Here is a 144,179-nt window from a genome sequence, read left to right on the forward strand (position 1 = left end):
ACATTTTTATAAATCAATGACTAAATGCTTTCATGACATTTTTCCCCCAGCCTTATCTTAAAAGGGTAACATGCGACTGGCAACTGTAAGAAAGGAATTCTTGTTATTGTCCTCAGGCTAGGCACTCTTCTGGCAGCTACAAAATAAATATAGCCAAACCATAAACTTCAGTAACTATAAGCAATAGGCATTATCTCTACTGAAAACATAGTGTTGCTCTGCAAGTTTATTAATGAGCAGACATTTTCAGTTATTTTTTCAGTAGACTTGCTTTATCTCACCGTCCAGGTTTCGGAGAAGTGAAAGGGAGTTTATAGGCATACAAAGCAGGAAAAAATAATCTGATTTCATCTGCTGGTGGCTGGTTTTTTTTGTCAAGTGTATATCACCAAAGAGCTTTAGAAAAGCTGGAAATTACCGTTTTCACCTTCTTTGCTTGGAGAGCTATCAAATATTTTTTATTTTTAGCATCAAAGTAGCTGAAAGGGCATTGTTAGAAAGAATGGGCTCTCTCTCTTGGCTCATGCAATAAACTTCAGGGAGGGGGCTTAACTTCAGAGACTGTTCTGCAAAAAAGTTTTTTCATTCCAAATCCAGCTCAGCAAACTTAAAGAGTTTGTTCTGTTCCTCAAAGCTTGTGGTCTTATTTAATTGTAGAATAAGTTTTTATATATATGATTTGGTTCCTGTGGATGTAATCAGACAAGATAGCGATAGTATCTTATAAGAACAAAATGACCACTCTGGGTCAGATCAAAGCTATAAGTAGTCCCCTATCCCATCGCCGGCAGTTGTCACTGAAGGATGCTTACCCAAAGCGTACTCACATAGAAAGTGATTTTTTGTTTTTCTCCCCTCTGGTTTCCTCTTAATCTCTGGAAATTAATGATGCAGGGAATTCCTGAATTAGATGTTACTCTGGATTACTGTGCTCAATAGCTCTCTTAGGCCATTGCATTGCTGATAAGCAAGGCTACGATTGCTGCTTAGTTGGTGTTCTGTGCGGCCTCTTTGGTCCTGCCCTCCTTACCACCTCTTTAGCTTGTCTCTTGAATCAGGTATTGGCATCTGATGCAATAAAAAAGCGTAATTCAGAGATATTGATCTTTGAAGAGCAGATCAACAGCATGATTTTTATAAAGTTATTTGGAGAAACCCATTACAAGTGATTTATTCTTTTATAGCACTGGCAAGAAATTACTTACGCACACACTTCTTCAGGCTCTGAATCACTCTGAAGGAAACGAGTGATTTGGGCCAAGACCTCAAAATTAGGAACAAACCCCAGGATCTTCAGTCTCTACACCTGCACTTTACAGATCCTACAGGATTTTTGGCCCAAATAAATTCTTGTACCTGACCGCAATGATGACTCAGGCTACTGTGTCCTGAAGTCACCGAGTAAAGCAACCATCTATTTCTCGTACCCCCAGAGCAGCCAGCGTCTCTGGACACAGCCTCATTTGTAGCTGGTAGGGGAACTCCTCTGCCTTCTTTTAGAACAGGAGCTGCTAAAATATCCGCTATGATCAGCTCTGGTGCATCTGTAAGAGCGCCAGCTAAAAGCAGGAAGGTGACAGTGCCTACTGTCCGACACACTTCTGTGCTTTGCACTTCTCTGCCTTTTCACAACCAGTCTCACAAAACAAAGAATAATCCAGCTTTGGGCTAGTTTCTCAAACATCAGACAAAAGGCAGTCTTGGAAGCAGAGGTCTCAATAACACTTGATATTTACATTATTAATCTTCAGATGGTACAAACACTAATTAATCAATCTCAGTGGGTGAAATTCAGCCCTGATGAAACTCTGATGACTTTTGCGGATATTTGCCAGAGAGAACTTTGGCCTACAATTTTTTTCCTCTCTCTTATACTTGGAGTATTTTGTATTTCCCACTCTGTCAGTGGCAGAAGCAAATTTCCTGGTGTGCCTGACGGCTGTACTGAGCCAAATCCTGTCCTCTGCAGCAGCCGTGTAGCCAGTGGCATGTATTTGGCCCAATGTGAACCAAAGGGAAGAATGAACCTGCTAGGAAAACAAGAATAAACCTCTTCCAGCTTGCTCAGTTCTATCTTAAAGTTTAGAAACTTCTTTAATTCCTAATCCACATTTCTCTGGAAGTGAAATACAAACAATTTTGCCTCATTTCTTCTATTTCAGCAGCTGACTTTTTAAATGTCACAGGCAGACTGTGTGTCACTCATATAAGAAATTTCAAACTAAAACTTAGAAAATGCTTTCTTTTAATGTTCAAACCTGCAGCAAATATAAACCATTGTAAATGAAACCTAATTTGCTAACATGCAGTGTTAATTTGATTACTCTAGATAAAAGTCTTAGTGGGACCAATTGGCACTTACTGCAGTGTGAAACTACAAGGATAATTTGCTAAGAGAAAAGTGCAAGCTCTCTTTGGCACCCTGAAATGTGTTCAGTTGGTTTTGTGCTTTTGCATTTGAGTGAGTACTCCAGCACAAATTGGGCACAATTAGCAGCGCATTTAAAAAAATACAGCTCAGTTCTGGTGCTAATTTGTCCTTGCAATAACACCAATTTCCCCTGTATTTACACTCAGTAAGCGTACAGAGGCTAACACAGAGGAAAGCTTTGGACAGTTCTCATTTGTATAGCACAGAGCAAATAATTCTTTGTGCCCCATGTGAAATGAGTCGAATATCTCAGCCCACTTTCCAGAGAACATGTGTCTACATCACAAAATCTGCCACCACAAGTTGGCACTAATTGGCAGTCTCAGCAAAGTGGCAAAGGAATGAATGGCCCCTGGATACCGAACTAACATTTTTCCCCTACAGGTGGTCTTTTCAAGTCGGAATTGAGACGTACATTGTTTAGGCAAGGTGAAGTTTGTACTGCTGCTACATGTTTTGTTGATTCATAGAAGATCTCAGTGTATAGCGGGCGTTTTCATGAGCGTTACATTCACACTATTAAAAAAATAAACAAAAACCCTAAATTGTACTAAAAAAAACAACAAAACAAATTCCAGCTGTCCCTATTTTTCCCCCACTTCGCCCTCTCAAAATCCTTAGTACGTTCAAAGGCACGACCAAATCTTTTCAGTTCTCTTCAGCATATATTGATGAAACAGCTCCCTTAGATCTGATACCAAACTGAATGATCAGGATACCAGCTGCTTTTATCAGGGACCTGACTCTACAGTCTTTATTCATACATAGCCCTGTTCGTGACATTTTCTAGGCCTTGTCCAGAAAAACACTGATGGAAAGTCCCCAAAATTCCAGTAAGCTTTAGAAAAAGTCCTTTGGTAAGAGGGGAGTTAAGTACTTCAATCCACATAGGACTGTCACATAAAAAAAATATCATAGATGCTTTGATTATGGAGTACAATTACATTTAAAGGGAAAAGAAATTGCATACCAAGAGGCTTCTCAGAATGACTGAAAATTAAATCCAGATAAAGAAAAGCAGCATTAAGTTTTATTTTTCCCTTTTTTAACAACAGCAATCAACTAACAGAACAAGCTTCCAAAGGAAACACAGAAGTCCCTGTATGTTGACATCTTCAGCTCCAGACAAGGTGTTTGTTCAGAAGATGCGATTCAGTTATCCTCAAGGACTGACTGAAATGTTATGGTATTTATTATATGTGCTCAAACTAGATGATCTAGTTTAATTATCTGTCCTATAACTGTTCTACGCACTTTTAGAGAAGCTGTCAAAAATCACACCATTGAGTGCAGTAAGATGAATTGATTGGTTTTTTGTTATACCCCTTTCTGAAACTTCCAGCGACTGTTTGCTTGATTGTATTTTCTGGCCGTAACTTCTACTCCTTTTCAGAGGCTTGTAAATGTGAAAATATACTGAACAGCAGAGGGAACGGTGTGTGTAGTGATTTCTAAAATGGACCAGATTTTCAGCAACCTGAGAAGCAGCCCTTACAGTTCGAGGGAAGAGGGGATTCATTCTCTTCTTCCGATTCAGCCACTGGCTCTCTTAACATGACAGGTAACAACCACAAATCAGCGGCTGTGGGTTTCAGCCAGTGAAAACATGTTTGTCAGGAACTGGACTGAAACCATTTATCTCATTTTGCATAGACTGGCACACAGTAGATGGACACAGTTTTTGAGTGTTAACAACTCAGCCATAGGTAGGTATAAGCCTGAACTCTTACTTTGCACTGATGGCAAAGAGAAACAGAATGTTTCTCCTGTTCCTATAAGCAGGGATCTTTTCCTGCCACTATTCATAAGCACATAAAGCCCCCCTGAGATTTGCCAGTCCTCCCCCATTCATTCATTCATTCAAACTGACTAGGAGTCAGGATTAGCAATCTGTAAATTACAGAAATCAAATCCTGCACAGTACTGGCTCTGAAGCTTCCGAGTTAGTTAGTTAGTTGGTCTCTGCATGCAGTTTACCCACACAAAGAGTTGAATATACCAGTCTTTTTGCTGATACATCCTCCAGGCTAGCTTAAAACCAGATGCCAAAAGAGAAGTTATACTTTTATGAATAACCACCATCTAACAAATCAAAAGGTATTTCTGGGCTTCTCTTGAAGAATAGCTTTTTGAATTATCCAAAAAGAATTTGAAGCTGCCTGGCCTTTTTGTAGGATGTAAGAGGGGATTTTATTATACAGTTCTTGTATTGACTACTCATCTTAGAGACGCAAATTGACATAATCAGAAACTGCCCCAGAAAAACTTCAGCCTGTAGATCTCTTACATAGTTTCACTCCAGTTTTGTATCCAAGCTAAGCATGGAGATTGATGAAAACAGTACTTTGTTATTAGCAAGTGCAACACATAAGGGTAAGAAACCTGCCTTGTGGCCCTGACAATCTTTGTTCTATAAATGCCAGGCTGGCTCATCAAACCAAGTCAGCTACTGCAACATTCTCAGCTTGATTGCACAGTCCCACTGAGATCTACTGTTAATGGCTAAAGTCTTGTACCATCAGTCACTGAGCCTAGTCTTGTGTGTATTAGCCATGATTTCTATACACACTGGAGGGACACTGCTACCAGTAGGACAGGTGAACAAATCCAGCAAGATAAGGATTGATCTTGCTGTAAGGACTACCACTACAGCAACTGTAACTATGGCTTTCACTGTGAATGGAGTTTAAAGCCAAAAGATCATTCTCTTACCTATTAATGAATCAAAACAATAATACCCTGTCCTTTGATACTTCCCACAGTGTACCTGATCCCGTATTCCTAGAACTTTATTCCTTTTCATTCCACTTTGTCTCTGTCCGCTAGGTACAGAAATGGAAGAATCCCCTCCAGAAAGAAGATAGTTTGCCTGATGAAATAACACATTTGTCTCGCTCACCTTTTGCACTGTGCTTTGAAGCAGCACAGATACACGTACTGCAAGTGCTAAGTATTTCTGTTATTGTTGCTCTTGGGCCAAATTCCCAAGGAGCCCTGTTTGGCAATTAATTCTGCTATTGAGACTTTAACCCCTGGTTGTTCTCAGGCTGCTATGAGAGGAGCATTACAAGGAGAAACCAAAACAAATACCACCTTGGAGTGAGAGCAGAGTCTAAGAATGGAGTGGGAGATTCAAGTAACTGAAGCCAGGGAGGTCCAGCTTTGTGGCATTGCAGGGCTGTTCCAGCTGCTACTATGCACTGACTTCTCCTACCTGTGAAATTAATTTCCCTCCTCTTTGATGTTTAATTCCAAAAAACTACACAGAACAGCCATTGAACAGATGTTGTGTTTTGTAACAAGTCAGTCCAGTCTGTGCTCTTCCCCTTCCCCCAGGCCCTACCTGTCTTCTAAACAAGCCAGATATTAGACATGGTAGCGGGCTCTGTTGACTGATGTGAGTGTTGAAATAAGAGTTTTGCTTACTGCTACCACTTATATTTGGTTTACGCTATTTGGAAAAAATTCACTAAATGCATTTGGATAGCAGGTCAGGCTGGTTGGCAGTATTTACTTGTTTTTGTCCTGTGGGAAGGTCTGGCTGAATAAGAATCTCACAGTAGGGATGAGTTGGCCGGTACAGGCAACTGAGTTGCATTTACTGCTTTCACTTATTTTGTCCCGAATTATTTAGAAACAAATTCAGCCTCTGGAGTTTTATATTTTACAGCATGGCAGGAAGGCTGTTGACAGTTTGTTTGTTGATAATAATGGAAATTTCTTATTTAAAACAAAAATAAAACCAAAACAACACTACGTAGAAAGACAGCTTTTATGATGACAGGTGATACTTACTATCGTAGCTGTGACTGGCTTCCATTAGAAAGAAAGAAAATGAGGGTAAGAGCTGAAAAACAAGACTGCAGAATCCTCCCTCATTTCATGTCAACCCCCTAGGTGCTGGGTATGGTGAAGGTACATTACCATAAATCAAAGCTAATACTACTAGGCAGATGGTTCAAATTTGTGTACTAAGTGTTAGTCACTGACAGAGCACAACAGCCTGTTGTCTTTCCATGGGCAGATTCTCAGTTTTGAGCAGCTAATTAGTCTAAAAATAATGAGGCCCAGTCTGAACATTTTTCCACACAAAAATGAATATATGCAGAAACAGCCAGAAATCCCCCTCTGACTTAGAGCCGTGATGACACTGAAAACAGGCAGGAGGAAGTTGTATGAGGGAATGGTACAGATGAGAACCCTTACAGACAACTGACGGAGGCAGATTAAGATGAAGAAAGAAGAAAAGAACAAATCTCTGGAGAAGAGTAACTGTCCGTCTCCAAAGTTTACCTGGGAAGCTACTGCACCGAGGGTCAGCTTGTCAAAAACCTAGTTCAGATGGCTGGAATATATATATATATATTTTACAGGTGGCATACTTTACATGATGCTCACATTTAACTAAGTCTCCTTTCTGGCAGTCCTTTAGAGACTTAGAGACAGGGACACCTAATTTGCAGACCACAAATGAGCTGAAATAAAAAACCCAATCTGCCCTGCCAAAAAGCTGACAATTTTCTTGGGAGCAGTATTCTCTGGGAACTTTGCTGGTAAAAATGCTGACACCTAACCCATTAGGCAGCAGACTTTCTGGGCTGATGACACAGATACTAAATTCCACTTCCACTTCCTTCAGGCACCTAAGACTTTTTTGCAGATTGGGGCCTCAGCTATTTCATGGGCCACAAGCCAAAAGGGTTCTATAAAATGCAGAATTATTTTTCGGTTCCCTTTTCCACCAGTGAGCAAGCTTCATACACTCAGACATGCCAGGCACTTTGGCAATGCTGAGATCCAGGGCACTGCAATAATGTTTAATCCCATTACTAATGCTTATTTTAGAATCTGCTTGTCCTTAAAGACGTGATAGTGATCTTAATTATTGTCTCCAACATGTATTTGCCTGAAATAATTATTATACCTCATTCCTATAGAGACAATGAGATAAAACTCTAATTTTGTTTTATTGGCCCTTCTATCCATCAAGAAATGAGTTTCTTGTGAGAGCTTTGAAGTAGTCCCCTTCACGGATTAAACCCCTTGAAAGTACAAGAGCAGAAGGGTGGGGTGTGGGGGAATTGAAATAATTTACATCCCAGCAGACATGTAATGGGAATCAACAATGCAACCAGACCTACACGATGGTTGAGAGGAAAATGTTGAGACATGCTATTCAGCATGAAAAAAGTCTGTTTAGCTGCAGCTTTTAGTTCAGGAGACAGCCAAGGGCTGCACTAAGTCGTAGGAAATAAGTAGCAAAAAGGAGCTTCCCTAATCATATTTAAAAAAGAAAAAATAAAGCTTTACTGGATAAAAGAACATCAGATGCTTAACTGTCACTTGGCTGGCTGCCAGGCCAGCTCAGGCTCACAGTATCAGTGTCAGTATTATACAGTGTGCAGGAATAGATAGCACAAGCTCCGTGTAAGCAGCGGCTGGATTTAGTGTTAGATCTACGCAAGATCTTCTCTCCAGATCTCCCCAAAAGCTTTCTGCTCTGAATTTTGTCACTAACAAAATTTCAACCACATTTTTCTCGAAAGACAGAGCTGTAAACCTGACTGCTGAGCCTCATTTATGTATTTACCTCCAAATGAGTACAGGTGAATTTCCTTTCTTTTTTCAAATTTTGAGCAAGACAAGAATGAAAATGTACACAAAGGGAAAGCTTTGAGCACAAGAATTATACAAACTGAGATCACAGTAGCAGGGCTCAGTATACCATTGTATGGAAGGATGGATCCCACGCAATCCTTGGAGCTGTCTCCTGGGATAGAAGGAACAGTCTGGGCTAGTCTTGTAACATCTTCTAGAGAGCTAGTGCTTTCCCACGCAGAGCAATGGTATCTGAAGTTTTTAGGAACTTGATTGTAATTGGTGCTCGGCATCCTGCCCTGGAGCTGACAGAACAATTACACATGCTCTGAACTTTTAGTTTATGAGCAACTCAATTGATCTAAAATTTAACTGTGTCTTTAATTCTAGAGTCTGACTGGAACCAAGAATGCTGAGGCCCTTGCTGACTGGAAGCTATATGGTTAGGATACTTTTAAATATGGATTAACGTATCTTTAAAGCAAGAAAGATAAGCATGTAAAGAACCTGCTCAAAACTTAAGTATGTTCAGAATAGAGGTTTTGCAGTGCTGGACCATATGTAGCACATGTGGCATATAAAGCAACCCTTCCTCTCCACCTGCCCTTCACGGATGTAGCTACAAGACACTTCTTTTCCCTGTGCTGCATGTTTAAATTTCTGTCTAATATCCACCCAGGCAGCTGTCATTTTTTGCAGGGCACAGAGGCAGAGACACAAAGACCATGCATTACCTCTTCCTCCCCCCACACACAGACTTTTGCTCTTTCTGCCTTCTGGCCTTAATGATTCTAGAATAAAGATCTCTCTGTCTGACAGCAAGTGGTTGCTCTTTTTAGTGAGCCTTCCCACTGTACTGCAGCCTCGATACTACCGTGCTGTAAGAAAAGTAGATTCACTTCTTCCAAATGCAACCTAGAAAGCTCAAACAGTGGGAAACCTCCTACTTGGTATCATGCCAAAGAAAACTTGAAGAGAAAAACGGTAGCATACGGACAACGGTACAGATGGTGTTGGTCAGAAAAATACTATATATGATTAGATTATCACAAGAAATACAATGCAAATGGTAATCACGTATATGTCAGCGGTGCTAAATATAAATGTGTCCGAGGCCTCCCATATGGAGAAAGTCCAGCTGATATCGATAAGGTTTTGTGCTTCTGTTGTTGATTGAAATGTTTTGGTCCAGCTTAAAGGTATGTGCTGACACCTTCATTGTATTTTTTGCAAGGAAAGGCTCATATCCTCCATAAAAATCATCTTAAGCATGCAGACTGCAGGAAGCCCTGGGTTCTACACCACTCAGGTTTTACAGCTACTCTTTCTATGTGATCTCTCACTGGAGAGAGATCTGTATGATCTCTCCCGGGAATGTTGTGCAGCAATTTTCTAAGCTTGCATTTTGCAATTTGTGCCTAAACTTGCACACCCCAGCCTGGTGCAAGAGGAACGTATGGTCCTATGAAACTATCCGCTTCTTAAAATCCAAAACATATGCTGATAGTAAGTTCCTCTTTGCTGATTAATATTCTTTAAAATTCTCAGCATTATTTATTTGTGTGATAAAAAGTACCATTTCTGTCACTGTGTGACGACTAAAGGGCAAATTTGTCTTACAGTTCTGCCGGATTGATGGGAGACGATGGCTTTTATAACATCAAGGCATAAGAAATCATGTCATTGCATTTAGAAAAAAACCCAGAAATGTTGCTGAGGTGTCCACAGGGGCCACAGCAACTGTCTGCCGGGTTTCTGTCGAGCAACCACCATGGGTTGTGACTTCCTATAAAAGCACTTGTGTCATTTTGTTAGTAACAAATCAGGGAAAATCACATGCTATATAACATGGTTTCAGAAGAAGTGCCAGCATCGTAAAATTAATCAAACAACAAATAGGAAGAAGAAGAAGAATCAGTCAAATTTTAAACTCCTCTATGATTACTGTTGGCATTAGACTTGCAGATTCAAGAGACTTTTGCCCTAACATTCAGGAGCTTCAAATCTTATAAAAAAGGGCTCCTGTCATTGCCTCAAAACTAGGGCATAAAAATTAGAAGCAGTCGTGGGACCAGACCTGGTATCTTACCTCTTTCAAATGATTGTCCTCACTGCTAATTTATGAAGCAATGGCTCTGACAGATGGCAACTATAAAAACCAGCCTAGCTCTGGAGTTTGAAGACACCACTCCCCTCTGCTGTTGGCTCTCCCCCTGTGCCATGTTCCCACCCTCTGGGCAGAGCCAGGAGAACTGAACCTCCACCAGCACTTCAGCTGCTGCCATTCACAGCTTTGCACCTTTGCCCGAACTGCTAAAGGGGGCAGGTGCAGATGCACACCTGGTCTGCTGTCCCGGACGGGAAGGATGAATCTCTGCTATGGTTTAGGCATAATGGAAGGCAGAAAAAACTGACACCTTAAACATCCCAGTGGAACTAGCATACGGCTTTCTTGGTACAGGCCATCTCTCTCCTGTGCGCAGATTTTCACACATCTCACTGGAGGTGAAATGACTTTCTTACTCAGAGCCAGACATTCAAATAGCAAATGCAAAAGTTTGTCATCCTCCCCATTCATTACCAGGAAAATATCTGCACTGGTATGAATAACGTCTGGTGTTGCAGTACTGGGTTTACAGTAGTTTAGACCCAGCTAAGGAAATATGAACAGAAACCACCCCAAACTCCTCACATTATACTAAGTTTGAAACTTAGGAAACCCCCAGCTAAGTTAAACACGTTGTCAATGAGTTCCCTCATAGCCCATCTGGTACAGCCTGGGGAAATCCTATACAGTACCCATAGGAATTCTTAAGGAGTCAACAGAAATGTCTGAGTGATTTCTTCCCTCCCCCATCCCACAGGAGCAGAAAAGGGAGTGGAAATTCAGCGGACACTTTTATTTCTGTGCTGTTACATAATTGCATCGTGCCTTTGCAGAGTTCCTCCTGCTTTCAGCATGATCAAACCCATTTGTAGGCTGGGAAACTGAAACAGAGAAAAGGTATGTGACTTGCTCACGGCTACACAGCAAACCAATGGCGGAGGTAGGAGGAGAACTTACAGGTCCCAACAGAGCCGCTGCTGAACTCCTACAAGGCTCCACATTCCTGCCATTCCTTGCACATACTTTTTAAAACCTGAAATGTTGCTGCATCACAGGCTGACCATCCGACTCAAGACACCACCTGCTTCATAATGATCCCTTCTCCTTCCAGGGTGCCCAAACAGACGCTGTAGCTATTCCTCGCCTTTGTTTCAAGATGATTTAAGATTTCTGGATATCATACCCATCACGCCCAGCATATTCACTGGCCAGTGATTTTTCTGTTTGGTAGCCTTCCCTAACCACAGGCCTCATTTAAGCGTCATCAGCTGAGTCTCCTATTCTTTTAGAATTCTGCAGTAGATTCCATTTACTAATACTAACAGGAAATCCCATGAATCTGCCTCATGCCCTTTCACTGACTTCACAAATCCAATTGATACAGATAGAGCCAATTTCTGAAACTGCAGCTGTCCACACTTACAAAGCTCTGACTGTTAGATAAGAAAGTGCCAGCTGGAACAAGAAGTTTCTCCTACTACTAGATGCCACGCTCTTAGCCAAGCGGGCAGCTGTCAGCTTGGGTGGCGGCAAAGCTGCAGAAACGGGAAATCCTCAGATCCAGTCCCTTATGCTCACCCTAAAGCGACTGCAAAGTCCCACAACAGTAAAAGTGAGCAAAGTCCAGTCCCAGCAGAATGCAATTGCACTTGTCGCTGAGTTTCCAATTCTCTCTCCACATCATTGTGTCCCTTACAGACCACGCGAGCTGGAGGCCAAGGAAAATGCAGTACTTGGGCCAAAAAGCTATGTTGGTTTCTCTTGGTCTGAGAAGGGCCATGGCCTCAGCTTCACTAAAAGAGAAACTAAAGTCTTCTTCAAGTCTAAGCAGCGTTTGGCATTTAACAAAGCTCACACATGGTTTTATGATGATTTTCACTGCTCATTTTAAATCTTGCCTGAGTTTTAATCTGCATATGATTACACATCCCAAGATGTCTTAATAAACAGAAGCTAGCCACTGCCCAGGGAGGTGGTGGAGTCTCCTTCTCTGGAGATATTCAAGACCCGCCTGGACAAGGTCCTCTACAACCTACTGTAGGTGACCCTGCTTCGGCAGGAGGGTTGGACTAGATGACCCACAGAGGTCCCTTCCAGCCCCTACCATTCTGTGATTCTGTGGGACGGAATGGGCACAGTGGTTGGCAGTCAAGGGGCGAATGTGGATTGTCTCCCACTGCATGGGGCTGGCAGAAAATAACCTGTCCAAACCCAGCCTCCCATGCCAGGACATGATGAAGGAAAGCCGAGCCAGAGGCCTTCCTTCCAAAGGGGTCTCCTGAGCCAGGGCTATTGAGGCCTCACCCCCACCTTGAGGCCTCATGTAACCTCAGAATAGAAGTGGAGATGCATTTGCACCTGATACTAATGGTACTGCATGCTATACCTGGACAGCAGATTTCAGAGAAGTGAAACAGGCATTCACTTTCAGCAAAGGTGAGCCTAATCCCCTGTCCTCCACAATTACTCCATGATGTGGCTCTGCTACATGCCACCAAGTCTTTCCGCAGGCTCTGGCTATTGGCCACCTGGCTGAGCATCAGGAAAAGAATTTAACAATGTTTTGTGGATCCCTACTTCATCTACCCTTGGTCCAGTATGTGAATAAGCATAAAAATTATGAAAAAAAATATGTCATTGTCATTGATGATGCTCAACAGATTCCATCAGTGGCTTCCGACTGTATTCATGTTTCAAAACCAGTGGAGCATCGTGGCTCACTGCTTTGCACTGGAGGAAGGAAGAAGAGGTCCTATTTCCCCGGACAATAAGTGCTGCTTTGCTTTTTCCCACTGCTCCCCTGTAGCAAATGGGATAAACATGACAGTGAAAGAGGCTCTCCAGCTCTTTAAATGAACTCTCCATAGAGCCACTGAAAGCAACTCCAGAAGCTAATTTCTGCGGAACTCCCTCCTTACATTGGAGATACTGATTTATTGATTTATTTGTGGGGTTATTGAATCTCATTTGACTCGTAAGAAATAAGAAAGACTGACAAATATTTTGCAAGACTGTACATCCTCAGTGAACCTTCTAAAGTTACAAGGAACTTTTTATTTCTTCTTTGAAGTAACATAGTGGCCTCTTGGAAAATATTTATATGCCCATCCATTCAATTTTCCAGTTGTCCTATTTCTGAATCCTTCCTCTACTTTTCTGGAGAGATCTCAGTACCAATCTCTCTCCTCACTCACACCCATGTCATTTACTCAGAGAGAATTTTTAAAAGAGTTTGTAAGTCTTACTTTGTGCATATAGACTTTCTTGAGATTTTTCATCTTTTTAGCCTTCTTCCTAAAAAAGGACCTTTTCAAAAGTGTTTTTTACAGTTGTTAAATATCATCAGTTGAATACTTTCACAAAAGCGAACAGAAATTCTTCTGTGCCTTAGGAAAAGTTGGGAAGAACCTTAAACCCGTAGGCTTTAATAACTTTGAATTGTTTACAGGAAGCTCTTGTATCAGCATGAAAATAACCAAGTGTTTTTATCTAATACAATAGATAGATAGGCAGACAGGCAGGTAGGTAGGTATCATTAGGTTTCAGAGATCTTAAACCACTAAGAAGAATGGGCAGCCCATACATCTAATTCTACAGCCCAGAGTTCATAAAAACACTGAAAAATCCATAAATATATACATGTATATAAAAATAGCTCTCCACTTAAGGAAAGAAAATTTGCTTCTGAAAAAAAAGTGAAATACTGCATGAACAGATTTGTGTACTTTGGCACCCGTAATTGTATATTCCTTTTGTTCTTTTCATCACACTGTTCTTTACTATGACTTCCTGAATGGGAAAAGGATCTTCAGAAAAAAAGCTAACAGAAAAATAAACAAATAAATAAATAGAAATTAAAGCCCAAACAGTAAATACAAGACTGAGTGCTTTTTTTAATGGAAACTTTATATATGGATCCATGCAAGTTACATGTATGGAAAGCAGACGGTGGCTTTGTGGGCTTCTTAATATAAATATCCCTGACATAAAAATTACTATTCTAGAAGGCTTTGTGGAAGGATTGGAAAAAAGCTCCTCATATGCAGCCCTATGTAAACTGTTTAATAACTAGGGAGAGAGCTTTTGGATAGAAGTTTTCTTCCCCACCCACCCCCCCCCCTCACAGACTTCTGTCTCGTTTTGTAAAACTGATTTGCTGTGTTGTCTCAGAGGGGGCAGCTGAGCAATCCGTTTCACTGCCTCTCTTTTCCCATGGAACAAATCCCCCCAGCCCTCCTGCTGCATCCTGACAGAGATTGCAGGCCTTTCTTCGCCGAAGTCTTTCAATAATGCTGTAATTGCAACATTAGGAGAAAGAATAAGGACTAAAGGGAGCTGCTTCTGTATGCCAGATCTGCTTAATAACTTAATTAAATAAACAAAAATATAATTATAATGTAAATATTTCCTTTCTTTAATTCCTAGACATCCTGAGAGAAAGTTGCTGAAATAATACAAAATTACTGAAAACCTTTTCAGTTCCTCCACACTTAAAACCCATTTCATTGTCTTCCCACGCCTACCCACTCGTAATATTCCACTTTTAAGATTTCAGAACCATCCATCAGACAGAGAAAAATGCATCCCTGGAAATGAATACCCCAGATAGTCAGAAGTGTTTATAATTGAAAAGGAACCATGAGGAGTAAATTGCTCTGTAATTTATAACTGCAGAGTTCCTTCCTCAAATTATTTTCACCCAGCAGTTTTCTCTGAGAACTTCTACAGTTTCAAATGTTTTTGAAAAAATGCAAGAGGTGTTCAGATTGTATTGTCCTTTGGTGTGTACACAGCCACTCAGAGACGATGACCCTACCTTATGGCTTTACGTTGAATATACTCTATTGGGTTCAATATATTTACTCATGATTTACATCAGCTGAGACCAGGCTTAAACTTATCATCACAATATTATTCCCCCTCTATTTTCAATGGGGAATTTTCTTTGGTTTCACCACAACAAAATTCTGAAAACAACCTGTTACTCCTAGTTATGCAGAAAGAATAATAAAAAAATCGTCAGTGACAGTGATATAATCCTGAAGCAACAGCCCACTTGATACCACCCCAGCTCAAGCATTATGAAAAAATTTCTAAATTAGTAAGAATAACAACAAAAATTTTCCCTCAAATTAGGAATATAACTCCTACTGCTAGCTAGCTATGACTCCCGAATTACAGTAACTTTATCTTTGTTCTTTATCTGCCAGAATCGCTAAAAGTAAAAGTTGGAGTGTAAATGGGTGGCTCCTGCCTAACGCAAACTTGAATTTCTTGGGGACTCTTCATGCAGAAGCCTCCAAGACCTCCTGGACCTAAGCAAGACATCAAAAAAAACTGCAGACAACAAAAGAAACGGCAAGTTACAGTGGCAATAATTATGGCCAAAACAGATTTTCTGGTAATGTCTTCCTTCATTTCAGAGTCTAGACCCATGTTTTCCATTTGACGGTCTCCATTCCAGCCTTTTTCATGTATGCATAGAACTTAACTTTATATGCCACAAAACATGCAGTAATTTTCTGTCTGATGTCTCTTGTAATTGCCTTAGATCCACATTTGGCCTAGTGACCTCCTACACCAACTTGTCACGCATGCTATAATACAACTTGCCAGCAAACGGTTATGCCATTAACTACTTTTCTCAGCTGCAGAATACAAGACACAGGTGCGCATTGTGTGTTTAGGAAGAAGCACAGAAGATGACTTCATGCCGTACTTTGGAAGGAGGATGTAAAAGAGTTCAGGCAGCTAACACGGATAAAGCGAAGGACAAGTTATGCTCCACAAAAGGAAGGAAGATCATAGGTTACTGCTGAAATTCACATGATCTATTTGATAAAACTGCAGCAACCACATTCCGCTAACAGCAGTTAGCACACACAAGAACACATGGGAGAGAGCTCTCAGCTGGCAAGCGCTCCAGCGACAGCTCCCCCTCACTGCTTCCGTAAGAGGCTAAGCTTTGTCCCTTGGTCACACAGCCTGACAGCTTTCATGCCGCAAAAAACTTTCTTTTTAGGAACAGTTCATAGCATGCCCTTGTTTATCCTTACTATTGTTATCATCACATAGTGCCTGAAGGTGCCGTTCAGAGCCTCCCCGCTCACATGCCAGCTGCTGTACAAACACACAGGGAGTCACGACCTGTACGAGAAATCTGCCTTCTTGCTTCTACTGTGTTTCTATGTGGAGGCACCTCAGCCCTAGCTGAAGTCCAGAGGGCTCTACACGAGCCGAGCTGCAGATTCGGGGGTTAATTAGAGATTACAGACGCACCAAAAGTAGGTATGGAAGAAAAGAAACAAAACTACTTAAACCCAGTGTTGATACAGACCAGTAGTATGCTTGACTACGTGGCTGCAAATTGGTTTAAGATCAAAAGGAAAAAAAACCTTCATAGAAAACATGCTTATTCACAAGTCCCTGTTCCTTTAATATTCGTCTTCTTATCTTCAGAAAAAGTGACTCTGGGCTTACTGCCATTGTTGCTTGCATCTTTCCCCTCTTTAGACCTATTCTTGTTTCTACTTAATTTTCTTAATAGCTTAAAAATAAAAGTTTATATTTATCTATATAGTTATACACACATATTCCACTCTGTTTCCTCAGGATATGACTCTTCCATGCTGCATAAACTTCCTTCCCTGGACTTCTCTAGCTCTGTCATTCTTTTTGCTACTGTCCAGGGTGCAGCTGTCAGGGGCAGGAAGCCCTAGACTCTCCTGCTCATACGCTGAACCATCAAGGTCAGGAGAAGGGTAGCCAGTACCTGCTGCCTCCTACCCCGCCTCCCACCCTCTCAAACCTTTTGCATCAAAACAAATGAGTCCCCAGATAGCTTGGTGAGGTTTCAAACACAGGAACTGATGAAGCAGTTGGTGAAGTAAGGTAAAACCCATCTCTGGCAAGGGCACCAGGTTATGACCCTCCCAGAGATGGCAGAAAGCTGGGTAAAGGGCAGGGCAAACTCAGGTGACAACCCCTAACATATAAAAACTGCAGTGGGTAACCATGGTGACGAATTTTCGTATGTAAGAAGGTTTCAAGGGATAAAATAGGTATACTTGAATATTGCAGTTGCTGTGTTCTTTTAAATAATTAATTAAAAATGAAGTTAGATAAGAAGCAACTTACCTACATTACATATACATGTTCAGCCATTGTAATCTCCAAAGACTTACAGATACATGCTTAGATTAGAAACCGGATATTTTTTTTCTTAATCAATTTTGCTTTAACTTGGAACAGAGGACTAGAGAAAGAATGTAACAAGTGCCACAGAAAACTTGAAAATCACATTATGTCAGTTTTCACTCATCCTGTTAACATGCAGACAATAAAAAAAAAATTCAAGACTGTTGGTTCTTTTCCTCGAGTTTCTAAAGGTTCAACTCTGGAGCCCTCTCATAATAAGATAAGGAGAAACTGATACTGAAATGCTAACTGAAAGAAGGAAATTTTGTGAAAGGATTTGGAGAGAGAGGATAATGTATCTATGCTGACTGCAGAGAGACTGAGGCATGAAGAGCTGCATGAAATTCAAAAGAATTGTCTTAAATCTAAGTGCTCGTCAAAATGTCTCACAGAAATGAATCATCATGGTTCATGAAGGGTGAAAAATTGCTCTTCAGTAGAACTGGGTCTGAACTGTGAAAAGGTGAACTGGAACTGAAATGGACTTTCCCACACTAAAGAAAATGCTTACATCCTGCCTGGCCAGTTTGAGAAAAAGAAGTCAGCTACAATGTTTAGATGTAGAACCAAAATGCATCACAGTCAGGGGTTCTCTAATCCAAGGCCTTCGTTGAAACCCATTTTTACAAGATGCACGTTTATGCTCACATGACAGAACAATATCAGTAACCATTACCAAAGACATTCCTCAAGGTGTCTGCTACTCCCCATCCATCTCAGATGCAATCAGTGGGCATTAGAAACTGAGAAATTTGCAGGAATTGACCCGCCTTGAGAAAAGACAACTGTGAAATTAAAGAACAAAATCTGTAATTTCTATCAAACTATAATTAGGTGCATTTCCTTTTGTAAACTCCAAACCCTAAGAAGCATGCTATCTTGTCATTGCAGCAGTCGGATAATTATTATAGCACAAAACTGTTAAAAGTAAAAATGTCCTCTGTTTCCCTTTGATGTTGAAAGAAGAATAATTAATTCAAAGACATGCAAAAATTAGTGGAATTTAAAATTCCAAACAAATGTAGTCTAGTCTTGTCAGATACAGTGTGCCTTTTATAAGACATTTCCTAGCTTGCCCAACCACAATGGAGCCCCCACAGCTTTTTCAGCTCTACTCTCCAGGGTAGTCAGATTATAGGGTACAGAGGAATAATTAGACCACACCAATTAAAATGGATGTGACTTACAGGGCTCTTTTCTAAAGCATTGCTCTCTGTCAACTAACTCACTCCAAGCCACGCACAACATTAAAGTAACACTGCATCTCAAAAAGAGGAGGGAGAGGACTTCTGGATAAGATTGTGTCTTAAAGCTCATTCCACTGCAAAAACCCTTCTGAACAGGACAAATGTGTGTTTTTCCTTTGGACATAAGGTCAGACATGCAATTATGAGACTGTTACCCTATAATTAGCAGAGGTCTCCAGCAAACTAACCTGCTCTTTAAAACTACATCAGCCCACTGAACTAGTGAACTTCTTCAACAGCGTCACAGTGGGTCGACACTGGCCATTTAATTTCCCAGTGGCTGCACCAAGCTTTTCCCTTCAGCCCTTGTAGATATCCATCTTGCAAATGCTAGTGTGATTTATAATTTGTAGAAAGTGTATGATTGGCATTAGCAGAATGAAAACCCTTGAAACAGGACCCATTCTTTCCTAGCCCATTCCACATTCATCAAGTAATAATATTACAAATATTCTGTTTTCGTTGGGACAAACATCTTTGTAATTTGAGTTACAACTCCAGTGCTTGCGTTCTGATGATGATTTAGTCCCATTAGCTATTTATACCTTGGATTCTAATCTGCTGTTGTGCTAATCTATTTCTTACCCTGTGTGTCTGTCTGTAACTGCAACCTTGCAATGACAAATGCTGAAAGGACAAGGTCTGAATGAGCTACCTCAATCCCTGTTTATCTGTGTGGCATGAAGCTTAGGTCAGGCTAACTTCTCCACATATTTCTACTTCTCAGGAGGGATTTTCAGCTACTGTTGTGTTCCACATGCTCCAGTGACTGCAGCTTGGACTTGCCTCCTCTATCTCCTTCTACACCCCTCATCAGTGTAACATTTGCCCTGAACGCACAGCAATTCCATAATTTAGCTTAGATTTGGTCTGAGTGTCAGAAGGCAGGGTTGGAGAGCTTCAGTGAATCACGGGTTTGGCATAGAAAAGCTAGCAGACAAGTATTTTTGACTCCCACTACTCAAAGACCAAGTTCCTCTTTGATGCTGAGAGCCTTCCTGGGCACTTTTTAATATTATATACAAGACTGATATCTTGTTCCTTTTATCTCTTTTTCTTTTTTCCAGACAAAGTGGCAATGGATTTTTAGTCTTGTTTTCCATTGATAGCTCCCTGATTAAGCAGTCAAATAATTAGTTCTCTGTGAAGCAATGACGTGCTTCATATGTGTAGGACAGTGGATAAAAGTATTCCCTGCTCAAACTGCATACAAGGTCTTAAAGTTGTTCAGCACTTACTCAGCAAATTTGTCCCACTGAGGTGCGATGACAAAAAAGGCATTGGCTCTGCGATCATGCTTTCAGTCAACTGTGTATTTTTTCTCATAACGTAGCCATACTGCTCGTGCTCAGTTTTATGGGGTCTAGTCTGTCTTTCAAGCCAGCAGTATTTCTAGACTCTCAGAATTTTCCTGTGTAATCTTGGATAAATCTCTTGACATCTTTTCACTCCAGTTGTGCAGGAGAGATGTTTGGTGTTGGAAACAACGTTCTAGTTTAACTATGGTAGATTTTCATTTTGGCAAATGTGGAACTAAAATGAGGGGACTGAAAAACGATGACCCTTAAAAGTTTCCTTTCTTTTCAGTTTAGGTCTGCAGGTGACATGGTTGCACTTAGAAATTAGCTCATTGACCAAAGCCATCCAAGCACCGTTAACTGCAGTGGAGGCTTGTATTTTGAGACCAGCCATTGTTGTTCATTCTGAGGATCATCTGATTCCCTCTAAAAGGCTCCTCCACTATTTCATAATTAAATTTTCCAGGCCTCACTAAATAGGACAGCATGACTAGAATGAAGGCAATACACAGCATATGTACTGTGAAAGCATAAAATGACAGCAGAGTTCCCACTAACAGATAGCCATGTACAAAGGACATTAATCATACTAAACATTAATTTGCTTTTACAACATTTTTGTCTGAGGAACTTTCATGTTCATGTCTCTTTGGTTAACACGTGTCTGACTACTTTATTCATCTGATATTCATTATGGTAGGCAATCATTCTCACTATATCTATGGTCACTCCGGCTACATTTACAGTTGCACACTAAACAGTACCAGGACTCCTTCCATGGCCTTTATGTCAACTAGCATGGTTTGGCCACTCTCATACTATTAAACATTTTTACTCTCCAAAATAGGCTGGCTACTTCCAGTTGCCTACTAGGAATAGCCCATGGCTCTTCTTATCTCTGTGGCTTGCTTAGGAGTTGTCTAGAGCACAAGTTGGCCCAAACCATGCCAGGGGCTATTCCAGCAATGTAACACCACAGTAGAACAGGAATACTGACAAGTGATGTGCTATTTCCTAGCAGACGTAAGTTCTGTGACATCTTCCCCACCTTAGAAAATGCATATTCTTCATTGACCCAAATAGGTCCATTAAAGAAAATACACAGTAAAAACATTACTAATGAAAGTTACTTGCATCAGCTTTTTCAAGTATATCTGCATTCGTGTTCAGGTTCAAGTTGGAGGCATGCTTTTGAAGGAACCTCCACCTTCAAATGTCATCAGCTATCACATTTCAAACCCTATCACTTATCAGACAGAGCAGGGATTAACTTCCCTTCAGCCAAAACAAAACTGGAATAGCACTAATGCTCTCCAACCAAAGGTGGACGTTCAGTCCACCAAACTGTTCCCACCCGTAGCCAGTTCAATGTCAAACACTTGCAGAGTGAACGCCTTGGTCCTCAGCACCAGCCATTTTGCTCTGTAGATCTGCTCCTATCACATTGCATTGCCTGGCAAAGTAGATACCACTGTCTTTTGCAGGTCTCTCACAGTAACACCTGTGTACTAACTGCTCTCAGGCCCTGTGGACTGATATTACCCCAGTGAGAACACTAACTGCACAGATAAGCAGATGAGACTCAGAGCTGGAAGTAATTTAGTCCCTTCAAGGAAGTGAGGGACCACTCTAGACGAGGCCTGTAGTGCCCTCTAGTTTGACTCCTCCTTCAGAACAGACTAGGTTCAATTCCTCTATTGCTGCAGCTGGTTCTGCACTGGACTAAAATATTAATGCTGGTCTTCAGTATAACTTCTCCTGATCGTAAATGAAGGAGTTCCACTGTTATCAGTGACAACTGCCATGCAAGATACAAACTCTGCATTTGGCTGATTGTAACTTCCTCCCGCATTTTGTCTTGCAAAATAAAAAAAGAAGACTTTAAAACAGTCATTTATAAATAAGCTCAGGACATCACCCTATCGATACACATAATTGACGCATACAGCGTTACCTATTATGTTGTATATAATGGCCAGTCTTGTGCAGGGGGAGGCAAGGGGGACTTGCAAGTATGCTTGACACTTCCAAGTTTATGTGTCTTAAATTGACTTTAGATTTCTTTGGTTTCTATACTACATATTTTCAGAATTTTTGGATCCGATTCAGCTTGTTCTGCTGAACAAAACAGTTTCACTGCTCTAAGACCAGAGGAACACAGTGCTGAATCAGGCCCTTTATTTGGCTCCAATGGCTTACTATCAGGCCTACTGCAAACTACCTATTGAAAGCATGACAGCAAGCACTATGCTCTATAGTAAGTACTTGGAGTATCATGCTCTAAGTATAGGCCATATGAAGAGGTCTTTTGTTGAGGAAAGCAAACTGCACACTGTTTAGTAAGCCACACTCCAAATATAGTATCGATAAAGCACGGCTAAAATCAACTATTGCCTCAACAGGCATTCACAGATTTTGTCTGAATTACGCACGCTTGAATCTTTGGGCTACAATGCATTCACTCAGTTCTTTCACAGACAGTTCATGCAGGAACAGAGTAGTCTGGGATTGGGTATCGGGCAATGCACAAGAACTTGAGGCTCCAAGTGGGGAAGAAAAGAATTAGAAAAAAACAAAATAAAAATAAACCATATGGAATCCACACTCGGATGCCTTTAAAACAACCACAAACATTCTTGCTGCCTCAAGCTGCAAATGTCGTGAAACAATTACTGGGCTGGAGGACTTCAAAGGTTCACTGAGAGCAGCAGTTTTATTTTTCAATCAAACACAGGAATAGGGCTTTTTTTTCTCCCTCTCTCTTGCTTTCTCCTTTTTTTTCTGAATGAAACAACACCCAGGCTTCCTGATTTCAAAAACCCTGTTCCGCTTCACTTGACCACTCCATAACCTTAAGAGAAGCTCAAAAACTTCAAAATGAAACTGTGAGTCATACGGAATGAAAAAGACATTCTTATATTTCATTAAGGTTGAAAACTGCTGCATTCCTTGTTTGTAAAATTTACATAAATGAGGCTTTAAGAGCTTGCAGCTGAATGCTGGGTAAAGATAGAACTTCCATAAACTCCTGTTTACTAAATTGTTGATTCTAGGAGGTGACTGGCAGTTATTCAGGGGGGTTTGCAGATTCATAACGCACCATGCACAGAAATAACTGGAGTCCTTCTTGCCACTGGCTAGCCTATTTAAAAATTTTCTTCCTTTCTTTTTAAAAAAAAAACTTTTTGGAGGATCTATGCACTTTTATTTCATGCTTTCATTTCAAAAAGACAACGGTTTAACCTCAGTTTCCTTTCAAGAGCTTTCGGCAAAGGCTGCAAGGTGCAGTGGTCCTCACCTAGAGCGCTGGCTCGCTGGTGGAAGTAGCTGTGTTTAACACCATGTTTTCTGACTGCTGAAAACACAGGGCACGTTTGGCAAAGCAGATGTACACCCAGCTGTCCAAATTCTGTAGGGCGTAAGGGGCACAACTCCCTGCAACCAGGAGAATCCAGGCTGCTCCAGGAGGCTGGATCCCAAAGGGTTAAGTTGACACTGACCCCTTCCTACAGAGTCATGCACACAAAAATCATGCAGAAATAACATGCTGCCCCCTTTGAAGAGAACTGAGTCAGATTGTTAAAAATGAAACTGACTCATTGTAGAAACAGTGGTCACTGGAATGGCATCTCCACAACTGCTGCGGTAAGAGAGGAAGCTGCCTGACCGCAACTGCCTTTGTGCTTATTCTAGCTGTTTAAGTTCTAAAAACCACAAAACCCCATTTGAAATTCCACTGTATAGCAAGGTTTGTGTAATGAGGTTACAATTCATAATAGGATCATTGAAAACTGAAACAAGCGGCATTAATATGTGGACTGCCTGCAACGAGCTAGCAGCAGCGTGATGATGTCATTTTTAATTAAAAGTCTGTCCCTGTTTGATACGCTAAAAAAGAGTGCAAATCAAGGAATATGCGCTGATCCCATCCATAGGGAAAGACTGTCAAGCAGCATAGTGGTATCACAGAGCACCCTGCGAGCCATATGGCATGGCTTTAATGGAACTAATTCCCACGTACTCTGCTTGTGTCACGCGTATCAGGATTCTGCTCCCACACTGAAAAGACATCAGTCAGGAACGGGGGGAGGGAAGGCTCAGTGATACCCATATCCTTTATCATGTGGCATACCGTAAACGCGACTGCAGCAGTGCTGAGATCAAGAGGAAATAGGCTGCAGGTTCATGCAAGAGCACAGATCCTTCATTCGTGTAACTCAGCATTAACTCCTTTGACTGCACCACTTTACAGCAGAGCAAGTCTAAGCCTTTTAGCACATGTGACTAACCAGCCCTGTGAAATATGAATTCAAAATGGCGGGTATTTGCAGAGCTATTTACTCCTCCAGTATTGCATTTTCACCCAAGAGCAAGCGACACGGAAAACAAGAGATACTCGTCCACAAAACGCTTACCTTTTAAGATCAGATGTTGCCAAGTACTTAGCACTGTTAATTCCCTTTCAACCTTGTGCTTTCCTTCCTTAAGGCAGTTAACACCAACTCTGGACTTCAGCAGAAACAGGACACTGTCCTATCAGTGTCAGTGGATGCGGAACACATTCTGCACCTCACAAAGATCAGGCAATAAGGTCCCAGTCAGGTCATCATTGGTTCTCTGAAGAGCCTTTTTGGCTAGAGAAAGGTTCATCTTTCTCAGTTAGATAAGAGTTATAACATATTAGTAGTAATGAAGCACATTGTAACTTGGGTGAAACAGTAGAAGAAAGATAACCAGGAAAAATTTTACGCCTAAATTAATTGCTATTTCCATGTCCTACAAATATTTTGGAGTTAACTTTGCCATTGATTCAGATTTTGATTTTTGGACTTTTCCACCCTAAATTACCGGGTCTGGGCCCAAGTCATGATGACTATTATGTGCACAATCCTTATGCCAAGCTGGTCTACAGACCTGCGTTAAACTAATAAGATTTATTTTTCCTTTATAACATTTCAGTGTGAAGTTTGATGTAAGGGTATATGTGGATCTCTGAAAAACATTAAGAGTTGATCATGATCAGAAAACAAAGTTGGGAATAATTAGCATAAGGTTTTGACATTAGGTCTTAGTTTTACAGAATCTTGCCCTCACTTAGGATATACATTGCCATTTGCATCAGGGATGTTTAGCAAGGAACTTCATTTAGACTAGTAGTTTTATTTCACCCAGTACATTAAGCTTGCCAACCAGTTCAGGTTTAGTAGGCATGGTGGTGTTGGGTTGACAGTTGGACTTGATGGTCTTAGAGGTCTCCTCCAACCTTAATGACTCTATGATTCTCTTCTATCATTCTTCATGGAATGGAAGAATGGAGAAGTCTATATCCCAGCCGAGGTAGCTGCAGGCCTGCAAAAATATTTCTTGCTTCCTGTTAAAAAGTAGAAAGATTTCTGAAAGATTTCAGCTTTAGCCTAACCAGAAAATGCTTGGGCATTTCAGTGCTAAACACCTGGAACTACTCCGCTCTCCAAGCACCATCCTACAAGATTCCTTTTTGTGAGACAGAAACAAACAGGACACGTCTCTCACTGAGGCAGCTACTCTTTTAAAATCCCGCATGTGGCTGCAAGCACACACACACATGTATGAAAGGGAGAGAGTGTGGGTAACCAACTTTCGAAGTCAGTGGGAGGGAAGGATCACCATAGGATTGGACCCCACATGTTTAATTTTCACAGAGACTTAGAATGAAATATGCTACATCTGACCTAAGATAATAGTGTTCAAATTCTTACGGACTCCAGACACTTCAAGGCTGTTGAATGCTGTACTTCATATATAAGGCTTAAGTTACACTTGTAGAATGTTTCTTGATACTGAATGCAGTATGTTTTTTGAAGAAATAGTATTCCCGTTCTTGGACCACAAAGAGCAAGCCCAAGGTCAGAAAAATTAAGTGTGGTAGAACAGGTTGCAGTGTAAAGGGCACACAGAATAGGGTCACACAGAATTTCACTCTTCAGCTCAAGAAACTTGGCTATTTGTCAGGGAATACAAAAGAGCCTATCTTCTTATGGTAATAATTTACATGATTCCATATAATCATTACTGTGAAACCAAAACCGATCAGCTAAAAAAATATAAATAAAAATCTATCTCTCCTATAAAAGGTAGGTCATTGTTCCTACCAACTTTATCCACTGAACTACAGCCAGAAAGGTAATAAAAAACAGCTTTCAAATTATTCTCTTGGATGGAAAAATATTGGTTGGAAAATTAAGTGTAAAGCTGTTCTCAGGGAATGTTAATCTATAAATAAAACGCTGAAGATCCTTAACATCAGTATAAATTTTCCCACCCCTCTTCAATCTCGCCTTACCTTGGAGGCATATTAAGAAATGAAACTGCAGGATGTTTCTGCATGATACCCTTTTTGTCTGTTTCACAGCTAGAAAGTGAAAGGCTCAGCAGGTTAAATACCAGCAGAGTAAAGTATTTTATTCAGATATCAGTTGCAAAGATCGGGGGAGGAGGGGGAACGCAGTGAGGCCTTTCAGCCTTCAGTGCCATGGGAGAAGAAAAACGAGACAGCAGAAGTGTGTGGTAACACAAAAAGAATGTTATCTCAGCGGAGGGGAAAATACTTTCAAATGCATAATTGCAAACACATACCCTCAGCAGCTAACCCAGAGCCCTCTCAGACTGCAAAGCTAAGAGTTTGGAAAGTGGCCAAAGTATCAGTTTTATTTGAGAGATCAAAGTGATGAAAGAGAGAGAAAGAATAGCATCAAATATGATTGATAAAAAGTATTGCTTTCTTTGATTGGTTTCTGCTCCCCCTCCCTTTTCCACCTCATTCTTCTCCCAAGTTCACTAAGCAGAGTGTCAGCTCTGTGGTACATCTAGTAACACATGCTTGCATGTGAGATGTGCCTGTAGGAAAACACCTGCTTACTACACATACCTGCTTAAACTCATTACGGACACAAGATTCCTGCTTGCTGCCGGTAACTAGTGTTAGTGATAATACAACTATTTGTAACACTTCACAGCTTGCACATACAGGTATTGTTTCATGTTATGATATATGGCGGTTTTGCACAATCTTCCTCATACAACTGAGCATCTACACGGTTACCCCTGGGGATTTACAAGGACTCTGACCTGTGCGAGAAGGTGCTCTCATTATTTCTGGTCCATAATTATCCTATAGCCTCTCTTTATTGTGCACACCATCTTTGTACAGATACGCTGAGGGAGATAAAAGGTTTATGATGGTAACACAGTTGAGTTTATGGTTCCATTCATACAGTTAGGAGTATGTTTCCTGTGTAACCTGCTCTAGGTGACCCTGCTTTGGCAAGGGGGTTGGACCAGATGATCCACAGAGATCCCTTTCAACCCCTACTGTTCTGTGATAGACAACCAGGACATAGACCTTAGAACTAAAGGGCACTTTCAACATGTGATGAATTTAAACCATTACTAAATGCTCACAGAAATCATAGCTGATGGACAGCATAAAGCTATGCTTAGGCCCACGTATTTAACAATATTACACAGGCCAGGACCTGCAAACGATGTACATAGTCGCTTTATGTGTGTATACATGTTGCAAAATCGGTTCTTTGCATCAGGACTTTGCAGGCTGTGGAGATGACATTTACTAGAAACACTTACGTGAGCAAGAGTTTATTACTGAGTAGAAGACAGATGACACCACAGGAATTCAGAGAAAGAAGCCTGTGGAGATTACTGGTGAGTAATGAAATGGGAGGGAAAAAAATGAAGAAGGTACTAGTTCCAAGGCAGTTCCAAGAAAAAGAGAAAATTTACAGACAAGGTACAAGGTAGCTCCAAGCCATGACAGGCACTAGTAGGAGGGTGGAAAGATGGCAGGGAGACCACAGCAAAAGGGAAAGCAAAGGAATAGGACTGAGAAGATTTGAAAGGCAACTAAAAATGACCATAACTAGACCAACATATTGTAGGTCTTTCTGTGGTAAAGATGAGCAAAAACAAAATCACAATAATTCAAGAGGGACACATAATCATGATGAAAAAATTTGCCTTTAAAGTAGACCAAGAAGACACAAAAGACCAGGTAGAATATGACCAGATAATGAATGTTTTAGCAACAAGGAAACAAGGGGTTTTTTGTTAAGGAAGGAAAAGTGATGCACAATAGTGGATTTGAAAAATTCCCTTACGGATTTGATAAACTCAGTCTTAACAAGATGTGGTGGAGAGCCTGGTTAATTTATCATTCAGCCATAGAACTAATCCTGCATCCAATATCTCAAAGCCTGCAACAATCAGACGCTGTCTTGGCAAGCCTGAACCACTGGGCAAACAGCAAATCAGGGGGTGCGTGATGAATGCATCACACTATGTAACTCTGCAAGGAAAACAGGAGACAGAGGCATAAGGACATGTAGAATGATCGGAGTCACAAGATAAACCTGTAGCTAGGAAGTGGAAAATACTAGAAGGAGGATGAAGAATAGAGCATGGACAAGAGGGCAGGCGATCTGTAAGGACAGCGTAATGTATGTGTATTTAGGAAAGATGCATAAGGCTGAGATACAAGGGAAGGGGCAGGCAGGTCATGAAGGAGAAGAACAACAGAAAGTTTAAAATAGCTCCAGTAACAGCTGGTGTCTTTGTCGCAGATTCTGATTTTTATTTTATTTTTTTAAAAACACGTCACCATGGCATGGCCAAATCAGGTGTGCTGTGAAAGGAGGAGGATGTACAATAGTTCAGACTGCATCGGGTATTACTAATTTGATAGATGGCTAAGCTCTTCCTTTCTTCTTCTGCCCACTCCACTAAATTCTGTCCCCACCACTCATCCACCTGTATTGGTGTATACTGAGATTTATAAGCAAGTCAACAAGTCAAGTGTCTCCCAAGACGAAAGGGCACAGGAAAATATGTAGGTAAATGTGATGAAGCCATCACTTTTGGGATGAATCCAGCCAATTTCACTGCTTCTTGGTCCCTGTGGTGTTTAAACAACATCTTTTCATTCCCAAGCACTAATTAGCCCCCGCAACACTCCATGAGATAACTGAGCAATTAGTATTACTTCCATTTAACATGGGAAGAAAATTGAGACTAATAGATTGAACAATTTAACTACACCACAGGGAGAGTTAATTCCCAAAACAGGGATTTAGACGAGATGAGTTATTAGCAGTGTTCTCTGACCATAGTAATCAATAGCATTGCTGTTCTCAAAGCAAGATAGGTAACTGTCATAACATTTTATGTTATGTACGTATTCTTCATTCTTTTTACACCTTATGGCTAGCCGGAATGAATTATTGACAACTGAAAACTGTTCAACTCGCAGGGTCTTTGTCAGTATCCCATTACTCTCTTTTCTGAAAAGCAGGTTCAAACTGCAAAAACTATGAAGTTCATTTAAAATTAATAGAGCAGAAAGAAGGGAACAAATGAACAGTGGGCAAGAAGCACAATAGCAAGTATGAGGAAACAAGTAAGGATCATACTGAATTCCAGTGAGAAAGACCAAATTATTTCAAAAACTGAGATTAAATGGACAAAAAAAGTAGGCAACTAATGCCAGAGGAACCACGCAATGAAGAGCAAACCAAGGCTGTGAGCTACAGGGAAATCCAAGCTAATACAGAATGTAGCACATGTACGCTTAATAGCTCCAAAGCTGTGAGACAGCAGGATACCACTTACCCTTAGTTCCCTTGAGAGTTAGTTAACCTACTGATTTCAAAGTCTAGCAACTGCAGTTACCCAGCAATAATGCAGTAACGTCTGCAAAGCACATAATAGTATGTGGTACTCACCACCGCATAGTTTCAGCCTAACAAACAAGTGCTGTACCCAAGGAGGTATGTAGAGAAGTCACAGCAGCAAGAAGTACGTAATTTCAGCTAGACTGCAATCACCTTTTGGATTTAACTGTCTGTGCTCTCCACCACGTATTGATCAAGGGGATGATGCCTGGCATTTCCACAGAGCTTTGCATATAATCACTAAATGGTTTTCATACACCCTTCTTACTCCATAAGAAGTATGGTGAAAATGAGGCAATTTTCCCTGCAAATGTGAAAAGGGGTTGAAGTCAGAACATGGAATATTATAGTCCTCTGCACCCCTGTCCAAGTCAAACTTGCTAACCTGTAAGACCTCATTTTTTGCCTGTGCAGCCTGTGGCGTTTTAACTTCTGTGGCAAGAAATGGACTAACTGTGTCTTAAACCCACCTTGTATTGCTCCCATGAATAGCCTTCACACATACCTCCAAAATAGTGGCAAAGGTATGACAAGAAGCTTTTGATTAAGAACAGGTATTTGGTAATCTTCCACTTCTCTTGTCTGTGCAAGAAACCTAGGCAGCAGATTTAGAGTACTGTTTGGCAGAAAGTTTTACCTTTTTTGGGTTCTCTTTGGGGCTTGTTGTTATAGAGAAACAGACTGGTGGGTAGCATGTTGCTGAAAATAGGTAAATCTTTATGTAGCACCTCAGAGGCTTGAGAGCCAACTAAGAGATGTTATGGTTGAATTAAACATAAATCTTCAGTTTGCATTTTCAAAGGAATGACTCATTATTTTGCCTGGCAGTTACTTGAGTAGCAAAGCAACACACTCTCTAACACTTAAAAAAAAAAAAGGAATGGCACATGTAACATGACGATGATTCAGCAGAGGCTGGTGGTGTGGGCTGTCAGCTAAATATCCTGTGAGATACTTTGTTGGCTAAACCTAAAATTATTAAGGTAGAAAGATAAATGGTACTCATGCTGTTTCTGGGAGATTTTTCTGTCTCTCATTTAGATGATATGCACATGATCACAAGTTGGTAACTGCCCATGAAATACATGCTGGTGAACTCAGAGATTTGTCATTTTCTTTGAGAGGAAAAAAGTCACCCATTAGTTTTATAAATATAACCAGGAAGCAGCTTTGTGTACTTAAAAGAAATCAGCAACAGCCTCAGCACCTCAGAGATTAATTCTGGATGACGCTTCAACAACATGAGGTCCAGTAAAGTTGATCCCAACCTAAAGAACACAAGATCGTTTACTCCTTGAACAATAAGCAGGGAAATTGAAACACAAACCTTATCTTCTTTCAAAAAGGGCTTGAATGGCAGGGACTAAACAGTGGAGGCTGTAGCAGCCCTAAAATTCAGAATGTGCACTGTCTAGGCTGCTTTTTTAGATCTGAACCCTTACTTAGGACAAAGAAATTATTATTAGAACTAGTTTTAGGAGCTTACTAAATAACTACTTATCCAAAGCTCTCCTATTTTTGTCATCCTTTCTGACACATTAATAACACCATTGCAATTTCTGGATTATTGCAGAAGGAAAAGTCCATTTCAGATGGATTGCAGACATTCATTTACTTAAGAAATGAACTTAATTTGGAACTGTCAGTTCAAACAATTCAAAGTGGAAGCAGTGTATAAAGGAGATGTCCTATCTGGATAAACGGAAAAAAAACATCCGAGGACACTTCAGTGATAGTTCTTGCAAAGGACTTTAATAAGGGCAGAGTTTAGCCTGCAAAGAATTGCCCCCCTATAATCCTTTGAAAGTTTGTGGATAGAAGCCACAGGTGCAAATACTTGTACAGATGACTACATCAAACTGGCAACTAACAAACTAGTATAAATTATTATCTAATCAGAAAAAAAAGACCATAGAAAAAAAATGTGTGAAATTAATTGTTTGCAACTTACAGTTCCTCTGTGACTGCGTAGCCACCCAGACACTTTACCTATACTAGCCATGCTAAGTGCCTAGAGAAATGCTCTAGTGTTGATTGAGCATTCTGAAAGGTTTTCACTGGAAAGCTAGCTTTGCAGGAGGTTTATTTTCACAAGACATATAGAGGCATTTCGGGCCAGCCCTTTTAAAAATGCTCAGGCACTCTAGAATGTACAAAAAATACCACAGCTTGTTCCCTCTGTGACAGCTCCAGCCTTTTGGATGCATTAAAATTTCAGATTACTCCCATTACTTTAAAATACCCTCCTGTGAATTGGCACACTGAGATGGGAATCACTTTACTGACATTTCACATGTGTTTTCCTAACACGGCCATAGTCACAATTCAAGTCTTTAAGTCCTTCTCAGTTTGACAAGGAAAAATAAAATTTAAAAAATTTTAAAATCTCCGAGTAGCTTCACACCAGTCTCCTTTAGAAAAATCCAAAGGTGTTTGAGACATCTTCCCAAGCAAAAAGGAGTTTCTTGTAATAAACAATCTGTGAAGGGGAAAGAACAAGTGTCTTGGGCAGAAAGAGAGCTACATTTAGCTGAGATGAAACAAATGTGTCCTGTGAAACAGGAAGAAAAGGGGAGGGGGGCAGTGGAGAGGGCAGCAGACAACTCTGACTTGCTCGCTCTTCCAGGCTTTGTATTTATTTCTGTCATGGATCTGAAAAGGCAGGCAGCAGACTTTGTAGAAGCGCCTTATGAAATGGGGTAAATAATGGAGCCCAGATGCCCTTGTTTCCTTCATTATTCAGTCTAGGCCTTCAAAGCTGTTTTGCAGTGTGAGGTATCAGAGGGAGGTAGAGTGTTCTGTTAACAAGATTTCAATGAGCTTTGGAAGCAGGTCCAGGGAAGCTGCTGGAAATGTTTCAGACATACAGTACTTTTGTGCTTTTCTGACCTGTATGTAGTGAGAAAACACGGGACAGAGGGTGCCTTGATTTTTAAGAAAACATCATCTGAACAAAATGTAAACAACAACAGCAATGCTTTGTATGTATGCAATCCCATTAATCCAACATTCTCAAAGCACCTAAAATCCATCAAATCATTAAGCCCAGCTACACTGCTTCAAACCGAAGCACAAAGAATTCAGAAGATATATTAAAAAAGCACAGTGAGCAACTGGCCAGCCAGGGCCATGAAACCAGGCATTCCATCTCCTACTTTGCACTACTCCTTTCCTTGCCCCTGATAAGAGGCAACACTGCCTGCCTGCTTAGCAACAAAATATGGACAAAATAGATTTCACTTTTTCTTTGAGACCCACCCTAGACATTTCTCTGTGCATATTTCTAAGATTCCTCACGATTTGTCATCAACCAAGAGCCACGTGAACCCAACTGACATATCCGAACACTTTACTTTTTGGATAGGTTTGACATTGCCTGGCTGTTCAAATCCACCCTCCACGGATCACACCCGTTGCTAATAACTACTCATCTTTCTATCTGCGTTTTCACTTTTCCTTCCTCGTTGACATTAACATTTTAAAGCCAAACCATGTCTCAGAAAACTTTTTCAAAAAGAGAGTCTTGGTTATTTTGAGTTGCCATTCTTCTTTCAGCTTTTGCTTTCTTCAGTGTTGACACCAGACGCTCTATGTTTACTCTAGCGACATTACATCCTGTCTGCGGGGCTAGCTCTGTACGCTCAGATGTTTCCGAGTCAGGGTATAAGGATGTATTGTGCACCGCATCCTTTCTCTTACTGTGTTTTACACTTCTTGAGTGTGCAATCTTATCTTAAAAAAACACAATGGCACCACCTAAAGGACGTGTTACATATGTAGGAAGACTTAACAGATGCATTTGCAGCGACTCTGTAGTCTACCATGTGCCTGTGTGCGCGTGTATACACATGCGCTTTTGACAACACTGGCAACCTTAATTTTCTCAGGAATCAGTGCAGCACAAAGCTTATTCATGATTATAAAATCATGCATACAGAAAAAGACATCCATATTTTTATTGCTCCTCTGATAAGACTGTAACAGAAAAGACAACTGTTGAAGCAGCTGCCCTTTTCTCTGCACTCTAAACAAATGTAACAGGCATATCTAATATAACAATTTGAGCAGTTTTAAGGAAGATTAAATATAGGAAGAAACACTCTTGCCAACAGAATGGCTACTCATTATGATCCGCATAAATCTCTTACCAAAAATGTGTGTTAGAATACAGGAGATTAAAAAGGAAAAAAGGATAGGAGATCCTTTCATTCGGTTGTATCTAGGTAACACAACAGCATATGTACTAGTATATATATATATATATATGTTACTATACGTTATGCAAGGGTCCTAAGTTCCCAGAACTGCCGCAGAGTTTTTAAGAACAAGTTTAACTTGTTCTTTCTCAAGCACCAGTCACAGATTTCAGTTCATTCTTATAGACCATTTTCGTGAAAGCATGAAGTGCTTTCACAGCTGAGAAGAGGCGTAACAAAGGCTCTTCCTAACAAATATTTGAGGGTTTGATCACTTGGAACGCTCATTTTTCCAAAACAAAACAAACACGAACAACTTCAAAGCTAATACAAGTGAGAGTCTACTAGTGGTTACCGTTCCATGTTACATATGCATCTGAGTTGTTCCACTTACAACGGCAAAACTGAGAACACACACAAAAAAAAAAAAAATCTTTTTTGAAAGAGTGTTTGCTTATAAATATACCAGAGATAAGAGTTATGCACAGCAACTAATTTTCAAATGCTTATGACATTGGCCTTACAACATTGTTCTGTGCTTTGGTTTTAAAAGGTGAAGACGAAGACACAATCAATTGCCCAACAATCGACTTTAAAGTTATTTTGAGGAGTATGGACTAGTTGAAAATGTTGTTAATGGGCTCTGGAGGCTTTCACTTGACAATCTAAAGTCATTACCATACAATACATGTGCAAAGCTGTTTAATTACTTCAATTTGGTTACTAGTTGGTGATACTGCATGAGAAAAAACACTTCTTGATAGTTGAGGAGAGACACCAAGGACTGACTGGGCATAAAGAATAAACTACTTCCCACCCCCCCGGGTCAGGATGCAGGCATATAGGTAGAACTGGGTGGGGAACTGCAGGCTGTAATTGCCTGTTCAGTTCATAAATAAGTGACTTTGGTCTCCCAGAGAGCAAAATTAGAAGGAAATATATTTCAAAGCTTGTATTTTAAACGTTGCTTCTCAAAATAAAATGAAACCAGAGCCTTTCAAAGATATTTAGTATGCCAGTTGTGTAAGAAGGATGTGCCAACCTTAAATATAGCCGTTAGGGGCCAGATATTCAGAACTCAATTGCCCACGTGCATCTCCAAATCAGATGACTAGATTCCCTAAAGCACTAGGCCTCCAGCAGAAGTTTTGATTATTTTGGCATTTCCTTTAGAAGATGAACTGGAAGTTGACAACAACCACTGAGTGCTCAGCTCCTTGAAAATCCTGGCCTGGAGATTAATAGCTATGCAGCGCTTAGTGTACTGATTGCCTTTTACTCTGTGTCTTGCATAATTTACAACATTAGTTGCTGAAGTCTAGCAATACCTTTCAGGAAGCTGACCACTAGCTTTCCTACTTCATAATTGAAAAAACAGAGGCAAAAGTACCTGTTATAACAATAAATCTAGAGTAAAAGCTATCACAGACCCAGATTTCCCCAGTCTCCTGTATTTTCCATAAAAAGTAGCAGTAGAAAGGTGCGTATTGAGAAGACAGCAACAACCTCAAGCCCCAGGCAAGACTGAAGACACACTGAGTAGAGGCACGTACAAACAAGACAGGAAGATCTGCCGTTCTCTAAGTGAGTCTGAAGCTCCATGCTCATTCTCAGGAAGGACTCTGTATTAATAACTTCTGCCTACGTGAGTATTCTGACCCTTCAGTACATCCCTGCCTGAAGAGGAACTTGACATCATTAATGGAAAAGGTGCTGAAAATTTTGTGAGGGATGAAGTGGGTGGTGAACATACCATACAGGTGGAAAAACAGGGAACAGCTGCGGTGTGATGCGAATCTTTTTGGAAGGCATTAAAGGAAAACGTGAAGCCTTCTAAACCTTCAGCCATTCACTGCCACAGCCCATAAAAAGAATTCCTGCTACATCCCCCAAACACGGTTTTCCTAATGCTAAAAGGCAGCCAATCAATTTACAAAAACTTTTAAAGGGGACCATAAAACCGCTCCGTTCATTTCAATTAGAAGTGAGGCAGACAGTTCATAAAATATTGGTTACCTCAAAACACAGGGATTCGTGCCAGCCTCTGGGTGGGATGGACATTTTTGTGCCAGTGCATTATGTATTCTCTTCAGACTGAGCGGCTATAAAAACCCATCAATTCAAACTGCCTTGTGAGGAATTTAGCTCAACATAGGTTAAGACTCCCTTATGCAACAGTCATTGCCTTAGTGATAGATTCTTTAACTCTTCCCCTAATTGTCAAATCAGCAGCAGCTACAATACCAAGCCTAATAGTTTTTCTAAAGCCAATATCCTGTTAAAGTTCTAAAGATTGCATCTGAGTAAAGACCCCAGGATTTGGTTTTCAAGTTATATCTCAGAGGGCAAGATGTGCAAAGCTGACACGGTAGCATTCAGTGGAAAAGTGTAGAGGGTTAAGAAAAAAAAAAAATTAAAATGAACTTCTCAAGTCACTGAGATCAAGTGTCCAGAGAAGAGCCTTGAAAATGTTTATTCTCCTGGATTAGATGGAATTCTAAACAGTGCTTATTGGAGAGAAGAGATGGAGTGTGCTATGTCTTATTCTTGCTTCCTGCATCCTCCTTTCTCTTAAAAGTGCTAAGTAGCTAGGCTGCAGGGATTATGGTGCCAAGGGAATTCTTGCCACTTTCCTTCTCTCTCTCTCTCTCTATTTAAACATGACAACTCTTGGCAGGCCTCGGTCACATTGTTTGTGTAGCCAGGACAAGAGGGTGGAATTCTGGAACACGTTCCAGCCCACATTCCGGATTTTCCTATAAACTAGCCCCTTATTTTAAACACACGCCTCTGAATTACCTTTGTGTTGCTATGCCATTATGAAAATCTGTTTCAAACACTCCTTGCAAATTAAAATCTGATCCAGCTTGAATTCCAATCAAGGTATTTCTTCATGGTAAATAATCTACTAACAAGACATTGTTTAATTTTGTAGGAAAAAAAATATTAAGGGGGGAGGTGGTGAAAGAAGGAGGAGAAATAGCTCAGAGTTAGCCAGGGAGTACGGAATCTTTCCCTCTAAATGAACAATTTGAATAATTGTGTGTGTTGATTGCATAACAATTTATACAACTGGACCTTCTTGCTTAGATTGTCAGAAGACTGGACTTCCCTGCTGTGTGTGCAATTTGCATATCTACCTTTTTTGCACGGTGAAGTAACTAACAGCCAACATTTCAGCAGTCATTTGCCTAACAATTGGATGTGTTAATTTGCAGCTAAGAAAAGCGTAAAATGAAGGTCAGAGACAATTGAAAACTCAGTCTCTGCTTTCTCTTACTCAGCTGATCGTTGCACAAAGATCAACATTGCTTAATCTGGTGTGCGTACTTTCTGCTCAATAAGTGCTTTCATTCATCATTCACAACTTGCTTTATTATGAAAGCTGAACTATATCTTTAACACAAACCACACTTCCTTTGTCCTGAATGAAAGATCTGCCTGGGCACACTGGAGAACAGGCTCGTTGTTGATGCTATGTTATCACATGCACTGAAGCCAATACCTTACACCTTCAAGGCCACAGCGAAAGCTATCTACGTAGAACAAATTTCCTATGTAGAACAAACTACCCAAGTAGAACATTTGTAATCAAATGATGGAAGTCAAGGAGCTCTTCCTCCACCGGTGGCACCAAGTTTAACAACCCATTTGTCACACAAATAATTCTGTGTCTTTCTGTCATGAAGCTGCCGATGCATATTAGGGCCTACACTCCCTGCGGGCACGGCCTTCCCGCCTGGATACCATCTGCATACCTTATTAGAAACTCATTAACTGGCACTGGTGTAACTTCAGCTTTGCACTTGCATGCCTATCTAACACCTTTTTGTTAGTTTCTGTGTCGCTTTACTTGCCTTCAGTTCACTGTCCTTTTGACTGCTTTTCCATCCTTAGTTCGTATTTGGAAAGGGTATTGTGTTCTGTGTTCAGATACTCGCTAATTCTCTAAGGGAAAAAGTCAGAAATAACAACAAAATATGTATGTTACAAGATACCGCTTCATTTCCCTGTTAACTATTACAGGTACGGAAAGGCAACAACATGAGGCTGTCAGAAAGCAGGATAAAACAGGAGAATAAGGAGGTTGAGAGGGAAGACACAACAAAGTAAAAAAGTTGAAAGACAAGGAGGAACCTACTTACATTTGTCATGGCAAGCACCTTTAGCAAGTCTGAATGCTGCCTAATAAAGTTAGAAGTTGTTCAAGAAATGCCTGTACTGTCCATATGTAGAGCATGGATTTCATCTCACTATTTCATAAGCCACTTCTGACAAGTGAGATAAGATATGTCAACACTCTTTGCTTGTAGAGTTTTTCACTCTTTTAGCACAACACATACATTTCATATCTTAGCAAAATCTCTTCTTCCTACTCCTCTGCAAACATAGATACATTTTTATGAAGATTATCTGGAAGTGGTAATGAAACACAGGACTGCATCATGAGAGAGAAGAATGACTGCAGAGTCATGCTTTGAGGGTCCATTCTCACTGTGAAGTCAAATGAGCCTGTGCTGGCTCATGAACCAAACAAATGCACTGACGGATCTGCTGCTTTGCAAGCCAGGGCTGCCTGGTTACAGGATGCCAGTGCATCCAAATAATCCTCTTGCACAGTATCGTAGCATGAGTGCAAAGTGACCTCCTGAGAAAAGAAGTCACACGTGTAGTGCCATACTGAATAACAACCATGTGCTCTGCTTATCTCCTCCTTTTGTCTACCACTGAGAAACCATTAACACACTCAGAGCTCTCAGAGGGAGAACAACAGCAAAAGGGTATATGGATTTCAGGTGACCTCCTGGACTCTCTGAGCCAATAGTTAGCAGTCACTAAAGTAAATCTACCTTGTTAGCCAAGAGCAGCTTCATAGCCACTGGCTGACCTGGCCTACATGCATCTTTCCCTTTTCTGCAGAGAAGACTTTCTATTCTTCACCTGGCTTAGGTAACAGCAATATTAGCAAGACTGTGAATGGAAGGCAGCACCGGGGCAAGCACATATGCTCATTTCGAAGCACAGAATGAGAATGAACAGTTTCTGAGAATAAAAGAAAGAACAGGAATATAATTTTAGGAAAACTTAAAACATTCTGTAAAAGAAAGTAAAGGGAAGAGAAATGAGTACGGAAAATTCGAAAACATCTCTAGCTAATTGTAGCAACCTACAAACCAATAATCAAATATGCATGTTCACAGGATGAAGTGGTTATCAATTTGCCAAATTTTGCAACTGATTACCAAAAAATGTTTTTGTAAAGTTTTAGCAATACATATAAATCTTAGGCATTTGAGCACCTCCTTAGAGGTATCTTGGATAACATTAAGCCATAAACAAAGCCCTGATTTCTGGTTATCTTCCTTACCAAGTCTGAGGGTTTCACAGAATGTGGGTTTTCCTTAATTATTCAGCATTAAAAAAACCCTCAGGAACTTCCCCTTTAAAGGGTGACTGACTTCTGATCTGCTATAATTTTAATAGACTTCTATTAATAAAATTTCAGCATTTTCAGATATCATAGAATCATAGAATCACAGAATGTTAGGGGTTGGAAGGAGTCTCTGTGGGTCATCTAGTCCAACCCCCCTGCCAAAGTAGGGTCACACAGAGCAGGCTGCACAGGACCGCTTCTAGACAGGTCTTGAATATCTCCAGAGAGGGAGAATCCACCACCTCCCTGGGCAGCCTGTTCCAGTGCTCCGTCACCCTCAGAGGGAAGAAGTTCTTTCTCATGTTCAGACGGAGCTTCCTGTGCTTCAGTTTGTGCCCATTGCCCCTTGTCCTGTCACTGGGCACCCCTGAAAAGAGTTTGGCCCCATCCTCCTGACACCCACCCTTCAGATATTTGTAAGCATTTATAAGGTCCCCTTGCAGCCTTCTCTTCTTCAGGCTGAACAAGCCCAGCTCCCTCAGCCTTTCCTTGTAGGAGAGATGCTCCAGTCCCCTCATCATCTTTGTAGCCCTCCGCTGGACTCTCTCCGGTAGCTCTTCATCCTTCTTGAAGTGGGGAGCCCAGAACTGGACACAGTACTCCAGATGGGGCCTCACTAGGGCAGAGTAGAGGGGAAGAAGAACCTCCCTCGACCTGCTGGCCACACTCCTCTTGATGCACCCCAGGATCCCATTGGCCTTTGTGGCAACCAGGGCACACTGCTGGCAGATCAACATCAACAGAATGTACCATTTACTCACAAGACCCTCAACACCAAAAGTATCATACGCTGGCTGCAGAAGATTGACACTCCCTCCCAGAGATCTTAAAATACTAAAACTGTTGTTTTCTTTATGTCACCATGGCTATACTGTAAATGCAGTAGCAACAGCACATTTCTAATAACATACAAAGTACACAGAGGCCAAGAATATTCCACCCTTGGCATACAGGTATGCTAGTTTTCTCAATAAGGCTAGAATTATAAAATTGGCAGTTCCTACAAACAAGCATTTATCTAATAGGAAATTGTGTGGAGTGGGTAAGAATTTGTATTTAAATTTTGAGTGTATATTTATGTTTTGTCATATGCTTGGCATCAATCTATAATTAAATTAATTTCTGTAATCAAATGGCAAGAACTATCACGTTTAAAAGGATAACAAAAGCTGTGAAAGATTCATGATAGCAGAGTTCATTAAAGATGAATTGAAGTCCTATGTAGAGCCCTCTGCAAAGATTAATTTCAGTTATATGCGCAAAGGTTACAGGCAATTTATGATCTATGTAAGTCATATTCCACAGCACATTTACAACCAGTCCTTTGGAGTGCTGGTTTAAAATTAAACCAGACACCCAAGGACTTTTCATTTTAACTTAAAGAGTTAATGTAAAGCTTTGAAAAACAGTGGAATAACCATCACTGGAAGATTTTAAAAGCAAAGGAGACAAACATCTACCAGGAATGACAGAGGTATAATTGATCCTGCCTTGGGGCAGAGGGATGGATTAGAAGATCTTTTGAGGTTTCTTCCAATCGTATTTTTCTTCAGTTCCAGGGTGTGGAGACAGGAAAACAAAGAATCACAGAAAATGTCTGAACAACAAGAGGGAAAGTAATTGTGTAATTGAGAGCAAACTGTTAACTGATTGCAACTTCCATGTTACATTTGGATTGGAATTAGTAAAGCATAATAGTACAGAATAACTGAGACAAGGGAAAGACAAAATAAAGCAAGGGAAACCAGAATTCAGAAACCTGTTGTGGAATTGAAGGCAAATGTTTGTTTACCATACGTGCCCCGTATGTCGCCTCCCAGAAGCCTGTACACAGCTTAGCTTCATTTTGAAAATCGGCTTGAATTTTCTTGAACGTGTCCAGCCTCAGGAAAAGGGAAAACAAGTCATGCATTTTACAGCTAAACCTTCAAAATGGGCATAACCCCAGGCACAAGTGACAGATTATACTCAAGTACAGGCCCAAGCATAAAAACTGTATCTGTAGACTGAGGCTATATCATGCACCAATCAGCTCCTTTTGCAGCAATGTATGCTCCCATGTATTTTCTCCATCAGAGAGGAAAGGTGTGAAGGCATCCTTTTGAGAACTAGGCTCTTAAACCTATTCTGCTCCAATACTATTGCCTTCCTGCAGAGCAGAAAAGACAAAGCCACCTTTCCCTCAGGAAGGGCAAGCATGAAGCACTTCGTGTGTCTAGACATAACTTCCCAGGGAAATCCTTTTTGGTTTATTTTCCTTTATTAAATAATTTGATAAGGTTATTGTGCAATAAATCTTTATTTCCTGGGACTGGAAATTCTTTTCTGCTCTCTCCATTTTCAGTCCCAATGTACCTCAAGGGTTTCCAAATTCTGAAATTTTGCTGCTCGTAACTCAAATCAGTCAAGCTCATGGTTTCTTAAGGATAAGAAATTCAATGGCCCGTCTTGCTTATGCTGAGATTACTGCACTCAGCTCCCAGCAGAGAGCCAGATTTAAAACAAAAATTTTCTTATTCTTATAATCAAGAACTCGCAGTTATTTGATGCCATTTTGAGAAGAGGGATGTAAGAACCAACAAAAAGTATAAATTAAAAAGACAAAATCAGAAATGCAGCATATAGAGCGCTACCTTGAAGCACTGGGAATACCAAGATACGTTTTTCCCTCTATTCCATACTGCTTTCAGAGTTTGTATCAAGGGCATGCAGAAGCTCAAGGCAATGCCTTTTAAGAATGAGAACAGGAGTTTAGAAGACAGATTCCATTCCTGACTTGGCCACCAGTTCCTTTGAGACAAATCATTTAACGTTATGAAACATTAACATTTTGAAAACTGTTCTGATTGTACTCCCTAAGAAGTATGGCTGACCTGAAAGCGAAGAGTGAAGAATAAACATAAATTTTATGATAAGTTGCTGTAGATTTGTGATGTAATTTTCAAGAAGAATTGTTTTCTACAATCTTTTTGTGTCATATTTAGAGATTATAGAAAACATGTGCAATTAAGGAATGTGCAACAGAGTTTATGCAAAGCGACCACGCAGAGTCTTATACAAGAGGAGCTACAATGATACCAACTGAAATACAGGTATGCACGCACGAGTGAAAAGATCAAAGGTGACTTTGAGCTGTCGTGTTTTAAGGTGCCCTATAGATCAACTTCACAGTTCACAAAAGACCATGAAAATAGTCAGGAATGGTAGTACAGTACACAGATTTCCCAGTCAGATCCTTAATCTGCTGCCCCTAAGGCTACACTGAAAGAGATGAAACAGCGGTGGCAGGGACTCCTACTCATCCAAAGTTCATGTACCAAGAGCATCCTCTTACGGTTCAGCAGGACTTGTACAGAAGATGTAATGCCAAATAGATAATCAGGGGATTAAAGCACAAATGTATTCTGTATGTGGGTTATTCCTGCACTTTTCAACTATCCGTCACTATTATTAATCTCTGTTCAATGATAAGGAAATATGAAAAGAAGTAAAACAAATTGCCAGCATTTTCCTTGTTTGGAAACAGCTACCACTATGATACCTCCATTATGACAGGAAAGTTATAGATTTTTTTTTCCCTTTCTTTTTAACTGTATCAGATGGCATTAGTCAACAAATACAGAAAGGCCAAGAACAAAGCATCCATACTGCACTGAATATCTCCCCTTGCCTTTCCAGTCTTCGTTTATTTTAGCCTATCCCTGCAGTTTTTACATACACTCTGATTACATAGAAAACAAGGTCTGGGATACTGGAAGCAGAGTGTCTAGGCCATGGAAATGTCACAATCTGACCAAAGAAGTGAAACCAGCAATGTAGTCACAGCTTCTCTCTCCACCTGGCTAATGCCTAACGTGAAAAACAGGGGGAGAGAGAGGACATTGTATTAATGGATATGTTATTGTACCAATCAAAGGTTGTGCCTAAAATTGTCCAGCAAACACAAGTCTAAACTGTAAACTGGTCAAGTAATAGGGGCTAATAAACCTTTTCTGTTGGTTGTAAAGTGGAGACAAGTAGTTATTGGCTAGGTGCTCTGCACAGCTGTAAAGTGTGAGGGACTTGGAAGGCATTGTGACTTACACACTAAGGGATTGAATGTGACTGCATAGTAGTGAATAACTTGTTTGTCGTTCATGTGAATAAAATGTGGAAGTAGATCGATGCTTTTCTCCATAATATGGGTTCTCTACTAAGCACAGTAAATCTCCGTCTTACTACAATAGTGTGAGATCATTCATGCCATTAGTTTCAATGAGACTGACTCTATACTGCATGCAGTTTGCTGTTCTCTTTCCTCAATATAACAAAGCCTGAGAGTGCCAGCTGCCTCTTGAGTTTTAAAAAGAAAGAAAGAGAGAGACTTTTATTTACCATGATTTTGATTGGTTAATTTTACTCTATTATTTTGTTGCTTCCTCCCATATGAAAAAATGCATTGTCGTTCAAACTAACACACACAAGAAAGGCCGCTCAGTTAGCATGCAAAACATAAATTACCGGCTTGTAATGACACTTTGAACATGTAGCATAACACCACCATCAGCCTCAGTTTTTACTCCAAATATCACAGATTTTTTTTTCCTTTTGCAGTTGGGGCTATAATCGCAGTCCCATCTGCTGAGCTTTAGTTGAGCCATACACACAGAGCAATTGGGTTTTATGAGTGTAGTAGTATAATTATTGTAGTGTATGGTTGGCACATGATTGAAAGTCACAGTTCCGCCATCTATAGATAGGACTAAGTTATAAAGATAACTGTACAACGGAGGAATTTTCAAACTATTTTAACGACCTTCTGGCTTTAGCGCTATATAATTTAACACAGCCATGCTGTTGGCACTCCTATGGAAAAAACTGCATCAGCACACTTACCGTGGACCCTCTTCCCCCCCTGCACTGTCATAGCTGGCGTTGCAGCTTGCCCATTAAAATGTAGCTGCATGCTAGAACTTTCCAAACAAGGTGGCTAGTTAGGATGCATTTTGTTGAGAAATCAGAGGAGGAGGATGGCAGTTGAGATGGCAGTAAAATCAAAGAGGAAAAAGATTATGGCACCCACATTTGAATACATCTAGCGAGTGCATCACCACAGATCTGGTTTTAAAATATAGACTGAAAGCGTTCAAATAAAAAGCATCCAAATTCAGAGGACATATTTAAATGCATCAGACCATACACTTGCATTTCAGAAGATTTCAGAAAATGTTTTTGAGACTCCACTCAGTAACATGAACAGAAAGTTGCCTGTTGTCTGCTTGCATGTGTGTTTAGTTGAAAAAAATAAGAGGGAGTGAGACAAAATGTACAGAAAGCCCAGGAAGTTTTACTTCGACAAAACAACCTGTTGCATCCCCATATTGGGACTAGCAGGTTAAAGTTGGATAAGTCATTAAATCTCACAATGCCATAGATTACTTAGCTGTAGAACAAAGCTAAGAGTATACAGCTACCTCAGATGTAGAGATGAAGTGGTTAACATGCAGGAAACACACTGTTTGTATTATATATGTTACATATTTATATTGTTTCTGATCTCTCATAAGGACCTCAGCACCACTGAAGAATTAACATGGGGACCTGGCACTAGTCTGACTGCCCAAAGTGCTTGGGAGTGAGCAACAACAATCCAGCTGCTCAATTACCAGCGAATACAAAGCCAGCATTACATAACACTACAGTAATATATAGGCTTATTAGGAACCTGGTTCCAGAGGTTGTTATATGCAACGTTACGGTGCTATATAAATGCATATTAATAACAGCATGCAGTTTAGCACTTTGGCACAAGTTAGCTTTGAAAATGTGTATATTTTTCCAATTAATGGTCATGGCAGCTTTGTCAAAATTGATACAGCCTTCTCAGTTTGAAAAGAATGAAAAATCAGCTGTTAAAAAAAAAGCATCTAAATACACATTTGCCTAGTATAATGGAACAACATCTCTTGGGTAAATAACTGATTATTTTTTTTTATTTTTTTTAAGTTAGTACGCTTTCCAAAGTATGTATTTACCTGGTGGACCATAACAGCCTGGAAGGAGCCTGTCTAATCTACTGGGTAATATTTGATGTTTGGGTGTTTTTTGGTTTTTGTTTTTTGTTTTTTTACAACTAGTATGCATGCCACGAAGCATCCTAAATTATACAAATAGTGTACTTTTTAAAAAAAAACACCATAATATAAATTTAGACAATCCAAAACACACAATGATTTGGACCGCAATGCATGGGCAAGTTAAAGAGCTTAGGGTTTGTAAAATAAAACCAAGGACAAATACATATTTGACACTCAGTTGTACTGAAACATGAGCTGGCATTTTGAAAAAATGATCTGAATTCTATGCTGGTGCCAGAGACTCAGTTACCAGAAAGTATTTCACAGGGTTTTGCAATATCTTCTTGGTAACTAGTCAATCCATCGGAAAGAATGGAACTCAAAAGCAGTTTCAGAGAACTGTGCCACTGTAGCCTCCTGCTTCTATGTAGTGTCGATCTTATGTTGTATGGGCCAGCAGCATTCATAGCTCTATACCACGTGTTGAAGAGGTAAAGTATCTGAGGTGATTTCACCTGGATGCACACTAACAGCACAAGACTTGTCACGTTTCTAAATCCTCTCAAATAAGGATGAATGTCACCTTTGTCAAGTAACCCAGAGTGACAGGGAAGGAAGAGGCCCTTGTAAGACACTTGTGCTTTCCTCTCTGTAGAAAGGACTTTAAAGGGAAGAGGACAACCATTATCATTCTTTACAATGCTTACATTTACGACGGAAAGAGTTTTTAGCTAAAAAAAAAAGCAAACTTAAAAGGGTGTAACCTTTTCCTTGAATTATTTGCTTGTATCTTTGTGCTTCACATACTGTTGTACAGTTGTCTAAAAAAAAAAAAATGGTCTGCTAAATAGAATCTGTGGGCTTTACTTTTTTTAATAGTGAAATAAAATAACTTAAGAATATTTTTGGTGTTAAGGAATTCATAGAAAGCCCCATGGGATACATGTCCTTCCACCCTCCAGGCAGCTATTTATAGTTTACATGCCCATGACTTTCAGGTAAACATACTATAGTAGTCAATGCCATTAGCATCTCAAATTGTACTTGGAGTGTAAACTATTATCGGTACTTGCATACAAGGCACTGCTGTAGTATGCAATTCACAACTGTATCTGTGCCAATCTATGGTCTACACCCCCTTTAAGTTCCACTTAAATCCTGATTGAGAACCCATAACAGGCTTTATGCCTTCTTTAAGATCTATTGGAGGTGTGAACTTTATCCAAGGAATACAAGTGTACCGCAGATTCAAATTTTTTACCACATCCCTGATAACAAGATAGCTAAATGGGGTTCACTGTATATATAACAAAATAAACAATCAGTGAATGGGAATGAAGTTAACAGCGACAGGCTTTTTCTAACTTATTTTCCTTAGGTAATGAAGACACTTTGCTGCTGTGACTAAAGCCCCACTATGGCTACGCAACACCTCCTGTTAAACACAACTGCGGACAGCCAATAACAAGAGATGCTTAACAGCACATCTGCAGGACTCTCTCCCATATGCTTCGCAGGCCTGAAATGTAGAGGTTGACATTCAGCCTGCAAAGCCAATCATCAATCTCCATGCTTCAATTCATGCTCCAGAACATGTCTTTGTATAGGTTTACAGGCCTAACCTCAGTTAACAAGCACTCAGTCAATAAAATATCTAAGTCTAATAAGCATCTGCTCGAATTTCATCATCTTTTTCACCACTGTGTATTAAGGCCAGACATTAGTTCTAAGCTTCTACATTTTTCAGAAAGAAGTAATGGCTGCTTGGGTTACTGGAACTGCTAATAGCTTAAGTCAAGATCTAGCACACTGTATCACACAACTTCAAGAGAAACTCAATCTGAGGGAAAAAGGGACTTATGTAAAAGGCTCATCTTAGGAAAAAAACCTTTCAAAATACTGAATTCTTATTAATGGTATGAACATCTCCAAATTTACCCTGAAGAACCAAGCAAGCACGTACATTTCCTTTAAAATCAACTGCCAGTGACAGAAGTGGTGTGTAATTTATCAGCAAGGAATGTAACCAGTGTGCTACTCACGCTTTATTATCTTGTAAGACAAATCTTCACTCTCCGATACTGGAGCGAATTCTTTCTGTTATGCCCTTCTCAGATGTCCCTAACTTTCGGTCTTCTAGACTGTTATCTTCTGAAGTGAGAGGCATGTTTTTCAAAGTATCTAGAAGCTACCCACAAACAACAAAACAATATTTGGAATCATGATTTTGAGACTGAGAACTGAGAAACCTAAATATTAAATGATTATGCAAATAACAATTATGAATTTAGGGATACTTCTACAGAGTTATTTCTATAGTGTATATTACCTATTTTCTGCAGTTATGACCATAAGTACACGTGTAGTCTATTATCACTGTTGCCCCTGCTGGATGGAAAAATGTTTGATTTATTTGTCATTTACATACCATGCCCTCGCCCTCCCTTATTTTTTTTTTAAACAGCTGAAAATAAAGCTTCTTCAATCTTTCATATTTGGAGTGCTTCCTTAAACACCAGTATCAAAAGTAGCCATATTTTTTAAAAGCTAGCATCAAGGTACTGAAGGGATTTTTTGGGTTGGTTTGTTTGGGGGGGGAGGGGCTAGTAATTGAATCAGGGAAACATGATCGCACAGCAGAAAAAAATTTGCTTCAGGACTGTTTTTTTTTTTTCCCCAATATATCCATGGAAAAATTCATCAGACAAAAAGCATTCATAACACATATAAAACTGCAGCAAAATAGTGGCTACGTATATCTCGTTCCTCTGGGTGCCCAAAGAACAACATGAATAAACTTCAGCTACTGTAATAGAGAGTAGAAAAATGAACTGAAATGTAAGGGTCCTTAACGACTGGAAACTATTACCTCTAGGTTTCATTGAAATAGGTCCCTAAAGGCAAGAAAGCGGCCGTTTCCATATGTCTGGACTTCATTGGACAAAGGCTAAGTGGACTGACCATTTAGTGCAGCCTGCCACACATGACGGAGTACTTCCTCCTGGATACTGGGGAGAAGGGAGGTTTGCCAGTTTGCCAATGGCCTGTGTCGGGCTTATGAAGTTGCAGTTGATTTTGCTAGACACCCCTCCTCTCTCCAGCAGGCATTTGTAAGCAGACACATTGTCAAGGTTTTTATGCTGCTTTCAAAAAAATAAACTAAAATGAACTGGACTACAAGCTTCAGCATCGGAGAGTTCACATGCAAATCTATATTAATGAACCCTATTGCTGCACCCCTGTGACACAAATGCTAGCCAGAGAGCTGGGAAATTATAAACCACATCAGTTTTAGTCACAGCAGTGTACTAGCAGTGTGACAGAAATAAGAACAAAAGCTAATGTCTCAGTTTATAATTGCAATCAAGTCTTGTTTCTGGAGATTTCATTAACACGATAATTATTAAAATCATACAGCAATTCTTTTGACAATTACTACTTTTAAATCAGTGGGATATTTTTTGAGGAATGTTAGATTTGGTTGGGTTTATGCTATGATATTTGTTTCACCTACTCTTCCCCTTCACAGAAAGTTTCAAAATTCAAAGAACCCCATAAGTGAAAATTCATAATCCTCTCAAGCCAAGAACGCATATTATTTGTCAATGAAATCTGCATCACTCTCTCCAGCTCCACATGATCATAATCAGTCTGAGCATCTCGATCCCACACAATTGTCACCCTGACAAAAACATTTTCAAAGATGGTGCCCTGAAACTGGGATACCAGTACCAATAGTTCTGCTTATCAAACAAAGCTACCAGCTGATCCATTGCAATTTGATCCTGCAAGCAGGTTTGCTCTAGACAGTGCCAGTAAAATCTTCTGCAACATCATTGTTAGAGGTTTTCAGTCATGTTTTCTTCAAGCATGCTGCCATTGTTCACTCTGAATTCAGAAAAAATGCCACCAGCCTGAATTCGCAGCATGTTGTTATTCTTTGCTTACCTACTTATCACATAGGTCATTTTTTTGTCATCTCATATGCTCCATGTTAGTAAAGGAACTGCTGTGTAGATGATGATCTTACGGCTGCTACATAAAACTGAGGGTCAGGGAGTGTTCCCAGTTTGTGCCATAGATTTCCTGTTGTCACCTTCAATAATTCACGTAACTTCCCTCCTACAGAACCCTTGTGAGAATTCACTAACATCTGAAAAATATTGTTTGTCCTAAGTAGGAAGCTGCTATAAAACAGTTGCCATTAATTTTCTTATTTTTTTCAATGCTGTGGTACCTGAAATGCGTGCTTTCTCACATTGGGAGAACACTGCAAGGTCTCAGATTCTGTTTTCATGGTAACTCCTACATCAATTAAAATTATTACCTACATTAAATTCTTCATTCAGACTAACTTAGCTACAGACAGAAGAATGAAACAAAGGGATAATTTGGGGGTTTAAGTTAATATTATAAGAAAGTTAAATTCACCAGTGTACATGTGATGTTTTCCAGAGAAAAGGTAAAGACCATTACAGAACATTCCAGGCTAGTGTCTGAAATAGGCTGGCTGTTTTTTACTTCCCCCCCTTAAAAATTACTCCAAATAAGTCTCCTCTCATGGAGATCTCTACTAGTAAGATGGTCCAATGAATACGCTTTTACATTCAAAGAATATTATTCATTGTAGTGAGTACTTTTAATAACAAACTAACTACAGACAACTTGATATCAAGTAAAGATTCTCACCACGTACCTAGTGCTATGCTCTTTGCATATCTTTGTGCCACAGTGAAATATAACAAAGATAAGGGAGGGGGAAAAAAGCAGGTTTTGTGTGTGATTCCCCCTCACCATCCTTCCTGTCTCTCATTAATAGCTTCCATTGTTTATCTTCATCTACTCTAATATGTGAACTCATCTGAAAGACAGGTATGGAAGAAAGCAGCAATTTACTTGTAACTCAACCAGCTGCCTGCAGCAAAATCACATAACCACATTTCAGAGAACAACTGGTTTTATAGGAGGGGAGAGGGAGAGAGAGATGAAGGTCAGGAGAGAGCAAGTGAGCAATTGTGTGGTAAGGTAACACTCTCTCCCCTCCTTGTGGGTTCAAAATGTTCTTGCTGTCTGAATGCATAGATTTGAATCTCGTGCAGTTCTTCATTTTAGGCCAAATCTGCCATCAAAGAGATGTAAATCTAATAGAATTACTAATAGAATGCAAGTATATAGCAGAAATGTTTCTGCAAGGCACATTTCTAAGTTCCTGTAGAAGAGCAGGGAAGCTGCTGGCAAGATATTTCTTAAAGAGCAATAAATAAGTACATCTGGTATAGTTTGCAAGAGCAATTACCAGATATTATATCATGAAGAAATAATTTTTCACTGTGAGATTTGCACGGACAATAGATCCTTTAATCTCTAAGATGATGTCGAGATCTTGGTAGTTGGCATAGCTGTTCAATGAGTTATGTAAAGCAAGTTCGAGGGTTTAAGCCAGTTCTCATTGGCAATCATCCACATTAACAACGAAAGCGGCTTTTGGTATCAACCTGAGGAAAAGACCAAGGTGATCATGACTGATCATTCTCCTACTCACAGCATGACGAACAACACTTGCAAGTGCAAAAACTAATACCAACGCTGGCAAGCAAACAGCATGGGACATATAAAGTGTTCATTTTATCATTTTTAGTTACAAACATTTATTTATTTAGTACCTTGTATCAGAATTACGTTAGCCCATCTTATTTATCCTTTTACTTTATGTTTTATTTGATTATTTTGTTGTTGCAGGGCTAAAGGAGGCAAGGTCTCTGCTCTAGGGAGATTGCACATACAGTATAGTTAGGAAAGCAATATAGGAAGGGAAAGCTAAAAAAGCAGTGCGATGTTTGATGCACAACAGATTAGTCCCACGGGTTTAGGCATTTGTTTAGCTGTAGGTAAACACCTCAGTACAGGAAACATCAAAGTTCCCAACGACACTAGTGCTTTTTCAAAGTAGCCTGGCCACATGCATGCATGTGGGTTATTAGTAGAGGAAACTGAATTAGGAAACAGAGATGAACAAGGTTATTTAGGGTAAACAGTAGGAAGAATCTACTGAATAACTCAGCAAATGGTAGTGAATTCATTCCAGCACATCAGCCATAACACAGGCACTAGAAGTCTCCCAGTATAGTCAGAAAACAAATAGACAGCAGATACCAGGAAAAAAATTACATTCCCCACTAAACAGTCCATGATGTGCCCACAGGCCAAATACAGCAATTTTGCTTTCCCCATCTTATAAAATGTAAAATAGAAAAAGGAAAGTAACAATCATCATTAAGGGTATGGAACAGCTTCCACACAATGAACAACATAATAGTCTACGAGTCCTCAGCCTAGAAAACAGGTAATTATGAGGGACGTGTGGTTAAGACCTCTAAACTCATGACTGGCATGAAGAAGGTGAACAGCGAAAAATTACTCCCTGTAACCACCAATACAAGAACTACAAACAACAAATGACACTTGCAAGTGAACAAAGGAGATATTTCTTCATACAGTGTGTTTAAGCTGGGGAATTCCTTACAACATGACAGAACTGAAGCTAAAGGTTTGCATGTGTTCAGAAAAATGAGTGGAAACATTTGTGAAAGAAAAATTCAAATATTTCTTATTTCTCTGGCTCAGGAGAACATTCTGAAAGAGTATCATTATTACACTTACCATGTTCGTTTTCTCTTCCCCAAGCACCCCCTATGAGATTCAGTGTGCTTCTCAAGGTGCACCTCTGCTTCAGCTCCGCACATCCACTTGTATGTCATGGAACTCTGAAATTTAGATATTTTAATTTAAACACTTTAAATACATGCTGGAACATTTGAATAGATTAAAACCAAAGCTTGGAGCTTAAGTCCTATAAGTTTCAACTAATGCATCAAGGTCTTTCTAGGATGTATTATGGGAACATGTCTTTAAAAAAAAAAGTGAACTTTTACAGCACACCAATATAATGAATGGATCTTCATGAAATGTTGGTATTTTGGTATGACTGATGACACAATAAAGTAGTAAAATCAGTTCCATTCAAACAGAATTTTACATTTGTTATTTTCTTCTGGTAAAACAAAGACCAAAGTGTGTGTTCTTCAAATGTCACATTCCACAAAAGATACTACTTTCAGTCTATTGTAAAAAAAGGCAAAGAAAATTAAGGGTTTGACTGGCAAAGCTACTCAACAACAGACTGCTCAGTGCATTCACCAATTCTGTGATGAAAACACTACTCAGGTCTGAGGAAATACACTTTCAAGTCTCTAACCCCTCAGATCCTAAACATCAGGGACCTTCATCCCACCCATATGCCTTCAATTCCTATTTTTTTCTGTTGCAACTCTACTAGCAGCAACTGCAGTAGGTGTTCTGCGTGCTGCAGAAAACCCCAACACCAACTGAATTTGCAGTGGTTGCACTTTTTAACCTTCAGAACAATTACAACTCCACTTGGCACAACACGTTAGGAACTGCAGCTCCATAGAACTCAAAGTGAGGATGGTAGACAGTAAAAAGAAAAGAAATTCCACATTTTCATATTGATAGTGATCTACTTTATTTATGGGATATAAGTTAGAATTTGCAACTCCTTAAAGAGTATCATTGTAAAAAGACACATATTCCTTCTTAATCTGCACTCTTTCCTTAATAATTTATTATTTACAATGAAATAGACTTCAACGGAAGGATCAACCGTCCCCCAACCCCCAATACCCCCTATTTGGTGGTCATCTGCACTTCTGAAGACCGAACTCATTTCCCTCTCCCTGCTTGATTCCAGTGAATGACCTCCCATTTTCCACAAACATTTCCTAAACACTAACCACTGGTATTTGATTTCATTTATAAATGAACTTTTTGTTAGACAAACGGATCACTGAATCTCTTTACTATGTTAGAGATAAAAATTGTTGACCCAAGATTTGTGCATCCTAACACAATGAACCTCAGTGTTAATGAGATCAGGAAACTCTATGCATGTTCTGGATTATTGCAATTCCAGTTCAGCAGCTTCACATAATTTCTTGAACAACCAAATCCATTATGTGGCTCCATTCATAAAAGCCTGTTGCACTTCATACTGGTCAATAGCTTAGGGCCTGATGATAAGATACTGATTAGAAGAACTTTGGTCAGATGCACATGAGCAGTTTCTATACTTCACAAAACGGAAACGCAATACCCAAAGAAGTCCTTTCAGATACTTCTGCCCCTGCCCCACCTATGGATAATAAGATCCTGTGAGGACTGGTAACAATTACTTTAATAGGAAGCAGGAGAAAAAGTTGCTATTGCTCCACCTCCTAAAGTACTGCATTACAATATGGTTCTCAGTATCTGGAGTGCTTCACAGATACATTGTTTATTTATTTAAGTCATGGTTAAAGCAAAGCATTCTATAAAACTAAAACAGCGGGTAAGAGGCAGCAGCCTGTTCTCTTTTCCTCAGAGTAAGGATATCCTCCAAATAATTGAATATCCTTAATCAATGTGCAACACAGACATTCACAGAATTTCATTGCAAGGCTCCATTTTCTATTCCTCTCTTATTGGTCATAGGCTCTGATAGGGAAGATCAAGATAATGCAAGCAAATCCCAAAGAACAGACTTTAAAGGTGAGGAGACGCGATTCCTCTGGTCTCACTGAAGCCCACACACAAGATGGGGAAAGACCAGCATACACAAATAGTTAAAGAGCATTATCAACATATTCTTGAGATGACGACACATACATGCTCACACGATGCTATAGTCTCCTTTGCACAGAGCACCCCTTCCCTGATATTTCCACTGGGGTCTACCTGGAAGTGGGTCTCAGTCCTGGCTCCTACGGAGCAGGGAGTCTGCCACAGCACCACAGACTGCAAGACTGAGATGAATTTAAATAGACTAGATTTTCCTCTAAGCTTTTCTTCCTGCAGGCTATGTACAAACCTTTATCTGAGTTCCCACCACACCTCTGCCTGGGAATGGTTAGCTTCCCCTCAGGGTCATTCGATCTGGAGTCTCTGCTTCATATATACAAACACCCACACCTTCATTATGCTTCTGCTTCATTTTCCTCCTAGGCTTGCAATTCATTCTGTCCTAGGGATAAGGAGGCAGGAGGTGCTTCAGTAGGACTATACAATTCAGCCCAGGAGCAATGCAAAATCCAGCCATTAGCAGAGGTGTTGGATAATGAAGCAGCCCCCTGGTAGCGCTGTAACTCCTCCCTACCCATGAAAGTTCTCTTGGCACTACTCACTTTGTTACATAGTAGTCTGGCTGGGGAAGTCCTTACCCCACTCAGGTGATTAGCTTGCCTGCAATTAACCCTATCCTGCTCTTTCCAAGCCTGTTAGCCAAAGTGCTATTAAGTCTTTTACTTAACATAGTCAAAAGCTTTCAAGGCAACGACAGACACAACAGTCAGGTCATGCATTCCCATAAGAAGATCAGCAGTTATTAGATTTCCTTCTGTGCTAAATCAGGTCAGATGAGTCAAAGTCAAGAACACTGCTTTCAATACTGCTGAAAGTTTTCCCTGCAAACTTCAGTGGTATCTGTTTTAAACACAAAATAGAACTACCTATGGCAAGACAGTCCATGAAAATCACGTGTCCAATGACAGTAAGCCAAAGAGAACACGAATTGCAGCATAAGCTAGATGCTGTATTTCTGTCACCTCCAGCAACTGAAATACAGGAGACATAGAATCATAGAATATTTTGAGTTGGAAGGGGCCTTCAGAGGTCACCTAGTCCAACTACTCTGCAGTGAGCAGGAACATCTTCAACCAGATCAGGCTGCTCAAAGCCCTGTCCGACCTGACCTTGAATGTTTCCAGGGACAGGGCATCGACCACCTTTCTGGGCAACCTGTGCCAGGGCCTCAGCACCCTTGCAGTAAAGATTTTCATTCTTATATCTAACCTAATCTAACCTCTTTCAGTTTAAAGCCATTATCCCTTGTCCTATCACTACGTGACCTTGTAAAAAGTCCCTCTCCAGCTCTCTTGCAGCCCCTTCAGGTACTGGAAGGCCACAGTAAGGTCTCCCCACAGCCTTCTCTTCTCCAGGCTGAACAGCTCCAGCTCTCCCAGCCTTTCCTCCCAGCAGAGGCATTCCATCCCTCTGAACATTTTTGTGGCCTCCTCTGGACCTATTACAACAGGTCCATGTCTGTCCTGTGCTGAGGGCTCCAGAGCTGGATGCGGAAATCCAGGTGGGGTCATGAGTTGTGACGTGAACTGTGATCACCCAGGAATGAAATTTCCTGAGAATTTGGGCAGTTCTACTCAGAAAGGATTTGGGGTTTTTTCAGTGCATAGAAGAAGAAAAGGTGAATTAACAAGCGAGCAGAGGTGTCCCATGCAGTCTGTCAAAGTTCAGTTGCTGGGATACAGCAATAGAAGGAAAGGTCACCACATGTATGACAGTTATGCGGAGCTTCAAGACTTTAAATAGAAAAGAGTTTATGTAACCCTGGTGCCCAAGTGCTTCCTCATGACAGTCTCTCACAGCCAAACCATCATGGTGCAGTTAGGAAATGTTACCTGTTATGTTTAAGGGGTTCTTTTATTCACATTGGGATTATATCAGTCGGCAACGTATAAGCTGTAGCCTTTGATGGAATTTTTATGTTTCATAACAGGAGATGTAATCACCAAATTTATTTTCATGCTATGATTTATACTATAGCAATAGTATAATTCTGAGAAATTTTCCTTATACCAACCACCAGCGTAACTGGAACTTTCTGTTGATTTTCCACTATGCCATTTAGAAGACAGCATAGCCGGTTTTTACAAGATTGAAATTTACCAAAAAGAGAAGATAACAGCACTAATACATTCACTTCATAGAACTATATAATAATTCATTGCATTTACAGGGAATTCTGCTTTTTGTCAGTTAAAAATCAGGCTCTTCTCTCTGTGAATATAACATAAGAGATGCCTAAAAAAAAATCTACCGTGTTCAGATGAGAAGTGCATATCTCCGTGGTTTAAGCGTTCAAAAATATCTTCAGGAGGTATGTTCAGAAATTTCACTGGGAAGTACCTTATCACTATAATAACATGAGATTAAATAATTGAGAAATTCACCCTAGAACCAAAGCAAGCCAGAGAGTTTACATATCCACTTGAACTGAAATAATATATTTCACAAACTGGATTAATCCTTCAGTCAGCGTTAATGACTTCGTTGCTATACAAATGAATAACCAGACAGGCCTTGCACTGACTAGTGGGCTCAGCGCTCTTCGCGTACCCACTGCTCCAGTAAAATCACGAATGCACACCTGATGTGCACTACCCACACGAAACATGATGGCTCCCAGTCATGCCTAATATGTGCAAACATTTCTATCCTAGCTACAAACTGTACTATACATTTTACAATCTTTGTAGACAATATTCCCTCCATATCACCAAAGGCACTTGAGAAAGACTGAACACATGAAACTATTTGCTAAAACTGATATCCCTATTTCGGATGCACCAAAAAAACCAGGAAAGCCGCTCAAAGCAGCTGGCCAGAGGTTGCCCATATACAGCATAATCCTCAGGTTGCCTAAAATTATCATTGCTGACTTCACCTTGCTCATTTTGTGAGGGCAGGTCTGGAAGAACTTGGACTGTGCCAATGATCCACAACCAGATCTTCAGCCCTTCCAAATCCTCTTATGGAAGTCACTAATTTCAGCACCAGACCTGGAGTCTATGTTAGGATGGGGATGTAGTCAATGTATTTCAGACTCAGTGGAGCCATGTATTAAATCTATAATCGAAAAGGGATGGGATCATTATGATATTATCATATAACAGAGATTCAGGAAATGATTCCTGAGGTACTGAATGTACTGATCACTCTGGTCAAGACACCTAACAAGCATTTTCGTGATGAAAAACAGTTTTAAGCTCTTTGTGAGCATCTTCAGCTCTCCAGCGAATTCTCAATCTTAAAATGACCTCTATGGTTGAAATATACATCCATTTCACTGGAAGTAAAAGAGCTAAGACAGACTTGAGCATAAAAATGTAACAGCTCAGACAATTATATCACTTTATTTCTGGATGTTAGCTTTTCTCAAGAATGGTTGATGTAACCACTCAGAATCAGCTAAGGTAAAGCATCTTATCCTTTTCAAAAGCTGCTATAGCCTGGGACTGGGGGGTGGGAGTGGAAGGAGAGGATGCTGACAGTTTATTAATTTCATGGGTCATCAAGAAATCAAAGCTCAGTCCACAGCAGCATGCATAAGAAAAACCTCTGCCTTTATACAGAAGAAAGTAATTGGTAACTACCAACTATTAAAAAAGTTTGGCAAACTCAAGACCTGTCTTTACAGTATTCTTTGCATACCTTACATTTGTTGAATGGTTTCCAAAACGAAAGCTTTCCCATGGGAAGGCAAAGAAACAATAGCAATTTCTTCTGAATGAAGCTCTCCTAAAGCCAAAGAGTAAACATACAGTATGTGACCTGAAAGTTTGCTTTTAACTGTACAAGTGACTAATTACGTAACTAATCAAAATACCTTCAAAAGCATTTCCTAAGGGAAGACTAAAAACAAAAAAAAAAAAAAAAAGAAAAAAGAGCAAACAAAAAAGAGAAGAGGAAAGAAAAAATTTATCCAGCAAAGAGAGATAATAATTGATAAACAGTCATACTGCATAAACTTCGACGTGTGTGCACATAAATTCAAGTTTAACACTGTTTAAAGATCTACTGTTCTTCTGCACAGGACAGTGTAACCCCACAGGAAATCTGCATTCTACCTGAGGCCCTAGTGCAGGTTGAAGAGGTGGATCTGTATGCGACACAGCTCCTATTCCGAAAGGGAACGCGGATGATGACGTGGCAGCTGTGGAATGTGCTTACTGCATGTCCTAGGCACACTTCTCAACATCAAACCGTGAAATAGTTTGAATTTCAAGACAGATTTTAAAAGGTGGACATGTTTGCAGAATTTAAATTCTCTCTTAAACATAGGAGGGGTGGAGGAAAATCTGTTTCTTTACTGGGGAGACATGAAAAAACTCGACATTTAGAGAAAGGCCTTTCACATCAGTGACATATGACATACACTCACATCTTGTATGTGTCTTTCACAGCCGTGCAACACGTGGAATTAACCTAAATATAAATTTACTTTCACATCAGTTCCTAATGAAAACTTAGAGCAGGTTTAGACCTAACAAACCCCGGAGCTCTGTCTTTTTTAGGCACCTGTATTACAGGCAGAAAGGATTTTAAATTTTTTGTGCTTAGTCTGTACAAGTGACAATTTACTTGACAGCTTAACAAGACTGTGCATATCCCTGTGCAAAACTGGTCGCAGGCTTGAGTGTCGTGGTTGGGTTATCCCACCGCTCGGTCCGTGATGAAGGCAGGATTAGCTCAGGTCTTCCCTGACACCTGCTGGTGGGGCTGGCCCCTTGGTTTCTGCCTCCAGTAGGAAATAAGAGGGGAAGATCCACTTTAGGGCTTTAGTAATGCCAAGAGGAAGGTACAAGGAACTGGAAAACCAGGCATAAAGTGTTTTGCAGGTAGAAAAGCCTGCTCTGGAGACTATGGCAGGCTGAAGCTCTACAGGAGAGAAACCAGGAAACTATTTTGAAATCAGGCTCCTCTTTTAAACCTTTTTAGATCCTCCTGATCAGAGAGATACATCTGAGGTTTGTTTACCAACTGCTAAAACAGACAGGTTCAGCTGTCGGAGACACAGCTCAAGGCACTTATTCGTGCTGCAAAAGGGGTGCTGGCACACGCTGTACTAGAAGCACGACGACTGCCTGGCCGTCGTCACAGGAGATGGAGCAGGAGACCGCAGAAGATGGAGCACAGCCTCTGGCTTGGCTCAGCCCAGCCCAGCAGCTACTGGACGAGAACAGGCAGAGAGGCCCTGGTACTTGCTTCTTCATCACCTGCTCCCAGGCTGAAGCAGTGATGCTCTGCACGGGGAGAGCTCTCTGCAGGGGGAAGCCAGCAAGAAACCTGGAGGGTCTTAACAACTCCTTCTGTCTTAAAACGCAATGATTGCTTCTGTTCAGGGAGTGTCATTATTTAATGAATTCTACAGGAAAGCATGCCCAATAAATTGGTCCAAAGATCCATTCGTTTCACAGTGTGGTATGGAAGATCAGCATTAAACTAGATCCACTCACTTCTGAACAGATGAACCTCCCTCTGCTACACAAATGGACAAGACATGCAGCTTTGGAGACAGCACCTCCTGAAGGCAGCTGTACAAAAGCAGTCCAGTAATTTCACATTACAACAGCTACAAGCCTCAAAGCAAGCGTTGTCTATAACGCTGACAGCAAGCTGAAATTAAAAGTTAAGAAAATTGTTTTTCATATTGCAACAAATTTCCAAGGAACTAGAGAGTGAGTTCAACTGGAGTTAGACAAATTTTTTCACTATACTGAGAAGTCAGCAAATTTTCCACTAAGCACTAAAAAATATCCTATTTTTGATCATTACATCTCCAGAACAGCAAACGGAACAATAGACATTCAGGCCTTAAATGAAAGAAATCCATTTCTAGCTATCAAAATAAAGTCTATGCTTTCGTATGGGACAGTTGTTTACTAATGAGTAAGCGCATTTAAAATCCTAACTAATGCATTTGCCTTACCAAATCTGCTTCAGTTTATTTCAGCAGCTAGCCAATCATGTCATATTTAGCTGGAAAATATACAGCTCTGAAAAAATATGAGTAGAAACCTGGAGATGTACAGTATAATTATGAAGGGAGACTTGCCAGTACCTCCAACATTACATGCCAATATCAATATTCCTAATGAACTGCATTTTCCCCATATGCTTCCAAATGTGGCCAAAAAAAAATAATTTACTGGAACCAGTTTACGTCCCAAAAATCAGCCTCCTAAACTCTTCCTCCCTACTCCCAGCCCAAGTAGGTCTCTATTAGATGTTTGTCTTTGTGAGTAAATCTCTGAACTCTGGGTTAACTAGCAGATATTCCACATTTTCTGACATCATTCTGAGTTTTGTATCAACTGTATTTCCTTCTAGAAAAAATAAAAATCATTTGGGAAATACATTTGTTGTCAAGACAACTTTCAGTATTGAATGCCCAAACTACAAAAGATCAGATTTTTCTGAAGTTCTGTTTTCCAAGTAATGGAAGGGGTTACTTGCAGCATCTCCACATGCATCTCTCTCCAAAATGCTGCAATGCATATAGTTCTCCATTTCCTACCGCATCTGAAAAACTGTTCTCAGTCATGTTCTCTCCTGGTGCTGAAATAGACTTTGCTTCTCTGCCAGGATACGATCTTTTTGCCCTGATGGGCGCTACCCTCTGAACCAAGAACGAATCAGCAACATAATCTCAACACTACAAATCAAGTAAGGTGGACTACTTGCAAGTGGAGAAGGCCTTTAGCAAAAGCCTGGGAAAATTCCTCTGGCTTTAATGGGCCTTGAATTTCACCAGTTTTTGTTTCTGGCATGGTGCTTAGTTCATCTGAATTAAACAAGCCACTTAACTTCAGAAGTAATCAAGAGTTTTGAATATTTAACTCAAAAGATTTGCTTTCACGGTTGTAACAGTATTGTGTGTGTGGCCATGCATGTTTTACCTTTTGGAGCTTATCCACAAGAACGAAGAAGGTAAACATAGTGAAAACAAAAATAAAGACCCATAAAAATATACTGTCTGTACTACAGCCCTGTCTACCTCTTCTTTTCTCGAAGTAACCCACTGCGTGTTCTCAGCCATGGGTCCATATTACCTGCATCCTCTTAACTGATTTTTGGGGAATTACTCTTCATTTTCCCAATTCATTTTCCCTCTCCAGCCTCTGAATTTACTGATGCGAGATAAACTTTACCAGAATCCATGCTGACCTTCCTCTTTCAAACTCAGAAACATTGATTAACTTTTAAGTTATGTAGCAGTGGGCCAATTTAAATAATACCCTTTTTGGTACTTTGTTTCCTGCCGACTGCCTATTTCAGCACCTGTAATTCTTTAAAAATGAGCTCAGCTAAAGCTGAGACAATTATAAAAGCTCTAATTTGACTCATTTCCCTACTTTCTGAACTCATGAAAATGGAGAATCTTACCTGAATGGTAAGAAAAAGGGGATTCATTTCTTCCAAGCTGACCCCAGTTTAAGCTGTCAGCTGCTCCCTGACAATCGCCATTAGCAGCTAGTCAGATCAGAAGCGACCAACTGAAGCGGGGCTACCGGCATGTCAGCAAGAGAGCAGGTAGCTGGAGTCATTATGGGCAGAACTCTAAGAAAATCCTAGGGTTCACAAAAGGTACTGCAGTAACAGAAAACAGTTTAAAATCACAGCCCTCCTGACCTGCTGGATCTTCCCAGACGCATTTTTATCAAAATCATAGAGGGTGATTTACTTGCTGTCCCAGAGAAATGCAGCAGGACTTCTCTCCCAGCCTTGCAGTATGATCAGAAACTGCTCAGGTTCTCCATTTTATTCAGAACCATGGATTCCAACAGCACAACAAAAGCCAAAATCTGTAAGGAAACCTTAGTTCATACTATTTTACTGTAGAAATGGCGTGGCTGTTCATGGCACTGTAGGTCCTCCAGCAATCTCTTGTATTAGAATGGAGCCAGGTTGATGCCAAAGCTAAGAGTACCCAAGCACAAGCAGCGGTAGCTGCCATTATAAAATGCTTCAGAAGATTTACATGCAAGTTATAGATTCATAAGTATTACACTAACGGTCACTGTAAACTGTGTTACCGCGTCTCACAGTGCCCACGGCTTCAAGTTTATTTTTAAAGAATTCTCTGTTCTCTTACAGTTCAGCAATTTCTACCCTTTTGCCTTTCAGTCTTGCCTAGTTACAGAGTTCAAGAGATAATTTCTTGCTAAGAAATAAGGCCAGAATGAATAATGCTGCTAGTGTTATTTACATATGGATAATACATTCCATGAATGTTTCCACTGAAATTATTTCAAAATGCTGTTTTCATATTCCCATTTCTCTAATGAGGAGCATCTCGTGTTCTCAATGAAAACATAAAACAGTGCAACATGTAGAGAAGCTTTTATAGTGCCGGCATAACAGCTAATAGGAATTAGTACAAACACATTCTTTTTTTGTGACATTACGGTTTTAGAGTTCAATGGCCCTCATTATATCCCAAAGCAAGATGAAGCTTCTTATGATTAACCATGTGCTTGATATGCCAGCAGAATCAAAAAGAGGTCAGTTATCTATATCCAGTAGGTTCACCCCATCACTTTAATTATGAATTTTTTTTTTTTTTTTTGGATGATGGGTCTGGGGAATGGGATGATGACAGAAGTAAAAGAGAGGGCAAATAATCTTGCCACAAAAAGTATTAGGCCATCTAAATTATAGCATATATTTTTGCACTGTATGTGTCAAGCTAGCCACATCAGAGTCCTGTGCTTCCCAGCTACAAAATACCAAACTTCAGAGGCAGCTCTTCCATTGAATTCTTATTTTTACCTGTGCCCACAGAAGAGTACATTAGGTGACTAACACCTAGTAGATCTGGGCTAGGTGACCAGTCAAATCTTTTCCATTACTCAGTGAGTTCTCATGTCTTTCTTCAAAATGATCTTGTATTTTTTTATAAAACAAAGTTCTTTCTAAATCCTTATTAGTGTACTAGGCAATGGAGGCAAAAGAACTGCCGTAAGCCAAGAAACCAGAAGAATAAGACTCATTCTAGGCATTGCTTGCTTGCAATGGCATAGATTTTACAACTTGATCTTTCTGTCTTTATTTCCCTAGTTACACAATGGGCAAAAGAAATTACATTTTCAGGGTCCTTCACAGTATTTTAGCTCCTATCTGACAGCATGCATACCTGTTTAAGCATGAATACTAAGAATGTTTACTACAAAAGCTTAAAAAGAAGAAAAAACAGTTAACTGGTGTAATTACCTGTGCTGTTACAGCACTCAACCTCTTAAAGGGTAGTAAGGTTCCCGTTCTCTTTTGCCCTGCACAGATGAAGTCTTTACCCGGAAGAGTTTTCTATCTGTGACCTAAACCATAGCCCCTTAGTGCATTTTTTTGTTTACCAGATATACTTTTATATTCACATACTTTTCTACAACTTTGTGTAGATTTAAAAGAGTTTATACTGGGCACAATTCTAGAATCTTTCCTCCCCTCAGAAGTACCTGGGAAATTTGCTCCTCCACTCAACATTTCCCAGGTTATGAGCTTTCACTTGGATGGAAAGAAAAAATTTAGTCCCCTGTGGTCAGTCCAAATAGCTGGTAGTCTCCCTGCATTCACCACTGGTCACAGGTATATATAAAAGCCATAATAGATACCAACAAATATTCTACTTGTCAGCCTGTACAAGTCCAGAATAGCTTTGGCATTAGGTCTATTCTGCACTCTCAAACTGTATAAAAGGACTGGTACATTTTGGCCGGGCAAAGCAATAGGCATCCTTCTCTCCCTACTCAGTTTTGACAGAAGAGAGTTTGCATAAAATGATTTAAGTTCAGGTAAAACCTCAGTGGCATTTTTCTTTCTTGAGCAGGAACCACATTACTTGGCTCACCTGTGCTAGTTCAAAACCTTGTCGCATTCTCCCACAATGCAGAAAAGCTTTGCCTTCTACCAATGACATTCTTGGAAGACTTGTACGTGAGAGAGTCCCATTTAATTAGACATAATGGAAAAACTGCTTCTAGAGTCAGACACACTACCAGAGGGAGGCTTATTTATTAGCTAGAACGTACAGCCCAAATATTAAAGAGGTAGAGACTATATCATCAACACAAGCAGAAGGACAGTGAGGTGTTTTGTTTGCACACTGCTCTGGAACTTGGCGAGACTGTGAAAGTACTTTCTGCACCAGATACCACTCAATGAAATAACCTGCAAGCTGCACATCTTTCTGGCTGTCGCAGCGTTTGATTTGCTGAAAGGCACCCAGTATATATGTACCCAGGTGAAAGTCACTTTCAATATTTGTTCTTGATTAGGTATTGCTTTTGCTGTCACCATCTGCATCAATATGACTCATCCATTCATAAAACTTGCTTTTCTATGAGAAGGTAGGGGAGTTATTGGTGCATACATCAAGCATTCCAGCTTTGCAAGTTAAAAGTTTCTTCAATGCTTATTACCACCCAGATGTGCTGGGTGTTAACTATTCAAACTCAGGGATACTCAAAACTATAAAAGAAAGCAAACCTGCACTTTTTTAATGGAAGAATGTAACCAAGAGCTGCTGCTGAGTGACGTGAACCAAAAATAAAAATACAGATGACTAAGCACACGCTTGCCAAACAACTTCTAAGACCAATTTAAGAATCAAACACATCACTGCCAAAGCTTTGAAGTAGAGGAAGCAGATGCTTTTGCTGCTGTGACATGCATTTCCACCCAGCAGGTAGACGGGATGAAATCCGGTCTCATCAGGTCACTAACAAGGATTCAGGGCTAACAGCAGATTGGGCTAAGCCAGCAATAACAACACTTTTACATACAATTTCCTGATACAGGGAAGTTAGATATTTCCGCTATTTCATCTTCTATTTTTCTTAGGACAAACTGCTGAAAACTAAATTGCAATGGAATGCAGACATCTATTCTGATACACAATAGTTTATTGAAATAAACTGCACAGGAAACATTCCTTCCCTGTATGTATGTGTGATTACCACCAAGTAAAGCGACCAGTGTACACGCAGGCAAAGACACTTTGCTTAATAAACAGCAAGGTGATGCAGGTGGGATTAATTCCTGGTAAAATAATAGCCCCTTCAAAGTCCACTTAGAAGAGTTATTGCTGTCAATATAATGAACTTGTTTGGTTTATCACCATCACATGTTTCCACAGAGTCAAATCTTCAGATGTTTGTCTTTACTTGGAAAAGCAAAAGCCACAGTGAGGTCTATGAAACTCTGAGAGTCAGATCTGTGTGAATTCAACCAAAAATTTTTCTTTCTACCTCAAAAAAATAGATTTGCTACAGCAGTAGCAACAGAGAGGAAAGTCTGCTAGGGAAAAAAAAAAATTACACTTTCCACAAGATATCTGTTTCATTAAGAAATTGCTCATGCTACAGTCAGTTTCCATTTCTCTGTTTTTCTCCCCAGAGGTCCCTCATGTCAGCTACAGGCAGCTTCTGGTCACTTTCCCAAGGGAAAGCTTTGTGTGACATTAATGTCTGGAAAGGCATGGATTGAGAACAGCGTGAAAATACATGGAATATAAAGCTATAATGACAGCAATAGCATATTTTAAACTCAGGGTTCCCCAGGGTATTGCATCAGTGTCTCAGCTGAGACACTGAACCAAGAGAAGATTTCTTACATTCTTTAACTATTTGTTATAAAACAGCAGATAGCTGAAAATAGAGAAACATTTAGTTTCAAGCTCCTCAGCAGTTAAACCCTAAAGCCAAAAGCTCCCTGTATGAGCCCGCTGACCTCACGTTTGCTTATGCAGGTTTCAATGCATTTGGAGGGGAGAGAAGTCAGGTAGCGCAGCGCAAGTGCAGGGGTCCTGCTCAGCCTGCACTGGCAGTCCTGTCGGAGAGAAACAAATGCCCTATCCCACCAGCCCAGCAGCCGAACCTGCACACGTCGGGGAGCACCCCAGCCCTGCCACCCCTGCCCACGTAGAGCCAGACACAGCCATGGCAGCTCCACGCTCTCTGCAGGCCATGCACAGGACGGGGTGGTTGGCTGCAAGGGTGCTGTTAGCTCTCCGGACAGCTGCTCCTCAGCTTTGAAAAAGGTAAGAGGCAGAGTTTTGTGTACCGCTTTGGAAAGATTTTGTGTCCCAGTAGTTCTACGCATACACTTCAGCAGCTCCTGCTGTCATGGGTTCATTTAGGTTGGAAGGGATCTCTTAGGTTCACCTAGTCTTACCCCTGCATTCGCTTCATTCACTTTCCCATGGAGGTACCACAGACCCACGCATACAGGACCCATTGACCAACCACACAATATTACTAGCTACAAGTTGAAAGTTTATATATTTTTAAAAGATATGCATTTGCCTGCGCTGAAACAGTAACCGAAACACATCCACAGCCTACCTGGACACTTAAGTACATGTCTTACCTACCTAAATTTAAACCAACACTTAAATCCACAGCTGAATAAAAAATGACGCACTCCAGTGCACAGGAGTTCATTAGGAGGTAGGAAGGAGGTCCTGTTTATTCAAGTGCACACATCAGTTGCGGCTAAAAGTTGCAAATGCAACAGTAAGTCTGTGATGAGAACATTTGTTACCCGGAACAGACAAGCTGGATTTAATTCAAATATTGGATAGCACTTAAACAGCTTCTAGCAGCAAAGCAGTAACCAAGACCAACCCAAAATGCTGGAGACAGGCTGTGTTTGGAGGTGTTACAGCCACGCAGAGATGTGTGGCACTTGCAACCTGCAACAGGCACTTGAATGACTACGGATGTTCACTTGCTCTTACATTTCCACTTGTCCCTTAACTATCGAAGGTTTCTCTGGCTTACGCACGGATTACAGAATAGCACTCTATCTTAGTTAAATGTCTTTCTCTTGAGAGAGATATGGTTTTCCTAAGCAACAGACACTCCAAAATTTCGACTGGAGTCAGCGAAAACAATGGCAGCGGTTCATTATTTGTGAAAGACAAATTGAGGACTTCTCAGACTTCATGGAAATATTTTAAAAGTCAAATTTACTATCTGCTCTCAGACTCAGAGACACAAAAAGCAAAAGGGGTTATATCTTAATATTCCACATTCAAAATACACTAATTTCATTATAGGGCTGCTTTTTCTTCTGTGCAAAATTCAATAAAGTGTGGTTGTGCATTAATGAAATATCGAAGAGGAAATGAAAAGTAGATTCAGTCAAGTTTCATTTTCATGAAAACATAAATATATACAAGCAGGAATATAAACAGTGCACACTGGAAGCCTTCATTATTTAAGTTGCATGTAAGCACTCCGTTCGTCAACAAAGACTAAAGAAAGCAGAACTATGCCTCAGATCATTTTTGTTTTTCTTCAGAATTAGATAGGTAAAGATAGCAGACTAGAATTTATTAATAAGTGAAAGGGGGCCTTAAAAATCAGAAGAAATAATAAACTGATCCGCCCAGCTGTAACTCCTCCAAGTTATTCTGTCTCAATCCAAACACCTTCAGCAGTGGTCCTCTAAAAAGACCTTTTCAATCTTTCCTTGCCTTTTACAATACACCAGTGTTGCTCAATTCATTTAAGGCTTAATTCATGAATAAGAAACCGCATTTACTCCATGCTCCTGCTTGGGATCTATCACACAGCTGGGATGAAAGGGCCTCGATTCAGAAGTTGCCAGGAAGCTATGTCACAGTGGTAGCAGGTCAAAGTTTAGGCCAATACAATGAAGCCCACAAAAATTTGAGTAATATGCACTTCTCATCACAATACATGGGAACTTACACTTACTGATTCCCACAAAATATTCCTTACAGATCCCAAAAGTCTCATTAAAGACAAAATATGAACAGAGGCTGTGGGCATGAAGTATTTCTCACCCTAAGCTGAAACTGCTGGGATAAAGAAAAAAGGAGATGGCAATTGTAGCAGAATGTAGAGCAGAGCACTGTCCGTTCTCCGGTGCTATGTGGCTGCCGACCAAAATAAATAATTGTTTTCCTCACCTGAATCTTCAGAAACACTTTGGGGGATCATATGCGTGTCGCACAACATTTAGAGATAGCAGAAAGGAAAGCACACTCCAGCCTTGGACAGGAGAGGTTGTGAGCAGCTCCCAAAGCCCACTCACAATGCTCAGGAACACTAAAAGCATCTGTGTGCCTACCTCCATTGGGCAGCAGCCTCCCTCAGTATGCAGTTCACATACAACTTTACCTCCACAAGAAAAAGAAACATTCAGCAAGGAGGGGAAAAAAATAATCCATTAACGTTCCAAAATATAAAACATTGGAACAGAGTGTTTGCATCTTACAGAGTGTTTGCTATGAAATTCTCAGCTGCTAAATGAAATGCATCAGTGCAAAAAATAGCAGAGAAATACCAAAAGATGCCATCATGTCCAGAACCGCAAGCATTTCCTTGTATTCACTATCCCCATAGCTAGACAGGGAGGTTCCTCCACCCAGTGTGACCGTAACTTCCCTTATAGAAATACCACGCGCGCTCTGAGTAAAGCATTGAATGTGGTTTTTGATGCTGATGATTCAGCTCAGAAGTGGCACACAAACAACCAGGCTCGCTGGAGCTTCATTCTGCATTTGCAAGCAGCAGCTAGAGAAGCTGGGAGTACCCCCTACAATTGTTAACCAAATAGAAGGATCGCCCTTCATCCATTTCAAGCTCAAGCCACTACGCAAATCATCACCTTCTCTCGTCAAAGCAAGTTTCTGCCAGTGAGATGCCATTTACAGCTGAATGGGAAGCTCTTGGTTACAAAGCGAGGAGCACAGTTCCAGCGGCAACAGGGCTGTCCCTACCTACACCTGCTGCTGCTTTTGGAAGGCTGGGCTTGATCCTTCTGCAGAACTACATCCAGTGCAAACCGAAGACATGAAAATGAAATCTTGATGCTGCTTGATCCAGGGAATAACTGCTGAGCATTGCTCAAAGCAAAACTTCTCAGCTCATCTAATGGTATCATACCCCAGTTTCCATTCTGCCTCTCCTCCTGATCTGTGTCCCCGTCTTTTTACTTTGGAATGCAGGAGCCTCTCCCTGGCAAAACTCCAATTCTCTTTGCAGTCACAACGCCCTTTCTCATTTCCCTTTTTGCCATCTTCTAGCTCCTCTTCAGCTTCTGTATCGAAGTGTTTCCACATACCAGGCTCCTTATTGCAATCCTACTTCTCTCTTCAAACCCACATCCTTCCTCAGACCTTTCTTATCAACTGTCCTGCTGGCTTCTCATCATATTGTTCTTGCCCAAATTGTTCTAGCTTTCAACACCCTACCACTAAACGTTGCTCCTTTTCCTAAGTTGCAACTCTAATACATTAAACTAACATCCAGATTCCCAGTCTCTATGTCCCTTCTGCAGCCCAATCAGCTTGTTCCTTTATACTGTGCAGGAACAACTCTTTAAGGGCAAAGAAAATAAAATCTCCCTATACACTTGTCCATGTTTAACATGGGACACAGCAATCTAGGATTGCAATTAGATCTAGGAAGATCCCATTTAGCTGTGGACTTGAGGAGCCCGAATACATTTGGCACATTTCAAGGAATGAACTAAAGGCAGTGTGACAGATCTCTAATAAAAAAGAAGTCATAATTCGATGTGCTCAAGTTGGGGGAGGGGATCTTTCCCAGAAAGTCTGCAATCCTGCCAAATTTTTAGATAGTAAATTCAGTCCAAACTTCAAGCATTAGCACACTCAATGAACCAAAGTAAGATGATCAGAGTATTTTTGACATGAGTGACCAAATGTAATTTCGTTCTCATTCTGAGAAACATCTGGACTCTTACTGTAACATCCCTAAAAATCAACCTAAGGTTGTTACTCCAGAGACCACATGTAACACAAAAACACACTGCGCTTTGCCCAGGCAAAGTACAAATGAGCTAACAATAAAACATGTCATAATCACTAGCATTTCTACAATCCAGGGTTTTCAAAAGCCCTAAAGAGAGTCAAGTTAAATTTCATAATGCTCTTGGAATGGATCATACATCAAATATTATTGGGGTAGACTTTCAAAGGCATAAAGGTTATCAGAGTAACAAGCTCCCCATGAAAGCCAGTGGAAAGCAGGGAGTCACGTGCAGGAAAGGGGTAATTAAGTACTGCAAGCAGGCCTTGAGCAAATTTGTGAGAGCAGACTGGGAATTTTGGAAACCCTTACCTTGCTACTGGTGCCTGAGTGTCACTCACACCTCAGCTTTGGATATGACACATGCCATCATCCAAAATCCTGTTCTGTACCGACACATGCTGAAGACGTGTCGTCGCCAAGTCCAGCCTGAGTCCAGACATCATGTCTTTTTATTTGTTTTGAAACTTCTAGATTATAAATTATATATTCATAATATATATTATTTTATAAATTTGTTATACAATATATATAATTTCATATAATAAATAATATAATTTGTTATAAATTTATAAAAATAAATTTATAATATATAAATTTTATAAAATTATATATAAATAAATAAAATTAATTTGCATTGATCGCCATGTAGTTTTAAAGCAAGAGGAAGAGAAGCTGAAGTACCAATGACCTGGACAGGTTTTATAAATGCATTTATTTGCTGCAATATTTATCTTAAAGGTAAGAAGATGGACGAAACCAGACAGAAAAATGAGAAGATAGAAGACAGCAGAAGACCTGAATTCTAATCTTCTATTTTACCACCAGAAAAAACCCCAAACAGTTTTTCCTAACTACAACCCTGGTCCCAGTTCTGCCTTTAGCAGTTTATCCTACACAGAAATTACATGTTTCCACATTGTTTAATTCTGCCCTGTCCCAGAGATAGTTCTTGAGCTTTGTCACCCTTTACAACAGCTGCTTTTTCTTAAGTTATCCAAAAGGTGAAAGGAGGAGACAGAGGGAGCATGGAAACAGTGCGATTTAGAACTGCCTTTTGGCTTGGCTAGGCAGCATCCATGAGAGTAGGAAATGATGAGACACGATGGGGTGAAGGTTCTTGACTGCTTACAATTGAACACCCAAACCACAAAATACTTATTATTTCATCTTTGACGTGCAAATTTTAGGAATCCAAAATAAAGCTTTCAAAGACCTTTTTATATGCCACTGAACTATGGTTTATAGTTTTGATCAAAACAGAAAAATCACCTTACTCTAAATGTACTGGCACTGATGGTTCTGTCTAAAATAATCTATTAAATTCTGCAGAATGTTTTAAAAACTGTTGAAGAAACACCATTTCCGTTCCACCACACACATTTATGGAGTAGCTTTTATAAACTTTGCAGATGCTCATTCTTTCTACTTCAGCAGAACCCCCCCATGACTTCACGGAGCTTGCGCTGTACCTGGAACTTGTGGCACCCTCCACATTCCTCTGCTGTCATCTAAGAACCTCCTAAATTCCCACAGAGAGATAAAAAGGATACTAATACATAAAGGGGAAAGCAGAACAATTTCCCATGGCTCGGAGTGCCATTTTTGGTATGATTTATTTCTCCATTTCAATAAACAGTAACTTCTTGCTGCGGCCAGAATCTGAAATAGCAAAGATGACTGAAGGAGTTGCCTATTTCTAAGAGCATTGAGGAGGAAGTCAATTGAAAGCCTGAGAGGAGGTTCTGCGAGGAAGCTGCTTGGCAGCGGCCTGCCGCATCCGCCATCGTGAAAGCAGTTCTCCAGCTTCTAGCACTACATTTGCACGCACACACAAATTAAATATGCCAAAACAATACTGTGATACTGTATAATACGCACTGTAAATTTTATATGTAATTGCTTCCTATAACCATGTTTGCCTTAACACTGTAAATACGGAAGGGTGTAACCCTTAAACAGGCCCTTATCAGTTAGCTACATAGAAATAGGAAACGGTGAGCTCTTAAATGTATTGACTCAGCAGTTTACTACAAGAGATGACTTGGCTGCACCGAAAGAAAAGACTGGGGATAAAAAAAGCAAAACTGTAGGCAGTTGGCTCTCACTTATGCTCGTTTTAAGACCCTACATACCAAATTTACATGTGTTGTGAGGAAAATCGTAATAAATCTGCTTCCCCTTCTCTTTATGCTGTAATAGTGAATTATTCATGCAGTATCTGCTTTCCAGATTTCTGAATATCAACAAAGTTTTATGCCAGAAAAAGAAATCATATATACATAAAAATCAGAAAACATCACTGTTTTATATCGGCCAAAGCATTGGGTATACTGTAATAAAACACAGCTTATCATCTGGTGTGCCTGATCTTACAAAAAAACGCATGTGAGCATTTCCACTGAATTAAACAAGACCAATCACTTGACTAGTTACTCATGCAAGCTTGCAAGACTGGACTTTTCAGATTTTACACACAAGACTTAAAGGAATATGTCATTTTACAAGGGAATCTGAAGCAAGTGGTGATTCATCGATCATAGACCAGTGGAACATACAGTCCTGGCTACTCATAAGGAAAAAAGTCTAGGAGAAAGAGTGCTTGTCCCTTTATATTCATGAGAGTTTCACTAACACTGGCAAAACAGCAGAGTATGAAATCAAGTAGAAAAATGACATTTTATTTACAGAAATTACTATTTCCATCTGCACTTTATCCTCACCATTGTTTCTAAACTGCGGGCCAAAAACCCCACCCAATATCGTATATTAATAAGTACTATATCTCAATAGCTTACTATCAATTATTCTTAGATTGTAGAGCTGAAGTCTTGGGTACCTTACTCTTGAAACACCTCTACTGCCCCAGAAGCATTGTCTCTGGCAACACACGCTTGACTGAGTCATAATGCCACAAATGATCTCATTCTTCAGCATTTTGTTTTATAATCTGGATTTGGCTGCAACCAGTTCCTCTGGTTTGCTGATATTTGTGTTATAAAATAAAAATTGTACCTGCCTTAATTGGGTGCCACTCCACTGGCTTCAGAGAAGCTGCACTGTGGCGGAGTGTGGCTACACACAGGCTTTCCCCCTTCAAAACCCTAACTTCTGGTACGTACATTTTTACTTCTTCACTGGTTTAGCACCTAACTTGTTTTAACTTCAACCCAAGACTTTTTCACACCTTTATTACACTTCTTATTTTTCTTACTTTAAGCCCAGTAATTCAATGCTATCTGCCTATCTGCCTTTTCCCAAGTGAAATTACCTTACTCTTCAACTTTTCAAATTAACAGTACTTAGGAATCTATTTCATAGACAATCTATAGAGATCACTTATGATGGTATGTTACAAATCACTCTGCTTTTCTGAAAAAAGTGGGTTTAGTTGCATTTACACAGAGCTGGGTAAAATCAATAGGTTCTACCTGGAGTTTTGTTACTCTAAGTGTTAGGGGACATCGGCCCAGCTCACGCTGTTCCTAATCACCTCTAAATATCGTTGATTGAAACCTTGCAAACCATGAAGCCAGGTTTAATTTCAGTTCAGATCCTTGAAGAAGCCATGGTTCAAGGTAATGCTCAAGTCGTCTTATGGACTCCAGCATACAATCACATTTTGACCTAAATAGGTTACTAACTTTAAAATTGAACTAGAAACAGATGCACTTCACTTCTGTGGCATCTTCATACAGAGTTTACAAACTTCAGCACTAGTAAAGTAGGAGAAAGGAAGCTATGGGAACTTGGACAGCAAATGAGTGAGATGGAAGACTGAGGCAGCAAGGAAGAACAGTAATACTGTGACATATCTAAACAGAACAATTTACATATGAAGTATTTCTAGCTAGGAAAAATGAAAGAATCCAATGGGAAAATCTGGACTTATTTGAACACTTTGATCAACAGCAATGATGGGAAACATCTTACAAGTGTTTTGCAATATTAAACTCGCTAGGTTTTAAAAAAACAAAACAAACCACCCAACCATCATTCTGTAACTTATATAGATAAAGCCCGCATTCTACATCATCACAATTTAATTAGAGCCTTTGAAGGCACGCACCTTTGATCTGAGCCAAGCGATAAATGTGTTATATTTTAAATGGATTATTACAGGTTCTGTTTAACACAATGGTAGGTTTGAGCCATTACAGTCTTGGTGTAATGAGGAAATAACCTGAATGGAACAGCCACAGAAAGTAGAGGCATCTTACACACACAGGTGCCTGGCTGCCTAAAAATTTCTACAGTAATGACAAGTAACATCTACCCAACCTGGGAAATGAGGGACTGGATACATACTATTTGCAGAGTAAAACTCTTGCCTTCACATTTTCAAGTACCAGTGTGAGGAAGAATGTCTTGTAAGGGTTTTCCAGCACAACCAGAGAGTACTCAAAGGCAACAAACCTTGTAAGAGGCCCTATCCAACAGAAATCAGCCCAAACCAGAGTATATGTTAAAAATCCTTTGCAATTTTGGGAAAGCACAAGTGGAATTCACCTTCAGGAGCTGAATCTATCACTATAAGGACCTAATGCAGGCCTTAATTTCAGTCAAAGGCAGTACAGTTGTCCTCAATATGACTTCCTGAGTATCTTCTGAGCACATCAGATTTCCCCAGCTCTAATAAAAGCAACTGTAAGACACTTCCAGCTCTCCAATTTGGAACTCAACCCCCTGCTCTGGAATAGTTTTGAATCCCTTAATTTATCATTAACCTTATTCAGGGATGTTTCAGTGTTGAAGAACGAACAGGTTGGATCCAAATATATTCTAAACTGTTCTCACAGAATTTTTCTGGGAGTTGATTTTCTACTTCCTACTCAGAGTAATCACAGTGTGTTTGTGTTTCTAGCTTTAATAGAAAGAATGTTATGACTGGTGAAATCTGACAACAATAAAAGCAGAAGCCAGACAAATGTACTTCAAAATATTACAATATTAGGTATATCAAGTTTAATAAAAAAAAAAACCAAAAAACTTACTTTCTGTTCTGACGCCCTACGTCAGATTTTATGGCCCTCACTACAATCACATATACCAGTAAATATGACACTCTTCTTTTATCTCTTACACCTGTCACTATAAACTATTCTAAGCTATGAAGTCTCTGTGAACCGTTTCCTTGTATCAGTATCTTTCTCTGCAATTCAGCATAGTACAGTCACCTGCCTAAAAACTGACAAGTAGGCTATAATGGAGTGAGGCTAAACATCCAAGAATATGAAATAATTGTCCACAATGACAGCCTAGTGGCATATATGTTAATAATACTATACAAACAACCACTCAAACCACAAAGCTGCTGAAGTAGAAGCAGCAAACAAACATCAGTGATTATCAACAGCCTAGTGAAAGCTATCAACTGCAAGGAACTACAGGAATGTGAATCCAGTGTGCTAATTCCAATATTTAAAATACTTGGGCTGAATGACTGTTAGGTTTGGGTTTGTTTTTTTTGTTGTTGTTGCTAGCAAAATGGGTATTGTGGGGAGCGGAATAAAAAATACAAACTTCTTTCCATCCTGATCATATTTCTCAACGTTGTCACTGTTTAGAGACTGACTGAAACACTCCCATTGGTGAGGAAGACTCCTCGTGGAACAAAGGAGCTGTACAAAATCTCCCTCCTGGTCTGTCTTTGGCCCCATGCTCCCTATTTGACAGGGAGTGCAGTAACTTTTAGTGGATGCATTGCTTTCTCCTATTGTACATCTCTTCCTGGAGAATAAAATGCTTTCTGAAAGAGCCATTTGTCTACAAGACACATCTCTTGAAGCTGCTGTATTAGAACACAGTAGAATTTTTGTTATATAAGAGGAAAGTTATCATATTCTTATTTACAGGAAGAAGCTTATTTAGCAAATGAACGTGATCCATAAACTGTTACCATCAGAATAAATGTCATGTGAAAAGTAGAATACAGAGCTATTTATATGCTTATTTTCATACTGGCAAGCCATTGCCAACACTTAATTCAGTAAAGTGGACTTTGTAATCAGCACTTTGTGGACAGCCTTTATACTTACCAAACACTTCTGATGTCTATTTTTTGCTTACTGTATACTGACAGCAACATACACAAGCTTAAACTCTTGCAAGTATCTTTTCCATTGCTGCTAACTTATACCTAATTCTGTCCTCCTCTTTTTTTTTTTTCTCAGACTAATGGAATTCAAGTAGTTTCTTTGTAATTGCATATTAAATACCCCCTAATAATGGCATTTAACAGTAATGTATGTTTGTATTTTGGGAAAAAACCCCACACATTTCTAATCTAGGGTCCCTACCCTGAGGTCTTGAAAGAGCAATGAAGTGTGTTATAAAATGGCTGGAGCAGCCTTAAGGACATTAACCACAGGACAATCCTTCCTCCTCTTCCTGGATAGCCACCACAAAGCACAGGGGTTCAGCAATCCTTCGGGACCGAATGAATTATTCACATGGGATATTTCAATAGGTACAGGAGAAAAAAAAGAACAGTTCATTCTGTTCTCTCAACAGCACAGGGTCTGATAAAGTCAGGTGCTCAACAACTCCTATAAGCACCTGAGTACCACTAAATACAAGCGCCTAAAAAGCGTGTCTCAGAAAGACCATTTTGAGTTTGCCTCCATTCATAGTCCCATCACTGAGAGCTTGGCAGCTGGTCTGTTTTTTTGCAGCTATGTTTGTTGTAAGAGTCCGGAGACTGTTAAGGTGAGATGTGCAACTACCACGCTGCGTGTACCTTCAATCTGCAAAATGTTAAGTAACAACTATTTAACCCTGTGCCAGCAAAGATTATGGCCTCTAAAACAAACAAACAAACAAACGAAACCCCCACACATTGTAATAGTGCAGAAACAGCATGTAAAATTACTTCTTTTTTCCTCTTTCATACCTCATATTTGTACATTTTTACTACATGAGTTCTGAAAATCTTGCATAGTTCAGCAGTGACTAGATTTCCACTAAAGGGGTTTGGACACTTATTCCAGCCCTTTCATCAGCAATAAGGAAACTGAATGTTCTCTGTTAATCAGCTCAGCACAGTCATTATTTAACCCTCAGACAATGTATGGCAGCAAAGTTTAAATTTTCAACCTTGAGAAGGCGGCAAGCTTTTCTAGCTGACCCTGTTGAAGGCAGGCAGAAGTCAGACAGACTCTTTGTAGTCAAGAAATGGCAGACAAACTTAATCTTCTAATGAGAAAAAAAAACAATTAGTCTGACCTGCTGCTAAAGCTACAAATAAGGAAAACTACTAGACTGCATCCTAAATTATGGATATGGACTGCACAGCACTATGCAGAAGAGAGATAACAGAAAAGGTTGTAGGACATCTTTACAGTGCTCCAAGCTAACGGAGTTCAACTGCAGCACCAACAGAGCAGTAGTGTATCAGCTCCATCCCTTTTTCTGGGCATGCTTCACCATCCATAACGAGGACAGGCATTAACTAAGAGAAGAATAAGCCAAGCAGCTCTGCACTGCAGAGAGGTCCCTTTATTTTGGGCAGTTCTCACACCGGACAGTACCAAACATAAAAGTGAGAGAGAAAGAGGTATCAGCTCACACAAGGTTGCAATGGAAGCGCTCTTGGAACACATCTCCCTGATCTCTGCTACAGCACATAACTGCAAGTTTTTAGTTGGAGACGTAAATACAGATACATCCATAGATAGTGTCATTCAGAGACACTATTTGACACCAAGTGATAAAATACTTGTTGTCAGAACAGTCAGACAAACTGATCCAAGTGTCTGCAGTACGATGTTTAAATTCTAATACATTTGAAAGTACAATTTTAATTTCAGCCTCCAGAAAATACTTTGCTATAAAGCAACAACAGGGCAGTGGCTTGTACTGTTGTATTTGTACTCTAACAGAAATTGCACAAGGAAGATGAGACCTATACAGTGTCATAAAATTAAGGAAGCTAAATTCTATTATGTGCCAAGGGTTTGATTTGCTTTTATTTTAAAAGTTCCCCACTTCTGCTTAAACAGAGCAGATGGGGCATACCACTTAGAAACAACAAAGAAATCAACACAGGCTGAGGGAGGAAGCACTCCTAATCAAATGGCAATTTAAGTTTCTGCCACAGAAGAAAGTAGCAGCGACAGTTTGGTCTGGTCCTACTCAAAAAAAAGGCACAACTGTTTAATCAGAGCATTAATACAGACTAAAATAGTAAAATGAACTCTGTTTATTTCTTTGTATATTTGGTTTGGTTATTATAAACTTTGTGCAACTGCTTGGCTTTAAAATTGTGAATTGTTAGCATATTAGAAAGAAAATTTTGTATTTGAGGAACTGGATAGACTAGGAAATTGCTGGGAAATTAGGTTTACATGTAAAATCCCTGTTGATTTGTACTTTAGATGTGCTTCTTCATCAGCCATCACCAAATCTCACTTTAATTAAATCTCCTTTGAGTAGCACACTAACCCTTACCTCCTTTAAAATCAAAAAGCCAAAAACCCCACACTTCTCTGCAAAAAATTTCAAAGGTAAGTCCCAAGCCATGGTTCAACGTGGAGGTGGCTGCAGTAGCCTCCAAAAAAGGCCAGGAGCATGCCAGCTGTGACTCCAAGCATCCTGTCCCCTGAGAGCACAAGCCATACTTCTGTGCGTGGCAAAACCAGTAATTCAGGCTCTCAAGCAGAATAGTTTGCATGTGAACACATTTTGCAAATACATGTCATTTCTTACCTGTAAGTGAGGTTTAGTGGTAGGAGTATAGGGCCAGGAATTCTCCCTTCAAATGCAGGCTCAGTCAAAGCCTTGGCAAGCTATTTAAACTACTGTTTGCCTCTTTTCAGTATTATCATTAATACTCAGATTTTTATGCTCTTACAAGATTAGACTGGTAATGTCACATTAGCCTCAGATACACAGAAACATGAAAACTTCTGCTATTGTTAAAAGTTAAGCGTATTCTAAAACAATGAGGATGCCAACATGGAACTAGATAAACAGACACATACCTTTGCAAAAGCCACGCTGATTCAGTCATATCCCAAAGCAGTTCCACGCTGTGTGCCACCATGGCATAAATCACACACTCCCAGCACAACAAAAAAATCAATAGCAATTTGCTGAGTAAAGGAGGGATTGTGCACTCGACTATAGGCAGCTGGACTAAACAGTTCTCAGGATCCATTTCACAGCTGGGAAAACAGACAAAAAAGACAGCTTTTTCAAGGTCAGGCAGCATCAGAGGCTGAACTAGATTCCCAGAGGTCTCCCCTAAACCAAAGCTAGCACTCAGAAACTTTTCTTAGCCTATAATGCCAGGCACGAGTCCTGGCAGTTACCTCTGTCCTTCCTCCAGAACAGGCAACTCAGCCTTGCTTTCACCCTGTGCCCTTCCAGAGAGGAGACAATTAGGAACACACCTATTACCAATGATTGGAAATAATTACCAGGTGAGATTACTTTCTACTAAGAACCTGATTTCCTTAGCATGCCCAAATACAGCCAGCACAAAGAACTTGTTGTTCAGCAATTCCAATTTTCTACCTGCAATGCAAATTAATGAAATATATAACACCCCCAGTGTTACTCCTGTGCATTTCTCTTGTTTTGTTTGTTCCCCTTGAAGTGAATTCTCTCACCCTAATGATAAGGCAGTCAAAACAATAAATGTGCAAGTCAGCTTTCAAAAGAATGGGGCACCTCTCCTCACAAATAAGGTGCCATATGGATTCCCTTCATGAATATGGGATTTCCTTTTAAAGTCACAGAATGCTTTCAGCACTTAATGGCTAGCGCTACTGCTGTTCACGTTCCTTTTGTGATTTGTACCCCAGGGACACAGAGCCCCATGCATTACCAGCTTTTTGCCTTATTTTTCACCCCCCCCATTATCAATCTGTGTAAATAAGATACACAGCATCCGCTAGTTAATAAACAAACTCTCACTTTGATTACACTTTCAGTTTCCAAGCCCAGAGCTGACTAACTACAAAGAATGTGTTCGGGATTTTGGTGCTGGCCTTGGAAGATTGTTCACAAATACGTGATTCATATCCGATCCTGAACATTAACACTTTCCTTATGACTCACACATACAGTTAAACAATAAAACAGAAAGCTTATTGAAGTTTTGTTTAACATGCTTGAAGCACCTATTATTAATATCTTTCAATTTAATTGTTTAACAATGTCAATCCTATTATTAGCTGCAAGGAGGGGATATTTCCTCTTCCATCTTGAAATAAATACATGCTTTTGAATTTACTCTGACTTATATATAGATCTTTCAGCAACAGCCCAGAAAATAAATGATAAAAAGCCATTAGGCACGGTGTGGAACAGAGGCGTACCTTACCAATGTACCCACAGTACATCATTTGAATTGATAAAAGGCGGTTGCCCTGTATCTCTCATTCTATAGAACATGATATGTACAACGTACTGATCAACACACCATTTCCTCACATTGTTTTCCCTCTCCAAAGTGAAGGATAAAACAGAAAATATAGCCTTCCTCACACAATAGTCTTTAGGTCTTCTATCTGGTCCCTACATGTTAGGATGTTCACTGTAATACAATTCCCGGATAAATTATAAGGAGTGACTGGCAAATATGAGGCCCATTAAGAGTTCAAGTTCAGCTAAAAAAAAACCCTGAGGGATTATTTTTAAAACTTTATCCTTCACAATTCAGTTTTATTTTAAAGTTTGCCAAATCATCGTTAGCTGGGGACTATCTGCAGTTTCACTGCAAAAAAAAAGAACAGCTCCAGCTTGACACAAAGGAGCCATGGAAGTATTAAGCACAATTTGTAAGAATCATATTACAATGTAGATATAAATTCAGGTACAACATAAGATTTTGATCTCCAGTTTAAGCCCGCAGGACAGCATGTCTGCCTCGAGTGTGTATTCTGTTGTCTACATGCAGCTTTCAAACCACTTGTACAAATCTGCTCCTATCTTTATGCAAACTGTTTCTGAACAGCCACGGAAGTAACTGTTCTGCTGCAGACAAAACTTTTCACTTTGCTATATCAAGATTTTGCAAAGGATAAATTCTTCTAAAATACTAGAGAACAAATTCAGGAAATACACTGATGATACAGGAACACGTCCTTCAAGTGTTCTTCTTGTCAGTAAGCCATCAAATGATGAGTAAGAACCTCCTGGGCTTCATCCTAACCCCACTGAATTTGCTCACAGAATATTCACCTTATGGGTGCAAGGCTGGCCTTAAATTCAGAGATTGGCTCTACCATGAGAACGCTTTCGTTCTACCCACTAATACCGTGTAATTTCTGAATACTTCCTGACAATTTGTGTTCCTCACCAGTTGCGGAGCCGTGGTCTCGGACACGTTGCCTTCAGAAGCTGACCTTGCAGAGGCAGAAAGAGTGATTTGTTGGTGTTGACAAAGCCTTTCTGCGGCGGCCGCTGCCCTCGCATCTGCGATCGCTTTTTCAGCATGGCTGAGCAAGGACAGAAAAGAAGGGGGAGTTACTCACAAGCAGACACAAGTACCAGTCATTGCCCCCGCATAATCATTCAATCCCAGAAAACTACACTTCAGTTAAAATAACTTTAACAGTTTAGCTCTGTCCCACTTGCAGGCAGAAAACAGAAAATACTGCCACGCCAGGGTGAAGCACCATCCCCAGTTCCCCCCCTCAGGTTTTCATACCATTTTGCTCCCATGTTTTCAAAGACATGAAGGGCAAGGACATGGTGTCTATGCTTCACTGTTTGCTCTGGGACTCAAACCCGCTTCCAGTCACCACATTCGGTTGAGGGGGCCACAACCCGCCCCCTCCTGTCTGCTGCCCAGCCCTTCCTCTCGCCTCACAGCCCTGGCCATCCATCTGCCTACACAGACCCAGCCAGGAGAAACACCTCGGGAGGGCAGCCATGGAGCAGCGCACCACGGCGCATACCCATGTGCCTGTGGGCACCAGCCGCCATCACCCCTCCGCCATTTCCCTCAGAAAATCACCGGCAGATTTCCCACCTGTGCAACCTCATGGCAGGGAGGGGTCCCACTCACGGCCTCCCTGGGCAGGGTTGCCCGTCCCTGACACCTGTGAGTGCTCACCATTAGCCCTCATTAATTACTAGATGACCCACAGAGGTCCCCTCCAACCCCGAACATTCTGTGGTTCTGTGATTAATGGCTGCATTTTCGTTAGAGCAACCCAGGATCTGTGGGAACAGGCACCTGAGGAAGCGCTGGCAGGAGATCTGCCTCAGACGGCATCATTTCATTTATCCGCTGCCCTACCGAGCCCGGACGTGGCCGCCATTTTAAGGCGACGCCCCACCCTGCTTTTTCTTCCCCTCCTGAAGAGCCACGTGTGGGTCCCTCAGCAGCAGCCGGTGTTGAGCAGTGTGGGAGCGACCCAGCAGTGCCGGGGCCGGGGGGCATGGCGGGCAGCACACTGCCTCGGCACCACGCCACCATGACTCCACACAGGCTTCTGCGCCAGTTAATGGCAGGCACAAAGTTTTCACATGTCCCTCTATTCCAGATTGCCTTGCGACACACAAGCTGGCAGCAGGTTTCGCGACACAGCTCTTATCTCTGCACCAGACGACCAAAAAAACCAAAGGGAAATATGAGCAGGGGAAGCATTTCTTCATGTTTTCGTGTGCCGCTTGTTGCTAGGAAAAATATTTCCTTCGTATCTCTGTGGGCTCTGCAAGTCAGCATCGGTGGAGCTCTGCTGGTTGCCAGAGAGTATAAAACAGCAAATGTCAGGAAAAAAATAGGAAGAAGTAAAGCTTTAAGAATGTGCCCCGTAACGAACGTCTGTCCCCCTCAGCACTGCCCTTCACACGGTCAGCAGACAGACATTCCCACCTTCGTTCTTTGCCGGAACAGATCTTGGGAGCTTCTTCCCAAGGAACTTTGTCTAAACTAGATTATGTTTCTGTCTTTTTTTTTTTTTAGAAGCTTGAGAGCAGTTATTTGTGTCAGGGCAGCACACGGTGGAGGAGAGCCCTTGCTGACTGGCAGCGCAGCAAAGGAGCCAGCGTCTGAAACCCGCAGAAGAGAAATGGCGGGAAGGGGCACAGCGCGGGGCAGAGTCTGTCCCCGGCGGCAGCAGGGCCCACGTCTCCCACCTCACTGTCCTTCTGCCGCCGGCCGCTCTTCTCGTCAGAGATGGTACTGGACACCCCAGAGAGGAAGGCTGAAAAAAATGCTGGTCTGGGCACTCCCGTGCAGCTCCGAACCCTGCCCGCCATGTCAGCTGAATATTGAGGCCTTTCACGTACCCACACAGCTGAGACGGGTGACGGCATCATGGCTTTTCAACCTTTCTAGAGGCCGAAGGATAACTCGTATCCCAGGGCAGGTATTCAGCCATCTTCCCGCCAACAGCTGGGGCCAGTGATGGTGATGAAGGGTGGGGAGGTGGAGAGTTTGAAGCTCGTTATGGCTGAATCTGCTTCATACCAGCCACAGGACAGTTCAGTGTATCTGCTTGAGCTGGATACTTAACCCCATATAAACGGTTTCCAGTCCCCACTGATCCTCCTCCAAACTGTCCTGTGGCAGCTCCCATCGCTGGCTGCTGTTTAAGTTCTCTCATGGTGCTCTTTGAGTGTTCAGTTTTTCACAATAAAGCGGTCTCCCCCACTCTCTTTGCATTGTTTTATAGCCATTTGTTTTTAAGTAAGATGCTTTTTCCCACAAAAAGAAAGAGCAAGACTTTGAATACAAATCCCATGCCCAACAGTGTGCTGACATTTGTGCACAGAGATGTGCTTTCCAGTTTATTCTATTGTGCTTTACTTCTTTTCTTTTTCTTTTTTTTTTAAATAGTTCAGCAGAAAGTTTGGCTGATTCCAGGCAAGTATCCTTTAACAACACCACCCCAGAAATAGCCTGAAAAACCGAAAATACACCTCTGTGTTGCCAGAGGAATTATGGGTTGTTGGTTTCTTAGTTTTGCTCTTTTTTAAGGTAAGTGATCTCAAAAAAAATATAGAAGACTTCTATGGCTGATAGGCAGAGATTAACCCCAGGTGTGGCACCAGCTTTTCTCCACCTGGGTATATTAATGCAAGTGGAGGATTTCTGCTATCCTTCAGAGCCCATCATCACGGTGAGCAAGCGTCTCCTCTTGCAGCACCGGTGCCCATGGAACTGTGGTCCCATGTGTAGCGGTATGATTCCAGCTACGAGTCCTTGTTGATGTCCAGGAGAGACAGGGCACGCAGGAGGATTAAAGAATCTGAATCCTTCCCTTGATCTAGATTTAAATTCCCACAGGCGAACCGATGGCCAAGGTGTTCCCGGAGCAGACGGGGTTTGCCCCAGCACAGCCCATTTGAAAGGCTGGAGCATTAATCCACGGCGCCATCTAGCCCCCACGGAAGGAATACTTTCGATAGCTCTTTCCCCACAATATTATGACTCAAACCTTATCTGATAGTTCATACAGAAACACAGGAGACGGTAACAACGAGGAAAAATGAATATTATTGTTCTCGCTTCTTATCCTCCTAGGGGCTAAGAGAACTGGAGCGTGGCAAATCCCCTTGCAGTCCCTCCTGTACCTCTTGGTGGAGCTTCTTTTCTCTCCCCGGGAACAGCAAGTGGCTTGGTCCCAACATGGGCAGAAAATAATTTTAGGTACCTAAGCTCCCTGTGCCCTTTCTGTCCCAAACACCTCTCCCCACCTGGTCTGCAGCCTGTGTCACCGCTCCGGGCCACCTGGGCCACCCCTCTGCGAGGGGCAATGGCCGGCACCAGCTGTTTCAGAAGAATGTGCAAGAAAGTTGACACTGTGAAAGCACAGACAAAAATCATTGCAACAGAACTCTGATTTCCACTAATTACATGTAACACATGCAGCATATGTAATTTCATGTTTTTCTAGTGATATCCACCATGGTTAAGCCAAGCATTTTACATCTAAAATACTACACGTGGTACAGAGATTTCAGATACATGAGAATTCAGACTCATTTCATTCAAGAAAACAACACCTGAAGGCTGCCTGTTTCTCTGGTCTGATTATCCTTCACTCACCAGGCTCTCAGCCTTTGAGTCTATTTGCTGAATAGACAGACCTCCGTGGCTTATGGCTTTCGGTAAAAATTATAAGATGTGGGGATCTGCTTGTAGCCTCGAACGCAGGCTGAAATCACACAAGCCAGGAAATTCTTGAAAGCAGTGAGACGACCACTGTATAAGCACAGGTAATATGCAAGCAAAAGACCAAATTTAAAACTCCAACTTCAGCCTGCAGGACATTTGCCAACCTGAAAGTTAGGCTCCAGTGATGTATGGAATATATTTGCTCTGAGTCTACGCTCTGCTGTATGCCAGAAGATTTTAAACCATCTTTACAAATATGTTCCCATCTTTTGCCAAGTGCACATACAGCCTTTTTCCCTCACGTTGGTATCTACAGCCGTTCTTACTAACTTCATGATTTCTGAGGCTGTAATTACTCTTGAGTATTCCCAAATATTTTTCTGATGCCCACCAAATTAAAGTGCTTTCTTATTGTAACAAAACAAGTATTATCTGCATATTTACTTTGCACATACGCTTTACAAAAAGGCAAAAAAAAAATGCTTAAAAATGCCTCAGTGACCAGTGGTATATTAGCTCTGCAGATTGGCAGACTATTCTGCTCTACTGCATTTCTCTGCAATTAGTTGTCTCTCTGCTCTGCTCTGCCTCCACCCCACGTCCAGCGCGATCCCTTCCCCTCCCACATAGCTGCCGCGCTTGGTCTGTGTCTTCTGCAGCAGTGACTTTCATAAGCCTGGCCTCTTCTCTCTGCTGTAACCCTTTTAATGCTATACTTCTTTCCTCCACTTTTTCCTAGGTCTTGCAAGACGTCTCTTTTTCTGCAACCCCCTCTTTTGCAGATACAGACTTTCTTGGCTGTGGTTGTTCCTCCAGGTTTCAGTTCTAGACCCAAAACGTGAATGTACACATGGTCTAGCCAGACCTCCTCCATCCATGGAGCTCAGCCTGGACCACAAGGCAAGCATCTGCTGCGGTGCAGCTTCTGCTGCCCAAGGGCAAAGGTGGCATCAGGCCCCAACAGCCTGATGAGACGGCCAGGGCGTGCAACCAGCTTGAATCCATGAGTCCCTCGACAAAGACAGCAACTCTAATGTTCTTTTGGTCTTCTTCCATGCCCTCAGCTCATTATACCTCACTCTTTATATTAAAAACAACTGGGTAGGGTGACATGCAGGCCCCCCTCTCTGGCTTTAAGTAGCAACGTCTGGTAACACAGCCGAGTCTGAAAGGAGATGAAGCAAGACCAGGTGCTGCTCAGCTGAAGGATGCCAATCCCATGCAAAATCCCACATCCAGAAAGAACGGATCGAAAGGTCCCTGCAGCTACTTCTGCTTATCATATTTAGTGCAGTCATGTAGTGCCCTGCTGTTAGTTAACGTCTAGGCTCGAGTGCTTGTCAAACATGAATAAAGAGGATTCCTCCTGTTCCAGGGGTCGCAGCTGTACACAAAGTAAAAAGTAAAATTAAAAACAATGACTTTCGCTAAGGAATGCAGGAAATGTTGTGATGTATTTTCATTGCAACCACTTGAAAGCAGAAATGCTGTGGAAATAAAACAACTCCAAATACACTGAACTTGCTGACTCCGTTGATCCAGAAGAAAAATTACAAGTCAGCAATTTTAAGCAGCAGCAGCACCAAATGTACTGTATTTGCAATACTGATGTCATGTGTATTGCGAAATCATACTGCCCCTGTGAGTTTGCTGAGCCACAGCTTTTAGATGAAGCTTAGGATTCGCTGCAAATTACATAAGAGAGTTTTCCTTTATGGCTTGGACCATCAGAAGTTGGAACCACCCAGCTCCTTAAGGAACAGGACATTTAAAGGGAGCAATTTCCTCCAACTTCCTTTTGACCCTGATCTGAGGCACATATCAAATTTAAAACGAGTGCAAATCTAGCCAATTCTACCAGTGCACCCAGAATTATCATCATTACAGCGTTTTTTATTCAAAACAGTTTATGAAATCATTTTCTATTGCCATATGCAAATGATTGAATCACTTTTTGCTATTTGGCAATTTTTCAAATCATTTCCTAATTTTATAAGGAGAATATTAAGATAAAAGTGGGCACATCTTCACGTTAAGTTTTGCATTTAAGGTGCTACTTTATAAGTGTCCATAAGAAATTATTAGCAGCTGTCAAAAGCCTCTTAACAAAGAGAGGATATATTCTAAGTGGGAAAACCACTTAGAAGTTACAATTTTAAGCAATTCATTGAAGTCTGTGCTCTATACCTGTGTTAGGTGAGAGAAGAGAGAGTGACACACAGGGGGAAGAGGTTCTGAATCAAACTGGAGCTGGGTTAGGGATTCTTTACACCAGCTGCTATTACCTCAGGAAGACACAGGAAACAGCTACTGTTGTAAATTTTAAGTGGTGGAGGTTCAGAGCAGAGAGTGAATTCAGGCATCTGCGTTCATATAAAAAGTATCCAGCACGTGAAACTGTCTCCACAATGAGCATCAGGAACCAAGGCGGCATGTAAAAGCAAATTACCTTCTAAGAGGCAAGAAAGAGGCCTAAGCAGTGAGTGGACAAATACAAACTGAATATAAACAGAAAGCATAAAAATGCAAAATCTTATCCTATTCTCTGGTTTATGTGCCTGTCTTTCATCCTTAGCTGTTTCTACTCCTTTTATCTGTTTAGTTTACAGAAAGATTGTAGGATAGGTGAACTTGTCCGGCCTATGGAAGGACAAGAGAAAAAAAAGCTATGAGAGAATTCTGGGATAATAGCACCTGCCTTAGTATTAGAGTACATTTATGCATCCCTGCAACTGCTATTTGGAAGTTTAATGATCAGGAAGCATGACATTATATAATCAATTTATACTAAACATTAATATAAGCCATTTTTAAGGAAGGTAATCTTACTCATAATGTGTGTTGTAGGGCTCATTTTCTCTTTTGCACATTATATTTGGCAACTGTGGAATATAAAGTATCCAGAAATGGAATATAGAAACCCCCTTGGACACTTTTTTCCCCTTTGTTTTGTCCTTCTGAAGTTCACACCTTGCTGCTTCTGCTGATGAGCATCATGGAAGAGGACTTCATTCACCACTACCAAAACCCCAAGATTTCAAGGTTTCTTGTGGTCTGATGAAGTTGGCCATTCTTGAAAAGTCTGGCCTTACTTTCTACCATTCTTTTCTCAGACAAATATCTTCCTATAACATCAGAAAATCTTGACACTGCTCTGCTACAAGAATAAGGCAAGAAGTAGCAACGTACTTTGAAAAAGCAGAGAGCACACAGAATACTACCAGGATTAAAAGAAGGCTACAAAATACCAGAGTCCATCCACTTCTTGGATAAGCTCTGCTTATGCTAGAATAGTGCCTCTAGCCTTTGTTTCCTAGGAAAATTGCCTTGATCACGTAACCAGCAGAATGCTATAGCTTGGTTATTCTCATAGAAAGGGAGCTTTAATAATGGTGCTTATTGTCCCTGCAGAATGTTTCTGGATACTAGACACTAATATTTTGCTTTTCTACTGACAGTGCAGAACTGTGCCAGGAGAGCCATGATTCTAACCAGTAAATCTGCGCACTGAGTTGTTGCAGTATATCACTCGTGAGCAGCTGACAGACCAAGTAGTATGTGTGGACGTTGTGCGGCCGCGCAGTTGGACTCGGGACGGCTGTGGTCTCTGCTAAGGGAAAGGAACGTTTGTCAGAAAAATAAGATGAAAATCAGCAGCAGAATTACTCGTGGCTGAGGAGTGCTCCGACTCCAGCTATGATTTAGACGCCATTATTTATACGGCTGGGCTAGTCACTCCCTCTCGCTTTCGCTGAAGAATACATCACTGAGCAAGTGGCTTTATGTAACAATAACAGTTATTAGTACCGATACAGTTATTTTATTTCATAAGCTCAGGAAAAACTGTGTTCAAACTTGTTTCTTTTAAAGTACTGAAAGCAAACTTGAAACGTCCCATACTTGTAATTCTTTGCATGACTGTGACCTTGTCTTCAAGCCCTGAAATACAAGGTAATTTAAGCTAGAAGTGGCTCCAAGAGAAAAACAAAGACTGAAACAAGAATACATTAATTCAAGTGACATTTAGGTCAGTACAATCTTTGGTTCACTCAGAAGAAACCAATTTAAAGTCCAAGAAAGCAATAAACTTGAGTGGCAAAAGGCAGCTCCAAGCTAGCACTGTGAAAGGGAAGAGAGAAATCATTGCAACAGAATCTTTGTTTCTTCTAATTTCAACTAAGAGATGGAGGACAGAGAAGCTTGTAAAATTATTGTTATTTATTTATTTTTTACACAATAGTAACTTAATCTGGTGTTGCAGCGTGGACCCTTAGCACGTTTTTTATCCTGGTTTTTGTCCTTAAGTGGCCGAAGTGGAGTTATCTTCTGATACTGAGGGGTGACATTTACTTTGCATAGATCACAGCTTCGGGCCTGAAGCTCATTTTCATAGGCAAAAATCAGAAACCTGATAACTTGCATTTCATTTTGTTTCTCAACAGGTTAATTTGTGTAGCTGGAGACAGCTCACCTGTCCTGATATGGTACCTGCATAAATAGAAATAAAGAAATGAAAGAATTCCTGTGGTTTGAGTCAGTAAATAAAACAGAAAGCCTTTCTGCGATTGTGGTTTCTGTGCGTAACAATGTGCTGTCCATCCTGTTACTGCAACTCTCGATTAAGTCTTCTATAAACGAAACCCAATTTCTCAAATGTATACATAAATACTTTCACCTAGTTGAATGCCTATAAAGATGGTAGAATTCGCAGAACGTTTTGGCGTGTAACCAGCACATATGGCAAAACGTCTTCCGCACATCTAGCCAGGTACCGTATCTAGGATGTGGATTTCGAGCTGCCACAATTATTTCTGGCCCCGCTTTTGTACAACGTGTACACCTGGAACTTCCTCCACTCTTACACGAGCGGAAGCATCCAGAAACTCCTTTGAGCGTGGATTGCTCCTGAGACATCTCCCCCTTAAAGAACAGCAGAAGAATGTGGGCATCAGCATGAAACAGCGTTATAAATATTTGCATGTTGGATTCCTGGCTCTGAACCTGTGTCACTGTGAGTTCAAACCATTGCAAAGTTCACTTGTATTCTTTTTACTGATTATTTCTTTAGAATGACCAGCCAATTTGACTTTCACTCCAGCTAATTATTCCCACATGCTTTAGCTTTTATTCATTAAATATATTAACATGTACTCCTGCTTTTTTCTTGCAGTATCAGCCAATAGTCAGCCAAATGAGACACTGCAAACCCAATCACAAAAGGTACATGGAATTCAAGCTTTGAAAAAATCCTCTTATTATAATGAAGAAAATTGTCCTTTCAGTTTTCTTTGTGAGACCTATAATACAAGGAAGAGAAGACAACTATATTGAATAAAATGTCTATGCAAGATAATTTTGCAAAAGTAGACTTGAGCTATTTGAAGAAAGTGAGAACAAGAAAACAATGGGATTCTCAAGAAAACATTAATGCAACAGCTGAGGTTATATACGTGCAAAGGAATTTCTTTGAGAATGGATATTTGTACCTGGATGCTCCTTCACGCAAGTAGACTCAAGTGCAAAATGCAGCTACTTGAAGGCATTCTGCATCTAAAGGTACGATTGGAAAGAGAAACATTAACAACGGAATGTTTATCAAACATTACAAAACTTCAGTGTTCATAAAAAACATAGATTCTAATATCCGTACGCTTGTGGCATAATAGCAGCCGTAATTCCCACACCCTCATTTTGTCAGGGACAGTGACATTACAGTTTGGATCAAAGGAATTAAACTCCACCATTTTCAGTTTTGCTGTTTCAATTTAGCCTACTTAATCCATCTTTAAGCACTTAAAAAGTAACAGCCTGCTTTTTAAATTGCTGAGACCCTACGTCTCCCATTGACTTGGGCAGGATTTGGATGGGCTAGGCACTTTGGAAGTGAATTTGACGAGGGTGCTCAGACGTTGATCTAATTTTGAAAGTGTTTACAAAATTCCCACTTGTTGATCTCTAGGTAACCGAACCAATGTAAAGAAAGGAAATACAAATTCCACTGAGACAAGGTTTAGATTTCGCTACTGTAGTCACCAGGTGTCCTTCCAATGAATTAATAGTTAATATGCCACAGATAATCATTTGCTGAAACCTTTGTAAAGACAAACATTTTATCCTTCGGAAAAGAAGTGATGAAAAATGAAACTACCTTTCTTAGCACAGAACAGAAAAAATCACCTACATCAAAAAAGTTGAAAGTAAATCAGACAAAGGATGCACTATGCTGAGGAGCAGGAATTCATGTACATTCTGCAAAAAAATGCTTAGATAATAGACAATTCTGACAACTGAGCCTTTGTTTTCAAAGCAAGAAAAACCAATTTGGATTTACATTTTTGAATGGGTTGGTTTGATCTGAGTGCAGGGGCAATGACAGTCACTCAGAATATGAGACCTTTAATATTAGTCGAAAGGTTTTAGTCATAGGTAAGATTTGTAACACAGAGTACAGCATAAATAATAACATTATGATGCAAAAGAACTAATTTGCAAGATACATACGTGTATGTGTACTTTTGCTTAAGCTGTTTGCTAGGTTAGATCTTATTTCAGACATAAAGAAGTTCAATGTTCCTACCACTTCTCAGGAGGAAGACTAGAAAACAAGGAAGATACAAAGTCTTTCTCAAAGATAACATTTCAAAATTCATCTTCTCAGTAAAGACACCATGGCAGTACAGAAGGCTTGTACTCTGCTGCTGTGGTTCCCAGGTGCTCCCGTGTGTGCTAGCTATAGTTGGTCAAAGTTTTATGGCTGCACTTCCACCCTTTCCTCACCTTTTGCGAAGGGGAATCCCTAAGCGTCACTCCCACCTCGCTGCCTCAAACAGAGCACAACAGAACCGGAGGCAACCACTCCGTGCAAAATCAGAGGCCCAAATTCAGGAAGACATTTAACCTAACAGTGGCTGTAAGCATGCTAAGATTAAGCACATCTAGAATTGCTTTCATGAATAGCAATACAATTAGAGAAGCACTTTTCTAACTGAGATTGAAGTCTGTTAGGTGCCGGCAAAAACACTGAATATTTACCTCTCGCTGATTTACTATTCAACCCTTTTTCAGCTGCTGTCAGAAAGAGCTCAAAAAATTAGGAAAAAAAAAAAAAAAAAGATGATTCTTCCCACAGCAGTCAAGCAGAAAGTCCTGTAACATTGGAATCACCTTCTGGTTTTAACTGTCCATGGCCTAAGCAACACCTAACTTCACTGACTTCAGCGAGACCTGAAAGATCTATCTTCTGGATTAAGGCTTATGTCAAGGATCAGCAAATCTCAGAAGTTTCAGAATTCAGATCAGATTTGGGTAGGAATTCAAACTATGTGACAATGAATCATGTCAAACCTCTAATTTATAAACCTGGAATTTCACTCTGTTAGCAGTTCATGAGACCTGAGATATCCCTCCAGCTCACGTGAATCTAAGGTGGTGGGTACAAAACCAAAGATCAGGTTTCCCGCTATTCTAGTGGGAGACTGTCTTTTTAACAAACAAGGGTTTGCCTCATACATGGTTTTTGGGCTTTGCTTTTCCAATTCCTGGAGTAGTAAGTAGCTGTGAGCAGAAATCTGTTGCACGCCAACACAAATCTGGCTGCATGCAGAACACAGAAATGTGTTCCACCTCTGCGCTGGGTGGAAATTTACTTCTGCTCCATTGCTCGTGTGAGAGAACACGGGTACCGCACGAGCCTGTTCACCGTGTTCGACCCGACGCTTGCAAACCCCCTACATCAGCCCTCCAGAGAACTCAAACCCCCGCGGAGTGAGGCAGCAGCCCTATTCCTGCCCTGCTTCGCTTCTGTGTCAAAGTGACCTCACCTACCTTTACACCGTGTGGCTTTGTTACGGATTTCGGTGCGGAAGGCCTGGAGTGGAAGAGCGGAGAGTCAGCTGGGTCATTCAGAGATGGTCCCCTGGCAAAGGGGAGGTACTGGGCAGGCTGGGAAACCTTGCAGGCTGGCTCTGCTGAGCTGGGCTGGAGACTCTGGTCCCATAGGGGTGATCTGATCACTTGTAGAAATTTTATCCCTGCAGAAAAAAAAAAAAGGCACACACACACACAAAAAAAAAAAACAAACACAAGACGACAGCTACAAGTAGTAGTCTGCATTTAAAAGTTTTGCCAGCTTAGCAGCTTCGGTGAGGGGATGTGATTTTGGCAGGTGTAACTGCAACAATATAATTTTTATGTACCTCGTGCACTGAAACCCTATTGCTGTTATATAGAGTTATCTGGTCCAAGCGCTTTTCCTTAAAGGCATAATTTTGTTTCCCAGTCTTGCTGGTTTATTGACCTATTCTGAGGCAAAACACTTTCTGCTTAGAAAAAAAGTTATTTAAAAATATTTTTGAGGTGTTCTTACACAGATCTACAAATTTTGGTCTTTGCTGGGACTGAAGAAAGGAAAATTATCTACTTGTTCTTAAGTTCAATTTCTCCTCTCTTCTTAGTCCCAGCCTTCTTCTGGAAGTTCTGCAGAAAAGAAGCTGCTGACGTGACAGGCTAACAACATTTGTTTACCGTGGATCTCCCTTTGAAGAGTGATTACAACAACATCATTCTGCATATCCGGAGGGTGGATTTCTTATCTCCCTGAAGGAGAAGGAGAACAATCACATATTTGATAAGTTCAAACAAAAGCGCATACAATTATAGGAAGTGAAATGTTTGCGAAAAGAGGGCAGTTTATACAAAACCCATTTTTATAACCTCATATATATATTTATTTCACGGCAGGTTTCAAGAACAACGCTCTGTAACTCTGCAGTATCTCTGTTTTGTGGTGGCACATGAAATATTTTCCATTTGAAAATTGACACCAAAGCGGAAACACTCTGCAGAAAGTGGCCATTGCAATAGCTTTGCTCGGTGGCTCAGTTCACCCCCACCCACCTCACGCTCCAAGGCGATGAGGTGTAGGTAAATCCACCCAGACTGCCTTTCCACCTGTAGGAAAAGGGGTGAGAACCTTGCAGACAGAAGAGGCACTTGCTTCCACGCTGGCTCCGACTGAGACCTGCTGCTCCAGGACCCCCATCCAGCCCTCTGCCACCGCCCCGACACAGCAAGGGTGCCCAGAACAGAAGTAACAGGCAGGCTGTTTTGCTGTGGAGGCTGCACTCTCCCGGCACGACGGGCCAGGTTTGTGCGACTGCAGGTATGGAAGAGGCTGACAAATGAGCTCATATGCGCAGGGCATCATATTCCAAAGGCAGAGTCCTTCACCAAAGTCTCCCACCTCTAAACAGGTATTCCCAGAGGCAGATCAGCATGACACATCAGTGGCACTCACAGAATCGGTTCCAAGGAGCCATATCACACTACGTAAAAACACGCAGCACCAAAATGCTGGGAGAGCGTGGGACCGGTGACCTGAATGTGTTTGGATTATGGGGGAGAGAGGAATTTCTTCCTGATGCAAGAAACGAGGAGGGAGATTTTGATTCTGTCCTTCCCAGTTTCTAAAAATGCTCATAACAACTCTGTGTTTTAGACTTTTTGTCTGTGTCCATTTCCTTTCAGCAAAAATGTGTTAGCTTGTAGTAAGGACTAAGCCAATCTGAGGCCCAGCAAAGAATGTTTTCCATTTTATTGTGTTGGGAGTCTTTTTAACCGATTTTAGAACATCTTACTAGAAATGTCTCTCTGTCTCTCTCTTTTTTTTTTTTTTTTTACAGAAACCTGGAAAACTTTACTAATCTGATGAAACTCTGTCAGAATTTTCTCTAGGAGATAATCACCTGTAAAATTAGACCAATACCTCTCACATTCCATAACTTTATTATAATCAGTTAAGCTCTTTAATAGCCTTAGAAATAAGGCACACAGCTGGGAAAACTAAGATAGGTCATTCATACACATGCATATCTGTATATCAGGAAAATGTGAAGTGAGCAGTTATAGCAGGTGTAGAGCGCTATCAGTGAAGAATGAGAGCTTGTATTGTCCTTGAAAGCCAGACCTAAAGTGTAGGACAACAGCAAAGCAGACTGTGAGTAGATGCTTCACCAGTTTGCATCAGCACTCAAACTGGCAACCCTCGATAAAAAGATCAAAATGGAAATCTCAGGCCATTATGTTTTCAGAAGAGATTGGTCCCACTTGCCATCTCTGATCAAGTCAGAGAAGAAAAAAACCTCTACAAAAACATTAGAAAATACTAAATTAATTTTGGCTCGGACTTAGAAAATACTAAATTAATTTTGGCTCGGACATAGGGTAAAAACAAGCAAGGACACATATGCAAAAACAGCTTCATTTCTTTCTACTCACAGTTTTCCCCTTACTCTTCCACTGCCTTTCCATCACAAACTGTTGTCACTTTTGGTTTGTTCTGGTCACATCAGACACAGTCCTGAGAGGCTGCAGACTCTCCTCTTGCTGGATTTGGTGGGAGGTTGCAGGGACCTACAGGAGTCAGCTGCAGATAACTAGGCTAGGTTATACGACCTTCTTTTTAAGGGTGGTTAATCTATACTAGACCAGAAGCGTGTAGGTGAGGTTGCACAATGAGGCTTACGCTGCCGTTCTCCATCTTGTTCCTGCTCTGTGCAGAGACAGCCTCACAGTTCACTGATCGGTCCCCAGAGACAGCATTCAGGTATCACAATTAGAGGATCAGTAGAGGAGGTACAATCAAAAATTAAGAATTTGACATGAGCAGACTCAACAGATATTTGTGTAACTACAATAGCTTAAAACTAAATCAGTGAAAGGCAGGTCCCTGTATGGTCTTCTACAGACAAAACTAAAAGGTTACAATGGTTAAGAAGTTCACTGGGAAATACAGAATAAAGCTGTAATATCCTTTATTGTCCACAGCATTCAGGAATCCACTAAAGATCTTATACAGTTTCCACATAATGTTTCTGTTGGAAAAACTCATAAAAACATGTGATATACTAATTGAAATATAATGACAGAGGCTTTAGAGCCTTTTGAATCCATTAAACCTCTTGCAAGGGTCAGCCTTTTAGCTGGCATATGCGAGCTAAATGAGACTGTTAATTCTATTATCTATCTGTAACAAAAAAATAAAATCTACAAATGTTCTAAATGTTAAAAAAAAAAAAAAAACAAAGAAAAAAAGACATTTCCTACACGGACTGCCTAAGGAACACTTACTTGGTAATTACTTGTAGATTTTTTTTTTTTTTTGAGGCAACCCTCTAGCCTGAAAATCCAGATTCCAGGGGGGGTGAGAAAGATTTTCAGGATCAGGTGGTAGTGTTTACACACAAAAGAATGCTAGTAAAGTTACAGAGACAGGCATAACACAGTGCATCTCAGTACAGTGTATTTATACCACAGTTATAGCGGTGGTATAAAGCCTATGCTTTAGGCATTTATAGATAAATCTAGTCAAAAGGGAAAATAAGTTACACAGGGCTTATTTGGATCTGTATAACTTTAGATCCGCATTAACACCGCACCTGTGTTTAGCACTTTGAAAAGAAAAAAGGTTGCTGACAGCTGTTGTTCAGTGAACACCAGAAGAACGCATACCACAGAGTTTGTTCAGCCCTCACTACCACTGCTCTTTTACTAATTACGAGGAGTGGGGCCCTTTCAGACCGAACAACGATCCTGTGTCCTGTCCATGCATCATCACTAATACCCGATGCTTTCGTAGTTTGCACAGGAGATGGGAAAGTTATCCTCAGGATTCTGGCCAGATCCTCTGTTGGGAAACGGCTCTGTAATGCTGCTTTCGGAGGGGTTCCCCACATCTTCTGACATCTTATTCTATAAAGGTAGTCTTATGTACACAAGTCTTTTGGATCATTTATGATGAAAGTCTTATACTACTGTATAAAAGCATATATGTGCATCATTACCAATATTACACTGCTTCAGACGAACAGCTTAGAGAAAAGTTCTGTAGATAAAAACTCCCACAAAGACAATGGCAAAATTAGTGTACATTTAGATTAAAGCTTCCAATCCTGTAAATACTACTCTCTTAAACCCATACCTACGAGCAGGCTTACTGTGGTAAATATGTGCTTATTTTTCTGCATGCAAAGAAGGGTTTCTAAGTTTGCAGATTAATGTTCCTGTAAACAGAAACAGGAGGTGCCACCTTCCTGCTTGGAAGATTTAAGGCATTCACAGCAATCAGTGTATACCATTCGCAGTATTGACTAGCTTATTCCCCTAGTATTACATCGTACGAAAAAAGGATTTTAATGGCTATTGCCCTGGCCCCTAAACATCTGTCTGTATATGAAAAAATGGCCGTACATGTTCACAGAACTAAGGCCAAAAAAAAGACTAGTTTAGAAACAAATATTTCTTTTGCTGGTAAACTTCCATTTGTCTTTTTGATGTAATACACAAGTGACTGCTATGGAAATGTAATGCTGGGGTTCAATCCTGATCCTACTGAGATAAAAGGCAAAATAGTCTTTGACTTCCAGACATGTAAGTTATTTTACTGAACTCATCAGAAGACTGAAAAAGTTAAGATATATGTTGCATTTTAAGGCAAGTGTATTCATTTTCTTCAAAGCCATATACAACTACCTGAAACACAGACGTCTTTCTTTACTAATTTATGCAAGGGAAACTGGGAAAATAGTGCACAGAAAAATATCTTCCTTCCTGCACACTTCTATCAATTCTTGTCCCTCAGTATATATAGGTCCAAATAGTATTTTCACTTCCAAGTTTTCGAGGTTAATGAATTACTTTTGGTTTCCTGTAAATATGAAAGATACTGCTGCCTTTCCCAGAAAAGATTAAGAATTCTCTTCGGTGGCTTTTGTTATGCAACACTCTGCAACGCCCCTCTGCAGGAAAATGTAACATCGATTTCTGCAAGGTATAAATGGATGGAATGTGGAAGAGAAGACAATCCCATAAACTCACCCAGAGGCTATATTTGCTTGTTTTTTCCTTCCTCGGACAAGCTTTCCGTCAACAGGAGTTTTGGCATTCGAGAGGCTGTTAGAATAAATTAGGGGACAGAAGTGTCATCTGGTTAACACTCCTAAGTAAAAGCAAAAGCAGAGTCACAGACATGAAAGAGATCACAGATATCCTACTATTTATGATGTGATTGTAAAGTGTAAAGTGTGCTACAATCTTACGGCAATACATTTTAATTACCCTCATCAGATCTCTGATGTTATAAAAGTAATTGCTAAGATCTTTTCTGTATTGTTGATAACTATATCACAGCTCAGTTTGTTTGTTTTAAATAGCATTCTTATAAGCAACAGGAACACTTGGCAATTTAATTCTATAGAAACATTTTTTTTTTTCAAGTGGAAAACATTGGAACATATCCAATAGGCCCTTAGCTCTGTTCATCAGAAGACGACAGCAATCTCGCTGGGGCAAAAGTCCACAAATGTCTGCATCAGATTTGACCCCGCGCTACCAGCACCACGGAAAAGGTTCTCCTCTAAGCCTCCAGGAGAGTGAGAACAAGCCTAGAGTCTATCACCAAGAGCACTCTAAGACTATAAAATACAGACAGACAAAAATTCACAGCTGTGGTTTTGGTGCTTATAAGCAAGCTCCTAGCTGCAGAGGTGAGACACATCTAGTTGGCTACATACCTGTAAGAAAGAGTGGGGATAATCGCTAAAGAGAGCCTACATCCCAGACAGGCAGAAACTTCTGCTGGGCTTATTTACATGACCCCCAGAATTAGCAAGTCACCCCAAAGCATATCCTATATCCTACATCCTTAGGAGCAGGTCATAACTCTTCTCACCGCTGCAGGAGATCTAGTTTGGGAAAGGTTAGACTCAGTTTGGCTCAGGTACAAAAGGCTTGACATGTTTTTCCTAATATAATGAACACCTGAACATATGCAAAAAAAAAAAATACAAATACAATAACCTTATCACACTTTTCATAAAGCGCTAGAAAAACTGGATTGAGAGGCTTCACTATTATGCAAATCAAGAATGAGTCGGAAAGAATAAAAATGGAGGCTTTGGAAAACAAGAGTTGTTTAGAAAGTAAAATGAGCTATTAGTTTTAAGGAAAAACTTCACTATTAATTGTTACCTACTAGTTAACAAATCAACCAGTGGCTGGTACCCACCACCTATCACCTAATCCTACAGCTAAGATGAATTGCCTTTCTATTATTGCTAGGTCTGGGCAAAGCTATTTTGTGAATGCTCTAGATAACTTGTGAAACAGATCCTTTCTTCAGTAACTGAAATTTGTGACCTCGTCATATCCTATTTGCATGCATTTCAGAAGGGCAAAAGTAACAACAGAAAAGGGCCTGGGAAATATCCACACACACACCCCCAAAAAAGCAAGTGTTGACACTGAGCCCATCGTTCTGTCCTAGTTAGACCAGAAAAATGACACAGCAGAAGGGTTATAATATATTCAATATTTCTTACTGAAGGACAAGGGGAAGCACATCAACTTTAACTATACTACGAGCAGGAATGCCACTGACTTATTCTGAGCTTAAGCCTGTACAGCAAGATCTTGCAAAGTACGGAACTATTTGTTGGATAAGGAGGAGATATCAAAAGATCTTTGTCGTAGACAGAGCTACATAAATTCAAATCAAATATAGAACAAATCTCTGCAATATCTGCCGAAGTAAGAAGAGTTTGTGGCAGCTCAGACACTTCTGAGGATATTTAGGTGACCCAATTTCCAACAAAACAATCTATGGGAATGAAACAAATGCTATGTATTTCCAGTACTGTCAGACAGAGAACCACATCCAAGAGGCAGGATTCCCCAAACCTTTCTGCACAGTCCTGCCACACAAGCAGTTCAGCTGACCAGAAAAGGACATCGCATTCTTCTTTGCGCATGCAGTTAAAATGTGTGAATCTAAGGAGAGCATAAAGCATTTAAATAATGAAGTCGGCCAATAAATCTTACAGTTGTCTAATTCTTCTAGGACTGCAGCTTCAGCCCATGCCACTAAACAAATGAGGATGTTCATCACGAACTCCTGAGATCAGAGCCAAGAATAGTCCTTGTACAGAGTGATTCCACTGATTTTAGTCGTGTTACTTTCAGCTTATGCTGGCATGAGCGGAATACCCATCCCATAGACTATATATAACCATCGACGTGAACAGCAATCTGCTTATGGACTTCAGAATACTTGCTGGCTCCTGGTCATAACCACATGAAATGAGACTTTCAGAAGTAATCGCAGCTCCTTTTCTTCTGTCACTCGGTGCAGGTAGGAAGGAAAATACTTTTAACATACATATTTAAACAAGCTTAGTTGCATTAATTTGTTCTCCTACAATAGTCACTTTAGATCTTCTTGTTATTGCTTTTTAGAGGAGGATTGGCCGTAACTAACTCCGTGTTTTTAAATGAATGAACCCATATGAACACTTGGTCCGGTGCTTTTTTGGTTTGTTAATCTCTGAGCCTTTCAGTGCGGGACTGCAGCACCCTCTGAATTCCTAAGAAAACTATGAGTCATCCCATCATGGCTCATAGGAGGGCTGTATGGCTGGGCATTACTGCCACCTAGTTTTCAATATTTATTATTATTACCTAGACTTTTGCATTCTCCATGGTAAAAAAGTCTATACATAAAACCCGAACTTTTTCATTCTGGTCATATATTGTACGTATCCTGTGATGTATTTAAAAAGTGCAAAATTCTGCTACTACAAACTCTTATTGAACAAATCTATGTGCATCTAGATGCAGGCTTGAAATGCATATTAAGGATACAGAATTACCAATCCCCAATACCAATATGCTGTGAAAATCCAACTCAAGTTTGCTATGCAGGGTCAAAACAAGAGCCAAGTTTGCAGCATCGTAGAAGTCTGTAGATCTGCAATTGCTCTTTCCCAGCTGACACTGAATCCAGTAACTTCTATTACGGACCTTTTTCATTGCAATTGACAAATAAAATTTTCCCACTTAATATAGATGCTCTACCAAAAGCTTACAGAAAGGCCTTGCAATATAAGACCCCGCAGTGAGAGATGTATTTTTCATTTTGAGATGTATGAAGTAAACCTTTATATTGAGATAATCTTTTTTAGACCGAGATATCAACTAAAAGCCTTGCAATAAAACAGAGAGAAATGTGGGGAACAATTAAAGCAATTTTTGAAACCCCATATAAATTCCACTTTGGGATCTGAGAAAGGAACTGTTAAGATTCTCCATTCTGGTCACTTTTTTGCTTTTATGCTGGTTCTGTGGTCTCAGAGTCTGACCAGGAGCGCTTCTGGGAACCCATGGACATTGGAGGTTACATTCAGAATCCAGCTGAGCATCCTTTCACAAGATGTGAAATCATAAATAAATTGCCACAGGCAGGTTCCAGTTTTGAAAAAAAATGTTTAAAAATGCCTGTAATTGAAATTTCTTATAAGTGCCAGAAGTGGGGCTCTGTTATGCCAAGACAGAGTAACATGTTTTATAATTTATCCTGTGCAATTCTGCTGAACCAGATGAGGAAAGAGTCTGTTCTTCGCCGCAATTGAATTTTGTCTATTCTTTTAACAAATAACATGGCAAAAATTAGGCCATTTCATTGTGTGTGTGTGTGTGTGTGTGTGTGTGTATTAATCACGCCCAAAAGCTGCTCAAATAAATCTCATAAAGGAGCCTGAATTCTTCTTCATGGAAGTGAAAGATCTGTGCAACCATTTTTCGTGGCAGCAAGAGCAAGTCCTGATGTTGTTAGTCTTTATTTTTACCAAAAGATTTGCAATGAGTGAAAGTAAAACAAGATGTTTGTGGATTTCGGGCATGATGCAATCTGAGGAATTTCGCACGCCGGATGAGTTGACAAGGCATGATTCTCAAGTAGGCTTTCTAAGACAAAACAGAGACATCTATATTAACGCAGGTTGAGAGGCCACAGATGTCTCCAAACACTCTCCCTTTTTTTAAATTGTTACTGAAAGACAAAATTCTATTTGAACTCAAATCCTAGGCCCCTGGGCTTGAAAACCATGTTGTGCACCCCCCACCGTGCTCAGGTTAAGTTCTTTCAAACTATTTTATGCAGCTACAGTATGGATCACACTCAGTTTTTCTTTTTTCCCTAACAGGTTTGTTTCTGGTCATAAATTCTCAATCAGTGGGCAAGCCACATTGTACAATTTAGTAAATAGTGTAGTTAAAACATGTTTAAAGTCAAAAGAAAAAGGATCTGACAATGGAGCATTGTCCCCTCTTGCAGAACTGAAGTGTACCTTCTTTGATTCAGTAACCTTGCTGCACTTTGGTATGAAATTGCCCCTTTTTCCATCAAACTTGCATTTAAAGTGCCTCATTAGCATGTCTCACCGGATCAGTAACGATTCTGCTAACCCAACACTCGTTTCAGTCAAGCCACCATGGTTTTTCTATCTGCTTAACATCTAAAACTCCTTGACAAAGTTCCTTTTAAAATTTACTCCTTTTGTTTCTCCTTGGGTTTTCTGCAAAGATCTTTAAATTTCGATGTACTCCGAGATGACTCCTGAACAAAAATCATGTCTAGCCCAGCTAGTAAATCTAGCCTCCATTCAATGGGATTAAATAAGTGCTTCACGGCTATTGTAGAAGCCTCTAAAAAGGATCTTGCATCTTTAAGAGTTTCCTACAATAAATTAAACACATCTCAACCATTGTAAAAGGAAAAAAAAAAAGAAAAAAAAAAAAAGAGAGAGACATGATCCAGCACGGGGGAGCCACTGTAGACCCCCAGTGATGCCATACTTCTAGTACCAACACACCCACAGATAACAGAGCCTAAATTAACAGCAATAGGCAATGGAAGAAGACTTTTATTTCTTTCTAAATTCAGTCTTGGACTTCACATCAGTAAAACATGGTCAGCAAAATAAAATAAGTATGTAATGATTAAAAATCTGTAATTGTATGGGTTATTAAAAAGGAACATGGTAGGATTTTAACTTGAATTTGCAGTACCTCAGACAGGAAATTCCTATTTCTTTTCTAACATGTAAGATCTCAGGCCCAATTTTCAGATCCTTTGTAGCATCTGAGCTCTGCTTAAATACAGGCACATGAGTAACCCTACAGGTATCATTGAGACTGCTGCCCTGCTTAAAGTTAAACTCATGTTTAGACTCAGAGCCAGCACACTCATCCAAACTTCTAGATCCTTCTGCTCATTCTGAACTGAAACAGAGATGTCTTAAGCTTTTTGGACCATAAGGGTGATTAAAAAAAAAAAAGCAATTGGTGCAAAAAAAAAGAAATATCTGTGCAGTGAATTATCTTAAAAAGACTACCTGAATTCACCATAAGGCCATGTAGACTGATAAAAGGCTACAAACCACTGCATCATCAGGGTGGCTCTGGCTTAAATTAACACTCCTTCCCCTCAATGGCCACTGAATGATCCATCTGCAAACCTTTCTCACGTGAGGAGTGTTGAATGGCCTACCTGAAGTGAACAAGCATTTCAAAGATGTGTTCAGAACACAGGAAAAAAACCTGCCAGCATAACTGGGCGCCAGTTTAGCAAACTTTGTTGTAGCAAAGAATGTAGTCAATAAATTCAGAAATATTTTTTAATACTTACATAAAGACGAAAACCTTCACTGTATTCATTCCAATAATTTGTACTGCCATTGTCTGCATTGCTAAAGTTCTATATGTTTCATGGCAGTTGTGTTTAACCTCCTGGGTATCTGCAAGGACAGAAGAAAAAAGAAAATGAAAACTACCTGCTTGTTTCTTTTCTCCCTGTACAAATTTGGTCATTTGGTCTGCACAATCAAAAGTGACACCCGCAGTAAGAATCTTATTTTCCCCAGTTTGTGTCACACACATCAAGTTGTAACAACAGGCGGACAAAAGAGACCTTCACAAATACTTACTGACTGGCAGCTGCGTGTCAAGAGAAAGGCAGCCCAGGTAGCAACTTCATTATTTCTAAAACTAGTAGAACAACTTCGCAAAACCTATTATTCAAGACCTAATTTTCCTTAAACACCCAGCAGAAGCCTCAAAATATTTGCAAATTTCAAACATTCTATCAACCAGCAGACAGCTGCACAACATTTTATTTAAAGTACTCATTTTTTGGATTGATATTATTAATTATTTAGTTTTCATTGCTGTTATTATTATTATGGACAGATTAATACTAACACTGCCAGTACTATTGTCGCTATTATTAGATATAATAGAGGGTAGGAAATACCAAAATGGCCGTGTCTCTACAATGGCACAGCCCCTGCAAGCCACGCTGGCTGTTGGTGCCCCAGGAGGAGATAAGCCTATGGGACAGCAGGAGCTACTGGAAGGCAGCTTCATCCCAACAGCATCGGTCACCGTCCCTCTGTCCCTTCCCCTGCTACCAACAAGCAAGGCACGGCTGACTCTTCAGTTTTATCTGTGCTGTTGGAAAACCGTGAGACAATTCTATATGTAAAAACAATAAGCATAGCTTACTTATAGGGATGGTTGGGATATAAAGACAACCTTATCCTTCCAAAACAGCACAGAAAGTTGCACCATTCATTGTAGGCCCCTGGGTCTGCAATCTCAGGAACTTAGAAAAGGACCTAGGGGTCTGGAGTTCACTGCTGCTCAGTTGCTAGGACCAAAAAGAGCAGCCATAAGACTACACTTTTTTTGTGCACTCAGTCACTCCCCTCGTCAGATCTCCTACCTACAGAGGGAAGAAACGTAACCCAGCAAGTTCAAACTTTTCCTTAACTCCACAGGGCTGATCAACAGTGGAATATTAGCTGAAAGCAGAATCCATCATATTCCGTTGCTTTTCCTGTCCCTCAATCTGGACAGAGTTTGCAGAGCTGGCAATTACGGCACAACTTTGTGACCCTTTCTCTTGTGAGCCTGGTCATCCCAGTGCCCCCTTGCAGGGATCCTGCTTCTGCAGGAGTCATTCCAAACTATAACCGGTACCAATTTTCACAGCTTTGTTGGAGGTTATTGGTATTTTCTGACAGTAGTCTATTGTTGTACAATAACTACCCCTCATAAGTTTCAAAGCTTGAAAAATATTCACACCCAGGAAACTTTCACTGATTCACAATATCATCTTGCTACTTCTAAGCCAGCCTCATCCTTTATGCAGGTCTAACTCACAAGCTTTGAACTGCTTGTGTTTGTGATATTCAATCAAGGATCAGCTGACGTGCTTTGGTCCAAAGTAAAACAAACTGATTTGTGTCACAGATGGTAGGCCTTGTCTTTAAGCCAAAAGCATCTACAAGTCAATATTTTTATAATATTATTTGAGAAATATTAAAGTATTGATATATAATGGGAAACATTTGGTATTGATATCAGATATTCTTAATTTCCAGTAGTAACTGTCATACAGATTATCTATTTTGGTTTGACGTTTATTACAAATCTGCAGTTCAGAAAAATTCACTGAGCACGGGAATTTTTGGTGAAAGAAAGTTCCCAGCTAATCCGCAAGGTTCAAGTGTAGTTTAAGCAAAGCAGTGGCCATGAGACTATCATATAACTCTATTTTAACACCCTTATTCAAAAGAAATCTTCATAACGATAAAATTAATTTAACCATGGATGGGAAGAAGATTTTCTTGCTAGTCCCTGAAAGCATCACTTATTCTAAATCAGATTTAAAAGCTACCTTGCACTCAATTATAAACAAGCCAATGCCTTGTAGAAGTAGGCCAGGACTTTCAGATTAAAGTCAGCCAGCAAAAATCCCTCATGAACAACCCAGCAAGCGCTCTGAAGGGGTGTCATCAACCCTGCCACAGAATTACACAAACAGTAAAATAATCCCTGGATTCATAAAGCCTGCAAATGTCCAAACCCAAAACCAACAGGCAGCTAGCTGTGAGAACCCCAGAAGAGAGAAAATAGGTGGAAATTTCATAAATACATCTTACAAGAAATCATTCTCTGGTTCTGCAACGACCTGTAGTCATCCACTGGCCAGGCTGCACCCATCCATCATTTCTCCTACTTCGCTGGAAGCTCTTTAGAGCAGGGACCATTGTTTCTCTCCATGTTTTTAGGACAGTTAACACAAAGCAATCCTGTCCATGCCTGCGATCCACAATCCTGCAATGCTACAGCAAAAATTGTAACAACGGAGCAAGGTGTTGCTGTGTGTAATTAACAAAACATTTTACTCATGGCTAAATGTCAGTTGTCCATGTTTCACAAAGTAAGAAAAAGAGTGAAAATGAAATGTGTCTGGCCAAGTTCTAACTACTGTATACATTAGCCAAAAAGCTCAGACCTACCAGGTGGGTATTCTCTATAAACAATGAAGGGAACAAATGTTTCAAAAGAATGAGTCACATTCTCCAACAATAAATGTCTAAGGTATTCATAAATACGTATTTAATAATGTATTTATTACTGATCCTCTGACAGTGATTCTGTTGCTTCCTCACCATTCACAGTGACACAATATTAGACAACTAGTCCAGACCAAAAGCTTGAAACTGCGAATCTCTCAGCTGTGAGATCGTACCACAAGCTACAGAGCCTCTTTCGAACACAGTGGGCTGCTCTTCATCCTGCTGCTCTCTCGGTTGCTGCACTCATCCGCTTTCGACCTGGACCTTGCATACCCTTCTGCACTTAACCCTGCTCGCAAGGTTAGCTGTCAGAAGTTGCATCCGCTCTACCTCGCTCTGCAGGAAACAAAAACTGTATTTTCTTTGGTATGGCAGGACACCACAGTTTACCATCCTGACCTGAAGACAGACACTGTTCCTTCTGGCAACATCCTACAGCAATTACCAACAGAACAAAGTAATAGGAAATGGTTTGCTTGCCTTTTCTTTTTTTTTTATTCCACTGGGTATGTCAAGGACAAGTTTCCTGCCCTTGCATTTTTATAGCAGATAACTTCGGTGGTCACAAATTCTACAAAAGAGAAGGAAATGCAAAGCTGTTTGCCAAAAGAAAGCAATCATGAATCAAAAAAATAAAAAAAAAATTAAAAAAAAAAAGAGAAAATAATGAAATGGAAAGGAACTTGATGCCTTGTAACAACAGAAACCTAAAGACATTGGAAAGTTCACAAGCCTTCCACTGTCCATCTTATGCTGGCATGAAGGGTCAAATACCGTGCACCACAGTAAATCAGTAAGTTCACAGACCAATTACCACAAGTTACAGTTGGAACAAGGGAGAAAAGTATTCAAACACGGGCTGTTGCTTTTGGTTCCAAAAAATCGGAGTCAAATCTCAGTTTCATTTCTTCCAAATTTCTAACTCTGATTTCTTCCAGTCTCAGCCAGAAAATATTTCAAAGCACTTGTTACAAAATTACAGTCGCCCCTTGGAGAAGTTGATCATTCAAAAAAGCATCACTTTCATGATATTTTAACATGAAAGAGAGGCAGTTTATCACGTGGGACCTCAAGAAATCCAGACCAATTGCAAATTGAAAGAAATCTAATCAGTCTTCAATTGTAACTCTTCTTTCTTTTTTCTGTGTGCAGGATGTGATAATAATGGACCAGAGTACCTTATTCCTCTCTCAGCCTTTGTAAAGAGAATAATATTTTCACCAAGGGTCTTTAATACAGGTCCAACTTTCTAAAAGTCCCAGAGTGCATAAAGTTCATTAATGTAGTCAAGCATCTAAGAGACAGGCACATACAAAAACAATATGATAAATTAGGGCTACATTGTCTTTCTACTTTTTCTTTTCTGTTGCTCCAAAAAGCCACTCCCTTTTTTCTACTTCAGTTACTAACCATTTCCACAACATTCACAAGAGTTGTTGAGTAACAATAATTATCCCTGCAAGAAAATCCTTTTGTTGCATCTAAGATGTGTGTACATCCAAACTGATCAGTCAAAGGAAATAATTACTACCGAGTAGTTCATTTCCATGTTTTCTGTACCATTTTTTAATCCTATTTGCTATATTACTTTTAAGAAATGATGAGAAGTCCTTCGGGCAGGGTGAAAGGCCTTGTACCATTTTCATAGAGCACTTGTAATCATGTAGGCACTGTAGAAAATAAATGACAACTGTATTTCCCTTACTTCAAGCCCACTTTGGAAATCATACACCAAAAAGAACAGGAAATCCTGTTCCTGAAATGCAGATGCCACAGTGGTAGAATACACCTCCTACAAACACAAGACAGTGAACAACATTTTAGGACAAAAATGAAGACCAGGACATCCAAGTAAAACAGACAGGAGGATTAACTGGTAAGAAGAAATCAATAATAAAGCTGAAATTCAGAAGTGACACACCAGCTCCTGAGGAAAGAGAGATCAGCAATACAGGTACTGAATGCAAAGGTTTTGTCTGACCATTATGCAGAAAAACAAATGACTTTTTAACAGGAAACATAAATTTAAAACAGACAAAAAGTAAAGTTCTCTCCCACTTTGAACATGGCGGTTAATTATGAAGTCAATTAATAAATCAGGAGGTAGAATCTCTCTGTAGTGAAATATTAATTTTGGTCCGTATTATGCTTGATGACTCCCTAATTCCACACCAGATATATGCACTAAATAAAAAAAGCTCAGTTACGTGTAGGTGAGAATTCTGTAGAAAGAGACCATGAAAGCTATACAAGTGCCATTTCACAGGCTGATGGAAAAAATATATTGTAGCCGAAACTGTCCTCCCTGAAGAATCGAGCTGGTCAGGCAACACTATCTTCCAGTGTGAGGTCACGGATCTGAAGCAGCCTGTACCAGATTGCGAGTGACCACATGTTCCCAACTGACAGCCCTGCACTGACCTACTTGAAAAAAGTCGAAAGCCTCTGTTTTCTTCCTAATGGACAGGTGTTGCCCTGACACAAAAAACCAACCCATCGTTACATTTGGTTGCTAACTGGAATCCTTCCGGGTAGTCGAAAAGGAAGACAATGGGTGGAAATGACCATGGAAAGTTAATGACTCTTTTAGCCCCACAGATGGTCACTCTAACTCATAACTCCAAGAAATTGTCTATAACTCTGTGGCTCAATTAGAACCAAAAACCTAGCAAATCTCCATATAAATGATAAATTACACATGAGTTTGCCATGGGCTAAAGTGCAGAAAAAAGGACAAAGACTTTTTGATACTTACCCAGGCAGGAAGCAGGCATTTTGTCACACCACAGAGCAGGGATTTAATAGCCACCACAGGTCTGTCATGCAGCAACATTTGATTTTTGCATTCACATTTTATACATTCCACTTCTAGCAAAATCTTGTCTTATTGAAAATTGTTCAAAGAAGTGCAATAAAAATCATAATTAAGCTGGTTTGATAGAAGAGGTATCAATAACTAAATTTGCATACTTTGATTCAGTAAATTCCTAATTCTTTATGTAGTTACATTATCTCCATATCTTTTAAAATAATCAGTGTTGTAACTACGACTCCTAATATTGAAAGAGTAAAATCACTGAGGATAAGTAATTTAATATACTGAACACAGATGAACAGCATTCATGCATCAAATACTGACATGACATTGAGATCTTTGAAACAGGCTGATAACTCCTTCAGGAACAGGGCACAGCAGCTTTCGAGACAAACTTTTTAAAACCATGGTCACGATTTAACAGCCCAATCTTAGTTTCAAGGGAAACCAAAGAGCCCAGAATCACATCTACAAAGATTTCGCAGCACTGGGTACTTAGCTCTCATGGATTTTAGTGTGTTAAAAACTACCAGTTCAACGTTTATAGTTTTTTGGATATCTGAAGTCACCAAGAGAGTCATAAGTCCTGTGGTATTCAATGGGACCGAAGCACCTTACTTGTTTAGACACTTCTGAAAAGGCTAGTAAATGCCTAATGAGCATTTCTGAAATATTTCATAATATTGTTACACACTTTTATAGACAGGGAATAGAACCAAAGATCTACCATTCTGAGACCATTTCTAACACTTTTTATTTTGTGAGACCAAGATACACATGAAGAGGCAATTAATTTTCACTGCTGTCAAGTTAATCTCTTAAAAATAGAAAACAGAGACTTGGTGATCTTGAAAGAAAAAAGAACTAGTTAATGAGACACAGTAGAATTATTCCTATATGAAGGGGGCTAGCTGAAGAAAAATCAAAATTAGTTCATCCATTTTTCAGAAGAAAGGATTTAATCCACTTTTCTCAGTAAATTTGAAAGATATCCCTGTTCATTAGACTTCAGCTGTACTCCTCTGAGGTGTTTCCATCTTTGTTGTTAAAGCCTGCATCCTGAGAGAAGCAGATTTGAATTTAAACTCAATACGTTGGACCCCCTTTTTATTTTCCATGGTGTAATTGTTTTTGTTCTGCACTTTTAAGCTGCCTGACCTGAAATTAGCAATTTATCATACTGCCCAGTTAAGAAAAAAGAATGACTGTACAATGGAAAATCTTGCTGAGGGTCTACTTCTGTTGCCAAGCTGTATCTAAAATCGTTCCTTGATCAAGGTCCAGCCCATTTTATTTTTATCTCTTCCATAACAAAAGAGAAACAACTTGGCAGAAGTCTGCAAACTTTTGTGGAAAGACAGAATAGCTACCGGGTACCAGAGTATCTGGCAAGACGTACAAGAGTTCCCAGACATAACTATCATGAGCACGTAAATAAAAACATAACTTACATATAGCACTGCCACAGCCCAGTGCTTTCTAAATCCGTCTCTGCATCTGCGTCCATTTGTACCCGGCTCAACGGCAGACAAATGAGAAGCAAAGAACAATACTGTTCTTCGCTGGCAGAACACAGAATTGCGAGTCCCTCAATTTGCAGGCCGCAGAAAGCATCACAATGAGAAGAGAAGGAAGATCTGAGTCACAGAACGCAGTAAATGTTGAAACTCATTACCTTCTCTAAAGAAGTAATATCCCAAAGGCAAAATTAAAATTAGTTCCCTCACTGTTCATGAGGCCCAGACTTTTCCAGAGACTGAATAAGCACACAAAATGTCAAATGGTGATATACGCCCAGGACCAACCTGTTAGATAGGACTTACTTCATCATAGGTTGAAGGTTTCCAGACGCTAGTCCAAAAATGCACCAGAATTTTTCCTTCCCAAATCTAGGTTTGCTGCCCAGCGCTTCGGTTGACTTTCTATAGTACTGTGAGTTACTTCCCTTAGCTATCAGAACTGCGATCTAGATCCCCATCAACATCCTTCTGCATCCATTTCTTCATTATGAACACAAATCAGTAAAACCACAAGTTTCCCAAGAGAGCAGGTTAAAAAAGCCTACAAACTCCTGGCAACCAAGAGAGAGAGAAAATGATAATATTATCCAGCTAAGATCTCTGAAGTTAAAGCATTCTTAATAGCAAACTTGTTTCTGGCAGGTTCAAGAGGCCACAGGCCAATTTATTTTATTCAATAATTTTTCTTTTGGAGACTAAGAAAGAAAAAGTTCTTTTAATATAACAACAGCTCAAGGTGTATAATGTATGTTTTCTTATCATCACTTTGCACATTCCATATCTATCCATATCTCCACTCCCCAAGGTTTCTTCTCAAGGAGAATTACTCTGCTTTGACTTCCCCCATATTCTCAGGTTTTATACATTAGTTTCACTCTCAATAATTAAATGGAAACTCTCACATTGAAAGAGAAGCAGGTATTTGATACATTCAGTAGCGACTCTATATTTAAGTGCCTTCCCATGCAAGAGTTGAAATATTTACCTAAGTATTCGTATCTAGACACAAGACTCCCACAGTTACACTCACACAATTTATGCCCTTTCTCCATGTACAACTGAAATCCACACACTAGACTGCACAAGCTTTGTCAGTATAAGTTCGTCATGGGTTTTACCATCTTTTCTATATTAAGTGAATTAATATATAGTATTGTGGGCTTATTTGAACACTTCATTTGCTAGGACCACATGTCTTGAAGAACCACAGTTTCCTAAGGAGCAGCTGAAAGAGATTAAAGTCTTTCCCTCCTCTACAAATTTCTATCTACTACTTTCCCAGCAAAGAGCGGTATGCCAGTACAAGACAGTGATGCGCGTTGCAGGATCAATGATGGTTTTAAGGCCTGGTATGGCACACTGTCTTCAAACTAGAAAAGCAAACCTCTAGTTATTTAGCCTTGTATATATAGCACAAGCACCTGACGTATCTGCCTAGTAGGTGTCATGGACTCAAAATGCTTTAGAGTCTCCTGCTTCTGCAGTTGGTCTTCACAGTCTGTTGAATCAGGCTGTTAAGAAAGGACCAGCTAGTTTGACAGGCAGAGTGATGGGAAAATACGTGGAGACCTAAAGCAGTTCTTAAATAGTTATTCTTAAAATATGCCCTGTAACATAAAAATTAAAAAAATAAATAATTACAAGCTAAGGAATTGTATTCCGGTTTTTGGAGTACCACAAACAATGTATTGCATACATACTCTTTTAACTTCAACCTGGTACACTTTTTATATCATGCTCAGCTGTTCAGGGGTTTGCACAATGGTGTGTACACACACAAATACAAAGGGAAAAGCGTATAGAAAAAATTTTACGAACCCTCTTCAAAAACGTATTTTCAGGAAAGATTTGTGGAAAGAACCAGAGCCTGAGCAAGGAACAGCCAGGAAACAGACAGGGAAGAACAGCGTACTGTGGGAAAGCCAAGAGCAGTTCCGACAACTCACTGGTGCAAGAGCTACCTTTGTAATCCCTATCCGTAGGGTATTTTCACCGCACTCCGGAGGAAAAACTCGTTTGGATCATCATGAAGTGAAAGCACAGAGGTTCAGTATAATGTGAAAGGTGTGAGGAAGATTTCAAAATCACGTTTAATCCTTATTCAGCACATTTGGTGAAATACATGAGTTTTGCTACGAGGTAATTTGACATATTGAACAAATACTCTGACAAACAGACAGTACCTGTTCCTACCTTTCTATCATTGACAAATCAAATTTGTATTTAACTCCACCGATTGCCAATATTTCATGGAAACGAGTATCTGACCTCTTCGTCAGTATATCTAAAATACAGCATGAAAACTAGTCTTAAAAGAACCCTTTCAATGAAAACCAAACAAGTAGTTACCTGCCTTAAACAGATAATGCCCAAATATAGAAAATTGATTACAGGTTAAAAGTAGTCCAGATAGGTAGCTACACTTGCTTTTTCACTCAACGCAAATAAGATCACAGTCAGAGAAGGAAGTATTTCATTCCTGTTGACTAAATCTATTAATTAAAGTAAACATAAATATTTTAAGTCCCAGTCAATTCATCTATTTTTGGCCTAGAAATGAGTAATTATCTTGTTTGTGACTAATCTCAGTAGGAAATTTATGAGGGGCAAGGACCACTTCGGAAACACATGGTCTAATGTGAGTACTCGAGACTGTAGGAGAAGTATTTTTCTGCTTGCAAAAAGCCATTTACAACTATTAACCTTTCCCAACCAAAAAGGAATGGGAAGAATTCAGGCCTCTCAAACTGTATCCAACTTTGTTTCTAACCCCAAAGAGCCTTCAGATTATTTCGTATCTTCCCTCATTCTCTGTCACAACCTAATAATCATTTCACACACAAAGACTCATAAATTATATGTGCACCGTGTCAGCTCCAAACTAGGGAGAACCTAAGAGGCAATTTTTCCTCTGCATTCTCACCAAGGTCCTGGTACTATCCTGAGTCAAGTAAATGCTTTATTTTAAGCCTGACATCACATATATGGTTATGTGCCATGTGTACCATGTGGAGACCAAAGTTCAAGAATAGCTTCATCTACAGTAACAAAATTAAGGAGGTTCATTTACCTGCCCTGAGCGAGAAGATCAGTCTTTCCATGTCACAAGTTCACACTGGTAAATCTGCAGTGCATATTAACCAAATCGTTTCCAGAGACCTTAATTTCATGAAGCTGTCCAAGGCTTCTGGGGATGGAAAAGCATGGTCAATTTTGGAGCATACTCCTTCTGTGCCACAGTGCCTGCCTGATACCTTTTACACATCTACACCACGATCAAAGCATTCATCTCCAACAAGTGCAACCATTGACATCAACAGAGGTGTTACTGCAAAAGAAGAGATATCTGAACATTTTCCATAGCTATTTGAACAGAGTAGAACTATGATCTCATACACAAATAGCATTAAGAAAAAGTTAAGCCACAATCATACAGCAAAGTAGAACATTTAGCTCAGAAAAAAAATCCTCCCTTCAATGAAGGCAACTCCTTTGCCTTTCAGCATTACCTACGAGGTCAGCTTCACTGAGCTGCAAAGTACATACACAACAGCCAGAATGCTGCAAGCCTTTTCTGGAAAGTATGATAGTGCACCTGGAAGCTTCGTGTATCAGACAGTCCCTGTTTGCACTGTCTGTGATCTTGATAGCTTTGATTCATGTACCACAGGGTTTGTACAAAATCCAGCTGTTGGAAGCATAATGAAATTTATACGTTAAACATATTCTGTGTGTTAAAACTGTTCTCCAAAAAGGTTATGGCAGCCCAGAAAAATGGACTGGCAGGAATTTGCCAACTGTGTATTTCACTAAACCTCAGGGTTTTTTATAAATGTGTGATGTATCGTAAGGCTCACCAGTGTCAACACATCTGCAGTGAGGATAACATTCCCCTGTGCACCCTGTCCTTGGTAGATACAGTTATAATAGCCTGATAACTAGCATACGCTAGATTTACCTAATGTATTAAGTCTGTACCCGGAATGCTTGGAAGGGATCAGAGCATGATACATGTTAACTATTATTATTATTATTATTATTATTATTATTATTATTATCATCATCATGAATTATCCAAGGCTGCTAGGCAAATAAAAAGATTTGAGATAGAATCCTGATTCTCTCAAAGACCAGGATGGTTTCCACGGGTTTTGGCAAAGCTGAGATTTCACTCCCAATCCCTGTCTTAAAAAAACCCAAACAAAAACAACAACAAAAAAACAACCACAACAAAAAACCACAATAGCACAATGCTGGGAGCTTGAGAAGAGATGATAGCAAATCCAGAGACAGAACTACATGGTTATGCAAACTGATTATGAAACATCACTATGTTTTTTCAGGGCAAATAAAATAACCAGAAAAAGAAGGAGTGGAATAAAGTGTCAATGACTGTATTATCCCATTTCATAAAAGGGAACACAAAGATTCACAGAGGTTTGCATCAATGTCTTGGTTTTATAAAAACCAGATTACTTTGCAGCTGAAGAAGGAAATTTAGAAGCTGAAGTCCTGAGAAGGACGTTAAGAAGGGTTAGGTAAGAATTCACTGCGGACAGTGAATTTTTAAAATACAAACTTAACTAGCTTTTGCCCAAGGTCAGTTAGCAGGGCTGTTTACCAAGAGAGGGTTAGGACTGTGAACTGCTGAGCTCTGACTCCCAGCCCTACATTCAAAATAGTTGATTTCAAATCACTGCATGCTCTCTAGACATTAAGAAGGTCATCTACCTGCCCTGGTTGTGTCCTTGTGTAGGACGGAGGAAATTTACTTCGGCATATCGATGATAATTTTTTTCTTCCAAAGCAGAAAGGGAGAGGGAAGAACGCAAAGAGGCTTGGTGAGCATCACCGAACTCCAGCACAGAATTGTTCGTCAAGATCTGAGTTTCCCTATTGTGGTTGTGCCAAGATTTATTAAAGCACAGCATGTGTTCACTTATTTCTATCCAAAATGAACTGAAAAGGCACTTTGCATCTGCCCTCAGGAAAAAAAAAAAGTTTGCTTATTTGGCAAACTTTCTTTAAAAATCTGTTTCTTCCAAGGTTTGTCTCTTTAGTTCTTTTTGTTTGTTTGATTGGGGTTTTGGGGGATTTTTGGTTTTGCACATGGGTGTATAGCTTTCTTCCCCTCCTGCACCTCTCTTCCTCCATCTGTTGACCTCACTTTAGCACATAGTTTCCCATTTACTTTGCCAAAAATGTATAAAACTTGGGGCGTCTGCTCCAGTTTCTTTGTGACTTGTAACTGTATCATTAAACTAACATTTGCTCCATTATAAAGAAGTCCCTGTAACTTTAATTAGGCTCTTCTGTTCCATTTGCTCTTGCGCAGTTGCAAGTGTGAAGTAATGCTTCCACATGGAAATGATAGGGAATAGTCTTTATTACAAACAAGCTGTGTGAAAAGCCAGAAACCTCAGTACTGAGTTTCTCACAGTACCTAGCACTATACTTTCTGCATACAAGATGTTTTCCTATGCAAAATAATATTTTCCTTATCTTGCATTTCCACCAAAGCCCCCTCCTCTACCTCTGCCACCCTGAATTCTGCTATTCTGTGGACAAGCATACTCCAAACCCTCCAAGAGGCCCAGTAAAAAAGAGGCCAGTCCTTGAAAATTCAGTTTTCCAGCCATGGAAATGGACCACACGCAGCTCACTCATCCCCTCATTTTCACAGTTACCTCTGGGGTCTACTCTACTGCTTATCAAGAATTGGATTAATACCCTGAAAAAGAAGGATTTCATCAGGTAGACTCTCCTGCATCAGAAACTCAAATACTGGTAGGCAATAATAATATTTACATAAGAAGAAAAACCACGTGATCAGTTTGGGAACAAGTTTCCACAAGTACGAAAAGAAAATGATACTGAAACAAGGAAATGTCGCTACTATCAGAATTAGAAATAATTTTTCCTTATTAAAGCGATTCTTTACTAAGTATAGTATTTACAGGTAGACCTAGAGGATATAGTATTTTCTGCCACTGCAGGCAACTCCCTGTTATTCCAGCAGCTGCACACTAGAGATTGTGCAGTATTTCGGAGAACATCATATGAAATCATATCTAGTTATTTTTGTTGATTTATATCTATCTTGGTTAACATATCTCCTTTGATAAGGAATGTTTACATGCTAGGCAGTTTGACATACGAATACAACGTTGTTTTACCTTTCAAATGGGATGAGGATAGTGGTGTTTTCTACTTTGTGGTCCCTTCTCATTGCAACATCATTTCTTCTTCACATTTTTTGTTTATATGCATTCAGCAGGTGTTATTAATGTCCTGCAATAAAGCTATAATCATTACAAGGTGTTCCCTTCCATTGCCGTATACTTAAAGAACATTTTAAGCCACAGGACTTGCTTAAGGTCACAGTAGATTCAAAAAGTAGAAGCCAAATCTCCTAAATCCTAATACTTTGTTTAGATCATAAAATTATCTTTCGGTGTTGGCAGATGGATTTTCCCAGTATTCCCCTCAATTTCTTAAATGCAGTGTGAATCCAGAGGTACAATCCCTGAAGAGCTTATACCCTCAAAGAACAAAAGACAGCAGAACCAAAAGATCCATTCCCAAACATGCTGGGCAGGCAATGGTTGATCACCCAGCAATCCTGAGAAAGCGTGTTTCCTTAGAGAATTCACAGGCAGCTTGAACAAAGGAGAGGGAACATACCTGTGGCAAACCCAGGAAAACTGTAAAATCCTGACTCCCTTGCAGGGAGTCAAAGCAGTAAGCACGGAAGATTAGAGAGACACCGTCATGCCAGAAGATTTCTTCCGGACCCTGAAAAGGTTCTAGTAGCAATCTTTGCCACTGTAAAATTCACAGAATATAAAACAACTACGACACCTCAAAATTACGGAGCAAACAGTAATGAAATTAATTCACTTTGCTTATTATCCAGTCACAAGTCTGGGTGACAGGGTATCTCCAGGTATCTCTTGTGTCCTCGCTAGAAACAGAGATTACTTATGAAACATTGCTAGATGATGCTTTTTCACCGACATACAGAAACTGATTTTTTTTTTTTAAGTAAAAAAGTGATCTCTCTAAATGAGTATGAAAAGTATATATTATCAAAACACATGAACTTCCCTCTAAAGTCCTCACACACAAAAAAAACCCACAATAGGTCAATTTCTAAACAAAGGGCTGTGCGTTTTCCCATTTTAAACTGTTTATAAAAACTAAAATCCAGTCAAACTGTACTGAGAGTGAGAAACAAGGGCTTCCAATTCATCTATGCCTCTTCCTTCAAGCGTGCCTTTCACCATCTAAGAAAATCCCAAACAATAACAACAAACTGAAAAGCCTAAACTTTTGGCTAAGTTTCCAGCTGCTAATTTGGTCTGTCATGAGCTGCTATTGTCAGACTGGGGGAGAGATTGTTCCCAACTTTAAAAAAAAAAAATGTAGAAGATGCAAAATATACTCAAAGTAACATCTGTGTTTTCTGATTTTATTAAAGCATTTTGTCTTTGTTATACAGAAATAACAAAACACTGAGCCCTTCCCATCAGTATTCATGACGTCTGCCTTTTCATACAAAACCCTCTGAAAGAAAATTCCCCCTGGAAAGAAAAAAATACTTTCCTTATAAAAAAACAGATTGCGAGACAGATGATTGCATTGTTTAATCAAATTTCCATCTGAAAACTCTTTTCCTAGTTTTAGATTTAGCTCACCCAGTAAGGCACAGGCACTAGGAAGCACGTGGAAGTATAAAGTAGCAGCTCCTCCATTTTATTATCTCCCTTGAGCTTTGCAATTGGCAAATGAAAAAGAAAGTGAGGAACAAAAGTAGTGGACATAAATTAAGCCCTGCTTTTTAAAGTTCAAACTGAATTTTCTTTATTTTTCTACATTTGTCAGATAAGCAGGGTAAAACCACTAATGCATGTTTAATATATAAAAACTCATAATGTTCAGTAGTACGACCTCCATTGGAGACATTAGTTCAGGCCAGTGAACTTGGAGCAAGCCAAGTGTGGAAATGTGGAATTGGGCCAGTGACCCCCACCAGTGCCTGTCATATCTGCTGAAAGCAAACTTGTCAAATATAGAAGGGGCAGAAGGAGGACAAGAGTATCCTTAAACCAGGGAGCAGCAACAAAGCAAAGATGCCCATCATCTATTCACAGTTGTCTGTTGTTTGGTAATGGCTCCGGCCGTCTCAGGAACAAAAAGTCTGGTTATAGCCTCAACCTTTCAACCTTGGCCAGTCTGGAGGCCTTTCATTTTACAGGCTCCCCAAAGCTGATGAGCGATCATAAAGCTATGATACGCTCCTTGCTGTTATCGTCTCTCCAAACGTACTCAGTACCAGCAGAAGAGGAATGGAGTATTCCCAGGACTGCTACCCTGCCACAATGTACGAGTCCCCTGTTGTTCCCCTTCAGCTACAAAAACAATTTTTAAAGTAATTGACTGGTTGTATTAATAGTAATTTCTTAGGATTTTTCTTTTGTTAAGAATAAAATTTTTTAAAATATCTGCCTTACATACTAACACTGGTTTTAATTTACACATTGTATACTTTTCCTTGAGCTTTGGCTGTAGCCTGCTTTCTTTCTGTTCCCTCAGTTTCATTTACTCACTTTCATTCCTTAGCGAAACAAGATGTAACTGCAGGGGAAAATCCGCCACGAACACGTGATTTCACAGACAGGGAACCGGTTAAACTCCTGTCATTGTCAGCAGAAGACAGAGGACCTACACTGACACTGTCAAAAGACCAAGAAATTTGTAGGACACATTAAGCTCTCCTATCAACAAGCCTTGATGACCTCATTAATGACTTACGTTGCTGCTACTGAGAAGAAAAAGTGACATTTTGCAGTGCTTGAAGGTGTTTGGTATGCAGTGGTGAGGGTACGCTTCAGTGAGCTCAGAGCTGACACCATGTTCTGAGCACTGTTAAAGTTCCCACGATAAATCCTTTACTGCGAAAGTCCTGGCTCCACTGAATGCCCTGCATCTCTCAGAGGTCCCTTCTGTACCAAGCAGCAAGTTCTGCCTGGCAGGCGGCACCCCGCCTCTGCTAAGTGTTGAGGACTCCAGCTTTTCACAAGGTCAAAGCTCCTGCACCTTTTCCCGGGATCAGGTGCTGCTATCCTTGAACGACACCACACTGCAGCACCTTGTCTCTTTGTTAATAAAGTCCTGGAAAGCACAATGTGACTCTAGCTCATCCGCATACCTTTCCCCTTCCCCTAACTCTCACAACATCACATCCTCACATTCTTACAAGTTTATTCTTCAGTGTTTTTTTCCATTTTCAATGTATTGCTTTCATGGCTATTCTGTATTTCTAATTCTGCCTTTGAGAAAACACGTTGCAAGAAATAGGCTGCAATTTAGTTACCTGATTCTCTCTTCAGCAAGATATCAGCGGTTGCTCTTCTGTAAAAGCAGATTTCAGGGGGGTGTTTTCACTTATTAGTCCTGACCTGTCCTACCTATCTAGTCGCACATCAGCGATTTTATCAGAGGTGAAGGAGCCTTACTCACTGGAGAATACCATAGTTCTGTCTTTTTAACACGTCTGCTGGTTCTTACCATTTCCAGCTCAAAAACTTCAAATTATATTTTCTGTTTGAGGGGTTTATGTGAAAGAAAGAAAGCTCGATTGCAAAAGAGAAGACTTAATGTTATCCTCTTCAGTATTAACTCCTGCAGATCAGATGAGAAGCCTGATGTTTCTTACTATACAAAGCCCTCTTTGAGTATGTCCCCGGTATCTTACAACATGCTGGGCAGACTGCTTACATGTTTGGTTTTGAACACATTTTTCTATCCTAAAGATAAGGTTATACTGTGATGATTTTCAGACTTCTTGTATGACTTTCCTAAAAGATGACTTCTTAGGACAGTCATTTCCAGGCTAAGTATTTTTAAGAGAAATATTAAAGATTTTAATCTGATTTATCATTTTATTTATTCTATTGCATGAGGACTTGAGATAAGTAAACTTTCGTGTTCTGAATATACTGTACTCTATCAAAACACATATCTACAGTATTTGCAAACACAAACTTGAATAAAATACATACTGTCATGTGTATAACTTCTGGCTTCAGTCTCAGAGAAGTAGGTGAGGCAAAAAGTCAGACTAATGTACCTAAGAATAGATAGTCAATGCAGACTTTTAAGTAAATTGTTTGTATGTGAGTGTCTCCTCTTGAGGTAACTTTGCATGCGTGAGAGTAGCCACAGTCCTGCACCCATGCTGAACTCTCCTGCTGGGATATCTGAGGGTAGAGGCTCAATTCTGCCGTGAACTGAGCTACTGCACACACGGGCATTGGAAGAATGTGTTTTTTTCTTCCAAACACCAAGGAAGAACTCTGGCAAGATACTAAAGAATTACTACTATTCATATGACAAGCAGAGCTTAAAGTTAATAGTTAAGTGTTAAGCCTAGCTTTTGCTGTCTCAAACACAATGAAAGTCTAGCATCGCACCACAGTGTCACACAGAGCATCATGTCTTTTAAGTGGTGGTACCTTTTCAGCAAACTCTAGAGCCAAATAACAAAAAAAAATACCTATAACTATCAACCAATCATTATAACAGTAAGATTTTCTACTACAAAGTTCATAAAAGTAATTTCATAGGTGCAAAAGTGATAAATTCCTTATATACTATGTTATTTCCCCACAGTAATATAGTCTACTGAATGACAAAGAGGGAGTCACAGATGAGCCCATCTAATGAGCATAACCTCTATTTATAGGAAAAATCTGGGAATGTAATTCACAAAAAAAGAACAAAAAACCAAAAATACATATCAACTTGCAAATAGAATCCCTTAAAGTAAACTGTGTGGACCACGGTCATCCCCTCATTACTGCTTCCTACTTAAAAATAAGAAGGCGTAATTATTGCATACTGTCAAAATACTCACAGCTTCACAAGTCCTGGGGATGATTCCAGTGTATTCAGACTGGTGAGATGGACCTTAATCTGCCACCACTGTCTCTGGGATCCATGACCCTGTTGCAGACTCTCGGAAAGAAAACAAACAACCACAAGATGATCAGTTTCCAAACACCTGCTTTCAGGTGGCTCTGGTAACATTATGAAGATTACTTTATTATTTACCATTTTTATGCATATTAGTTATTATGCTTATTATGATGCTTATGGATAGTACTGAGTATATTTAGAGGATCCTGAGACAGAAAACAATTGGTTGGAGATGGGGACTGTGACTGGCAATTGGAGCTGGAGATCAGACTGAGCCGGATTTGGCCCTCAGTTCAAACACAGCACCTGCAAGTAACTGTGCGCACAGGTTTTTTGGGTGCTAACACGCCAGACACAGATACAAACTGAGAGTGTAAGCAGACATGTTGAGGCTGAGCGAGCTCATAGGCACAGGATTCAGGCTCAGCAAGCTCTACCAAAACATATCTAGGGTGATAAGCAGGAGCAGAGAACTGACAGAACTGGAACAGATTAGAGAACATGGGCCAAAAGAGAAGGTGTAAGACAGACAGCTGGCAAATCAGCCCAAGACAACTGCAATGCAGTTCCCGCCTGAGCCAAGCTTGGAGGCTCCCTGCTGTTGATAAATACTTGCAAACCTCCTCCCTGTGTGTGTGCATGCACGCACTACAATTTGCTGTGATGACCACAGTCTCCACAGCCTGACCAGTCTATGCGCCACATTTAAAATTCAAGCCATGTTGGTGAACCTGTGGTTGTCTCAGAGTACAACAGGCGGGAGTTTTCATTATACATATAGTTTGTTTTTTTTAAATGTAGGAAGTTACAAACTAACTTTTGGAAACCCCTAAACACAGAGGTGTTATAAAGACGGTCAGATCAAGTTCTCCGAATTCAGAAAGCTTGAAAAGTCAGAATTAAGGCTAGCCACACAACCTTAATTGAACTGTCTTTATGAATGGATCTGTATGAAAAAAATAATCTACCCCATCGGTGAGCTTCTAGACCTCTCATTTCTTACTCACCTTCCAGCTGATCAGGCTGCAATCCCGACTCTTCAGTGCCCAGTTTGAGCTCACTCCTGAGTGGATCTGTCTTGTCAACAGAGTAAAGCAGAGGCCCTGTAGGAAAACAGTGCATGATCATGCTGTTAAAGACTGCATCACATTTCATCCACACAAGCGGGGCCAATTCAACAGACACCCTAGCCCAAGCCTGGTATTTTTTAAAGCCTGAAAGCTTGGGTTTGGCATTGTACAGTTAACACGGGTTTGTGCGTATAGCAGTACAGATGCATGCACCACGGCTCTGTCAAGATGTAAGGGGCATCCCTTTGGAGGGAGAAGATTCTTTGACTACACAAGCTCCTGTCACACAGCTGGGGCAGCATGCAGTACTTGGCTCAATGTCACAAACCGTATGTGCGTGCGCCCTCATTTTCCTTTGTGTTTTTGGCTCTGCCATCCAAAAGGTCAGAGTGCATTACTGAACCTAATGAAAACCTCCCCACATCTGGGTAGTAATCTCTGCCCTTTTACTGCTTGTAACACAGATAAGAAAACAGAGGTTTGCTCCATTTAAAGGTCACAACATGAGTGAGCAGCACACCCAGTGATGGGACTTCCTTTTCCTGGGACAATTATAGATAGCACAATTTGGAAGGTTTAGTGATATTATTTTAGCGGATCCCCCACACTCTACTCCCCTTAGACTTGTTTTCTGTTCGCTTTTCTGCTGGTTATTTTGGGGTAAAGAGGTGGGAAGTGCATGTTTGTTTGTGGAAACGGCTAGGTTGGTTGCATACCTGAGTCATTTCCCATTACATTGATATTGAGCATTCCTACAAACCCAAATGCCTTTTCCAATTATGTTCCTAGCTCATTGACCCCAGGTTTTACTCTAGAAACTACTTCCTTTCTGTGCTACCTGTTTATCCTAACTGACAACTTCATCAGCTTTCAAGACAACCCTGTAGGTAAGCATTTAAAATATAGGACAAAACATAGTAAATTCTCAGGGTTCCAACAAAACAGATGAAATTCGAAAGGCTCCTCACAGTGGTGTTTCATGAGGGCTCATATCTCACGAGGGCTGCATTACTTGATTTATCTTTGTCCCTAGCAAGAGTTACATAGTTCTTTTTTCCTGCAAAGTTATGTTGCTTGATTATTTGAAGATTTGGTTCTATATCTGATGCAATATATTACTTTTTTATATTTACGTATAAGACACAGTTATAGGTCCATTTCAGTGTCAAATTTTCAAGTTCTTATTGGTTGTAAATTGGTTTATCTTTTATTTTATGTTATATACTAACAATCAAAAGGTAGTCAAACTTGTTTAATAAGAACAATAACATTTCTCTGCAGTGCAAATGGGTTTACATGTCAGAGTTCCTCCACATATTATGACCAAGTCTTTGTTCTGTCTCTTAACATATCATCACTGCTATATGGTGTTTGTCAAGAAAAAAAAAAATCCGTCTCTTAGGTTGAATTTTATAAATTGTCTGCCAATTTTGGATGTACAGCCTACCCCAGGCCTGCTAAAGAGCTCTGAAAACACTTCAGATCTCTTGTATGTCAGAAGTCCAAATCCTAAAGATGTAATTTTTCCTTCTGAGCGCCACCTCCTCGTTTTGTGTGTCTCTGCTTCTCTCCTATACCACAAATGTGTATCTTTTTAGACTACATAATATCAATGTTTAATTAGCCTTAGCAGACTAAAATTTGCCAGTTTCCATATGGCTGATCTGTTCAATCTGCCAGGTTTTTCATGATTTATTCAGAAAAAAATGTCAATTTACAAAAACAAATTCTTTGTTTCCCCACAGAAAGACCAGTTTCTCTTCTGTGAGCCAAAAAAACTAGAACTAAACAATATGTACAACAGAAGCAGATGTAGCTATTATAGTGTGGCCTGGTGCTTGGAGAAAAGAGACAGCATGTGTAAAATTAATGCATTAATACATTTACTTCAATGTGTTTAACCTTTTCTATTTAACATCACTCATGTGATTCTTTCGAGTGTAAAAAAATGTAAACTTCTTCACCCTGGTTTTCTGGTCGGCAATCCCACTGCCAGAACCCAGCATTGTTATGAATGTAAAAAGGAAAACACTGAGAGCACTCATTTCTGAACAGAGTCAGCGGGAGCTTCCAGCTCGTAAACAACAATATCTGTTGTTGTCAAATTCAGCATTAAACCAATGGATCTATTTTGTATCAATACACTCTAATCGGTTTTCTGGATGTCATCTCCACAGAATAATGCCAGGATCAGTAGTGAGTACTGGGGCTGTATTAGCAGAGTAAACATGAAGTTATTGTGCCCTTTTCAGGGAGCACAAAAGTTACTCTAGCTTGAAGCCATATGGCCTAGAAGCATGTTGACATATCTTAGCAATAAAGGGTTATGTTACAGAAGGGACCGTGTCGAGAAGATCAGAAAAGCTGGATCGGCTACTTGACCAGTGTCACATCGCTGAACCCGGCGTAAAGAACTCGAACAAAATGAGACGAACTCATCTGCGACCACTATCTAGGAGCGGAGACCTTTAACAATGGCAGCACCTGCCAGATCGCTGCTCTCCTCCCCAATAAAGTCACCAACAGCCCCCTCACTGTTCTGTCATGTGCCTGGCACAAGGCCCCTATTGTTACCAACCACTCTCACTCCAATAATTTCTCCTCTAAATGACACTGCACCACCACAGGTCATTTCAAGGGGACTGAAAAGAAAGATTTTGCATCTGTTTTGAGTTGTAGGCACCAAGGGGGTGGGGGCTCGAAACCCCTTGATAGCTGGCAAATGGTAATAGCAAAATGTCTCTATTGTTTGTGTCTGAACAAACAACCATACTACATGAGAGTTTTTATTGTCCTCAAGGCAATCTGCCGCGAATGCTCCCCTTTGCCCATACTCTACAAAGAGAAGGGGAAAAAAAAAAAAATCACCACAATAGTCACAGTTAGGAAACCTTAGTGAGAGTTTAATGACCAGCTACCAACTAATGGATGGTGAGTAACATATGGCAGAGCTTGGCCTCTTCACATATTGATTAAAAATAATTTAAAATTTAAAGCCAAGTTTGTTTGACAAGGTTCCAGCTTCTCAGCAGCCACTTAACAATCTGAATAAATCTGAAGGGGAAAAGCTTAAATTCTAACCCAAGGCAAAGCAGAACAAATTCATTGTCACATTACATAATTGAATCTATTACATTCACCCAAGATTAACAGCCAACACGTAGTGATTTTCTCCCCCTACCTAAAATATTTGCTGATGTAACAGCAAAGAAACTCTTTGTAATATTTGGTAAATTTTTAGAGTGCCTTTGTTAGACCTTCTTTATTAAATACGCACATTAATGGCCATAATCAAGATGTGTTATTCACCTTTTAACCATACAGTATTACTTAATGCAACAGAATGATTCTATTCTTCTGTTCTCGAAGCACCACTAGAGCTAAATGATCATATTTTTATACACATCTTTATCTCCTTTTCTAGTGTGATTAATGTCAGAAGCTGGAGCACTTGAGATAATTGTGCCTACTGAATGGATTAAAATAAAGTCTAACTGGATTAAGTTTTATGCTTTCAAAACCAGCTACACACACTAGAAAATAGATCAGATAATGTCGTAGACCTTACAGTACCTGTCTCTACCAAGAATCAGATGTGCAGCTAAGAAGACTGCAGGCAAATGAAAGGAATAAAAAACTGCTGGTACTGATTTTTGAATGGTGATTATCTGGAAAAGCAAAAGGGAAATGTCCCTTACAGCCCAGCTGCAGACACAGTAAGGATCTAGATGAAGACTTTGGATATTTAGCAAATGACATAAATTGATGGCTAAAGCACTAAATTGGTATCAGGAGCTCCGTAATCTGCTCCCGATTCAGACACTGAACCGCTCCATAACCTTAGCCATGTCACTTCACCTCTGGCTTCTTTCTTACTCTTTTTGCAGTGGCTGCTGCAAAACATTCTGATCTTTGCCAAGGCTCTACCTGTCAATTCAACATAAAAGAGTTACCAAAAAGATGGTTCAGAGCCAAGACATTCATTGGTCTTCAGTCCCACTGTGAACATTTCCCTTACACGGCAAATGGCAGGTTTTAAAAATTTTAAAAAATTGTCTTTAGAAGAATGCTACAGCCCAAGTACTCCAGAGAATGGCATGGCCAACGTAAAGTAGCAGCGAGCCGAAGTACCTGCAGGATTTCCACAGGTTACCATGGATCAGCTGAACTGGCATAAGCTGCAGGCCGTAGGGAGCACATACACTGGCAGTAGCACAGATGACTTCGTTCCTGCAAACTGTTGTCAGAAGACACAGCAAGCCCCAGAAGCTGTGCTGGGGACTGCTTTTTCAGGTGCGAAGAAATGGCAGGTCATGAAGGGGAGGTGTTAGAAAGCACAGTGCCGATGACATGATTGCATACATAAAAGGATAATGGCTGAAACGATGGGAAAAGAAACCACATGTCCCTTTTCCGAGCAGTAGCAGCAGCGTAGAAGTAGGCAGTGCAAGGCTGAAGATGCAGTTCGGCTCTTAACCAAGAGGTCATTGATTACATGCTTTTGAAAAGTGACTTTAAAATACTTTAACAGGCTTCACTTCATTACATCTGCTTATTTCTCTTAATTGAATTACTAGAATCCTCATTAAGAACTCGATTTATTTCTAGAGCTTTTCTATTATGCCAGCACATTAGTGAATGACAGAACTTTGAAAGGGATTAAGGTACACACTGATGGGGACAGAAATAGAGCTCCTAAACTGCCACAGGAGTGAAGACCTAACTTGCGTAAATGCTTTTAAAAGCACAACACCAAAAAACCACTGGATACCAAAACACCATCTTCAAGCACCTATGCATGTGTCAAAATCTGTCTAGCAACAATGCATTATTAACTGTAGAGCGCTTCTCGGAGATAACAAAGACTGATTGTTGCATTTCACCGATTGGAAACTGGAATTCAGCAAGAGATTATTCCAAGGTCACACAGGAAAATCTGTGTCAACACTAGGATTAGAAGTGAGATCATCAGGCTTCCAGCTCCATAAAATCACCCTTCCTTTCAAAAAAAATTACTTTTCTAATAATAAAAGCCACTACAGGAAGGAGTGGTCTTCTGTTTTTGTCTTTTCACTTCAGAAATACAAGGAATGGTCAGCTCTGGTCCTCCCTGCATTTGGACTTCCTAGCTGCTTCCTGAACACAGCCAATGCACCCTGAACACAGGAAAGAAGTTAACAGCTTCCTTCTCATCTCATTCCTTTGCCTTCACGCTCCCAAACAGTAAGCAACATAAATTAGGATTTGAACCAAACTGATCCTTGGCACACCCACTTTTCTTTTAGGTATCTTTGTGGAATCCGACCACACCCCAGTCCTATTTCAAATCTACAAGGCAGGAAGTACTGCTCTCCATCAAGAGATGGGGAACAAAGGTATGGACTAGTAACTTGCTAAAAACAGGCGTGAAGGTAGGTTTTTGAAACTAGTTTCCTAAATCAAGACTTGTACTTTGCCTGTTGGATCTGCCTTCATCTCAAAAGACTGAGGGAGGTAACTGGGACTTCATGTGGATGTGAGGACCATCTTATATTAACTCCTATCAGCCAAACATAAAACACCAGATGTGTAGAAATTTGGGGAACTATCAATTCATTTTTGTATTTCTTGTATGTTCAACATAGAATATTTTTTACATGTTTGGTTGATTTTCATATTCGTGATAAGGCAAGTGTGTCACATTGGCATGAACACACAAACAACCTCTGCAGGACTGCAGCTGCCATGTGAGCGTCCTAGCAGACCATGGATATTGACTAAACATCTGCTGAAATTCTTTCCTTCTCACTGTCCTACCAAACATTTTATAAATCTGGGATTTTTAGAACATATAATAATAAATAAATATACAAAACTGAAGAGCTTGTAGAACGTACATAAATGCCTTCCGCAGAAAATATGCTCAGAACATCAAGTGTACCATCTTTTCCTCCTGGGCAATTGTATATTGCCCATAAACATCATTAGAGTTTGTTGCACACAATTGATCTCTGAACTATTTGTCATTAATTAAAATCTCCTGTCTGAAGACAAAAATAATAGGACCTGGGAGTGCATTTGGAAGCCATTATGGACGGTCCTTGTGCTCTATGGTGGGGCATGCTGCAGCTGAAATAGCCATGTGTCAGTGCTAGTGCGGAGGAGCAGAGAAACACATGACACTGAAGCAGGGCAAGGGAAGGCAGAGGAGAAGGCCTGCAACCTTCACCCTTCTCAAGGACCTTGAGTCTTTCTCCCCAACATCAGGACACTAGAATGTTTCACCATGGCAAATATTCTCCAAGAGGAAAGAAAAGGTGGACTAAGAAACCCTCAGTGAACGGGTCTGATCCTGCAGCTTACTGAGCACTGTGAAGACTTCCTGCGTAGGAAGGAAAGGAGAGTGCTCAGCACTTCACAGGGAAAGTCAGGGAAGCACACGCATTTGCATAACATTTGTAAAAACTGCTTCTGCCGCAGATATTTTAGGGCCATGGAGGACTTCCTCCTCCGTTCCTTGCCCCCCTTCTCCCAGCAGGTCAAGTAAAAGTCTGTTGCCCTGAGCCCTGCTATCTTTCTTAGCAATCTGATTAACATATGGACACACTCTGGCTTGCTAAAAACAGGAAATCAATTTGAAAGGCAAGACAAATATTATTTGCTTTCTTCCCATCTGCTGTGATACGTGAACACGCCTGCTTTCAGCAGTGATACAGGGTTATTGATTCAGGATATTTATAGTGTATGTGCCGTTATCAGGCCAGCTATCAAAGGGCTGTAGGAAAGGCTGTGTGACCCTACAGGCCATTTAAATATGTAGTCACTTAAAAATAAGTCAGATTTTCTTATTCAAGTTGACAGCGATACTATTTCATGTCATGCCTAAAGATACCATTTCCTGCTTTGCCTTCTACTTCTGTTTGATTGCAAGTCAAATTAAATGTAATTGTTAGAGGTCTCTCCTGTCTGCATGGTGACCCCAATGCATTTCCAGGCTACTGCTTTGACCCACTGGGTCTGCAAAAAGCTGGTTTTCACAGCACTATTGCTTTTTTAACCATAATCAGGCTGAGTCACTTTGCTAGAGGGAGCACAGAAAGCCAAAGGACCGTTACCATAAGTACAGGCTGCCTTTTAAACAGATGAGTTTTAAGAAGTCTATATATAAATAATCAAACCCAATAATTCTGAAGGGGCCGCAGATAACTATCTAAAAAGAGATAGCACTGTGTGCTCCCAGCAGTAGCCTGGGCCAAAATGTGAAGTATTGGATTGGATCATGGCTGACCGTATACAAGCAATATTTTTCATAATAATATTGCATTCAATCCATAAATTGCTCAAGCCTTACAAAAAAAAAAAAATCCCCCGTTGTCACGAGGGCTTGTTTTGCAGCGTGAACCACATGAACAAGAGCCAGTGCTCATGCAGTGCTCCATATAGCAACACGAGGCTCTGCCAAGGGACGTGGTCCACACACACATACCACAGTATCTCCTTCAACTATAAGCTAAGATGTGCACTAACTTACACAAGGCTTATACCCTTCTGGTCATGAAGCAAAGATAAATTATTAAATATATTTCCCATAAAGACATACCAGTTTTGGGATGCTCCACATTTATATGGAATTCCTGAAGACTAACACATATTTTCCAAAGCTTTTGCAAGCATGAATTCATGTCCAGGAAAATGAAATTTTTGCTAATGTGCTGATCCTTCATGCCTCTCACATGGTTAATGGTTCATATCACATATTTTCTGAGATGCAGGTGGAATAGTCTGTATTTCCACTTTCTTAACTCTTTCCATGAACTGTCAAGCATTGCCATTCAGCTTATCTTCACCAACTCAGAATTATTGTTTCAGACTTTTTGCAAACTCAGGCAGACATCCATGCTTCGGTTTTCCTCACACTGAAAACGTCTTGCCCTTGACAATATGACTGGAAACTTCTTTGAATGAAGTCTGGCTGTCTGGAAAAATACTGAAATAATACCATTGCTTTTCTTGGGTAGTGGCGTCTCCCAGCAGGCGTGTTCCAGAGTTCAGATGCCCTTTAAAACCAGTGCCATTCTTGCTGCTAGCCAAAACAGAGTTACTGGATTTGGAAGACTCCCTTACACACTAGCCAGGCTCCAGCCCCTGCTCTGCCAAAGCTCTTTCCAAAGCACCCAGCCCATCACCTCCTGGAAGATCCTCCTCTTAGGAGGACAAGCACCTTTAGGAACAGATTAGTATGACTGATGCTTCTGGCACTACTGGGCAGTTTACATGACCATCTGTTGACCCTTCCAGCCCTCTTTCTCTGACTAAGTAGCAAAAAAAAATGAAGAAAATTACAAGCTACTGCAATACAAACTACTAATGAATATACATTAGTTATTAAGTAAAGCATTCAATAATGATAATTTGTGAATCTGTAATTACAGATAGAAATTAGATATTGAACAAATACTTCGTGTGTGTCATGCAGACACAGCACTGAGCTCGGACAGAGAAGACTTGTATGTGGTTCTTGCTTCTGCTAAGGACTTCCTACAGTCATTTAAATTGCCTGTTAGGGTTGTCTATTATTAGGTGTAGGTGACTTTCTTAAAGAGCTCGTGGGCAAAAGATTAAACCCTGCGCTTCCCCTGTAACTCGTACAGCATTTCTGCTATTGGCAGTCAGAGGCCTACATTAAACACTTCTGTGCAACATTAAGTGACATTCCCTCCTCATTTCTTCCTTCTCTCATCTCACATTCTTCAGGATTTAGACTTCTGCTCTGCAAAATGAGACAGCGTGACGCAAAAAAAGAACAAAGTTCGAGAAACCGCTCTGAAAACTAGGCTGATATATTTCTCCAAAAAAAAAAAGGCTGTGGGACAAATATACATATCTCTAGCTAGCAAAAAATGATCTGTGAGACAACACTGAATTTTCCCACTGATGGTTGAAACACAGGCCACTCTTGGGTTTTAGACCTAGGTGCTCCCTGTGCTTTATCGTTGGGTCCCAGGTAACAGAGCGGGGACTGCAACAGTGATTGAATTCAGCTTGACGGAAGCCTGGATTCTTCAAAGGGTCCAGAAAGGCCAAACTAAGGCAAAGCCCCTCTAGGAAATCCTGAAACCTGGAGCAGGGGCTGGGTCTGTCCGGCCTTCCCTTCCGTGACGGATTTGTGGAGCTGAGACCTTCACACAAGAATGAGCAGGAGTAGCGAAACGAAGGATGTCTCCAGGGATTCAGAAAGTACCAAGGCCAAAGAGAATGGAGCAAGGCAGAGTACTGGGAGCTCTTTGCAGCAATGGAGAGAAGCACCGATTTTCAAAGCTGCACGGCTTGAGGTAACTTGAACAGAAAGTGAAGTTTAGGAAGCAGTTCTGTTCCTAGAGCCTGAAGAAGCTACAAGGTAATGACAAAGACTTTGTTTAGTTTCAGCTGATGCGAGACACCACCTCAGTAAATTCTCCTCTGCAGCAGATCATAACTGGCTAGCAAACATGTGGCTACAGTTTTGCGGAAGTCTAAGCAGAAGGAATTGAACTAACTGCAGGGTATGAAATCAGCTGGTGTTATACCATGTTATAACATTACTCAGATGCAACAGGGACTGTTGTAAAGTCACTGACCGAGCAGTACCCTGACAGGACAACTGCAACTCTGTGCACAGTGTGCTTCTAAACGACCAAAGGTTCTGCTGAAGGTTAATCACCACATAGACCCTGCATTGACCTCCTGCCTAGCAATGAATTTTGATTCCTTCCAGTTTTCACTGTCAGTTTGTTCCATTTTTCACCTACCAAGGCATCTTGCTATCCCCTTATGCTCAAGGGGGTGTGAAGGATTGCAGTCTTCAATAATCAGCATAATTTGCAACAAAAATTGCAGAATTAGTTTTCAGGGTCAGGTAACCCTCATGTCTCAAAGGCTCTAACACATTATCAGGGGAATCGTTTCTCCTGACCGGAAGAAGCATGTAATAGGAAATCCTGACATCTGGCAGAGCACATCTGGCAACCAGAAAGTTTCCAAACTAGCTAAGAGTCCTTGTCAGCCTTTTACACCAAATTATTACCAACTTCCTTGTGTCATGTTCTTCCTTTACAAGGTGTGCCCGTATCACTCACGTTTATCCCATTGAACAGCATCAATTATAGAGTAATCACCTGCTTATCTGTAGCACAGTGAAACTTATATATAAGATATTCCTGGTGCTGGTTAAAAGTCAGTAAGTTTACATTAAGTTGTTTCTCACATGTTCAGAATTACGTGGCTGTTGAAAATATCCAGTCCACGCTAATAAAAAGAGCATAGGAAGGAACATAAAATATTCTGATTCAGGCCTCAAGGCAATCTCTGCCTATAGGGGATAGGAAGAAGCCCTCATGCATATTCACGTCTAGCCAACACGGGGTTTCTTCTATGTTTCTCTGGAGCATTCTGGGGTTGCTGCTGTCAAACATAACACTCGATCCCATACAGGAATCCCTATGATACTTTTAAGCATGACAAGACCATCTTTCACACGGTAGAATAAATTCACAGGAAAAAAGGATGTTTCTAAACAGTTACAGTGTCTATCAAAACAATGTGGCATTTAAAAAACGGTCTCTGCAGCCCTTTTTGCCAAAGTAAATTGCTTTGGTTTGCAAAGGCACCTCCTTTGCTACGTTGCTGTGACTTCTTCTCTGTTCAAGTCCTTTTTTGCGACATTTTCCACTTATCAAACCAAGCTTCTCCCCTCCTGGCCACATGGTTCTCTACCAATGTAACCCAGAGACTATCACCATATAAGGGCTTGGATCTCTCATTCATCCTGCTCTTCACTGCCTTCCAAACCCATCTTTTCATTCTTTGCTGCTCTGTCTTGCCAGCACTTTTCAACTGGAACTGTATCCCTGTACTTGCTGATAAACATCCAGCACAATCTTTGCTGGCAAATAGTAGATTTATAAAATAACACATAGAAATTATGTCTCCACTGTCTTGTGCGCAGCAACAAAACATACAGTTATTGCTCCAAACCTATATCAAAATGGGTAATATCATAATGCTTTTTGCCAGATTTCTTTTCACTCATTTAATCAAGCTTTCTGTTAAGCCAAGAACAAAGTAGGACCTGAGACTGGATGTTCCCATGCCTCGTCCAACAAAAATCATTTTTTCTAGCAGGACATAGTCAAAAGGAAAGGAGTCATATTTACAATATTCTGTGCATCTGTGTGAAGCTCACCTAAAATTACAATAACTACGTTATGCTGACTGTTGAGTCACAGGGCCCTGAACTGACTAAAAGCTTGGTTGTCACTCTGCGATCCCAGGTAATTCCCCTCACACGCTACCTTCAAGTATCCGTGCCTTGACATTTCAAGAAATACCAGAGATACTTTCCCTAACTCGATGTGTGTTCCCTGCACAGACAGAGGGCATTTCACAGGAGTCAGTGGAACAGAAACATAAACAAACCCCGGTGCCCTGGTTAGGCCTCCAAACAGGAATGCCAAACACCTCCCCCTGCTCCCTGTCACCGATACCTCCATCCCCATGGGTCACTGCTGGTGGCCACAGCTTTTAATCACACGCTGGGCCTCCAATGATTTATCACCCCTTAATAGTTTTTGTGTTGAAGATTCCCAGTTGGCAGCTCAGCTCCCCTTCCCCCCCCACCATGTAGCATTACCCAAGAGCATCAAAACCAAAACAGGAAAATACACCGTCCATGTGGAAGGAGAATTAATGCTGTTTAAGAAAACTATCTGTTACTGATAGGCGTTCTTAGCAAATAATTAGTGACAACATAAAAGATTTTAGGAATTCAGCAAACGTTATAAAGTTAAAGACTTGAGATCTAGTATAGCGTTTCCAACAGACTGCATGGCTACCTGTGGTTCTCTGCAGAGTGCATTTAAAAAACAGTCAGTCTTGCTTTTGATAAATTCTTGCTATGAGATTCAGTTCAGTTTTCAGCCCCAAGTTGCTTCGGTGGAACTTCCTTCCATCTTCTAGTGAACAGAAACACTGTGCACAGCAAAAACTCCAGCACTCAGAGTGCCAGCATGTGATGTGACATTTCTGATCTCGGTACATAGCCAAGATATCCCTCACAGGGAAACACCGATGCAGCATTTTTCATCCACAGGTCTCAAAAGTTTCCTGCACTTACCTCCATTTCAAAGCTGAGATGACTTTCCAATTCAGAGAGCAGGACGCTGCCCAACCCAGGGTTAAAGCCAAGCTTCCTTAGTCCCCAGCAAAACGGCTCTGCGACAGACCCAGACATCTCTTGGGAACAGATAAACTTCTTCCCCTTGACTCACTGGGAAGTAATGGCTATGATTCCACTTTGAACCAAGAACAAGCAAGTCCAGTCCGCACCGAGTTCTCGCACCCAGGTCTCGGATTCCAGCAGGAAGGGATTCTTCCCACTTCGGCGGCAATAATCGCTGCAGGTGGCAGTGCTGGCAGCAATGAGGGTAATGTTGGTCCATCTCCTTCTGTCTTGGAGTTTGTCTGATGGATACAAACAATCCATCTAGCTCATTTTTCTCTAAAACAAAGAAGTAGACACACGTCAGTTGTGGGTTCTGAACACAGCTGACCTATGCATTGTGCACAGGAGCCACGTTGTTTCAGCCACTGAGTGGAGGAGTTTAACCATTTATTAGGATTTGCTCCAGTGGGAAAAAAAAAGATAGGCCCTTTATACAAATGGGTCACGTTTCACTCCTGCTTCTCTCCCTCACATCTCTAACATCATTCAGTGGTCTAATCCAAGATACATAATGCTAGCAGTAGAATAATCAGATTGAAAAGCTAAAGAAAGCAATAAATTTCAGTGAAAAGCTTACACCCAGAAAACCTGCAAATAAAGGCCAAAAGGCAAAGAAATCCAACTTGTCAGTCACGTGCCTTGGAGGGAAATTATCTGGCACATGCAGGAGGTCTCCCACTACCCAGGTCAGGGACACAGCTTCAGCACATCACTCCTCCCTTCCCACCCAACTCTCATTCTCGTGGAAAGTGGGGTGACGGCAGGGAAAACGGGGTGGAGACGTGTTCAGGTCTCATCCTGGTACGAAGCTGTAATGCAGTCAGGGGGGACACACTGGCACGAAGGTTGAGAAATACATGCAGATGCCTCTTTTTATGTATAGCTTTAGCAATTGCCAACATTTTTAGGTTCTTTACTTGTATAACACGCAAGCAGCAATTATTACACGGATAAGGTGTATTCTTGATACATTTAAACATAATCTCCATGGGCTTAATTTGAGCAGTTGTAGCCATAACCCAAATCATGTTATTCTTAGTGATTAACTTCTCTAAAAATAAGACTCTTATGTTATATGTAAAGTTATTATCTGTAAAACAGTAACTCAGCATGTATCTAAATATGTCGAAACACAAATGTGATTTAATTCATAAAACCCAACCTGCAACGCTACCTTACAAACAAGGGTGCCCATACACAACATAGAACTCACCCAGGAAAAAAAGGTGCTCTGCCTCTAACACAGGGTCATAATACAGGCTGCCTGCTCACACCCAGCAGTGCAGATCACAGCATTTCTCATCACTGGTGAATCAATTTACAAAGGCAAGGAATTAAAGAATTAAATATGATTGTTGAAGTTAATTGCTAGCACATGGTTTATTAATAGCATTTTTGCATTATGTCATACAACTGCCATTGCCCTACACGGTAACAGGTCCTCAACAAATAGGTGTATGCGAGAATGAGGGCAGGCCAGAACCCTTATAAAGCAAACTGCTTCTTTCCTACAGTTTTACCACTTGCCATAGGCTGTGATAGAAGTGCTAAGATCTAAAGCTAATACACAGGAGGTTTGTTTATTGCATTGTATGGACCTAAGAACAATTTCCTGCATACGGTACTGAAGGCAGAGTGCACAAAATTTCCTCTGAATTCTGTAGACGGCGTTGAACTGACCCTCCTCTGTATTAGCCTTTTCTCGCATATCTGTGTTTCGAAGTTTAACACAGCTGTGAAAGAAAAAAAAAAGAAAGCAACACTAATAACCTTGGCAATTGGGCATTCAAATGTCAGAGACAAAGGAAAGTTTGGTAAGGAGATGAGTTTGCTGTGGGCAACGACTGTGTCAGACAGGGAATGACATCACTCCCTGTGTTGTCTCCATCACGATTTTCCAGAACAGGATTACGGCGATGACAGATTCCATTCCAAAACTCCCCGGCAGCTCTTTACATAGATGTTAGCAGAACAAAAGCATTACACGAGATTTCCTCTCTCCATCAAGCAGCATTTGATGTTCTCTAATCCTCACCTTGGGAAAAGCATTCGAGAACCATATGGACTTGCTGAACTCACACAGGATACCCTGTCTCGTAGCTAATGCTCACCAGTTACGGAGCCTCTGCGGGGCAGAGGGAAGACAAAGAGTGCAGGGATAGCCCCCAAAGCTGTGCACATCACTGTCAGGTGCAATTGCTACGCTTTCCATAGAAGAATATTCTGGTGACTTAATGGGGCATAACAGGGAGCAGACAAACAGAAAAAGCATCAGCACTATCTACTGTATTAGAAAATTCTTCAGTAGCCAGAAATAAGTGACAAAAAAATTAAAATTTCTGCTACGTTCATCTTTAAAAATTCAGTCCTCCACTCTTACGGCATTTTAACCACAGCTGGTTGACCATAGAAGTGTAGGAAATAACAGCACTTGACATTTGGATGGAAGCTTTCATTTAAAATTAATAACCAGTATTTTCAAGCATTTTAAACAAAACTGATCTAGTAGTTAAGAATTTATGTATTCAATTCATCTAGTTGAAATTTCTAATTCAATTGCTTCTTGACTTATAGCATTGGCTATTCAATTAATATTTTTACTTTGTATGGAAACTCAATCTTATTTGTATCTATTGCCAATCATAAAATCTTAAATAACATCATCAGCATCAATTGTCTGCAGTCTGTGGAGTCACCCTTGACCTGAGTAGAAATTTTTTTTTCTCCTTCATGGAATGATATTCAGTGAGCAAAGGAGCAGTTTAAGTTGCATTTTCAAAATTTGATGCATGCAATTGTGCACATAACATTCATCCCATTTTCACGCTCTGTATATTAGAGCAACGATCAGAAGCTAAAAGCAAATAATAATAATAGCACCCCAACTTTTAGAGTTACCATTCCTTAAGTCTATCCTTAAAACATTATGGCTCTATCTTTTTCTCAGGATTCCCCACTCATATACCCCTCCGTTGGTATCTAGTTAATGGAAAATCAAACAAAGTTTAACAGATGTTATTGTAAAGAACCCTTTACACTTGAGAGAATGGCTTCACAGTCATTATCTAATATGTCTTGTGGTTTGGAGTCACACTTGAAAATTTAGATTTCTTCCATTACCCAGTACTCCATTCCCCACACCAGCCTCCATTTTATTAACACCAGTGAAGACCAGCCGTACGTTTCCAACATGAACTCACATGAAAACACCTCCTAATTCAGAGCTGTCAATTGATTCAGGCCCATCTCTGCTTGTTGTATAATTCTTCTTTTGTCCCTTGTTTTATTCTGGGTGCATTCTGGTATTTCTGCTGTGTGATGAAATGAATTTGGATTAAGAGCACAGCTACTGACCTGCTGCCCACCCCAAGTGACTCAGGCACCTTCTGCTCTGTTACAGTGACCTCCCAAGTCCCCAGGATTTATCTGTGTAGACAACATAATCATAATAATTCATCAAGAACTGCAAGGAATGAGCAGTGTATCAGAAAAGTTTTTTACTTTCAGCTGCAAGCAAAAGGTTGCAACAAGAACGTGTTACACTGCATGGCATTCACAGGCGTGTCACTGCAAGCTAAAACAGTTTCATATCTTGGCTAGTTTGAGAAGCAGACAAATACCATGACTGTCTTTTTCTTCTTGATGTCCTTGAATAATTGATCTTGATCTAGGAACTTTGCATTCCAGCAGAAGCCTGGATTAAAAACCTAGACCAACAACAGTCAGCCATCAATCTTGAGGCCATCTACCCTATCTGCAACCATTTGTGCCAGCCATTAGCTATTTAGTAACTCTAAGTCTCAGGCAGAGAGATCATCTTTCAAAGAGAATAAACGCTCAGTGCATATCCCCATTCATTCCTCCTATTCTGTTGCTAATTCCCATCTATTACTCCCTCAGCACTTGCAGTGAAATCTCATGCTCTTTTCTTCAGTCATATTTCTACATCGCATTACTAAGCATCAGAAAAGAACTAACTGCTTTCTTTTTCCAGATACAATTTCCTAGCAAAATTTAAGTGTGAGTATTCCAAAAATATTGCAGATCAGAATGCAATTATTAATAATGCCTTCAGTATACATCCATACCTACTTGCTTCTCAGTTATACTGATTTCTCCTTACACCGTTCTTGAAGTGCAGTGTGGTACCAGTGGCAGCAGCGTTAAATATACCCTCACTGTAAGGGTTCTTTGTCACTGGCAAAGCATTGTAAAATGAGAGGTTAGTTAGTATAAAGGAGACAAAGGCCTTGCATTCAAAAAGGTAGCTCTGCATTAGATCCTCTTTTCTTCTTCAAAAATTTTGAAGTTGTTTTTTCTGTCTGAAAATAACCTCATTTTAAATAGAGACATTTTACTGAGAAAACATTCCAAATCTGCCTTGAAATCCTCTTTCTGCTATACTCTGGTTCTGGAAATATTCATTCTGTGACCCCTTTATCATCACAGACTACCTCTCCCAACAAGACACGCACATAACGCAGAAAACAAAAAAATGGCAAAATGCTCTTGGGCACCTTGCTCTTCCACCAAGAAAGTCATAGCAGTTGCATCTTCATCTGAGTAATAGCAGCCTCTGAAGTTTGTAAAGTCATGGGATTCACTTACATGGATATGGCTATGAGATGGGTTTGCACCTGGCACAAATAGGTTCCACTGCTTCAGTGCTATTGCAGACACACTGATTTACAGCAGAGGGTAGAACAGGTTGGCGTCTCCTTCACAACACAGACAGAATTCTGTTTTGCTGCCAAAGTATTTGTGTAATTATACAGATAATCAAGCATTTTTCTCTCATCTTTTTACCAACAAAGCTCAATTGCTCAGAGCAAACGGCAGTGAGAGCGCACCCAGCAGCCGTGGGACTTGCTCATGCTCCTTGCCCACTCAGAATTGCATCACCGGCTGCATGTTTTTGTCTCCAGCCCAGTCAGGGAGAAACACTGCAGGGAGCTCAAAATGCTGTCACCGATGGTAGCAGGGGAGCGCGGGACAGGCAGAGTTGGGGGGTCTCCACCCTGCAGTGCCCGGTGAGTGCAGAGGCTCCCAGCCTTCCTGAGCCGGGCTTTCTCCCTCTGCTGAGCTGCACGCTGTGGAGGGCAGGGGAAGAGCTGGAGCAGGGCACTGCTGAGAAGGGTCTCAGCCCTAGCAGGGGGCTGTGCTCTGCTTAATATCCTTTCTTTCAGTCAGTTACGCTGCATTCACGCACAGACCAAGGGCCAGGAGAAGGGATGTCCATTCCTGGGTGTTTTCGCTGCCCCCCTGCCTCTCCCCGGGCAAGTCCACACTTCATCCAATGCCCAGAAGCAGCCTTGCCAACCAAGTTTCTGGTTGTGATGGAGTTAGAAATCAAGGCTGAGTTTTGCAACCCTGTTCCTCTGTTTGTACTGCTGGGAGAAAGATATGGTTACACTTTCCTGCGCTGAGACGGAGTCCCTCGAGTCAACTGGACACAAGCGCATTACCCAGTGTGTATATTTAGAATGCCAACATACAGCATACATGGCCTGCTGTACTTCCTAAATAATTATATTAATCAAGCTAATCTTCTTAATTGTTTAGGTAAAATTTTCCTATTGCTAGCACTCCTCTGGGGTTTTCCCATCAGAATTCTTGTTCATAAAGAGCAACAATAGACTAAAGGAACTTTTATTACATTGGGACTGGTCACTAATGGTGTCACACGCTTTTCTTCTTTTCAGATAATGATTACAGGCACTAGAATGTTATTTCTTTTTTTCAGTACATTACACTGAAGATCTTCATGGGCACAATTTCCAGGGAATACACAACATTTATTTTAATTTGCTTACAATCTTACACTTAGCACACTTCGTTGAATGATTCCTCTGAAAGCACTCCAGAAGGCACCAGCAGTGCAGGGAACACTCCTGGCTCTCCCACACGCTACCTGGGCTGCTCTGAACGCTCACGGGAGAACAGACACCAAACTGCTCACCCTCTGGCAGGCACAACACCCCCATCTTCAGCCTGAAATTCAGTAAACTGAGATGCAGACCAGTAATAAATCAAAATGCCTGAAGTTAATCGCATTACATTCAGAGCTCTAACTACATTTCTAAGGCATCAGGTCCACAACACTTTCTGTTAAAGCTAACGAATTACTTCAGGAGACGCTTTTTAACTTTCTATAACTTGAAACCAATTTGGTCAAGCCCATGAGAGATGTAGTTTTCAAAGTCAAGGAAAATAATCTGGTGTCTCATCATGTCAGAAGAGTCAAATCTTACAGCTCCTTCTTTAAATACCTAGTCTACACAGTCATGTTCTTAGCCAGAAACAGCAACACTGGAGTAAAAAGGTATAAGTTATTTGGAGTTTTTTCTCATACAATAAAGCAAATTAATTTATTTTTTTATATATAAGAAGCACATAATTCCTGGCTAGCTTTGTTTTAAAAGCATTTTATATGCACAATTAAGATATTAAACGTGGGACCAACTATGTTGTTAGGAATTTAAGTGTGCCAGTACTGACAAATCATTGGCACTTCACAGTTCTGCCTTTAAAATCATCATAATTTGACTTCAGAGCACTGCGAAAAGCTAAAAAAAGATTTTTTAAGAGCTGGAAAAGGACTTTTCTTTCCAGACTGTTCAGAGTACTGTACATTCATTGTACTTTTGAAAGCAATGTGACTTGTGAAACTGGCAACTTCCCCATCCGTAGCGTCTTAGAGATGTTTATAGCACATGATATTTTAATTGCCTGATGACAAAATTATTTGGAAATATATCATATTCACAATGTATTTTCTTCATATTTTAAACAAAAAGTATGAGGTTTGAATAACATGAAGGTCTGGATATAAGCCCAACAAAACAACACAAACATTAGGAAAAGGTGTCCACAATCCATCACCCTTACTGCATCCATGAACCTATACACACAAGCTTAGGTATTGCTAAGGATTCAATCCAGCCAATAACTATCCAGGTGCTATAGACAGGCATCATAAAGGAAATCTAGGGTCCCTCATTAGGGTCTGAAGTTTTTTCTAGTCCCTGTCTTCTTAAGGGTGGTCTTCTCAAAGGAGCACTGGCTGCCAGAGACCAGCATTTCTTTCTGCTGGTGAACAAAACCCCAGTAACTTCTAAACAACTACTGTTGTTTAAAACAGGGAGCTACTGAAAAAAGAAGGCAGAGTTTGTCAAGAAATGTATTGAGTCATTTTACAGTCAAATTACGATAATATGGTCTGATTTGCATAAACCAGGCCACAGAATTTCATCCAACAAACGGATTTTTTGCACATATGCAGAGGAATGCTCATCAAGTAGAGTGTCTCCTTAAACCCACAGGACATGGATTATATCTGAATGGGGTGCCTGCTGCCTTCTGAACAAAGTTTGCCATCTTTGTTTTGCTGTATAAAGTCCTAAAATGGCTTTGGATATGCCTGCTTGCTGGACTGACTTTGAGTCTATGTTGCATTCATAAAGCTGGCGTCCTCTGCTTTCTAGAAAGACTAATGGACGGGACCGCGTAGACAAACTCCTGCAGTTCTGGAATTTATGCCTCGCTTGCTATAAGCACATACATACAGACAATCCAATCGGTTAACCCCCCAGCAACAGATTCGCTGTTAATATCACACACCTTTTTAATAGGTAGTCAAGAAAGGTGACTAGCTCGGTGAGTACATTCAACAGAGAGGAGAAAAGAGAAAAACATTTTAATGATTGCATCTTGTTGCAGCTTTTTAATTCAGAAGTTCCTTCTATTTCCTAAGGGGTTTTTTGTTTTATTTTTTAATTATTTTCTTACGTAGGTAACCTTAGAGGACAAATTGAAATAAAAAATAAGGAAAACGTCTCTTCAATATAGTTCACAGTTTTAGACTTTTGAAACTGTTTACACAGTATCCTGTATGTGCACAGCCTAATTTAATGAGCTAATGGATGTTTTTGTTTTATCTTACAAAGCACACGTAATACTCACTGTAGTTAATACATGCACAGCTCAAGACACCTGATCAAAGTCCTATTAACTGGACTTGGCAATCTCCAAATTTAGGTCCTGCTGAAACATCTGAAAGCAAATCCTCTTACAAATACGAACTTGATTTAGAGCAGCTGAAGGTCTAACCTGTAGATGAGTCTGTCATGATTATTTGTATATAAGAAAAACATGGGCCCCTCTCCTACAATGGGATTTTACTGGAGTGCAGTTGTGGTAAAGGAGTTACACCAGTGCTCCTTAACATATCAGAGATCATGTTTTGTAAATGGGACTGACCCTTAACTGCACCAACACTAGTAGGTGTCACTATAATTTACCCCCTAAAGGGATTTCCTCTCTGTGACTCGCCCAGGTCTGGGGCCTTGTTTATCAGTTCAGCAGCGCTTGTAACAAAATGTGCACGTATATATTCTACAATCTACGTCACATCCTTACCAGGAGCGAGGGCAGTCAGACACCCTGAAATATGGAATGTGCATTAGCAAACGTGGTCCATGAAATTTCAAAGCCTGAGATCTTTTCACAGCCTGACAGATTTTCCCATATAGCTTTCCACATTCCTAGTGTAACCCAATACAGGCACTGCAGGCTGAATGATAAACAGAGACTCCTTCAGGAAGCCTTGGGAAAGTGGAGCCTCGGAATATTACACTTTGCTCTAACTATTCCACAGGTGACTGTTAAGGCTGCGTTGTCTGTTTTTTCAACTCTGCAGAAGACAGGCAGAAAAAGTGAAAATGGGATAGAAGAAGTAACTTAAAAATATCTGTAAATGAACTATCACTACCCTTGAACACTATCTTTTATGGAAAATAAAAATACTTCTGTACTTTCCAATCCTGGAAAAAACAGAAGCTACGTTTCAGAAGATAAATGATTTAATGTTGCTTTTGCATTAGATGCACCAGTAAATTTTATTGTAAAATGTGGTTAGTAATACCTGCAAACCACGAGAACTGTGAAAGCACATTTCTACTACTTGACTCCTATTTCTTCTATTTACCAGCTGTGTGCCTGCCAGCTATAGCTTATGCACACATTCATTGCAGCCACAAGCGATGTGCATGCAACACACACAAGCAATCGGAAAATGAGTGTCTCACCGTAGCCAGCACACACTCCCTGAGCCAGGCTCTCAGCAGCTTTCAAACTGCGCAAAAATAGCCCGGAGCGGAGCCACGGCAGGTACGCGCTACCAGGGCTCCCTGGATCGTGAGACTGGCTACCCTCCAGGCCAAACCCTAACGTAAAGCGGAGCATGGTCAGAGCTGTTCTGCTTTACATCAGCTGCCAGCGACTTAGAGCTAGTGCAGTTTTCAGGCATTGTTGGGACGTTTTGACCATACCCCCTCGCTTATAGCTTTGCACCCTATGTAGTGTAGGAGCTGTCACGGCAACAGAGCGACAGCAAAGGATTACCTTGCTCACAGACGGTCTTTCATGGTAAAGATCCAGTAGACCAGCGC

This window comes from Opisthocomus hoazin, chromosome 7 (genome assembly GCF_030867145.1).
Source record: "Opisthocomus hoazin isolate bOpiHoa1 chromosome 7, bOpiHoa1.hap1, whole genome shotgun sequence".
NCBI lineage: Eukaryota > Metazoa > Chordata > Aves > Opisthocomiformes > Opisthocomidae > Opisthocomus > Opisthocomus hoazin.